Source organism: Nesoenas mayeri, assembly GCF_963082525.1.
Source record: "Nesoenas mayeri genome assembly, chromosome: 5".
Classification (NCBI taxonomy): Eukaryota; Metazoa; Chordata; class Aves; order Columbiformes; family Columbidae; genus Nesoenas; species Nesoenas mayeri.
The window spans coordinates 54,094,554-54,216,449 of NC_137548.1; the positions used below are offsets into that span (position 1 = coordinate 54,094,554).

The following is a 121,896-nucleotide window of genomic DNA, read 5'->3' on the forward strand; positions in this document are numbered from 1 at the left end:
CTTGCTGAGGCTGCACTAGAACCCACTATGTCACCGATGAAGACATTAAACAATACTGGTCCCAATATGGACCCCTGAGGGACACCACTCATCAGTGATCTCCATCCAGACACTGAGACGTTGACCACTACTCTCGGGATGCGACCATCCAGCCAGTTCCTTATCCACCGAATAGTCCATTCATTCCTACCTCTCCAATTTAGAGAGAAGGATGTTGTGGGAGACCATGTCAAAGGCTTTACAGAAGTCCAGACAGATTACATCCGTAGCTTTTCCTTTGTCCACTGATGTAGATACTCCAACATAAAAGGCCTCTAGGTTGGTCAGGTGTGGAGGGGTTTTGATAGATAAAGATCTGTTGCTGAATTAGTCAGGCTCAAAGGTATCTCAAGGCCGCTTCGAGAACAGAGTCTGCTGTGAGAAAGAGGGGCATTCCACAGTCACCAGGCTCCTGGCGTGGCATGAATCATCGGACGTATCATCAGTGAGACTCCAGCGCATGGACAGCCCACGATACTCATTTAACGAATCCATGCTTGGAGCGTGGACGCGTGATTAGAATATAGTTGCATATATAAGGAGGCTTATTTCTGTAATAAATGGCTTAGCGTGATTCACATTGAATCGACTTGTTTTGCTTAGTCCTTAACTCGCTCTACAGTCAGGCACAATTTGTCCTTGGTGAAGCCATGTTTGCTGTCTCTAATCACCTCCCTGTCTTTCATTTCGACATGTCTTCTAGGAGGATCTGTTCCATGATCTTACCTGGGCACAGAGGTGAGGCTGACTGGTCTGTAGTTCCCAGAGTCTTCCTTTCTACACTTTTTTAAATGGTTAAAAAGTCCCCTTCTTCCAGTTGCAATGGACTTTGCCTGACTGCCACAACTTTTCAAATATGATGGAGTGTGGCTTAGCAACTACATCAGCCAATTCCCTCAGAACTTCACAATGCATCTCATTGGGTTCCACAGACTTATGTATGGTCAGGTTTCTCAGGCTGTCTCAAACCTGATCTTCACCATGATGAGAACGACTTCATTTGCCCAGCCCCTTCCTTGAGGTTCAGGGACTTGAGAGATGTGGGAAGAGACATCACCACTGAAAACCGGGACAAAAAATTGTTGAGTACCTTAGCCATGTCAGTTGTCACTGCTTCTCCTGTCTTATTTACTGGGTGGGAGTAATACATTTTCTTTAATGTTCCTTTTTACTTTGTGATGGTGGTACATTTTATTTAATCTGCCTTTTCCCTGCAATGTACCTGTAGAAACCCTTCTTATTATTCTTTGCATCCCTTGCCAAATTCATCTCCAGTTGAGCCTTAGCTTCCCTGATTCCATCCCTATGCACCCAGGCAACATTCTTGTATTCTTCCCAGGATACATGTCCCTGGTTCCACTGCCATTGTTTTCTTAGACTTTAGTTTGACCAGGAGGTCCTTACTTGGCCATGCTTCTTTCCTGATTTCTTACATTTGGGAATTGAGAGCTCTTGTGCTCTAAGAAAAATCTCCTTAAAGAGCATCCAGCTCTGTTCAGCTCCTGTATCCCTGAGGGCTGTTTCCCAGGGGTTCCATCCACTAATTCCTTAAACAAAGGAAAATTTGCTTTCCTGCAGTTCAGAGTCACAACTCTACTCTTAATTTGTCCCATATCCCTCAAGACTGTGAGTTCCACCAGGCCATGATAATGTCACCAATCTTGTCATTTCTAATTAGTTTATCTGTGTTGGTAAGCAACAGATCTAGTAACGCCTCACCTCTGTTTGGGCTTTCTATCACCTGGATTAGGAAATTATCCTCAACAGACTCCAAGAGGCTCCTGGATTGCTTACAGCTTACTGTGCCACTTTTCCAGGAGACCTCAGAGTGATTGGAGTGTCCCAGCAGGATCAAAGCATGTGAGAACAATGGCTCCTGTAGTCGAAGTAAGAATGCTTAGTCTACAGGCTCCTCTTGCTTGGGTGGCCTGCAGTGAACACCAGCCACGAGGTTTCTTTTGTTGGCTTGGCCTCTACATTTTACTCATAAGCTCTCAACCTGTTCATCACTATTTTTCAAAGACAGCTCTGTGTAGTCAATTTTTTTACATGGAGGGCAACCTCTCTGCCCCTCTGTCCTTGCCTGTCCATTCTGGACAGTTTCTAGCCAGCAACTGCAGAGCTCCAGTTGTGTGGTTGGTCCTACTGCCTTGCAGTGACAGGGATTAGATTGTAGGTTTCTAGCTGCATGGTGGCTTCCAGCTCTTGTTACCCAACAGTTTTATATCTCTGTCCTGTCTTTTAAAGCTATTGCATGTAATGTGAAGCAAGTTAAAAGAAATTGAGAAGGATTCAATAGAAGCTCTTAAATAAACTAAAAAATCCAGAACAGCCTACACGAAATAAAATTCTGATGCAGTTACAATTTCTGTTCCTCACTCAGGTGCGCCATTTGCCAAGTTAGAAACACACCAGAAAGAGCTCTGATTTATCTAGTGATAAATTCAGTAGTAATTTAGTGATATACTTCTTTACAGCCAGGAGGTGGTAATAGCTGGAGTGTTACAACATGCACAAAAAGAGGTGAAGGCTTGTCCTGGGAATCATCATCAGATGATTTATAGGGAAAGAACATGATGCAATTAAATGGGGAGATTACAAAACAGAATACAGGTAGGGCAAATGATCTGATGTTTCTTTTCATTAAAGTAATTTAGCTGAGCATTTGGCAGAAAAACTGTGTTCATGCTGTAAGCTTTAAGGAAGAAGTGGGAAAGGACCCCAGCCCAACCCAAAGCTAAGTGCTGGTGGATGAAACCAACCTTTAGTGGCATTTTAGGTTTTGATGGGCTTATATCCATTCTGAGTGCATGGTGGCACAAGAGATGAGGGCAAGGCAGAAGCTGAGAGAGGAGCAAGGAACTGGCCTGAAAAAGGTGCATGGTGGTCATTAGAGCCGTAGCAACCTGATGGTGTTTGTCTCAGGTTTTCAAAAGTGATCAGTGGCTTTCGATGGATGGTCTAGGTACCTTAAATACTTATTTTTCAGGGAGCATTTTCGGTTTTCTTTTCTGTTCTATATTTTCTAGTTGCTAACCACAAATTGCAGCATCCAAAGTCACTGATCACATCAAAGTCCTATCTGTGGGCAATAGGCATTTTCTGAATTACCCTAAAATCAGTCTGAGTCACTAATGAGTTCAGGTAAAGTTTTATCACTATGTTTATTTAAAGCAAATCACTGCTACATTTCCCAGATGAAAACGCTGCCAGCACTGTCAGCAAGCAATACATTGATTTTAAATCAGCAAGACTGCCATTGATCTTAGCAGCTATTTATTGCACATATTCCCAGCAGCCACTTTCTAATGGAATTTAAACAATTCAGTAGGGTCGCTCGAAGGTCTCAAGGAAGCAAGGGAAAATTTTGCCTGTTGCCGGAAATACCTCCCAAAGACAGTGCCTACGCTCACAATCATAAGACACTCGGAGTGGTGCACTTCTCTTGTTTTGGTGAATCCTAATGATTCATTTTCAAGACATACATAGCTCTTGTTTTATTCAGCTTGTCCTGGCATTATATGTACAGTTTCACCTCTGTGTTATTGAATCCCTGAGCCGCTGGTTGCTGGAGGCTGGCAATGTACAAAGCAAATATGTCTAGCCTCTTGGCCTCTTCTGGGGCTCTGCAGCAGTTAGCTGCTGTCAGCCTTAGGATAGACAAACCGTTAATTTGGTGCAGTACATCTACCCTTATATTAGAAATACTGATATAAGAATTAGTCTAAATATTCCTCTCTTTCTGCTTTCTTTCCTATAGAATATGACCTTTTTCATTTCAGTTTAAATCTTGCACCAGAGGGACAATTTTTGCTTGGATATACCATTTCTCATGGTTTAACAAGAAAAAACATGCAAAACATTATTCTCTGGCAAAAAATATGTTTGTTACCCATGTCACTCTGTTTTCTTGCACATGATCTCAGCTCTGAAAGTGTTGCAAAGATACATGGGCAAAAATAGGAGAAGTAGGAAGGGGATAATGACTGTAAAATATTTAAGAAAAATATTAGTTTATCATTAAACTGAAAGGGATAGTGCTTTGTTTGGGACTGGAGGAGGTGTCCAGCCTATGCCTTGAGTCGGGCGGGTGCCCTGCCTTCGGTGCTAGAAGAGCCTTTGCTGGCACCACGCCGTGGCTCGTTTCAGCTTTTAAATCGCTGCGTGCACAGTGGTACCTGTTGGGGCCATTATGTCCTTGTGCCACTTGGGCAGGTGCCCTTGTCCCAATCTGTTTGGCTGGGTCTGCTGAAAAAAACTGTGTGCACACCAAATGGCTCCACAGAGACCCTCACGGATGTCTGTGGACTCAGGTTTCCTGAGGAAAGACAGAAGTGCCAGACCTACTGAGAGAGTACCTGAGATTTGTACAAAAAGCACGATGACACTTTTCTCTACCTCTTACGTATGCATAATGCACATTACCTAAAAGCTACAAATAACATAAGCACATAAACACGAACCTGTAATTTTAGCCAAGACTTGACCTGTAAGAGTGTTCTGGTTGTATTTCTTTACATACTACAGACTGCAACATAATACAGCAGATAATGAAGGATGAGGGCAAACAAACACTTTGAATAAATGGAGGCGTCCGTCACTTGCAAACCTCTACTGCCTGGTATTGAGCCAAACCTGGTGGATGTTCTGAGCCCCTCTGGCATGCTTCTCATGTGTTATACCAAGGACTAGAAGATCAATATGATTGTGTGATGTTTCCTAGGTTCTTTTGGGAGGTCTGGATTATACGTGCGGCTGGAAGTGCCCCATATGACAGATAGCGGGAGGGAAGGAGGGTAGCAGCATGTTCTGGTAAATAAGAATAAAATGGGAGCTGGGCTTTCAGGTGGGTTTCTCTGCTAAATCGATGGATTACCATGAGCATATTTCATATTTTTCACAGCAGTCTGCATCAATGGATGAAAGCTGTCTTCAAATCTGGCTTTTCCCTTTATAGCAAAGCAAGCTTGAATACAGCTACACCCAACCAGAGCATATTCCTTTTTCAGAAATACATCATTTTACCTGCGATTAAGCGAAGTAGTAGCGCTCAGGGGTAATGCAGCCAACAGGCAGCTAGAAGTGTGGCTGGTGGGCAGGGAAGGCGTTTGAAGCAGAACCCCGCTGTGAATGCAGCGGGGGCTGGGGGCAGGCTGCTCTGGAGCGGCCACACTCCTCAATTTCTGGCTAATAGCTGGCCGAGGCTTTTTGGATCTTCATAATACTGCCACAGTTCCCTGTCACTATGGAAACTGGTTTTTGAAAAGGCACTAGTTTAAAAAAGTGAATTGAAACCAAAACTTGTGCTTTGTCTTAGTCCCTGGCTCTGGGGTTCCCCAGGGAACAGGCAAAAGCTCCTGGAGGCAGGTCTGGCCTCCTCAAGACCCAAAATCAGGTTCCTCTTCATGACAGAGCCCGGGCTGCATCAGCAGCTGATTTTTCCACATATACCGGCAGAAACCATGAGAGCTGCTAAGTCAGCAGGAAAGACCCCCAAAATAGCTGCAGAGGAACCAAAACCAGTGCCAAAGTAACACAGTGTGGTCTGTCCCTCCCGCCATCATGCAGGCAGTCAGGGGCAGCCAGAGGGGTATGCAATAAAATTGTGTATGACTCAAAAAGTGTTAAACAACTTCAGGAGATGATTCTTAAAATTGCTTTGCTCTGTACAGTCTCACCAAAGCTTAGATATGTGAGCAAACACTACTGTGTGGTTAGTGAAGGAAAAGGACAACAGTATTGGGGGCTTACCCATGTGCATGTGCTTGGCATCCCCGGCTGCTGGGCCTTTCACAGTCTGCTTCAAAACCAGCAGAGGTGAGCGTAACCAAAAGGGCTTTTCTTTCTGTGTGTGGGCTATAAAAAGGTCCTTATTGAAAATGGCTTTGCCTTGAAGCCTACACTTCAAACTTAGCTGTGTTTATAATACTTTGGGTATGTCATGCTTGACTCCGGTGAGCCAGCCATGAGAAAAAAAAATGGCATTTTAAACCTCTCATAGCAAAAATCACACAAAGGACTTACACGTGAGTGCTGCTCCCATACTAGACCTGGTGGCTCAGCCATAATTTGAATAGTATTTATGCATCACTGTCCAGCGTCGGAGAATCATACCTGTATCTTGACACTACCACTGTCACCTAGGAATCACAAAGCACTTGGAACCTGTATTTTCAGCCCTGGAGGCATCACTGGAGCCCAGAAACTCTTTGCAAAGGCTCAGTGAGACAGGACACTTCTCTCCCCACCATTCCTGCTCCTTTCCTGATTTCATCATTGTGCCCATATAACTCTGTGGGGCTGTGCTGCATTACAAAGAAAAAATCGGGGGCTGGAGAAGTCCAGGAGGGGGGCACTGAGCAGCCTGAGGGGGAGGAAGGAGGGAGGGAGGTTTTTGAGTGAACTTTGACACTAAAGAAATCCTCACTGATCTGCCTTTCTGGGCTGAGTTCAGGAAGCCCTACGTAGGGCATACCCCACTTGCAGCCCTTACAGACACCTAATTAGCAGGTGCCAGGGTCCAGGACATGATTCAGAGTAATTAATTTCCATATAAATTTGGCAGAAGGAGGTGAAGACTCCCCCAGGGAAGACCCAGAAAGCCAAATAATAAAGAGCTTGGAAGACAGAGTCACAATGTTTCCATCTCTCTCTAAAATTCAGCACCCAAACCCCACTCCATGGTAAGGTCCTGAAACAATAAATTCCTGTTTAGGACAAAGAAATGGAGGAAAAGAAATGTTACAGTCTCATGCAGTAAAACCAAGAGAAGTAAGCAGCTGGGCTTCTTTTTCAAACAAATTTAATGCTGCTCTGTTATCATGTCGCCACGCTGGATTGCTTGGACATCTCAAGCCTTTTCACCTTCCCTTCCCAGTTGCCATGTCAGCATCGTGCCACAGAGCCCACAGATCTGAAAAAAGCCTGCAAGAAGCCCAGGGAGAACAAAGAGCACCTGCTCATGTGCAGAATTATGGTGCAGACCCTGCTCCGGAGCACAGGGGCTATTCCCAGCCTAAATGTTGGAGGCTGCCCCTTGTCCAAGGCCAGTGTACCATCTCCAGCACAAGCAGGAACCTGTATGATGTGGTCAGGGACTGCTGGAAAGGACAAAGTCAGTGGTGAAAAGGACTTTCTGAGCCTCAGGTGCCCCCAAATACCCTTGGACCAAAGACATGAGCCAGCAACCTCCAGCCCATGTGAGGGAGCCTCTGCAGGCCCCTTCCGCTTACGGTTATTTTTGGTCTGTTTTGCTTTCTCTCCCTTAGGGTTTTCTCTTTTCCTGGGCATGCTGTCAGGCCCAGGCACTTTGCCAGCTGTGCAGTTCAACATTGCTGGTCATGCCGTGCCCTGGTCTGAGAACTTCTGCTCCCAGTGTTGTTGCTCCAGTCTCCTCCAGCCGGAACTGCATGGTGGCAGTTTTCAACAAGAAAATGCATCCACACAGCCATCTGTGGTGACACCTCATTGCTTGTTCTCATCAAAAGCATGTTTAAAAAAGAGAAGTGAGGCAGGCTTCTTGTCTGGCTCCTCTCAGAAATTACCAGTGTGCCGACATATCAAGAAAGGAGCAACTGGAAAGTAGCTTAGAATAGCTACTAGCATTGCCCTCTTACCTGGAATCGCACTTGTTTGTCTATGAATGTTCTAGGTGCTGCAGTGCACAAACTCAGAGGAGCTCCTTTTTCAGTGACACTGCCCCTGCACCTCACTTGTTCTAAATTGCTAAGCTGGAAGGCATAGCCTTGAACTTGGGCCAGTGTGTCTTTACCATAAATATCTGTGGTAGCAGCTTCAAAGACAATAATTTTCCCCTGCCACCCTTAGTGGTTTTTTTTTCACTATTCAGTATGCTACCAAGCCATTAGACTTCAAAATACTTTAGCATTTGTCATTGCCACATCTGCACAGGGAGGACGATTGCTGCAAACAGAGGGCATGAGTCTTCTGATGGGGAATGGAGGTGCTGGTGCTGGTACCAGTCCTTTCCACTGGGTGCACCAAGGCTTTATCACAGCTGCCAAGAGGGGAGAGTGAAGGCAAGAGAAGATTTTAGGTTAAGCAGCAGTGCGGTAGCACCAGGCTGGTACAACGAGGCTGCTAGGCTGCCTCCCAACCCTCTCCATGCTCCCAGGGCATCAGTTGCCCTTTTGCATGTCACATGCCTCAACTTCTGCAAGATTGAGATGGTTAAACTAGAATTTTTATTTAGACTATTGAAGACTTTCAGCTAAAGAAGAAAAGTTATTCTACAGAGGAAGATCTGGATGCTGCCTACAAATTCCTGTCCCTATTACTAATCAGCTGTAGGAGGCAAGTCTTTTAAAAATCCCTATTTTGGCAGTTGAAGGTTAGGCAGCATTTAGGAACTGAAGTCTAAGACAATTATTCAGAAAGCATGTTTGACTGCACCCCAAAGTCACAGTTTTCATCTTCTCTATTTCCGCTAAACACAGAGCTAAATTGGCTTTCTCCTAATCTTTTGTTCATAGGGCAAAAAGAAATGCAAACAGAAGATAAAGAAGATCAGTATACCCTTTAGAAGAAGTCCAAAGTGCTTCTCTGCACTATCAGTATTGTCATATCAGATAAATAGTTTTGAATTTTTCCTGTTTGGCACAGAGAAAGCTCTGTTTTCCACCAGAGTTCATGTAGCCTCTGAGACAGGGTCAGCAAGCGGCCAAAGCATAATGGGGAATAAATCCAGCATAAATAACTGAATTGGGATTTAGATCAAGATGCAAATGTTTGAGAACCTTAAAGAAGATATTTGAACTGATCTTAATTGCTAAAAATAAGTTTTAAAAAATTGTAAAGCTTTTTTGTTTTTTAAAACTTCTGGATAGCTAAGGTTCATTTATTTTCCTGAGGTGGAAACAAGCAGAAGACAACCATGTGGTTTAGCTATGAAGTAAACGTGCTGAGATCAGCTCATGTGTCTGTCCAGAACTGCTGACTTCAGGGTGCAGTCCTAAGTGCCTGCTTTTCATCTCATGATAACTCATATGTATTCATGCTGCTGCTGTGAAAAAATACAGCTCTTTCAGCAGTTAAGGCCAACTTTGTAGTTATGTGAGAGCATGGTATACTTTCCAGTGGGGACACTGCACTAACACTAATGTTTTGTTTGGAATAATTAATAGCAACAAGGATTTTCTTCAACTTGAGCTGGAATTTTTATGTTTTTACTACACTCAGTCACGAATGGTTGCTTTCTAGCAGGACCATATAAACTGGGCAGCAAAAGTCCCTTCGGGTCAAGCCTCTCCTGCAAGGCTGGACATTGCAGTGCATCTGATAATGCTGAAAAGTGGAATGGCAAAAGGATCAGGAAGCTCTGAGCCTTGTGAGACATGTACATATGATGTCTTGCAAAGACTCTTCTTAATCAGGGAAACACTGGAAAGGCTTATTCATTGCTGTCAGTGGCAGAGTCCATAATCGCTGCTGTGCAGACAAAGAGCAGTGAGCTTGATAGAAACAACGAAGAGTCATCCCTTCTTTTTGGATTAATATTCTGCCTTGTGTAACATTATCAGACAAAGAAATAATTAGATAATATTACATTTGTACAGGTACATGTGCCGTTGCACCTCAGCAGAAAGAGAAGCGTAGCTGGGAGTGGCGAGGGGGACAGACACTCAACTTGCACTTATGTTATGTGGCTTTAAGTCTCAGTTCTGCCACAAATCAGCTGTTTGTCTGTCACTGTCCATCTCTTGCCGGGTGCATGAGTGAGGCACAATGCAGTCTGTGCTGTGGTTCTCATTTCTAAGTACTGTTGTAATAAATGTAGTATAGACTTACTTTCCAGTGTTGTGCTACAGGAGTTTGCATTTCTGCATCAATATCATTAGTTTGATGAAGCTAGCTGAAATAATGGTAGAAACACACACATTTAAACAGGTGTTCTGCATTTCAAGTCCTGGATCCATGCCTACTAAAGCATTTACAGGAGATATGATCTGCAGCCTATTCAAATTAATGAAAGTCTGTGTATTCACCTTCATGGGCTTCAGATGAAGCCCAATTAAAGTAGTTACAGAAACGATTTGCAGGAAAGAAACAACAAAAAGAAAAGCATAGGGCTGGATGATGCAAAAGAGAAAAGTGCAACAAAGCTTAATCACTTGGAACCACTTAAAGGCCTTTTTAGTTAAATGATCAAAAGTATTGATGTAATTATGGTGCATATGATGACAGGAAAATGAGATGATTTTGTATATAAAATGATTAGCTTAGACTAGATTAGATTAGAGCACTACACATTAACTTTTGAATACCTGCATATAATTGACTTCATAGCAATAAACTGAACAAGAGAATGACTAATCTGTTGACACAAATAAGGCTGTAAGCAAAGATGTAAAGATAGGACAACCTTGCTAAGGTACAGGTTTTGACTGCCCTGGTCTAAGGCAATGGTGTCAGAAGATACAATATTTGGCAGCAGTATCAGTTAGCTATATTTTCCTTCCCAGCTTCTGGCGTTGCTCTGTTTCCCCCCGGCTCCTGCCTTCCCTGGTGCCAGCACAGACCTTGGTACAGCCTTTCCATGAATCACACGGGGAAACTGAGCCCGACGTCAAACACGCACACATGGAGGCAAGCAAACATATTTTCCTGGGTTATTTTTTAACCCAGATCACCCCCCCGATCTGGCTCAGAGCACGTGCTTTTGAGCACTGGTGTTGACAGCAGGGCAGGGACAACACAAGGTGAGGAGAGACGGGACGGCTGGGACGGGCATGGGGCACGGGCTGGTGGGGCAGCCCAGAGGCACCCGCTGGCCACCAGCAGCTCAAGTCAGCTTCTCCTTTGCTAAGGGTCCACAAAGCTTTCATGTGATCTAAAGATCACCAGAAATACCCATTCTTGGGTTTCTGTTTGTTTTAATGCAGTCAAATGAGGTTTTTACAGTAACCGTTTGCTTTAAAAAATTGTTTAACCATGTAGGAAGTGATGGAGTGTTGATTACTCATTCACTGAAATTCAAGAGTCTGAATATAAATTCGCTTTTCACTCCCATTCCTAGAATGTCATTCCAATCAGGACCATGTTTAAAATATTTAAATAAACTCCCATTCAGCTACATGTATGAGAAAATGCTTTCACTCAGTACAATAACGCAATTGTGCCTTTCCTCTGAGATGGCAAAAGAGGGTTGTTGGAGTCATTTTGAGAAACAGAAACTGAAAAGCAGAGGCTGTCAGACAGACTGGACATGAGAAAACATAAAATCAAATAGTGGACATGTGGAGAAGTCCCTCTGCACGCACAGACAGCAGAGAACAAAGCGAAGAAAGCAAACTGTGTAATATGAGAAACCACATTGCTTCACCAACTAGAGAAATATGTAGATTTGGGTTGACTCTTTTTCATACTGGCCAAGAGAACAGAGTGTGAGTGGACTGGTGCTCTTCTGACTTCCGCTGGTGTAAATAAGGAGCAACTATGCTCAAACAACTCATTTCAGCACAGGTACACTAAAGTAAAATTGATTTGAGTGAAAAAAAAGGTACAGGCCCAAAACAATAGGTGCAAGACTTGGCAGTCAGCCCTTGTAATTCCTAATAGACATAACATTTTTGTGGCACTGACCTAAAAAACCACCAAGTCCCAGCAACAATGGTTTCCAGTATGAACACTGGGATAAGTTATTGTACAGCCAAAAGATCAGCAGTGGAGGAGGTCTATGTTTAACCAAACAGAACAAAAAACCATTTTTACAGTTGTTTATGTTTATTTGTTCTATAAATGTTGAGACAGGATTCCTTTTTGGCCAGTTTGCAGATCCAATTAATTTGGTTTTCAGTTTCATTTTTGTGACTATAAGTTCAGAGGTGACTTAGGGTTGCAATACACAGTGACCACAGCTGCTAAAAATAGAACTCAATAACGTAATACATACAACAGTGTTTAACCACTGCGTTCCCTATACTTCAGCTCTTTGAAGTCACTGTACTTAAGCAGATTCATCTATTTGGAGGCACGTAAACCTGCTGTGGTTGTGAATTACCATTCCCAGAGTAACACAGGGAAGGAGAAGATGAAAACAGCACTTCGAAGAGGCATCCTGAGCGGCTGAATAGACACATGGCTGAACACTGCCCTGTCCCAAAGGGATGGGTGGGGAAATGTTTTCCCTTGGGAAAGCTAGGATTTCAGCCTTTTCCTTGTTGAATGGCATTGATTTCAACTGCAAACAGTTATTAAAATAGCAGTCTCTAAATTCAAGACAGAAAAGAAAAAAGGGTGTAACTGGAATCAGAACAATGAGATTTTTACGGATTTTTTTCTTGTGAAGCTGCAAGGCTAGAAATAAATTTTACAAAGCAAAGTAAAAACTCAACCCTTTCCAATAGTGGGCAGTGGCCTTTTTTATCCTCTAAATTTTCAGACCATCAGGTATAAACCAGCTCTGAAGAAGAGCTATTGACTCAAAGATGGTGGAAGTAACCTCACCTAAGATCTTGAACCCAAGGCTCTGTCATACAGGGTTGGGTCCACCTTGCTGGGCAAGGGGAGCTCCCAGTGAGGTCTGCAATGGGTGTCCTGAGCAGAGGGCAGTGCCTCAGTGCCCTGGGAGCTGCTCAGCAAGCAGCCGGGGATCTTTCCAGCCCAGCTGCCAGAGGCAGAGCCAATGTTTTGCCCACTCCCTGCTGGTAACCGAGCTGAAGAGGTGTCCTGGCTGGGCAGGAGAGCAGCCACTGAGCCTGGGTGTTGGGCCAAGAGGGGCAGGACAGCTGCAAAAAGTGGCAATAATGCTGGAGTAAATCAGGAAAGGGCTAGAATAGTGGAGGTGTTCAATCTTGCATGTGTCAAAGTAGACACAGGAGAGGACAAAGTGGGGCCAGTTGACAGGACCCACTGCCTCAGAAGATGCTTTCTGATATTGCAACTAGGAGCCATTTCATGACTGGCAAGCAAAGGTCTGGGTGTAATTGTCCCACACAGCGATGCCATTGATACCATTCTGCTTGGCTTGTTCTCTTTCTTAGACCAGGGAAAAGAGAGGCTTTCATATGAAAAGCATAAATAGTTTGGGTTTGTGCAAGGAAAGGAAACATAGTAAAGCGAGGATGCAGTGGAGATCTCTGCCATTAATGGTCTTCTCTTAGTTTTTTCAAGTAGTGCCTACCTGAGGTTACTTGTACAAGTAACTTCATCGGTAAAAATCAACAGCAGTGCAGAAGGTAGCCTGTTTCCTTGCTCTTTAACAGTGCCCATCTTCCTCAACACTAGAGGAAAGGCAGACAGTTCTTGGCTGATGGAGGGGAGGCCAACGGGGTGACACTGTCTGACAGCTCAACAGGACAAATATTGTGAGAAGAGCCAGGTTCTGCAACTCAAGAAGTGAGAAATACAGTATCTGTCATGATCAGCCATAGCCAGCTTTAATTTTTAGCTGCCTGTATTTACAGTCTTAATTTTGTATTTAGGGCCTTTATTTTTGTGCTTATGGCACAAACTTGGCATTCATGCAATACTCCAGGTGACCAGATGAAGTCCTCTCATCAGCCTCTCTTCACTGGCAGTTTTATCGTCTCTCTGTTCATCCCGGCTCCAGCCTTGGCTCTTGCAGTGCTCCAGTGATCCTGTAGGATCTCAGAGCAGCTTCTGACAGGTGGATGGAGATCCCTTACACATGGGGAAAATGTAGCCTTACCTAGACATGACGTATCTGACATAATATCCCATTCATCCTTGACAGCCTTTAGTTCCCATCTGTGTCTGCAGCGACTGTCGCCTAAGCCATTCCTGCCACATCACTTCCTGCATGCAGGGGTATTTGCACGAGGCGTGTTTGTAAGACCACATTGTCTGATGTGTTTGTGTTCTGGATTAGCTTAATGGAACTGCAATATAACCTGCAAGACAGTTTCCCAGCTGGTAAAACATGTTTAAACAGCAAAAACCAAATAGACTTTCTTATTGCTTCGGTCTTTTTATATCTGGTTGCTTAGCATTGTTCCTATCTCGTGTCCACTTTGCAGTACTTCAGCAAGATTGGCAAACAAACTGGACAAAAATCTGTTTAACAAAGATCAGGAAAAAAAAAAACAAATGAGATATAACAGGTCACTGATGGGATACACAGACATATCAATTTGGCAGCTAGTCAAACACCTCTGAGCCATCAGTTGTGCTCATTAAATGTCAGAGTTGTGAATTTGCCCTGGTTATTATCAGCAAAGGCTTGAACGTGACACAGCTTGGTTGCATGAGATTTTTCTCCCCCAGATTTCAGGTAAATAGATGAATGAGATGTCAATCACAATTCCATATCCCAGTTTTAGCTCCAGAACCAGGTTTCTGTGTCACAAAGCCAGGTTGTAAACTTTTCCTTTTATTCCAAATAAAGACAAATCTTTTCCCTAAGTATTTACAAGCACTTCTCAAGCAGAGGCTACCAAACCATACCTATCTGAACTGAAATGCCAGTAAAACTGGTACCAAGTTTTGATTTAATAATGTTCCTTTATACAGCAATGCAAGCACTTACATAGACACACTCGCCTCAAATCTTTTCCACTACACCACAAAAGTGGTAGGGCTTCTAAGTGGGTTTCGGTGAGGCTTTTGACATGGAAGATTCAAGAAGCAGCAAACTTTTTGTAAACACTCAAACTTGGAAAGATGCTGCCATTACTGGGTTTTGTTTCATTTAATATCGCTACAGGGCATGTATTATATGACAACCGCCAGGAGGCAGCATAAAATTAAAGACAACTAGAGAGAGATAAAGAAAACCTCATCTTTTTTGCACCTGACAGGGGCCTCAACAATGGTAGGATTTAAGCCAGGTGTTACTCAGATAATTCTACAGAAATCAGTGAGGTCTCTCATTGACAAACTGGTTAACCAATGTGGCCTAGGTTGTGAAACACACACTTGGCTAAGAGTTCTGTTTCACCAGGGACTTTGGGATTTGACCTTTAGTTTTGAACGTGTGACTGTATAAACAAGCCATCACTATTTGTCTGCACTGTGCTCGTCACAAAAACCACTCACATAGAAAGGAACTGGAGGTAAGTAGCAGGCAGAGGCCATTTTTGTAACATCCAAGCCTGGTGATTTCTCTGAGGGCAAGAGACCTCCTTACCTTACCACAAAGGTGGAGAGCTGCGCAGCTTTACAGCCAGAGCCCTAAGCCTCTGCAGATCCCTCTGTGACCTGGGATCTTCATTATCTGGACATTCAGAAAAGTGTTCAAGTGTTCCCCTGTTTAAGAGATACTATTGCCTCTGGAGTGCAATATTACTGTTGCATTAGGTAAGCATCACCATTAGCGTTCTGACTATTGCTGCGTGCTTGTATCATATTTCAAAACATGCAAACAAATCTCTGGCCTTTGCTCCCAGCAGAAATGTTGTGTGGGTTTGAATGGAGACAGAGAGGCTGCCTGGCGGGAGGGGACCGGCAGACCAGCTAAACCGTGCTCTACTGAACAAGTAAATCAGGAAGCTTCTTAAGAGTGAAAGCTCTACGTCTGACACTGCATTTCTCTAGCACTGGACCCAACAGGGATCAGTATTCTTTGTGCCACTGCTCAAACATGGCAGCACCTTCAGGAGCAAGTGGCGTTCATTAAGCAAATGCTGAGTAGCATTTGCAATGTATTCAAGACTGCTATCTCAGATATTATTTACCATTAAGGTGGATATCAATCGTGCACCTCTAGTGTCCTAATTCTCAGGAAAGAGTTAAAATTGTAAGTGCAACCTCAAAAACTGCAGCTATTTGCACCTTGCTGTTGGGTCAACCATTTGTCTGATTAAAGGGGCCCTGACCTCTTCACCTGTAGAGGAAAGTCCAAAGATATCTTCTGAAGGTCTTGGGGTTGTTTACCTAAAGGCAGAAGTACAGAAACCAACACAGGGAGGCAGCCTGGGAACTCAGAACACGGCAGAGGCCTCTGACTGCTAATAAGAGAGTACAGCTCTCAACTCATAATTTTGCAATGCCCCTCAACCATGTGAAACCCCAACCAAAGCATGTCTCCTTTGAGTGACATGAACTGAATCTTGCTGAATTTATGATTCAGTGCCATAGCTGCACTGCTTCCTGCAATCCCTCTGATGCTGAAGAAAATAACTTGCCTATTATCTTTACTGTTAAAGCCTGGATTTCCTGTACAGGGGAAGTCCTCATGTAAAAAAGCAGAGAAAATACTTTAGAGAAGGAGGAAAATGTGCTCGGATTGTGAAGCAGCTGATCTAAAGGCAGCTAGCCCCTGAGGGAACTCTGGGCCACAATAGTTGACATTTGAGGCAGGAAATGATGGTTTATTTAACTAACTGAACTGAAAACTGCCAGAGAATTTATACAAGGGAGCAGCATTTAGCTAAGACAGACATGAAGGCTAAAACTCCTACGATCGTGGGAAATCCGAAGAGGTATTTGACATCTGTAAGAGCAAGTGGTTTCTGCTTTGTGATTCATCTAAAAGATAGATCAGGTGGGCAACAGATCCCCTGGAGGGAGCTCCTGCTTGGTGGTCAATAAGGTTTCTTGCAGTGTCTGCCGCTTCTCCGCAGTTTCTCTTCCAGCCACAGACCTGCCTTGAAGTTTCTGAGATATAATCACACAATTCTGCAGCTGAGCTATTCTGCTCCTAAATATGCATGGGTTTTTTTCAAATACTTCAGTAAAAAATCTTTTGAACACATTTGCTAGTTATAAAGGACCTTTCTCTTCAAATAATGGTAGGTTTTTCAGACATTTTCTTTACTCTTCTTAGCAATATGCAGTAAATGCTGGGATTTTTCACTTTCTGTGGTAGTGAATGATACCCAGGAGTGTGACTTTGCTAGAGGATCTGGCTACAGACACCAAGCTGAGAGGGAAAAAGCCTCTCTAAGTCAGACAACTTTAGTAACAGCGATGCATAAATGCATTTAGTAACAGCAGCATAAATGCATTCGTTATTCATAATTGATACCCAGGGGAAAAAAAATCTGTGAGCAGTTTTTGGATTTCACAAACCAAATCTGACTTTGTTGGAGCCTGGCCAGTCTCAATGCAGACATTCTGTAGATGAAGTGCTTGATCTAAGATCTCCCCCATTTTTGCCCAACAGGGATGTTCTCCGTTGCCCTGGTTTCTCTGCTGCGTGTCCCTCCCGCTCCTCTCTCCAGCCCTGCAGAGGGCCAAGGAGTCAGTGTTTTGAGCTGGAATCCATTGTCCCAGCTGCACTTGAGCCCATTTAACAGGGAAAATGACAGGTAGCCGTCCTTCTGCAGCGCAGTGACCTTAATCTCCTTCTCCGGGCCCTGGGAGAGCAGAGGTCAATGAACAACAGTCTGGCTGCTCTGCTGAAAGCTGTGGCCTTAGGGAGGCTAACTTGTTGTTGTTGTTAGGTTTGCTTCCAGCCGAATGGTTCCCCATCAGCTTCATTGTGCAATTGTACAAATTCTGATGCCAGCACAAATACGGGGCGATGCAAAAACCAGCGATGCAGAGGGAGCAGAGTTTTCTCTTGGCAGCTGCACTGGCTTAGGCAATCCACAAATGCTTGTGGAACACCTGTTCCAAGAAAAGCTTGATGCAAACATGTCAAATGTAAAACCCTGTGAGATGATTAGTCAGACTCTCCTGCAAATCTGCACAGATCCTGCTCCTCCCTGTGCTGCACTTTGCTCAACTTCTGTGTGCTGCATGCTTTTAAATGCTCACACAGCACTATCTGGAGGAGAGTTCTTCAAAGGGGAATGAGTCTATAGTACCAAATCATCTCCGGCTGAGCACCACCAAATCATCACAACCTTGGACAATCAATCAACTGATTTTGTGTTATCTATGTTTCTCTAAAGGCTACATTTCAAAGCCTTGAATGTATGCATTGGAAAAGCTGACCATTCTGCTCAAGCTGTTTAGTAACATTACACAGACCTTGTTTGAAAGATTTATTTTCAAGGAATGGAGTTTAACAAACTTCCAGAGTAACCTCCTTCTCAGTTATGGTGAAAAAAAAAAAAAAAAAGTCTTCAAAATATTTAGAACCTGATTTAAGCTAACAAGTTAAGCAAATAAGTGTTGAAACTCAACCTCCTGCTTGATGCTCTATTTGTTGTTCATCCAGTGGTAATGAGCCAGATTCTTGACTGGTATAAGTGGGCATAAATCCACTTAAGCCATGCAAGAATGTTGATTTATGCCTTCTACAAATCTGACCTTTATTTTGGTATTTCACGGTAAGCTCCAATCCTCTTTGCACTGCTCATTTATTGGAATGGAATTAGATTTACCAAGGTATGCTCTGACAAAATGGATTGCTTTTCCCTTACATTTTTATGTCAGGGATAAAATGGTGGTCTATTTCAATGTAGAACTGTTAATAAGATAGTTTTCTCAAAACAAAGTCAGAAATGATCGTGTCGTTCACTACAATGGTAGACATTTTTTATTTCTCAAAGTTAAACCAAATTAGTAAAATGTGCTCCACAAATTACAACTTCCTCCTAGGAAATCTGAGATAAATCTGAGGGATGGAGGTTGAAATAAGTTTAGCTAACAAACAATTGCATAAAAGCTTAAATATATGAAGATAAATGATTTGCTGAGAGTGTATTGGAATGAATATAACCTTATGTGCGCTTAATTGAAATTATGTTCTTTACTTCTAAGTCCACAGTCCCTGCACTGAGGCTCAGCACACTGCACAAAGCCAGACTTACCAGAAGATGATAATCAAGAAATTATTTTATTAGTTTTAAATATAGCCCTCTCAATTTTTGACTCTACTAACTGCATGGTAAATACAGTTTATCTCTGCAGAGAACCACGCTGAGAAAATTGTGTGTGAGACTACACTACTGTGAAATGCTCAATATGGGGGCTACACTCAGAAGACGGAGCTCATGTAGGAGGCAGCAGCCTGTTTGCTAAATTCTGTTTCACATCATCTTAAGCTGATGCGTTCAGTCTGCACTAGCTTTTGATTAGCCTCGTGATGATGACTGAAGTGTTAGTTTGCATTGAATTGTTTACAACCTGGCCACCATGTAAAGACTTGTCCTTTAACATGTGAGTACACCCATAGGGATTTGACACGGATACATTAAGGTTGATATGGAGAAGGTACGAATGGCAATGTGCAAGTGTGAAATCACCAAGAAACAACAAGAATGGGCAAAGGAATGGTATGTGCACCTTCCGAAGGCACCCAGGCCTGGAAAACCAAGGGCTGCCTCGTGAGTGGATCTCAGACTTCTGCTGGAGGCAGTTTTTCTCCTGCTCTGACTCCTAGATGAACCTCAGATCTGTACTGGAAGTAGCTTGTCTCCAGCCATGCTTCCTCGGTGGACCTTGGACCTATGCTGTAGCTTCATCTTCAGTCTCATCTCCTGGGTGGACTTTGAACCCATATTGCAGCCTTTTTTCAAGCCATGTCTCTGGTCCTATCTCCTGCTGCTCCTGGATGGCCCCTGGACATGATTCATTAACTTTGCCTTATTTGGGACTGTTTATGGACCCTGTTACCTGTACCCAGGTCTGCGTGCCATGTTTAGAGACAGCACCCAGTCGGTGAAGGCACTGCCTGTGCTGGGTCACTCAGCTCCTGCCCTGCACCACAGAGTCCTGTTGAGGCTACATGGCTGCACACATCTCCATCCTCATACACATGAAAGAAGGAGTGATAGTCTGTGAAAGAAAATATGCATGAAACCAGTTTAAAATAAAATAAACTTCTCTTTCTATGTGGTTTTGCATTGGAGCTGAACATAAGGAAAGGAAACACTCAAGATACCTCTGATCTGGTCTGATCTGATCTGATCTGATAGAGAGGTGCAGGTTTCTTCGTGTCCTTGATTCTGGAGGTTGTTTCCTGATAACATGCAAAAGAGATTGGGTTTCTTAATCTTGGAGGATGGGGGTACTTGATAATCTGGGCATAAGTTTCTTCAGCACAAAAAGAGGATGAGATGACAAGGTGCAATAGGTACAGGAGCGGAGTTTCAAGAAACAGTTTATTTTAGGTTGCTTTCATTTGGCAGCTTGTTATATCGTTTTTATTTTTCACAGAATCACAGAATGTCAGGGATTGGAAGGAACCTCAAGAGATCATCTAGTCCAATCCCCTTGCCAGAGCAGGAACACCTAAATGAGGTTACACAGGAAGGTGTCCAGGCAGGTTTTGAATGTTTCCAGAGTAGGAGACTCCACAACCCCCCTGGGCAGCCTGTTCCAGTGTCTGTTACCCTCACTGAGAAGAAGTTTCTTTTCAAATTTAAGTGGAACCTCTTGTGTTCCAGTTTGAACCCATTACCCCTTGTCCTATGGTTGGTTGTCACCGAGAAGAGCCTGGCTCCATCCTCGTGACACTCACCCTTTATGTGTTTGTAAACATTAATAAGGTCACCCCTTAGTCTCCTCCAAACTAAAGAGACCCAGCTCCCTCAGCCTTTCCTCATAAGGGAGATGCTCCACTCCCTTCATCATCTTTGTTGCCCTGCGCTGGACTCTTTCCAGCAGTTCCCTGTCCTTCTGGAACTGAGGGGCCCAGAACTGGACACAATATTCCAGATATGGTCTCACCAGGGCGGAGTAGAGGGGCAGGAGAACCTCTCTTAATCTACTAACCACCCCCCTTCTAATACACCCCAGGATGCCATTGGCCTTCCTGGCCACAAGGGCACAGTGCTGGCTCATGGTCATCCTGCTGTCCACCAGGACCCTCAGGTCCCTTTCCCCTATGCTGCTCTCTAATAGGTCATTCCCCAGCCTATACTGGAACCTGGGGTTGTTCCTGCCCAGATGCAGGACTCTACACTTTCCCTTGTTAAACTTCATAAGGTTATTCCCCACCAAACTCTCCAGCCTGTCCAGGTCTCTGAATGGCAGCACAGCCTTCTGGCGTGTCAGCCACTCCTCCCAGCTTCGTGTCATCAGCAAACTTGCTGATAGTACATTCAATTCCCTCGTCTAAATTGTTAATGAATATATTGAATAATATTGGCCCCAGTACAGACCCCTGAGGCACTCCACTAGATACTGGCCTCCAACTAGACTCCGCACCATCGACTACCACTCTCTGGCTTCTTTCCTTCAGCCAGTTCACAGTCCACCTCACTACCCAGTCATCCAGACCACACTCCCTCAGTTTAGCTGTGAGGATGCTGTGGGAGACTGTGTCAAATGCTTTACTGAAGTCAAGGTAGACCACATCCACTGCTCTACCATCGTCTATCCACCTCGTTATGTCCTCATAAAAGTCAATGAGGTTGGTCAAGCACAACTTCCCCTTGGTGAAGCCATGTTGACTGCCCCTAATTACCCTCTTATCCTTGATATGTCTTGAGATGGCACGAAGGATAAGCTGTTCCATCACTTTCCCAGGAATAGAGGTGAGGCTGACCAGTCTATAGTTACCCGGGTCCTTCTTCTTGCCCTTCTTGAAGACTGGAGTAACATTTGCTTTCCTCCAGTCCTCAGGCACCTCTCCTGTTTCCCAAGACTTGGCAAAGATGATGGAGAGCGGTCCAGCAATGACCTCAGCCAGCTTCCTCAGCACCCGCGGGTGCATCCCATCAGGACCCACGGGTTTATGGATGTCCAGATTGCCTAATTGCTCCCTAACCCGGTCCTCATCCACTAAGGCAGACTCCTCCTTTGTCCTGACTTCCTCTGGTGCCTCAGGGGTACAGGGCTCCTCAGGACAGCCTCCAGCAGAGTGTAGTACACTAGAGATCTGTAAAAACAGCTGGGAGCCTGACTTCCAGAAATGCCATAGCCCTAAAAAAATGAAGTAGATCTTCAAATCAGGCTCTCATTGTTGTTTGGTAAACTAATTCAAATATTTCTCTGAGTGACTGAAAAGAAGATGCTTTGGCTCCAGAGTGATATGGGAAAATGTACAATCCATTTGATCTGCTTCAGACGCCAAAACCATCTGCAACTGCACGTGGCAAACTCACATTTCTCAGCTTTCTCAGGCACATATGATTACGAAGAGCTTTAAATACTTTCAGTAAAATAGATAAACCTTTGGTATGCTCTTTTTGTCGTTTACTTATCTCTCAGCAGCATTCTGTGTGAAGATCTCCTCCTCGAAGGCTCGGGGTGGGGTTGGCTGTGTGTCTGTGAGTCTTTCAGCGCAGAAGACTGCGTTCAGAAGTGCCTGGGGAGCAGCCAGCACGAACAGCAGCGGCTGGCACCGGCAGCGGGTCACAGATGCTTGTCTGAACATGCTATTGTGCACTATCTCCCCACAGTTTGGGCTCCAGCTGCTGCTGTACTAAAGCCACGATCGCCACCTGCTGTCGCAAAGCCAGCCTGAGCCGGGGAGCCACATTTTAGTGAGACCCCCGTGGAGGCCTCACGCCCCGGCCACCAGCCGCTCCTGCGACCCAGGGCCCGCGTTCCTCACCCTCAACTGGGCACTTCTAGTGGTGCTCTCAGTTCTTACAGCTTATTTATTTCCTCACTCCTAGGTAGAAAGAATAAGCTCCTGCCACCGCCATAGGTGACGCGGCGCTACCCTCTCCTGGGGCTGGGGGCGGCCGGAGAGCGACGGCTGGTGGGAAGAACGGCCCAGCCGGCACTGCCGCTGTACGTGTGCCCGTGTGTGCCGCTGTGTGTCTGTGTGTGCCGCTGTATGCGTGTCCGTGTGTGCCGCTGTGTGTCTGTGTGTGCCGCTGTACGTGTGCCCGTGTGTGCCGCTGTGTGTCTGTATGTGCCGCTGTACGTGTGCCCGTGTGTGCCGCTGTGTGTCTGTGTGTGCCGCTGTGTGTCCGTGTGTGCCGCTGAACGCGTGTCCGTGTGTGCAGCCATGTGTGCCGCCGTGTGCCCGTGTGTGCCGCTGTATGTCCGTGTACACCGCTGTATGTATGTCCGTGTGCACCGCTGTGTGTCCGTGTGTGCCGCCGTATGTATGTCCATGTGCACCGCTGTATGTAGTCCGTGTGCGCGCTCACAGCTGCCCAGCAGCGCCAACTGCTGCGTTCTAGGCACCTGAAACACCGTGTTCTCAGCTTCTCTTCCGTGCACACGCTCGGTGTCCCGGTTGGGAGCCGGGCCGAAGCTCAGGCGGGGCTGGTGCAGGGCAGAGTGTGGGCAGAGCTCCCAGCACCGAGCGGTGCGGCTGCTGGAAGCTGCTGGCTGAGCTGGGGTCTCTCCGGCCGGGTTTTCTCACCAGGGCTGCTCTCCCCAGAGGCTCCTGTTTTCCCAGCAATCTAAATCAGCCTAATCCCGTCGTGGAGGAAAGCCCTCATCGCTTTGTCGTCTGTCTTACATATGGTGTTTGATTTCCTGTTCACTCTCTATTATCTGGGCACTATGGCATGTATTCACTGTTTAAATACAGTTTTTCCCATGTTTACTGTGATGCTGATTTTTTTAATTGATTTCTTTTTAGCAGCTTTGGAAAGGAGGTTATTCTTACAAAACAATCCTTTATTTACATCTTATTTTCATAATTCCTATGGATATATTGCTGGCTTAAATAGTTTGACATACCGTCTATATACTTATACCATGTATTATAGCGGGTTTTTCTGTTTTTTCTATTTCCTGTATACTTACTCTTTTGGATTTCTGACATGTTTAAGCAACAGGCACTTTCAAGATACTTTAGCTAACTAAACTATTGAATAACAGCCTAATAAACAGCCTAATTAAATATAAGTATTCTATTTTTTTCTTAATCTTCTTTCTTCTCTGGTTAAGACAACACTTCGAAAACACAGCTATTCCACCAGCTGGTGCTACTCAGTATCATAAAGTCCTAACTTTCTGGCAGACCTATTTTTTGATGGTGTTGTGTTGTTTTTTCATGAAGTTGTTAGTATTTTCATCATTCATTTTGTCCTGATTTTATAGGTGGTCCACAGGGCCCAGTTCTTCACCCTTGTAATGCAGTTCATCCATTGACTTTAGTGCACACCGAATGCTCGCAGGCAGTCACAGAGTGCTACACCACTGACTGCTTGGTGGGGCACAGCTCTATTTGTTTCCGCTGATCTCTGGACCAGAAAGCTTCATAGCCTTTGTTTAAAGCACCAACCGGAAAACTGGCCAAGCCAGTTAGTTGAAATCACTTTTAAAGACTAGGAAAGTTTATTCCTTGGTATCTTAGGTTTGTTTCTGTCCCAAATGTACAGCAATGTACAATCTTGTGATTGCTCTGGTTTTGAAATATATGCATTTTAGATAAACCATAATTTTAGATCAAGTAGAGAAGAATTCGCCTTCTCTGAATTTAATTTGTCTAGCTTGTATTCGTGTGTTAGGAAACCATACCTCTTCCATGACCAGCTGAGCCATTCAATGATCAGCTGCTTAAGTTAAACCTCTGCCTCTGTTGACACATTTAGGTACCTAGAAAATAAATTAGTATCAGTGAGATTACTTCACCTAGAATAAAACATGCCAAACAAGCTCATTTCCAGCTCTGATTAGGTAACACCTCTTGTATACAGCAGAAAAGCCACGGATGCCAGATATCTTGGTTTTAGAAATATTTCTAACGCTGTCTCACACAACCATCTGTCTCACAAGCAAGTCACAGCAAAACATAAATGAATCAGTACACAACTGGGTGTAAACTGGACCCAGAGAATATTTAGCAAAAGTAGATTGTCAACTTTGCTGGATGTATCAAGAAGAATTCTGCAGAAGTATCTCTGTAGCACCAGTTTGATATTTTTATTAAATAATTTGGATGGCAGAACAGAAAACTTTCTTACCAAACCCACTGACCGGGAGGGACAAGAAGCACTGAAGGACAGAGCTAGGCTCTCAATGAACTTGGCAAATTACAATTTGGGAAAATAAAAGGATTGGAAGGACATGCTTCACCCTCGGCAGAATTACCAACATCACAAATGCAGGTTGTGGAATCACCGGTCTGATAGCATCACTGTATAAACAAACTCTGTGGTTAGCGTGGATCACAAACCAAACAGAGTCAGCCACACCACTACAAAAAAGGCAAGTAGCACCAGGGGATATATAAAAAGGAATATTGTTTGCCAGGCAAATGAAACTGTTCTCATGCTTGGGGCTAGTAAACCTTCAGCTGGAGTATTGTTTTCTGCTTTGGCTAGAACAGAGAATTAGAAGTTTTATGCGGAACCATTGGTGAAATTTTAGTGGTTTGTCCTAGAGCGGGGATGTCAAATGCATTTTTACCGGGGGCCACAGCAGCCTCGTGGTTGCCGTCAAAGGGCCAAACGCGATTTCAGGACTGTATAAATGTAACTACTCCTGAATGTAGTTTTAGGACTGTATAACTGCAGAAGTAGTTACATTTATACAGTCCTGAAATCGCGTTCGGCCCTTTGAAGGCACCTGTCCTAGAGGAAGGGCAGAGCCAGTAGAGGGGTCCTAAATAGGAGTGCATTTCTAAAGGTGAGGGCAATAAAGTCATCTGCTAAAAAGACTCAGTGGGCAACAGAGATGTGGGCTAGATGTTAGAAACAGCTTTCTCATGGTGCAGATAAAAATATCAGCAAGAGAGATTGCTATGGGGTACAGCAGCCTTGGGGTTTAAGTTCTCAGGCACAGGTTGGACAGGTATCTCTGAGAAATATCTAAATATAATTGACCCCGTTTTTTGTGCAGAAGGAAGGAGACAACTCCCATCCTTGTTTTTCTGATATTCCTATTTGGAGCCAAATGTCGTAGACACCTAAGTTAGATGTCCAAATTATACATTGTCAATACGAACTAATTACCATCCCGAGACTCTTCCTTCCAATTTCTGTTTAATATATCATTACAGAAAAAAACTCTTAGTAGTAAATAATTCAACTCAGAAGCAGCTATAAAGTAGGCTGGCACCGTGCTATGCAAACTTAATTTGTTCACACCTGTGTTTTCCAAGTCCTAGTCTTCTTTTGAACACGTGCTGCCAGCTCTGCTAATGTCTGAACAGCTTATGATCTAGAGACCTGTCAGGCACTGGGAGGCTTCAGTTCATCTAGTAAAGGCCGTATTGAAACACCCATTGAACTTATGCAGTAGGGATGTGGGATGAAAAGGGGAATGGAAAACTCACACAAATATTACTCATTCAGAAAATGCTAAAACTCAGGCTCTGAACAGCCTTTGATATTTGACCTCTGCAGATGGCCTGTAATTAAGACTCTAATCCTTCAAACACTCAAACACACTTAACGTAAAAGTTAATAGGATTAGTCACATGCCTGAAGTGTGCATGGCTGGGGCGGAACTGTTGCTGAGTACAGCTGATTAAAAACTTGCAATGAAGACATTTTATGATGGAATATTGTCTTATATTTCCTAAGTATTTTCTAAACAGTTCTAATCCCAAGTAATTTCCTAAAGTGAGGATATTTAGCCAAGTTCTTGCTAAAAGAGGTGTACAAAAGAAGAATAAATCAATCTGAACTCTTTCAGAAGCAGATGTTACAGGTTCTTGGGAGATCTGAGAGGAGTTATTTTGGTTTTCTGAATGATGTAGGTTTGAATTCACTGAGTTTTACAATTCTTCCAAAGCAAATTTGAGATTAAAAATGCACAGAATCAGACAGACCAGAGAGTTGCAAAAAGAGGAAGAAACATTTTCTCTCTTGATTTTTATTTAGCAGAAATATCCATTTGGTTTAAAAGCACACAATTTTTTTCTTCTCTTGTTACTGACAGACTAGCTGTACTTGGGAATCCTGGCGAGCCTAGTCTGCATTAGTTCAGCACATTGTAAACATACAAAAAGATTATGAAGAGTGAACACAATTTGGGAAGTGATTCAAGATCCAGGGAGCACAGAGCTGTAGGCATACACATCACAGAGTTCCCATGTGTTGCTCCACATCTGCCAGAAAAAGAGACTGGGTTGCAACAAGACATGGTGCTGATGCGTAACATATGCTAGATTTGGGTTTAAGTGCCGTGGGTGCAGCCTGGGAATCCTGACACAGCTCAGCGCCGCTTGCTACTGCCCTATAAAACACCTGCAACAGACATTTACACAGTGCTGTTAGTTCTCCCACTGGCCCCAACACGGACATAAATCCCCGCTGCTGAAAGATGTGATATCACAGCATCATCATACTGTTGTGGATGGATTTTTGACATGGTTTTGATTTAGCAGCAATTTAATATTTGTTGAGGGGGATCACAAGCTCTTTTTTAATGATTTCCAATAACACTTAATTGACAGGTGATTAATAAAGTGATTGAAAGCAATTCAAAGGCATTTGTTATGATTAAAACAGCAGCTCAATTACAGATTCCAAAATGGCAAGAGTCAGACTATACTTCCAAAAGGGATAAACCAGATCACATACACATAGACCTCCACACATATATAAAAACACATGCATACAAATTTATAATTCACACGTGTGCACATGCAATAATCTGTGGAGTTTTGAACATATGTGGACATGTGCCTACGTCTAAAATGCCCCTCTTGAGGTTAGTGAATTCCTCACTTTTAGTGTGTCAACATTCTCAACAGGTGGTTATTGAGTCTCGAGAAATCTATGTTTGCCCCATCAGTGGACAATCGTCAAGCTGTACAAAATTAGGCTTTTGGATCTTCCTGAAATCATCAGTAGACAATCACTGAATCTTCACAAAATCGGCACTGTCGGGCATCCCTGTCAGAGGGAGGTGCTGGTCACAGCCTGATGCGATCCAGGAGAGCTCAATAGGGCTCACTTAGGATCACTATTTATAGGGTTGTGAGATTAAAATCCTAAATGTGGCCAGATTAGATAAACACTATTTATCTAATCCGGCCACACTTAGGATGAGGTAATATTCTGGTGTTTTCCACCATGTCTCTACGCCCAGAACTTTTCATATGGTGCAGCTCCATACTGTCATGCTCAGGCTATGATCCAGATGGCAGGTGTGCCGGGCTGTCAGGAGTGACTGATCATTGCTCCCTTTCCCAGGCAGAAAAGGGTCTTTTCCCACATGGCAGGAGCTCCGAGAGCACCTTGGTTCACTGCACCTGCACAATGGCAACTGTTGTCCCCAAACTGCCTGACTTACCCTGGCATCCAGGCTGCCCAGGGGGGCTGCAACCACCACACCTATACAGGAAAAGATAATGACTGTGTTTAAAGGTTTCCAAAAAGTGGCAGGTGACGAATAACTACAATGCCACCAGCTGGCCTGGTGGAAATTCCTCTTTTAGATGCAGAGAGAGATTTTCTCTATTCATCTTCAGGAGTGTAGTCAGCAGAACAAAGACTGCATTTAAACAAGTATTCCTGCCAACTCTAACATGGAACAAAGTAAGCAAACATAAAAGCCAGTGAGCAACAATCATCGCTCTGCCAATACTGTTGTTGTTACACAGGACTCTGAGTCATACTAAAAGGCCTCTTGAGGAAGAGCGCACTGGAGATACAAGAAATTCAAGACGGAGCAGGGAAATTAAAGAAGCACCACAGAGGCGATGGGGCGGCAGATAAGACTACCAGAAAATGGCATCATATCCTTCTTGACAATACCACAGGGGAGTAACAAAATGACAGAAAACCTCATGAACCACTCACTGCTTTTGACGAGGGACTGACTAGAAAGTCTTAAAATTAATAAAATGCTTAAACTGAAAATTTAAATTGATAATATAACGAGGGTGGAAACCAGAAAAGGTGATCTAGGTCTGAGTCAGAAGTAAAAAGTCAGTGCAGTGTCTTATGGAGATAAAAGAGGAAGAGCGAGAATGATGAAGTTCTTGGAGGACAAGCGGTTAAATCAGACTGTAGCCCAAGAGAAAGCAGGGAAAGCCAGACAAGCATTTACTCTGCACAGAGCGATACCACAAAGAGATACCGGAGCAAGCATTACAGAAACAACCTCAGAACTACAACAGCCCTGCAAGTTAACTGGTGCTGTACCTCACTCCAATAAACTGTCCTGTTAGTACCCTCAGTTAGGGCCGCACTGGGCATCTTTATATAGGCTGCAATGTGGCATACACACAGAAAGGAATTTCAGCTACTGAAAAAATAAAGTGAGTGCAGCAAAGAGGAAAAGGGAGACTGAAAAAGGAAGGAACCTGGAGGAAATGAAAGTGAAGAGCGCTTGAGGGATATCAATATTAAAGAATTCATGTTAAAGGATAAAATGAAGGAAAATAAGCGTATTTCCAGTGCCCAGGTTTCTACGAGCAGTGTGGAGCACAGGATTTTTTGTCAGATGGATCTTCGGTAAGAGTAACAGGAAAAGACCTGATAACTGATGCAGGGGAAGAGTCTTCAGTCTACTGATGTCCTTGCTCAGTGTTCTGGCTTGGAAAAGTATTTGAGCACACACACACACACACACACATAGATCGTCTTGTTCTGCCACTCTGAAGGCCGGCACAGCTCCTGCGAGCCCCATGTGTCAGGGAGTTTCAGGCGGCCAGGGGTGCACTGCTGCTGGAACTGTGACTCCCTGGAAGCCAAGCACCATTTTCCAAGCCTGGTAAGACAGATCGTTGCAAATCTGAATCCCGGCTCCCCGCTGTTCCATGATTTCCGTCTGCCCGGCGCTGACCCGCGGGACGGAGGGGGACGGGGCAGCGGACGGGGCGCTCCGGAGCAACCGCCCCGAAACAGCCTGTCCTGTCCCCTCCCGCCCCCGCACACCTCACCGCCCCCGCACACCTCACCGCCCCCCGAACAGCAAGAGCTGATATTAAAAAAAAAAAGGAAGGCACTCCAAGTTGATTTATTGACGCGTCCCTGCCGGGGCCACGGAGTTCCGCTGGGTCAGACCAAGGCGCGCAGCGGTGCGGCCGGGGGAGCCCAAGGGCCAAACCAGGCATCAGCACCGCAGCGGCGCCAGCTGCGGGAGGGGCGGGGCAGCCCCGGAGGCCCTTATGAGGCCGCCCCGGCCGCAGCCCCGGGCCCCAGCCTCCCCGGGGCTCCGAGCGGCGCCGCTGCCCCGGCCGGGCCGCCCCCACTCCTTCCCCGGCAGACGCGCTTCCTGCGGCGAGGCGCACGTCACAGCGGAGGTGACGCGCGGGCGGTGTGACGCCGGCGCGAGGCGAGGTGATATAAAGGGTAGGCGGCGGCGGCCGGAAGCGAGCGGAGCCGAGCGGCGGGGCGGGCGGGGACGGGCGGCCGGGGTCGGCTCTGCCGGGAGCGGGGAGGAGCGGGGCGGCTGTCTCACCGCCGTCCCCGAGCCAGCCATGGATTTCCACAATATTCTCATGATGGCCTCGGAGCAGCAGGGGCTGAACTCAGTGCCGGTGAGCTCGGGGGTGGCTGGGGCTGGGGGCGGGTGCGGGGAGCGCGAGGCCGGGGCACGGCGGCGGTTACAGCCGTTGGCACGGTGGCGGTTACAGCCGTTGGGGCGGCGCCCCCTGCCTGCCCGCACTCTGGGGAACCGCGGGGGCCGGTTCCTGGCGGCTCGAGGCCGGGCCGGGTCGTGCGGGGATCCCGCGTTCCCCTGGTGGGGAATCGAGGGTCTCGTTTGGGCCTCGGCCCCCACCCGGGAACCCGCCCGAGGACGCCGGTTTGCGGGCCTGGCCGGCACTGCCGGAACCGGCCGGACCGGGGCCGGGCCTGTCGCCTCGCCGACTGGAGGTGCTCGCGTTTGGGGGGCGGAGGGGCGTCTGTGTGCAGGGGGGCCGAGAGGGGCTGCTCCTGTCAACAGGTCTCGGCGTGGAGCTGGGACGGGGCTTGTGCCTCCGGGTCGCTGGAAATGCCGAGATCCCAAGAGCAAAAACGCGGGTGCAGGAGAAGGCAGCGGCTGTGGTTAAAAGTCGGAAAAGTCCCTTTGTTTGCTCTGAAAACAGAAGCTGCCACGTCTCAAATGCGGGTCAGAGACAAAGAATGACAAGTTTCGGATGAATGTGCTGTGTTGTCCAAACCTTTGTATCCATCGCTAAGGAATATATATGTTACTTGACTATATGGGGATTGTTGGTGAGATACATTTGGTTCATTATGAATATTATTCTGAAGTCTGTAATTCAGCAGTTTGTATTTTAACTCGAGCTGTTATCAGTTTTATGTTGTTTCAGTGTGAAGTAACCCACTTAGTTGGTTGAATGAAGTCCGGCAGTAGGAAGGGCCTGTGTGGCCTTTTGATACATTAGAATACTGTGTTTCATTCCTTTGGCAGGACCCGGATTATAAAATGAGTGCTTATTTGGATTAAAAATATCTTGTCTTTGGTAGCCATCAGCTAGGTGAACACTTTTCTTGTCTGTTCTTTAACTGAGTGCCAGAGTTCTAGGTTTAGCTTGCTTAAACCAGTGTGAATGAGAGGGGTAGCTGTTTTTAGCATAAACTACAGGAAAAACACAAAAAGCGTACTCTTTAGTTCTGACACTGCTAAAATGGAGACGTTTGAGGATTGAGAGTATCTCAGTCTCTCTATATAGCTATTAAAACTTTGGTAATGTTCACTGATTTTGTGACCAGATAATAATATGGACCAACCATATGGCAGATATGTCTAATTCATCAGATTCTATTGTGTTTAAAAAACAAACAAACAAACAAAAGAAAACAAAACCAAAACAATTATAAAATATAGTCTTCAATATGTAGCCTATTTAGTTTGTCTATGACTCTACAGAGAAGTATGGTTTGGAAATATGAAAATATCCAATATATAAATACTTTAAGATACTTAAATTCGTGTAAATTTTCATTGGGTTTTTGTAGTTCTTCTTTTTACCTTTTTAGTTTTCTAATGCAGCTTTAATGTTATATACCACTATTTTGTGTCACAAATAGTTATAAACCATGATGATTAATTGATGAAATATCTGCTGTGTTCTCTGTTGCAGGGGAGATGGTGGAGGGAGGCAATCCAACTTGTGCAGTGCATGAGGGTTTTGTTACTCTTTTTAGAAAAGACAGGATTAGGATTTGCTTACCTGATTAACTCATGGAATGAGCATACAATTCAATCCACAGTTGAAGCAGTTTGGTTTCCTGTCATTCCAACATGTTAGTGGTGCAGTTTTTAACTGTAGAGTTAGCCTTAGTCTCTGAGCAAAAGTGGAGCTGCACTTGGTACTGCTTGAGGTTTTCTGCAGCTGTTAGGCTTCAAAAGAGGGCTTGTGGGGGTTTTCTGACCAATGGATCTCCACTAGATTAAAGCTAGTACATGAAGTATGTGTTCACATACAAGAATATAGCTAAACATTTTTATTAAAAATAACATATAGGCTAATTACTAACTTTACTGGTACATAAAGTTAACAAGTTTCCAGAAAAGTTAGATCCTGCATTAATCAGCATATCCCCTGAGTTTCCCTTTGAGAAGTTTAAAATAAGCTTTACAGTACACTAAACTAAGTATTCCACACCTATTGTAGTGAAAAAGAGTAAAGTGCATAATATATGTATCTCAAAAGCAGAAACTATAGAAAAACTCTAATTAAGAAATAATATGGTCTTGTACCTTAAAAGAGGGACCTGTGTAAAGTAGGTATTGCATCATTTCCCTGTGAAAACAAGCATGCTTGTTCATCTCCCTGTGGAAATCCAGATTCAAAAGGAACACTGCAAAAATCAGCCTTTCAGTGCCCTATTAGTTGCATCAGGTTTTGTTTCAAAATGAACCAGTACGTATATGAGCTAGTGTATAAGCTATTAATGGTGTGTTGCTAATAATCTTTATATCACTTGCTGAAAAGAGCCCCAGTTTTTCTCACATAATGTTCCACTGGGGCTTCACTATTGTGTGTATATATCTTATTACATGCATTCATGTTAACATTCATTAGATTTCCAGTGTGATCTCTCTTTGATTAGACATGATGCCAGTTATGAGATTTAATGTTTTCATTAAGATTTAAATACTTTTTATGTCACTCTTTTTGGTGAAACTTGTATACTCTGTTATGCCACAAGTTTTATGTGATGTGGTGAAACACTTTAAGATGTTTGTATGGAAGATATTCTTAAAAGTATAAAACTCAATTGCAGTTTTTTTTTTTTTTAAAGCCACAATTAAAAATAAAACAAAAAAAACCCAAACAAAACACTGAGAGTAGTTGGAACCAAGTCATTCTTTTATTTCACTTTGTTTCTATTGTCATTTATAAATTATTAGAAACGATCTCATGTAACTTCCTACTCCTTTTAACTGAGGAGGAATCTTGCTGCACAGGGTCTGATACAGAGTAGCATTTAACCACAAATTTGACCCAGAACTGAAACAGCTTGTCATCCATGTCAGCACCTGCTGAAGTCTCATTTGAAGCCGGACTGATACATGGGGAGTATGAATCATTACAAAATAGCCGCTGGTAAAGTTGACATCTACAGGTAGTTACCAGTAATTGAGAAGTGAAACAGTAGCAAAATCCCAGAGTTTGTTCAGAGGACCCTGTGTGTGACATGAAATTGCAGTCTGCAAACTGTTTAGTGTTTGCCCATAGGCAAGAGAAGCCATGCAAGAGAAACATGGAGAATGGCTGTGAAGGTGCAGATAGCCAGCAAAGAATCGGACTCCTGCTTGATCAGTGTGTGTATTATGAGGTTAAAACTTGTCTCAAAACAGGGCCTAGAAATGCTTTATATTATATCAGTGTCCACACCAGGAGGAACTGCATGATACCTGATGTAACAAGTTCTCAAGGGGTGAGGGGGGCTTGTACTCTCATCTTGACTGAACTTGATAGTTAAGTTCCAGATGCTTGCAAACACTGACTACAGTGTATAAAACTTTGAGCTTTTCCTATTCCTGGCCTCTTTTGGCGTAAGTAAATGAGAATAGGGACCACAATACCACTACATAAAGGAAAGCACAAAGTATGCTTTTTTTTTTTACACTGTATGAAGCAACATTTAACAGAAAAAAAAATCTTAATTTTTCCAGCTAACTCTCCAGCTTGTGACAGCAGTTGCAAAATCTTAAGAAAATTATTTTTGCATTTTTTAGAAGTAAAATGTGTGACCCTGTTAAATTGGTTGGGGAAGATGAAACAGTATGAACTGATAGTTAAAATGCTCTTATCACTAAAGCCTTTCTCTTGGTAGGGGTTGTTAGAACCTGAAGAGAATCAAATTTAAGAATGCTTGGTAACTACCGTTTACCTTCTCCTGACTTGATATTGATAACAGCAGTTGAGAAAGACTTTCTTAGAATACATGCACATCATGCTATCTGCAGAGTGAGCAGCTGGTAACCCCAGTGTGGTGTCTGTGCAGGGGACAGTGATAGGACTGTAACAGAGGTCTTCACAGTACGAACATGGAATGATAGCAGAGGCCACGGTCAATTTACACAGATGACCACTTAACAATTTAGCTGCCTTTTGAGAGACTAGTATTAGAGTACTGTGAGAGGGGTGGCACAAACATGGATGTATGTGTGGCATAACTGGGTGAATGCAGTGTTAGTGATAGTATCAGAAAGTTATACCCTGAAAAATATTTGGTGAGAAAGAGGGATTTCTCACTGGAGAAGGCTACATGTCTTGATGAATGATAAGAACAGGAAAAGTGTTGTAACTTGTACAGGGGTCACAACTTCCTAGTGAAAAACAAGCAAACAAACAAATAAACCCTCAACCTGTGAGAACCCCTGCAAGTTGCCTGTACCAAATAGTATGAGTGGAATTGCACACTGCATGTGCAAGCCTGTAGCAAAAATTATTAATTGCATGAGTGCTCTACTTGAGAATCAGGTTTGGCAGAATTGATCACTCACATCTTGTATTGCTACCTGTGTAAATATTGATCATCATTAAAGGCAATACTACTTCTGTTGCTTGTATCTGGGTCTAGTATTTGGTCTAAACCTTTTGGGGCTTCATTTGGGTGTCACAAAGCTTACAACTACTTTATAAAATCTGTTTTACAGTCCAAGATTTGGCACTTTAATGGTGACACCAAGACAGCTGCAACTGTATCAGGATCATGTGCCATGTTTTAAAGTCAGTGATTTAAGAGCAAAATCATAGTTGCAGATTACACAGTTGAAACTTGTGACCTGGAGCTTGCATGCTTACTGAAGCTGATTACTAGCCACTGGCACTCTGCATTTAAGGGATGGATGTCTTCTTTATATAAGTATAGACTATACCTGATATATATTTTGCATGTCAGTATGTATGTGTGTGAATGTATAGGCATATACAGCCTGATGGGTTTTTTATTTGCCATATTAATACCCATCTTTCTTAATTCATCTTTTTGTATTGAGGTATACTTTTCAGAGAAAAATCTGCTGCTTTGTCAGTCATGTGACTTTGTATGCTAGATAGCTCTCTGAAACAGTTTATTCAGGCTATAACTGGAAAACATAAGATTTTGCACTGTAGCAAACTTTCTACCATATTCTTAAAGTACCATTGCTCAGATTCAGGGAGAACCGCTTATTGGCAAGGTTTGCAGAAATGAAGGTAAAAAATAGGACACCTCAGGAGAAATACTACTCACCAGTAGGAAAAGACTTGTTATTTCTTAAGGGTGCACAGTTGAAGCAATGTACTTCCACAGCTCGCTCTTCTTCCTCTGGGTGAAGCAGTGCCCACTGTGTATCTCAGCAGTATTCACTTAAAACTGTCACTAGGTTCTGCCCAGAGAGGTAATGGTGTTTACAAGTTGAGCAGCTCAGTGTTCTGAGAACAGCTTGACCTGCTGTCTCCTGAAGGCTTAACATTTCTGCTTCTCTGATTTAACCAACTTGGCAATAGCTGTAAAAAGAAAAAAGAATAGTGCAGCTGCTGCTTGGGTGATTTAAGTGGTGACATGACCCAGCTTTTGCCTGGTTTACCCGGAATCTGATGCATGTTCATTTGCAGTGTGAGTAAAACACTTTATCAATGCTTGTGGAACATGTGCATGGTTCAGTGCTTTTAAATAGACTAAACTTAAGCTAGTTATTTTATCCTGATTCTAAATGAAGGTGAACAAAACTTTTATCAACAATAGAAGTGATTTACAGTATAGAAAATGAGTGTTCATTTATGAATAATTTAGCTGTGTTTTCAGTTGTTAGTCAATATCAAGAAATCCTACTGTTAGGAAGAGTTTTATATGTTGAATTCTGCACAATTTGCCACATTACTAAGAGTGAGAAAATGGCATGTTTGTCAAGCTGCGTTACCAACCTGCTGCCTGATAGGACTGTTGGTTGTAGAACAGCAAAACAAAGCCTGAAAACTGCTTCTCCATCACTTTAATTCTTTATAAGGCTTCCTAGCAGGATAGCTCAATCTACATTTGTCCCTACTCTTTAGTAGTTTTGATAGGTGCTCCTTAGACTAAAAACTCTCTCACAGAATCATTTAGGTTGGAAAAGACCTTAAGGTTGATTCCAACCATATCCTGTTTTGAAAATGCTCTGTTTTGTCTGTTTTAAAAAACTGTGTACAAGTTGAATGATTAAACCAAGTTTTGCCAAATAAGGTTACCGATTGCAAAACATGACATATTTAACTTTGGGAGTAAGAGAATTTATGTAGACATTATACTAACCTCAAATGGTTCCTAAGGTACTAATGTGCTTCAACCTTTTTCTCAAAGTATTTTCACTGACAATGTGTGGATTGCTTTGCTTCTCCATCTGTTCTGATTTAGATGGAGCATGCTGGATCACTTTGGGCCACTGAAGTTCATGGCCTATACTTGAGCAGAAATTGAGAGTCAGTACTGCATCATGGTTCAGGTTTCTGGAAATCCTTTTGGTGTAAACAATACAAAAGCTGGAGAGGGAAGGACTCAGCTTCCCACAGCAGACGGGCCCAGCTCCAGCTATCATCTTATCCTTTAAACAGTCCAATCTATGATGATCAATTCTAATGATTTCCATTGTAATTACCAAAAATTGTTCAGAGTTGGAGCTTCTCTAATTAATAAGGATTTACAAAATAAGTTCTCAGGTTGTAGTAAACTCTCTTGGGCATAGGTGAATCTTGGTAAATAAGCTTGACTGTAGTAGGTCTTCAATGTGATGAGGCAATATGTCAGGTTTTACTACTGCAATGTATGTGGATGGTGTATCCTTATAATTTTGCTTTAGTAATTTCAGAAAATACTAAAGACAACTACAAATAGCTGGTTTTGTAGCTGCCCTTCCTGGAGCCCATTTAGGCTGCATTTTAGAAATTAGTCTCTGAACGTTGCTTCTTAGTGCATGTATATACAAGATAATTTATAGGTTTGCAAGTTAGTAATTTAAGTAATCCAAGGGTCTGTGCATGTGCTGCTGTTTCATTGAATTAGAAATTAGAGGTTTCCATTGGATTATATTGAAATCTATAGGGAGTTATGCTACTAGCTTTCCTGGTTATTTCTTCTAAAACATTGGGATGTAGGTATCTCTACCAGATTTTTGTTGTTAAGTTTCATAAGTCTATATGAGGATAGGAAGATATTTATGGGAGTACTGATTTGTGTGACTTTTTAAATTATTGATACTATTTTTATGTGAAACCGTACTTCACAGCTCTTTCATTTGAACTTTCAGTGGGGAAGATCTTGGTTTAGGTTATAATCTATTGGCTTACTACTGAAATGAAAAAAAAACAAAAGAAAATAAAAACTCAACCCTCAAATAGAGTTGGTTGTGGGTTTTTTGGGTGTTTGTTTTAATTTTGTTTGGGTTTTTTTCCTAAATGTATTCTCCTTTCTATCTGCTTCTGGGTTTAACTGACTTCTATTGTATTTATCTTTGCAAGTGTCTCTGTCCTTCTTATTGCTTTATCTTCTCTAGTCTGTTTGTGTGAGGAGGATCAAAAAAGTCTTTGTTTCTTTCTGGTTTAGCATTCAAAAGCCCAATCTGATAACTGGTATGTCTGTGAAAGGTTATGTCTGAACAGGTATAGCATACTAGTGCAAGTGTTTGTTATAGATCCAAGTATGAAAAGCACTTGGACTCTTAACATATTGATTAAAATAATATTTCTTGAAGATAACAGGTGAAGGAAAAAAGGTAATAGCACAGATAACTTTATCTGTTCAGCTGCTGGAACCTGAGTTGTACAGCACTGGACAGACATGCATGTGAGCTGTGCAAATCCTGCCTGTGATGAGGATCTCTGGCATTGTGGTCTATTACGTTTAGAGCTCTCTAATAGAGCTTTAAGAGCTTTAAGATGTTATTTGAAGTAAACAGATCTATTTGTCATTTCTACTGACAAACAAAAGGAAAACATGAAAAATATGAAAACATGCTGCTTCACTTCAACATAGAGCAAGACAGAATCATAGAATAGTTTGGGTTGGGAGGGGCCTTCAAAGGTCATCTAGTCCAACTGCCCTGCAATGGGCAGAGACATCTTCAACTGATCAGGTTGCTCTGAGCCGTGTCCAGCCTGGCCTTGAATGTCTCCAGGGATGGGACATCTACCACCTCTCTGGGCAACCTCTTCCAGTGGTTCACCACCCTCGTTGTAAAACCTTTCTTCTTTATATCTAGTCTGAATCTTCTGTCTTTTTAGTTTAAATCCATTGCCACTTGTCCTATAGCAACAGACCCTACTAAAAAGTCTGTCTTTGTCTTGTAAGCCCCCTTTGAGTACTGAAATGCCATAAAGTGTCCCTGGAGCCTTCTCTTCTCCAGGCAAATTACAGCACATGCAAGTGGTGTAATTGCCAGGTGCCAAGTGGGGTCTGGATATTCTGTCCCAATTACTCTGAGTTCATCCAGTTGTCTCAAGCAGTAAGTACAGTGGAGTGCAGGCCTGCACCTGTTGAAGTCAACTGCTATGTGGATCGTTAACTCGTTGATGTACAGTACTCTTCTGCTTGAGATCACTGCAGCAGGAACTAAAATCAGTATCACTGGTTTTACATCAACCTACTAATTATGCTGGTGAAGTCAGTTCCAACTTTTGGAGTAATTCCATTTCTTTAGTTGATTTATGTTCACTGAATAAGATAACCTGCAACTGAAGTGAGTGTCCACAAAAAAGGTGAAAGCCCTGATGGATCTGTAGACCTGCAGTCTGGAATTACATGGGCTCTGTCAGCTTGAGCTGTAGTCTGCTTTTGTTTCCTGCTTAGTCAAAGACTATGGCTGAACTAAAATATTTTTATTTCATTGCTGATGCAGCTGTTAAATTCCTTTTCAGTCTAGTGGATTTTACTCATTTCTCTAGGTTTCCCTATCCGTCTTCTGGTTTTGTTTGTTCCTTTTGAAAGCTGAGTGCGTTCTTGTGGATGACTGGAATGTACCTCACTCAAAACAGTGAAGCAGCAATATATTTTATTGAGATAAAATAATTTGACAGAGTTCAATGAGTTTGAAATTTAACAAAGTTTTAAGTGTTTTGATGAGGTTCAATAAGCTTGATGGCAGGGGCCACCTTGTTTAATAACTGCATGGAAGAAACATAAAAGGGAAAATTGAATTAGAATTGAGCTAGAATGATTCACACAGAGGCTAGAGATGCAAAGAGCAAGGAGGACCCTCCTATTGAGTCACAAGATTCAGAGTGGGGGACCCCCTTTGCTTTCTAAACTCTTTTTGGAGCCTAGGTGTGGCTGGATCCAAACTTAGTCTTGGACTCATTCAATGGTTTGTATCTAATGGAATTATCCATATGATGTATGTAATAATATTGAGTAGCTGCATGGAGTAGTAATTTTTCATTACATTAATTCAGCATGCTATCAGTCTCTTACTGAGGATCTGTTACAGGTAAGGGGTCTCTCCACCTTCGGTAAGGAAGGATCTTTTAGTCTCAGGTCATGAATCTCTAACCTTGAGAGGTGTCCCTGCTCAAGGGAGGGTCTCCTGGCATGCAGTCCAGCTGCAGTTCAGGGAGAGCTCAAACTGGGCCCATCCTGTTGGTAATAAGTATAGGGTGAAGTAGTTGGCTGCTAGTCAATAGTATAGACAAGATAGATGTTTTCCTTTTAGCTCTGGTGTCTTATTCTGTACTTTGATTATCTTACACTTTTGGGTTTCAAACCCACCTTTCAAAGTATCTTTCAAGGCACTTTCTGTCTCTTGTATGTACAGTAGGGGCTTTCTAGCTCACAAGTTCACTGCAAGGACGTGAGGCCTGTTGCTTCTTAGTCAGCCTGAACCAAAGTATGGCTAGGAGTCAACTGTATCTGTCACAACTCTTGGTGTCAGTGGGAATTCATTTTAAGTTTATTCTCAACTGTCTCTATGCTTAAAGTCAATTACATAGCTATTACATAACTCCTCACTTTCAAAAACTTAAAGATTTTTTTTCATTTCTTAACTTTTCTGACATAATTTTTCTTCTTTGCAGAAAAGGTACAGTTTGGCTGTTGGTCCTCCCAAGAAGGTTCCAAAAGTCAAGGGTGTAGAGTCTGCAGCTGTGCAAGCATTTCTCAGACGGCAAGAAGAAGAAAAAAGAAAAAAAGGTAACAGTTCTTAATATTTCCTGGAGGAGGCTTTCATTGACTCTTTTGGACTTTGTCATCTTATTCAAAGCTCTTGCAAATACACATATGCATGCGTTTCAGGAATTTTTGCACATAAGTTATGCTGAGGCAAAACCAGGACCAAGTAAGGACTAGGGATGTTTACATGCTTTCCCAAGGAGTTAAACATTTATCAGCTACACTAGTGTTTACTGTTGAAGATTTAGAAGTAATTAAGATGAAGAGATATTGCATGAAAACGTCTGGACTTTTGGTAGCTTAACTTTGAAAAGCTTCATCTGTGTGGAAAAAATTGTAAGAGTTGCTATTGTTGTGTCTTAATCTAGTGTATCAATTGAGTCTGAATTTTAAATTTTCATGGCAGAGGTTTTGTTTGAGTCACAGTTTTTCCACTGTATGAATATTTTCCTCTAAATGGCCTATAGAATAAATTAATACTGTTTTGCTTCTGATGTCAGTGTTTTGTTAAAGATAAACAAGTCTGATGGACTACATGGTCCAGGATATTTCTCTTCTCCTGCACCAGTCATGAGCCTGTTCCTTATCCCTCCTGCCAGGTCCAGCCTGAAGCAAGACTGAACATGAATTCCACATGAGCATGCATGCACTCACCCTCTGGACAGTCACAGCTCTTGACAATAGAATAACACAGGCAGGGGATGGTACCTTTACAGACACCCTGCAGCAGAAGTAGCCCAACCTGTTTTCTAGGAATTCATGCATTTCCTGAGTCTTTCTGGTATTTGGCTCCCATTCCCATGGTGTCTCCAGTTTCTGGTAGTCAGGCTTCTCATTCACTTCACCAGCTCATTCAGCCTGAACTTTGTCAGTAGATCACACACACACACTCAAGGTGGAAAGTATACTTATACAGAAAATAGCTAAAACTAGTTCAGTAAGAATATAGAACAGACTGTGGAGATAAGGCACAGGGTCCTACCAGACTAATGTAGTGACCAGCAACTTGCTTATCTGTGGCTGGTGCTTCTGTCTCTTCCCTACACTCCTCTGTGTGCACACTCAGCCTGTTTTCCAATTCTTATCCCCCAATTCTTATCTTTGATTTCCCTCCCTTTCCTCATCTTCTGTTAAATATTTGATAGTAAATTCTGTACAGTCATAAAACTTTCTTTCAGTCTCAGAACTCTTTCCTTTACCCAGAGATCCCATAAATCCTGTACCTCCTCACACAGTAATTCTCCTTAGTTTGCTTAGCTTTCTGGACAGCTGCTTTGGTTGAATCACCTTAGTGGGTTTTGCAATAGCAGCATCTTAATTGTTCACCTTTGTTGGAGTAGCTGATTCAGATGGGTTAGCTTGCCCCGTTGGCAGATCTCTGATCACTTGCTGCTCTAATTTGAATAGCTCTTAGACAGATCCTTAAACTACTGTCCTAAATGGTTTATCAGTTTGGAAGAAACTGAAATAAAAAGTAGAGCTTTTGCATAACTGTCTCCTGGTTTTCTTTTGCAGCACTGGAAGAAAGAAGAAAGAAAGAGGAACTCTTGGCTAAACGTATTGAATTGAAACATGACAGGAAGGCAAGAGCTATGGCCTCACGAACAAAAGATAATTTTTATGGCTATAATGGCATTCCTGTTGAAGAGAAGCCTAAAAAGAGGAGGACTTGTGAGAATGTTGCTCAGGCTCCAGAGACTGAATATGCAACAGAAGATGAAACTGAGCAACTTGAATACAGTCAGACTGAATCTGAGCATGAGCAAGAAGAATATGAAGAGAAACCATCCAAAGTTGCAGTGAAACCAAAGGCGCCTCCCAAAAGTGCACCACCACCTCTGAACTTTGCAGAGCTCTTAAAGCTTGCTGAAAAAAAACAGTATGAACCAGTGGAAATAAAAGTAGTGAAAAAGGTAGAAGAGAGACCCAGGACAGCGGAAGAATTGAGAGAGAGGGAGTATTTGGTACGCAAAAACAAAAGAGGAGACATGCATAAGAAAAGTGAGAAGGAGATTAAGAATACAGGGATATCCAGTTCTTCAAAAAAAGTGAATTCTCAGAAAGAATCTGTAAATGCAAAACTTAACAAAAGCTCAGCAGATAAATATTCCACACCAAAAGGCAGTTTGTCTTCTGTGAGTGGTACTGATAAGAAATCCAAAGAACCAGCATTGACTGAAAAACACTCGCGGTCATTATCTTCCTCCAGATTTGATCAAATGGAAAAAACCTCAAAAACTAGCTCCTTAAAAACCTCTACTGGTAGCAGTCATAATAAATTGCCTCTCAATGGTATTGGAAAGTCTGGCTCAAGCTCTCATGTGCCACCCTCAAAACCAGTGGCCAATGGGGCTCAGAGGTTGCCATCTGCTAAAGAGTCCAGCCTGAAGAAATCTGCCCATACAAAATCAGGAAATGCTGCAGCCCTTCAGCATGGCATCAGCTCCAATGCAAAACGATCAGGAAGCAGTTTAGGAAAAGGAGGACCAGGGCATCCAGGTGGCGGTTCAAGTGCAGGGCCTGGGCAATCAAGCAGTAATACTGGAGTGGGACCTGAAAGGCCAGGAAGCAGTTTAAGGCCAGGACCTGAGCGACTGGGCAGCGGTTCAGCTGCAGGACCTGGAAGACCAGGCAGCAGCTCAAGTTCACGACCTGGGCGACTGGGCATGGGACCTGGAAGGCCAGTTGGTGGCTCAAGCACAGGACCTGGGCGACCAGGCAGCAGTTCAAGCACGGGACTTGGGCGACCAGGCAGCAGCTTGGGCACAGGACCAGGAAGGCCAAGCATCAGCACAAACACAGGACCTGGACGACCAGGCAGCAGCACGGGTACAGGACCAGGAAGGCCAGGAGTCAGTCCAAGCAGTGGACCTGGACGACCAGGCGGCAGCTTAGGAACAGGACCAGGAAGGCCAGGACTCAGTGCAAGCACAGGAGCCAAGCGACCAGGCAGCAGTTTGGGAACAGGACCAGGAAGGCCAGGTGTTGGCCCAGGAAGGCCAGGACTCAGTGCAAGCACAGGACCTGGACGACCAGGCAGTGGCTTGGGTATAGCTGTAAAACCCAAGTGTACTGTTGTATCGGAAACCATTTCTTCTAAAAACCTAGTCACAAGACCTAGCAATGGACAGATAAATGGAATGCGGTCTCTCCAAGGGCATAGACCTGTGCTTCATCCACAAGGTATGAAGTTCTAGAGAAAGCATTTTTTTCACTTAGTTATTTGGCTTATATTTTTTATATATGTCTGAGTTGCAGTCACTGAGGGTCTTTGACCATTATAGATGCAATTAGGAGGTCTTGAACAAAATACCATCTTTGCCTTTTAAAGAGTACATTTAACAGCAGAATGATTTTTTTTTCTGCTTTACAACTCTCTATTTTCATATATGCTCATATTCCTTGAAATACAGGCCTGGAGGGTGAAGTATTACATAAAAGAAAACTAAGCAGCCTGTGATGGATGTTGGTATATGAATGCTGTTAGAAGGAAAATGATTGAAGGATTCACTTCCTGCATTGTTTAATTATGCTTAGTTTTTAAAGTTTCATAGTGTCTTAAATAAGAGGTGCTTAAAGTGGTATATGACAATTAAAACCACATAGCAAATCTGTGACTGCTATTTTAGTGTTTTGGCAAATTCACCTTATCGGTAAGCAAGCAGTTTCTGATGAGAAACAAACAGCGTGGACTCTAGCAAATAAGTACCTCGAAAACCGTGAACATCAACTTCTCTCTGGTAGTTTCCTCAAGATGTGGATGGTGATAATGTGTAATATTCTAAAGCACAAGTTAGAGGATGTATTTCCTTTTACTGAGTTTCTAGTTAACTTGAGGCAAAAGTTTTCCACTTTGAAGCCCAGAGCTGTAAAATGGCTGTGCCCAAGATTTAGCAAGGAGAAGTACTGTTAAATTAGTCTTATATTAGTTATTTTTTTTTCCACCCACCTGTCTTTTAGGTCTTGGAAGACCACCTATTAGTTACAAGAGACAAATAGAAGATGATGATGATGAATATGACTCCGAAATGGATGACTTCATTGAAGATGAAGGAGAATCCCAAGAAGAAATATCAAAACACATTCGGGAAATATTTGGCTATGACCGGAAAAGGTAAGAAAAATGTCAACTTAAAAATATTGCAGAGCAAGCAACAAAAATTATAGTTCAACAAATAAGAATGGTTTAGAAATAGAGGAATTGCTGATAGCCAAAAAAGGTTTAGCATTGCGGAAATTTAGCAGGCATTAGAGCTGCTTCTGTGTGGAAGAGACCTTGAATTTTCACACTACCTGCTGTGCTCTTCTGGTGAGCTATAAAATTTGATGCAAAGGACATAGCTAGAAAACACAGCTTCTTAAAGGTATCACTTGTATAATTCACAGCAACTATTTAATATTATTGGATGTTAAAATGCTTTTCAAAGCAGTCTGCAGTATTTCAGAATTCATCAAGCGAAGCTGCCTGATTACGAACTGCTAAATACAATACTCTTAGTTGTTTTGTAATAGGATCTAACTTGATATGCCTCGAAAATGCTGGACAATGAAAGAACTTATTTAAATATTTCCCTCTGACAATAATGTATATAAGAAAGCAAGCATTTTAATGGCTTGTAACTTAGATTCTTTCAAAACGTTAAAATCTGAGTATGACAAGGAATAATTTCTAAGAAGGTACATGAATTCATAACTGTACATGATAATGGTTTTTTAGTGTACTAAAATATAATATTTCATTTCCAGATACAAAGATGAAAGTGATTATGCCTTACGTTATATGGAGAGCAGCTGGAGAGAGCAACAGAAAGAAGAAGCTAGGAGGTATGAAACTCAGAAAGTGGGAAGTTTATTGCCCAAGCCATGGGGCTAAGTTAGAGTGGGTATTTGCTGCTTTTTATAGCAGAGGTAAATAAGCATTACCATTTTTTGTAACAAAGCTTAGGTAATGATGAAACTAAGCCAGGAAGTGGTGGGTACCATAAGTAAGTCTTGTATGTTCATTCTTATGCATCACAAACTTTGCTGGGGGTGGGGGGAACCAACTTCAATTTGACCCAAACATTACATTATTCTGCTAGTTAGAGGACTGGAAGGAGATTTTTATTATTCTTTATCTATATACGTGTTTGTATATATTTCTATGTATGTATATAAAGTACTCTGACAAACTTTTATAATTGATTTCAAATATGAAGAATATATTTTCATGTTGGTTTCAACCTCTAGACCTGCACAATTCTTATGCTGCTGTTACAAAACCAGGTGTTCACAAACTGATTTTCTTAGTTTTTAATGGCTGGTGGAACAAGCTTTGTGAAAGTTAAGAGGTTTTTATAGATTATGCAAAATATTGGAGTATACAGAGTTACTAGATGTGGTTTTTTTGTTCTGCTGAAATTTTTATATTGTTATTCAGAAGGTGCCTTGAGCACTGGAAACTTGCACCTTTTTGAAGTTGTAGTCAGCGTCCTTGTTCTTCCTTTGTCCTGGGGAATAGCTGCAGTTCATGCAAAGCTATAGTCTGTTAAATGGAGTTAGAAGAAACTACTGGAATTTTACAATTAAATTGTCATTGACTGAATTCTCTGAAGACTTACAGTGAGGTTTTGAAGAGTTGGATACCAGACTAACTTTTAACTACACATGGTAGCATAAAGGAAGGGGAGATAAGAAACTTGAGTAAAACTGAGTTTAACTGTTTTCAATGCTCAGCTACTTTTCACTGAGTTTTCAGTTAAAAGCATTGTGACCCTTGACATGAGGAACTTTTTCTAACCAGGCAAGTCTACTAAAATTATAGCATTAAGTTCTAAGTTGAAGTGAAAAATGATGCTTCCAGCCAGAGTTTTACCACATAGATCCTTGATGTGTTTGTTTCTATTCTTAATTTGAATGACTGCAGTTTCCTGCATTCAAGATGACTTTGCTATGCTTGTTTAAGCATAAAGTCCATATTTAGAACCTATACTGGAGCAGTTTGGCCTGGAGCAGTTGAATCCTCATTGTCAAATGGCTGAACCTTTTGCATCAAGGTGTGTTCTGCGCTCCCTTGTGCGAGCCATGGATGTACCAATCCACTTGGCAGGGCTGCAAATGAGGCAGTAGCTGATCACAAAATGGTCACTTTGCTATGCCCATTTCTAATATCAAACCAGCAAGACTACCCAGCCCTGACTTATTGAAGAGAAGATCAGTGATTGCAGATACTGTTTTAAGTATCACTTTCAATATCCTGATTTCTACAAAGCTGCATAAATCATGTAGGGGCATGGCTGGAACATGCTGTGTGAGTAGAGTCTCTTCCAAGAGCCTGTTCACCAGAGCCAGGGCAGGTGGATAGACTGAGGGTGGAGCAGTGTTGTGCTTGTGGCTGCCTGAATGGTGCCTCAAGCCTGGAAGTTGGAATAATAACTTCTACTTCTCTACTGTTTGGCACATACATTCTCTCCCTTGCCATTGTAAAAGCTTTAGGGTGGTTCTCAGAGAAGTTGATGAGTCAGTCCTTTTATGATTTGTATGTAAGATTTACATTGGCAAGAATTGATGGATGTGTCTTGGTAGCTGCTTTTCAGAAAAAAAATGAACTTCATATTAAAATTGGGGGCTTTTTCAGTCTTGATTTTTTTTTTACCAAACTTTTAATTATTTTTACTTAAACATTTTATTCTAATAGAATGACAAAAACCTGATTTATTTTCTTAAAGCTGTATTCTTGCTATAATTAAATCAGTTCAATTGTGAATTTTCTTTGAAGTTCTTGCTCAAATCAGCTCTAACTTTAGGGTTGCTTTTCTTGAGGGAGGGATAGAAATAAAATTTCATGTTTGAATAGCAGTGTTTAAAGGATTTCATCTTATTTGACAGCTTGAGACTCGGTGTTCAGGAGGACTTAGAAGAAATGAGACGGGAAGAAGAAGAATTAAAACGCAAGAGACAGTCTAAGAAGCTGAGGACACGTTAACTGACTTACAGTGTTGACTTTGTTCATGTTTCTGCTACCTTCTGTCTCCATACATCTCTTATTCTACTTCAGTTCCATTTGCTTGTTAGAAGGCAAAAGAATATTTAAAGGGATTAAAGTACTGAAAAGCAAGGCTTTAGTTTGACCTAAATAAGATATTTATTTTTAATACTCACCAGGGTTGGTTTTTTATGAAGAAATTAATGCACTAATGCATATTATTAAGTGGAATAAAATTAATAGAAGTTTCCATTGATTGAACCAGTTCAAGATGCCAGCAGAAATATTGACTAGCTATGCACTGACTTGGAACTGTGTGGGCCCATATACCAGTAAAACAATTTTGCATCCACTTGAAAGAAAGAGCATTCTTGTTCCCTGATGTTTCTTGAGACTTAGAGAAATTACTTTATATCCTACTCTGCCTCCCAAGTTGAGCCTCAAAGTATTGAAATGTCATCTTCTCTACAGAAGCAGCTTGGGTACAAATTCAGGCACTGCTACAGATGTTCAAAGCAGTATGGTGCTGCATATTTTATGATTTGAGGACATAAAAATAATTGGAACCTCTTTATTTCTAAACATAAGTGCGTATCATGTGCTAATTGTACAGTTATGGGCATGGCCAAAAGATTGTTTGGCTTTTGCTGTGTCTGGAATTCCAATGCCAGTCTAATTCAGTACAATGAATACACACCCTGAAAATAGGAATTTCTAGTGTTTGTGTGTAACTTGTGCTTTTGGGCTCAAGTGTATGCTTGGGGATTCTTCTCCTGCCCTGTAAATCCTCACATTTGTTTAACAGCTGCTGCTGCTTCTACAAATTGTGTATGATGCACATGTTTTTTCTTGCATTAAACATCTGATGGGTTAAATGATTTAAAATGTGAAGAAGTCATTTATCTAATTAGGTTTACTATTTAGAAATCACATCAGAATTAAGTTTTGTTTGAATGTATTTGCAGCTTTTCAATATTAACTTCATGTTAACTAGTTAATACCTGTGACTAATTTCATCAAACCAAAAATGTCAAATGTTATGTCTAGCGGGACAGCTAGTTCAGTTACTTACCTTAATGCCCATATTTGCACATTATTTCTAACTATGCACTTAAAGACTGTTTCTTTCAGTAACTGAATTTGTTTACAACCAGTACAGGGCTCATGTAAGTCTACAGGAGTTGTAGTGAGTCTGAAGCTCAAATCTGGTGTTGCATCCATTTTGATTTCCCTAGGTTGCCCTTCAAAGCTCAGCAGTCTCCCTCCTCAGCTCTGCCTCAAGCTCCAGCACTCCATTGATAGTACCTGTGGCTTCAGCTGCTGAGACTGTTATATTTCAGTGCTACAAGTACTTGGAAAAGTACTAAAAGGGCTTTGGGTGTTTAGATGCAGAAAAATGTAAAGGAATAAAAAGGAAAAATTACCTTGCAGAAAAATAACCAAGGAGCCTTTCCTATATTGGGGGCCTATTCTTAACTGTGCTGCTTCTAGAAAGCAATTCAGATAGCAACAATCTTGGAAGCTGCTCAACTTTAAACATCTGACTCTTAATGTAAGAAAAAACAGATTTGCCTTTTTAAGGTGTTTTCTGTCAATGGTGTAGCATTTCACTGCCTCAGTAAAACACTGACATGGGTAAGCTATCAGGATATAAACTAATTCAGTATTAGCTGACAGGGAGCCCAGATGAAGATGCCATTGTTGCTCCTCTGTATTTTTAACCTTCTATATTAACTAACAAAAACTGTTTCTCAGTGTGTGCACTTGGGACTGTGCAAGATAGTGTAACCTCACTGCTTGTCTAGAAATGTGTTGTATTTACTCTGCCTCATTGGGACCATCTACAAATTTCTGTTGTAGTTCCTAGAATTGTCTGTTCAAGACAATGAACAGTGGGACCATGGTCAAGTTACTGGTTTGGGTGGGGGTTTTTTGTTGTTTTTTTCTTTTTACTTTTGAATTCTTTTTAGCTGGAAAAAGGCTCTAGGTCTGTCAACCCTGACAGCTATATCAGCTGTGAGCAACTTCCCACCTGGTGGTAAAAAATGTCTTTTGTGAAGCAAGATAAATACATTCATTCAAAATTGGTTCAATTGCTAATTAAATCTGCATTTCAGATAAATCTAGGTTAGATAAAACCTAATTATTTAACCATGAAAGATCAGGTAAAATTCTTAATCTGTAAAGCACATCGTCATTTGTATTTCAGATGGTGACTGGAATGTACTCTGCTAGCCTCCCTAAGACACTGTGAAACTGTTTCTTCACACAGTGATCAGGACTTAAATTTTGTCTTTCATATGAAAAGTTATTCAAGAACACACTTGTAAATTTACAGTCAAGAAGTACTTTCTCATATTTGGCATGGGATGCTAATGGCTTTCAAATTTTGTACAAATGTTTGAGTTTTAATGTGTTTGCTGTGTATTTGTAAATCAGCTAGGAAGGAACTGATTTTTAAATTCCTGACCCTGTATCCAAAAACTGCTTGCCAGATGAATAGGATTAATCTAATTGAGAGGACTTCAGTACTTGTTCAAAGTGCATCTGAATTCGAGGTTAAGAAAGACTGGAAGAGTGCTTATATTGGTTTGTGAGGACCTGCTGTTAAGCTAATGATTTAACTGTATTTAATGAAATTCTGGTTTGGTTTTTAGATTTTTTTAATTCACTGTTTGACAATGTGCCTTTTTTACTAAATTGTGTCAAAAAATAATGAATGTAGAAGTATAAAAAGGTTGGTTGGTTTCTGCTATCTCAGATTCTATATCCTTAAACTTGATAGTGTGAAATTACATACTTTTCCTAAAACCTTTCCAGGTCTGGCTTTGATTGCACAATTACAGTAGCTACTTCTTTACTGCTAATGCGAAATCAGATGAAGGGCACTTTCTATTGATGACTACTTTTTGAAAACATCTTGTATTTACGCTTGAGCTGTATTTCACTTTACAGCAATGTCTTCTGGAGGCCAGGGTTTTGCATATCACAGGAAGCCTTAGTGTGCAACTCTGTGCTGTGCTTTAAAATAAAAATCTTTCAAGAAGTATATGAGATCTCTATGGAAATCTGGATTTATTTTTGTGTAAAGCCCAAAATATTGTCCAGGAAAACTAATTTTCTATTTTTTTTGCATTTTGTAACATAATCTAGTAGCTGCATATTTCTAGATAAAGCATATTTCTGGAGACCAAAACATGTCCAAAAGAAAATAAATATATGGAGAGCCTGGTGTTTAAATTGTGATGAATGTACTTCTATTTATTTTGGTGAGTGGGTGTGATGCAATATTAAAGTTTTAGTGTGTAAATAAGAGTGCTTCTAGTTTTAGCTGATTTTTTTTCTTTGGGGATATCATTTGTGCACAGCGTCTTTTTACACAATGTGACAAATCAGGTTACAAACTCATACATAGCTTAATTGTCTTCTGGTGCTGTCAAGAAAGTGTATACTTTTGCACACACCAAATGCATATAAGTTTTGCAGAATATGTATACAAAAAATTACAGGCATTAAACATTTTACTACTACTTCTCATTGGTTTACTTTATGGGAGATTTTTTTCAGAACTCTTTTCTGCTGGTTTCCTCTGAGCTGTCACAACAGTGTTGGCTGAATGTTCTGCAACAATTGTTCTCTTGTTGTCAAGCAGCCAGCAAGAATTATGAACCAATTAATGGAGTCACTTAAGCATTCAAAAGAGATCTGAAAATCCTTGGTGTCTCCTGTAGTTTAGGCTTATGGCATAATATAAATTTGGAGGTATGTGTATTTTAGAATGATAATGTACACAGGTGTGCCATTGCTTTTAATCACTTCCATTTGGAGAGTGGTGTCATCCTGTAGTTTCATAAGCAGCATCTTTCTCAGATTCTCTTATTCCTGTGTAAAGAATCTGAATCTCCTCAGTTGCTGCCTCCTATGGAACAGTTTACTGCTTTGACAGGTGGAGGTAAATACCAGTGACTGTTCCGATCAGCTAGTGCTGTGACCCACTTCCAAACAGATAAATGAGTATACATCAAAATGAGCCCACCTTTGAAACAGCAACAAATTATATTGCAAATTAGCATTTAATCAGTGTCCTACAAGTATTTTGTTTTGAAGGCATGAAATGCTACCTTGTTTGGAATTAATTTCTATGGAATTCCCTTGAGATTCTTAATCTGTCTTAGTAACTGTAGTGAGTCACTATCAGTCATTATTTCAAAGTAAGTATATTATGTTCAGGTGAAGGGTGATTCTACATTGAGATATTAGCTTAATACGGGCTGTAAAGCTGTACTTCTCTGGAAGCAATACATTTTTACTCAGGTTTGGGAAAAAGACATGTTTGAGGGTGGGTTTTAGTTGTAATTTATTTAAAATAACAGTTCCACAAGACACAACTTTAGTTTAGTCATCCCATAGATAACCTTTTCTTACCACTTGAAATGTGTATGGAAACATACATATAGTTTTCTATGAGCCTTGGGATCAAAAATCCTTCAACATATGCTTGACACACTTTATGGGATGAAATTAAAGATAGAAGAGGTTCCTGAAGTAATTAATTATGTCACCAGGTCCTAACTTTGCTATCCACAACTGATGAATGGTGATGTTTTCCCAAACCACCTGATGCTTAATTTTCTTTGGGGATTTTCTCTGTTCAGTTGTTCATGGGAGTTTTGGTTTTTTACCTATATCCTTTTCCCTGCAGTGGCAATTTTTTTTTGGATGCAACTTCTGCTCATTTTCTCATCATTCCTCCATTGATGAAAGGCAAGTATCTGATGCCATCTCCTGTCACACTGTGTGTGAAAGCTGTTAGCAATTGACAATTTAAAGAGAATCAAGAGCTTGTGGTGTTTTGGTTTTCTGTCATCTTTCTAAAGGAACAGGCTTGATTCTGACTTGAAAAGCACTTTGAGTGTAGTGTTTCAGGTTTTGTAGTGCACTCAGAATAACTATGAGAGTGTGTTTATGCACACACTGAGTTTAAAAAGATGTTTTTGAGTGCTTTACATGTATTTCTCGATGTTATTTAACCTCTTTTGTGGACTACTTCATGAAAGGTAACTAGCTGCCTTGAATGATACAACTAAGGATTTGTGATGTTTGTTATGAGTCTGTCATCAACTCCCTATCACAATAATTCTCCCTCTGCCAGTTTCTTTGTGTTCTGGTGTTGCACGGATACTTTGTGGTCCCTTGACTTAGCATGTCATGAGATCTAACCAGACAAAGAAGTGGTTTGTATGTTAGAGTGCTACACCTGTCAATTGACCTGCTGCTCTGCAATTGATGAAGGACTCTGCTTATCGTTATTTTTGCACAGGAGAGACACTAACATGAATCCATCCATTTTTTTCTGGTTCCTGATTTCTATAGAATGCGCAGGGTCTGCTTTTGAGACCTCTACAGCAGTGTCAACTGTGACTGTAAATGTCTAGACAGTCAGCCCGGTCACATAAGGTGAATTTTCAGAGTTTACACAGAGCGATGTGCTGTCGTTAACAACCCTCTTCCCCCAGCCAAAATGAGTGAGCCAGCAAACCCTTTATTACCGTGGCTTCTGTTTGCCAGCTGCGTGTACAGAGGGAATGTGGCAATGGCAGTGTACAGGGTGTGATGTGGCCCGAGGCTATGGGGAGCCCTATTTATGGGCAGTGTGAGAGATGCTGAAACTTGCAGGAAAATTTAACTGGTTTGTGGAAGACTATTTGCTGCTGTATGCAGTTGGCAATGAGTTCTGTTGTACCTCAAAACTGCTGGCTTAAATCCAGTTTTAATTGGATGGTGCTTTTAAACTGATAGTTGTGATGTATAAAACAGTCACAGTGTAGTTCACGCACACACAGGTGACTTGCTGTTTTTTCAGAGCAAAGGTGAACACTGACATAAATAATGCTCTTACTTGTGGTATTTCTAGAGCTTAAGCCAGTTTGGGTTTTGTGAGGAAATCTACTCCTGCCTCTTGTGTTGCAGTTGATATTCATTTATTCCCCAAACTTCAGTATAAGGGATGATCACTCGAGCATATTTCAGAAGTGCAGATTTTGCCCATAACATTTAATATTTATAAGTTCAACTTGTAACTTCCATTCCATTACTCTTAATGCGAACAACTCATAGCACTGTATGATTTTCTCCACTGGGGAGAATTCTTTGAAACACTTTCTGAAATGTAGTTTCACATCATTGAGAACCCTTTCCCTTGGCTTTTCTCTCAGCTGGCATACCTAGAGATACAAGATGTCCACAGAAGGATGAGACTAGTATTTAGAGTATGAAGGTTTAAGACAGTAAAAATGTTGTTTTCCTCATGTGAAGCTGAATAAAATTCAAAAGCCACAGGCTGTAGAACTCACTCTGTATTCTGCAGGGCTGTGATTTTTATTTTGCCTTCTCCCTTAGCACCTGAGCAACTGCAGCCTATTTTCTGTATAATTAACCATCTTAACTTTTCTACCAAGTCTCAAAGAAAACATCTGAGTAAGAGGACCCATACTTCTGGCAAAATGCCATCTTTTTGAATACAGAGGATGAGGGTTTATGGAGCAAGGAGTTGTAATGAAATAAGAGTATTGCTCAATAAATGCCCATTTGGGGAATTTTCTGTAGCTTGTTTGGTAAGTATATATGCAAAATGCTATGGCCTCATTTGAAAGAGCACAGCATTACCAGTCACACTGGCTTTACTGCATTATTTGTGTTGGAAGCTGATATGCATTTGAAAACTTTCCTAGAGCAAAGATGGTGTTTTATAACATATTACTTGATGCAGAAAGCTAAGTTTCATATTTTTACCTCTAGAAATCATGTAAATTTAGAATTGACACCAAATCAAAGAGTTGTTAGTCAAAACTCTGGCCAACACACAATCAAATAGAATAAAAGAACAACCTTTTTTGTAGCAGATTAAAATTTAGTATGTCCAGTAAAAGACATCTCATTACTGCCTTGCAGCCACCCACGGATGGTGTAAGGCAAGGTGTGGTTATCTTCAAGACTGCATTTAACAGAAACCCCTGTTGTTCATGGAGCTATTGGTATCTCTCCATCTGGCTGTGTTGAACTTCAGCTCCACCCTGAGTGCTTCTGGCCTGCCTCATGCTGCTTTGCCTGATTGAAGTGGGTGTGTAACCACACACAGATGAAGCAAATAACTGGCAGAAAATATCTTCAGAAATTATAATTGTACTGCTGGCCTTCTTTGCCTAATGGTTGGTAAGTGCTGGGCAAGGGAAGTTGAGAGTCAGCTTCAGAAACTGTAATATAGAGGGGAACATTAGTAACGAAAGGTAGAGTTCAAGTGAAGGGGGGTGGAGAGGAACTACTAGAGGACCAGTACAGGGTGGTACGTGGGGTATAAAGGCTGTGTTCTGCATGGGCAGAATGTTAGCCCGCTAGTAAGATATTTAATTACCATCACATTAGTTGGCATTAGGATCTGTTAATTTAATACAGAGCTATTCATTGCAAATGACATTTAGAATAGATTGAGGGCACAGACACAGCTCTGAATTTAAAGGAGAGTTTGAACAGTGAGCATTAAGAAATTTGGATCTGGAGTCTGGGTGCTGGCTTAGTCAAGGGCTTCCAAACACTTAACCTATTAATAACCACAAATACCTATCAGATGTTCCTCGTTGTGTTTTACTGTGAAAGAGGGAGAAATTAAAGATGTAAGTGCTTGACATTAAAAATTTAAAAGGAATGCTGTACTCTCAAACACGAGTCTGTGCTAGAACCTCAGTGAAACAGTTATTTTCAAATTGTCTCTTTAAAGGATTTAGATAAATGTTCAGGTAGGGGATCAATATTGGGCCCAGCACTGTTCAATATCTCCATAAGTGATCTGGGATCAAGTGTACCCTTAGGAAGTTTGATACCAAACCAAGTGGGGAAGTGAACACTTCAGAAGGGAGAACCACCCTGCAGGATGACCTGGACAGGCTGGAAGAGCGGCCTAAGAAGAACTGTATGAAGTTTCAACAAGTACAAGTGTAAGGTCTTGCACCTGAGAAAACAATCCAGAAGTGCAGCACAGGCTGGGATCTATCTGTCTGGGGGGCAGCTCTGTGGAAAGGGACCTGGGGATGCTGGTGGACAAGAAGTGCAGTATGAGCAAAGAGCGTGCTGCTGTGGCAAAGAGGACCAATAGGATGCTGGGCTGCATCAATGAGTGCATTGCCAACAGAGACAAAGTCATCGTCATGTTCTACGCAGTGCTTGTCAGGCCACACCTGGAATACTGTGTTCAGTTTTGGTCCCTGCTAGACAAAAAATAACTAGATGGGCTGGAGGAGGTCCAGAGATGGGCCATGAAGGTGATCAGAGGACTGGGAAGCTGCCATAGGGGGAAAGAATGAGACACCCAGGCTTGTTCAGCCTTGAGAGAAGAAGGCTTAGGGGAGATCTCATCACTATGTTCAAGTATCCAAAGGGTGGCTACAAAGAAGATAGAGACTCCCTGTTTACAATGAGTCATATGGAAAAGATGAGGGGTAATGGGCACAAGTTACTCCTGGGGAGATTCTGACTAGACACAAGAGAAATTTTTCACAATGAGATCAGCCCCTGGAATAATCTCACCACAGAAAGGGTGGATTCCCCAACATGGGACAATTTTAAGATTTAGCTGGACAGGGTGCTGGTCCATCTTCTCTAGGCCCTGCTGTTGCCAAGAAAGCTTGGACCAGATGCTCCTTGAGGTCCCTTCCAACCTGGTGTTCTGTGACCAGGGTCTTATGGTCATTCCATATGGCTTGTCACAGGGTTCTCTAAGTTTCCACCCCCCCAAAAAAGCACATAGCCACAGACTCTGTAGTAGCCTGGGGTGAAGGCAGATGCCATTGTATGTGTCCCAGAACAGAGCCTTCAGGCTGCCAGTAAAGCTTTAATTTCCTGTTCCTCCTACCACAAACTCCAGGTTGCCCAAAATACTTTCCCCTGTGTTTAGGTCTCTACCACAGCACCCAACACCCCAGGGACCGCAGTATGCAAGGTTATAACTGGTGACAGTCTCCAAGACAAACTTGCTTTGTCCTGTCTTCATGGCAGAGCCTTCTCTGGGCCAGTGAGGTTAGGGACACAGCACCTGGAAGGCTGCTGGCCTTGCCTGTGCAGTGCAAAGTAGGGCTGGGGGCTTGGAGGTGTGGAGCTGGGTGGCTGCTGCTCTCTCATGCATCCTGCCCTGCAAACGCTCTCCTGGAGGTCAGCAGCTTCTGCATAAATATGGGCCTCAAGGAAGGGTAGGACCAAGCACAGTGAGACCATCAGGAGTCCTCACTGCATCTCCTGTTGACAGAGCCAGTCTGTGGTGAGTTTGGTATCCCACCCTAGATCTCACCCCTTCAAGAGGTCCCATTACTCTTTTCCCCTTGCCCTGGGCTTCACAAAGCCCCAGCTGTCACTTGCTAGGGGCTGAGTGCCACTCAGGCTGTTAACACCCCTCCCACTGCTGCTGCAGTTGTGGACCACTGACCTCCTAAAGCCCAAGCCATGGTTTCTGCTTCTGGGTGAGCTTTAACATCCTTGGATACAAGACACTGTTGTGAATCCACACAGCTGGGATTCTCAAGTGCAAGAAAGACCAATATGTGATGGTCCTAGCATCATATAGCAGGAAAAGGTCAGTCTCCCTTTAGGCTGAGTTGTCTGTTAATGTCTTCTTCCTGAAACTTAGGTGCATTGAATGACAGCAGCTGGAAACTAGATCATGTCTTAATAAGCAATATTTAAAAAGATCAGATGCTGATTCATTGAAAAAGCTCAAAGAACCAGAAAACAGATCCTCAGTGTGTGTCACCATTTAGAGCGGGACAACAACAAACTGTGGCAGATGCTCTCTATTAACCCCTGCCTTCCCCACCTAAAAAAACGGGGAAAAAAGAAAGACTTACCGAGTTGGAAAATCAAAACAGCTTTACTAACAGTAAGATAAATAAAGCAAAATACACAAAACCAATGTTTGAATCTTCGGCTGATGAGGAATTGCGCTCTGTGGGGCTGGGTCCCGCCAGCGGCTGGACAAGTCCTGGACTGGATCCCACAGCAGACAGGAACTGGAGAAGTGCGCATATCAGATCAGAGGCAGGACGACAACGGGCTGGGTCCTCTTCAGATGCCGGCCATGAAGGAAGAAAGTGAGGCCACCTGACCTCCCCCCAGCTTTAAGCTGTGTATCACGTGTATGGCAAGGAATAACTAGTTGGTCCATTTCCGTCACCTGTTCTGTCTGCCCCTCCCTGCAGGCAGGACCCTTTTACCATCCCTCACTGGTGGAACATCACAGATCTGCCATTAACCTTGGCTGCTACAGAAAGAAGTATAAAAGTGGAGCTTTTATCCATACCATTGCTACTGCTAGCTCTGCAAACCTGTAAACATCAAGCACTATCAGTTCTGGAAGCAGACACTGTCTGAAAAACATGCAGCCAACTTCAGACAAGTGCAGTGACTTGGAAGAAACTTAATTGAAAGGAAAAACTACTGAAAGATAACTGATCCTGTTTTAGCCAAAACCAGGATATTCCACCTATTTTCCCATATCCTTTATGTCATGCTCAAATCACTATTGCCTTTTCCCATCTTGATATATATACACATATGTATCACTAGTTAATTATTCATCTTTCTACACAAAAAGTTAATTGAGTTCATTTAGTTTGTGGCTGTGTGTCTCCATCTGTCAGAGCAGTCTCTCTGGGCAGGAGAGAAAGTATGAGATTTGGTGCAGTTCCTGCCCACAGGTTGCAGGTTAAAGACATCGGTCTTGAGGACGTTACTGGATGCCACTTGATGAAGTTAGCTCATGTTCACCACTGCATTAACCTGAAAGACACTTATCAAACACTGTTAGCATAGCGCAGCAATTAACATAATACAGTTCAAAACTGAATATTGTCACCAAGAATTTGATCTTCTTGAACTTCAGCACCCTTCAGTATAACCTACCAAGTACAAGCAGGTCCTTGAGCAAAAACAGTTCCACAAATGGGCTTGCCTTTGCCCAAAGCAGGAATAACTCAGTTTTCCCCAACATATTCCTGTCAGGCACCACAGGGACTTTATTCCCTTCAACCATATGTAGAGGGGCTGAGTAGGGCTAGCTCAATCAATAGGTTCCCCTGGTGTTAATTAATCAGGTGGCTTATGCCTAATGTTGATCCCAATTTTTTAAGGTTCCATCTCCCATATATTCCCCCCAGTCACACAGGAAAAAACACAGATCACCTCATCTCATAGTGTGCACCATTTCTCTTGAGACAATCCGAGACAATCCTGCAGAAGAGCATCTTCTATTGGCTGCAACACAAGCCTGTGTAGGTACAGAGTAGGATGTATGCTTTACCTTGGACAACTTGTCAAACAGTTTTTCAAATAAACTATCTGATGTCTCAGTCAGTTTTTCCACAGCCAAGACATAGGCCTGTAGGGAGGAAAGAGAATGTCTTAATACTGCCGCATTTTGTTAGCCACTCCACCCACAGTAGGTGCCTTTTCACTTGCTCCCAAGTCCAATGTTTCCAACAAGTCGGCATATGCTGGCGCACTCCATACAAACTTCCGCAGCGTAGGTCAGGTGCATTGCACTTCATCAGGATCTACAATTGTCTGTGGGTCACTGTGAATTATCTCCTGCACAGCCAATTCTCTCAGGTACATAATACCTTTTCCACGGTGGTCCATTTTCTTGGGCTGCAGATGATATCATCCTTAAAGGGATACCTGCTCTTTACCACCAACAAGATTCGCCTCCAGAGGCTTTGAGTGTCTCTGTTTTTCCCAAGTGCCTTATCAATCGCACCTAATCCAGCCAGGGATCCCAACTGCTTGGCCTCTCTGCCATCTAAGTCCAAGCTATTGGCCCCACCATCACAGCATCGAAGTAACCAGGTGATAAGTGGCTCACTTTAATGACAGCTAAAGTCTTTATTCAAGTCTCTCAACTCCTTCAGGGTAAAGGGGCAGATCTCTGATTCTTCTGCCCCTGATGATGGGCCCATATCAGATGAACCCTTTTTTCCCCACTCGCTGCTCGACTACTGATGTCAGAACTGGTGTATCTTCATCATCACTTTCTTTCACTATGCAAACTGATTTTCTTCTGTACTTCCTTCTGGTTTCAAGGGCAACTGACATTGCTGGAGTCTGAGTACCCACAGTGCATACCACAGAGGCCTGAGTAGCCACAGTGGCTGTTGTTGGGGTTGTTATAGCTGTAGTGCCTGTTGTTGGGGTTGTAGTGGCTACGGTGTCTATCCTCACTGACCAAGTAGCTGCAGTGGCTGTAGCAGGAGCACCAGTGGCTGTAGTGCCCGTTGTCGGGGTTGCAGTAGCTGTGACAGGAACTGGAGTCGCATCAGTACATGTTAGGAAAGTTGTGCTGCCTTCGCAGCCCCGACACCTGCGCCAATGTTTAATCTCACACCACACATAAAAAACCATCAGGGCAACCGCTAATAGAAGCATGATAATTTGATAGGCCCAAGAATATTCGAAATTCCCCAAATCTGGCCCAGTCGGGTCAGCATGAGGACTACTGCCCCAATTAAAGGTGTAATCACCAGTAGAGTCCGCGAGGTGGCGCCCGAGGCTCACAGCTGGGGTGTTGGCCGCGGTTTCGCGTCCCGCGGGCGCCACTGCCGCCTGACAAGCAGGGACGGGAGCGGTAACGGCCCATTGTGCCACGGCGCGGGTCAGCGCCACACACCACAGCACAGCCATGCCCTTCACCCAGCGCCCAGAACTCATCAACCACACACAAACACTGGCGAACAGCACATGCAGCAGGTACAGGAGTATTAAGGCACTCAGCTCTGAACAAATCTCTAAAAAGACATAATATAATACTGAGCATAAAAACAAGAAAATTGGCATGATGAAAGCTGTCTGTTTTAATTACCAAGCCTCTAGAGCCTGTTAAAGACAACGTCCAATATTATCTCGGCTGAACTTGGTGGTGGGTCTCCTCCCACAAGGAACAGGATTCGAACTCGGATACCTTAGAGCCCAGAGTCCAGCGGTCTCGTGGTTGCGGCACACAGGACACTGTCCTAACAATGTCCCAGAGACCCTCTGTTACCCGCTGTCCACATCCACATCAGATGCCACTAAATCTGTCACCGTTGAGAGCTGGACAACAATAAACTGCGGCAGATGTTCCCTATTAAACCCTGTTATTCCCACGAAAACAAAAACAAAAACAAACAAACAAAAAATGGAAAAAGGAGGGAGACTTACAGAGCTGGAAAAATAACACAGCTTCACATATAACACGAGAAATAATGCAAAGTATACGAAACCAATCTTGAATCTCCCGCTGATGAGGAACTGGGGCTGCAGGGCAGAGCCCGGCAAGTCCTGGACTGGATCCCACAGCAGACGGGATCTGGATTCAGGAGTGCGCAGACCAGAGACAGGACAACAGGCTGGGTCCTCTTCAGATGCCGGCCATGAAGGAAGAGAGCAAAACTCCTCTGACCCCCAAGTTTTAAACTGTGTATCACGTGTATGGCACGGAATAACTCGTTGGTCCATTTGTGTCACCTGTTCTGTCTGTCCCTCCCTGCAGGCACGACCCTTTTATCATCCCTCACTGGTGGAACATCACAGATCTGCCATTGACCTTGGCTGCTACAGAAAGAAGTATAAACATGGAGCTTTTCTGCATACCATTGCTACTGCTAGCTCTGCAAACCTGTAAACATCAAGCACTATCAGTTCTGGAAGCAGACACTGTCTGAAAAACATGAGGCCAACTTCAGACAAGTGCAGTGACTTGGAAGAAACTTAACTGAAAGGAAAAATTACTGAAAGATCACTAGTCCTGTTTTAGCCAAAAGCAGGAGAGCAAGTTATTGTAAGTCTGCTGAACTACAGCAACTTATTCTGGCAGAGGGCCTGTGGTGCTGCTTTAAAAAAAAGCCTATCTCAGGTTCTGCCTTGTTAGTGGAGCATGCAAAACCAGCTTAAAATTTAAAAATTCTGGTTTAAGAGTTTTGCTAGTGGTATCATGACCTTCTTTTGCATAAAACAGCTCATACCTTTGCAGAGATGCAGATTTATTTTGAACTTGCCTCACAGTACTACTCCTTCTGTGTTACTCACAAAACAAACTATCCAAAAGTTAGTGACGATTGCATAATTGTTTGCAGAAATTCATCACTGAAGAGGTGCTGTACTTGCTGGGCAGATGATGTGTAGCATGTGCTGGAATCTGCAGTGCCAGTTCTTGATGAACTGATATTGAGTGGTCTGGTTCTGTGGCTTTCCTTTGAGGCTATGGTCCTCTTCAAACTGAGCACTGAAATTGTAAGGTCACTCATTACATCACCGTTTCAGCACAGAAACAGAATGGCATCAGTAAGCAATACATATGATGGAACAGCTTGATAAGGGTTGTTGTAAACCTAATTATAATTTGCTATGGCTGTACCAACAAAAACCTGTGCTCTTGGTTACTATCTGCCTCAGTCTTCACATCAGCAAGGGAAGAAAAAATTGTAAAAGCTTTCTTAAGGAGATCTTACTCCTTGTAGAAACGTGCTGCTATCGTGTTTGGTCTGTTCTGATCTGATCTGGCAGTTTCCTGGTAGGTTATGAGGACAGCACTGGTAGTTGTCTCCATTTTCCTAGCCGAACCCACTCTGCTTTCCACCAAATTGGCCCTCAGACTTGCACAGCCCACTTTCCAAAAGGCAGTTTTCTGATATCTCTACTGTGTGGTAGGAAGGCTTAAGAAATAAGAGATAGATAAATGTAGGGAGAAAAATTCATTCCAGGTTTTTATTTACGTGCTCCTAGCTTCATAAAGTTGCAAATCAGTTGTGATATTCCCAACACAGAGGGAAGAAACCTCCAGATCACTATAATACATATGTATGGTCTTATATCTGAGATTATTTCTGCTATTGCACACAGATTCCATTCAAAATTCATGTTATCTTAGCGAGAGAAAAAGTAGAAAGGAGGGCAGCAGAGGAGAACTATCCGGCACTGCCGTGCGTTAGAAGTGACGTGTTGGAGTAGCGTTTGTTCACCTCCCACATGGGCTCTAATGTTTTTCTGCAGATTCCGTGTTCCCAGCACAGGTCACGGCAGCCGAACTCCAGACGTGCACCTGCCGAGGGGCCCCTGCAGCACCCCTGTTCTGCACCTGCCAGTGCCACGCGTGGCATACCCTTGCCTGTCGTCTTGAAGAACACATCTAAGGAGCTCCCGGGTAGCTGCGAGAGTTTGTTTGTTGTTTGTTTGGAATTTTTTTCCCACAGATTTCAGCCTTTTTTAGAGGCTGCGGCCCGGCTGGCGGGATGGTGCACACCATGAGGTGTGGAAACGGCACCCAGCCGACAGCTCCTCGCATTCACCTGTCACAGTAATGTACTGAAACGTTTATTTGAGCGCCTGCTCGCGCCGTTAGAAGGAAAAAAGTAAAACGACACATCTTAATTTACGGTTCCCCTGAGGGACGGCGGCGCGCCCCGCGCAGGGGCTGCTGGGAGGTGGCGCCGCGCGGCCCCTCCCGCCGCCATGGCGCTCGCGGAGGAGGCGCTCAGGAAGCAGCTGGGCAAGGTGCGCGCGGGCCGCGGCCGTTCAACCGCCGGCGCGGGAGGGGAGGAGGGGAGGGGGCTGAGGGCTGCCGGGGCGGAGGAGGGAGAAGAAGAAACGTTGTGGAAAATGCCGAGTTTTTAGGAGGGGTGGAGGGGACGGGGCGTGCGGCGAGGTGGACGCTCCCGCGGGCGGGAAGGAGCGGGGTGGGGAAGGGCGGCGCTGAGGGGCCCAGCCGCCCTCCCGGTGCCCGCAGGCAGCGCGGAGCCGTCTCTGCTGTCCTGGTCATCGCTTGTGACAAACTCGGGTCCCACTCGGGACGCAGGGTTTACGTTGCCTTATAGCAGCTGGATATAAAGTTGCAGCACGTAGAATTTTATTCCTGTGGTCCAGGACACAGTAACGTGGGTGATGTACTGCGTGCAGTTAAAACCTTGCCCTGCCTGAAGAGTTACTCGTTTCCTTGGGGATTTTTTTGTGATAGTCCTGCGCTATAGAAACAGTCATTTACTTTTATAGCATTCTTCTGAGTGAGGTAAAGGCATTTTAATGTCCATATGAGAAACTGAGGCATGTATATTTAAATTTTGGGCTTGCCAAATAATTTTAGGTGCAAAATGAGAAGGTATGTATCTGACTCACCTCATAAGCCTTCTGATCTTTAGAAAATAACAAAATATGTAATAGGAATGCTTCATTTCGTATTACAAATAAGAAGGAGGTCAGCTGAGGAAAGATGGCTTTGACTTCCTCAACCAGATGTATCAATGCTTCTGAAATGTGTTAAATTTGTGTTGACATTCTTAATTTGAGCACCTTTGATTATTTTTTTTTTGTTCTTACTGCTTGTCTTTGCAGTATCCTGTAAGATTGCATGTGAAGAAGCTGACTAAAAGGTGTTTCTTTTCGGTAGATTTGTGTTTTCTTGTACAAAGTGGAGCATAGTCACACCATCCATGTAGCTGTAGTATTGCTGCTGTTTCTGGTGGGTGCCTTACTGAAGAGACTGTAGATTTTAGGTACTACTTCATGGCAGGGAGCAGCTCTTTAAGCCATTGTCAGGCTATAGTTGCATTTGCTTAAGTGAGACTTCCAGGACAACTCCAGACTTACTAAAATAAGAAACAGATGCTCTAATCTAGGAAATGGAAAATATTCTTCATAGTGATAAAATGCGTGAGAATGCAAATTTCTTAGAAGTTCAGGTATTGGACTGACTGGGGAAAGTCTAAATGAAGTAGCAGTGATTCATTCTTGCTGATAATTATTTTCAAATCACATTTCAAGCATCAGTACTTCTGTTAATCTGTGGGCAAGTTTTCTGCAGGCAAGGAAGAGGGATGCCTTATTTTGCTTGAATTTTCTCAGCTCCCAAGGACAGCTTAAACATGAAAAAAAAATCCCAAAGGCTAATTACTTGTACATGTAATATGTTTGTGGAAACTGACCTCTTACGAAACTCTTCTAAAATGTGTACAGGTGGATCTGAGTTTTTAGTAGTAACTGTGTCAGTAATAAGGTGACTTCTTATTTCTGAGAGGTTTATATTTTTATATTGGTTTTGATTATGGTGTGCAGATGAGACTAAATTTAATTAAGCCTCTGCTCACACAGCTGTAAAGGAGAGGTAATAGTATATAAGGAGTGATGCTCAGAATTGTAGTTCCAATGTAACAACAGCAGACCTGCAATACCCTTCAAGCTTTTTTTTTTTTTTAAATCAATTTTTTTTTATAATATATTTCACACCAAAACTGTTTATAATACTGCAGGTAATTATTACCTTCCCCTTCTTATGTTTCTACTTTCTCTTGGTTCCTTTTCCCTGTCTCTGGTAATGAAAGAAGGAGCTTTTGAAATTGAAACATTTTTCCTTTTTTTTTTTTTCCTTTCCCCTTCCCAGTATAAGTTCAGAGATCTGACCATAGAAGAACTAAAGAATGTTAACAAGACCTACCCAAACTTCACATTCTCCATGAACACATACAGTAAGAAGTGATACAGTTACTTTGAACTAATTGTGATATTTACTTGCCATAGATTCAGACTGTGTATAGTAGAATCTAAATAGTGTATCTTTCAGCTGTGTTCCTATCTTGATTTTGACTTGCGGTAAAATTTCTGGTGCCATGTGACTAATTTTGAAAGCTCTTCCAAGAGTGCATATGTATAAAGAAACTAAGCAACTCATTCACTAAATTTCGTTTCATTTTAACTGGTCAGTAATAATAGAAGATTGATGTTCCTTAAAATTCTTGACATGTAGCGGCATTTTTCCTGTATCCCATGCCTGTATTGAAAACATTTTGATGGCTTTATCATATCAAGTGTAACTTCTGGATCCCTCAGCCTGACTGAAAGTTTCTACAAGACCGGAATTAGACCCAGGACTGGGGATTTTCAGGCTAATGCTTTTGAAAGGATTTTTTTTTAAATAACATTTTTAATTTCAGCCTTCAAGGATGGATCCCAGAAGGAACTCCTGAATTTTAGTGGTACCGTTCCAGTGAAATATGGTAAGATAAGTCAAATATAATTTCCTTACCAGGTATTAATCTAATTGCAAAATGTGTTGGGTACTTCCTCTTAACAATATACTGTGAGGCTTGTTTAAAGGTGGCTATAAAGGATTTTATATTAATTGGCAGAAGCTACTTCTGCTGCATAAAAAAGTGTCTTCATGCAGTCATAGATACTGGAATAAAGTCGTATTAGATAAATCAATTAACTATTTAAAAAATCATTTGCTTTGAGACTGTGTAGGCAAGCTCTTTGGTTCTAATGGAGGTTTGAATGAATTCTCCAGGGTCTATGCTTGTATAGACAGTGTCTAAATATAAATAGTAGGTAATTTTTTATTTTTAACTTAAAGCCTTTGAAGTCTGAGGTAAAGCTTTTATTAGATGCCTCTCTGCATCAGTTGTTGAGTCCTAAAATACATATGATATGTGTGGCTGTAAGAGATTCTTTGCCTGGAAAAGGGGACACCTTGACTGATAGAATATCCTGGGAAATAAAAAAAAGCAATAAAGCTTTATATTAAGACACACACAATGGGTAGCACTTCAAGCTGATCCAGGCAAGTCTGCTTTTATTAGCAAGCCTAAGTAACATAATTACTTTCAGGTGTGAATCTGGAAAGTGGTCTGTCAGGCTTTTTTCCTTTGTTATTAAGAAGCGTGAATCGTATGTACACACACCTGGGTTTCAGTGCCTCTTCTCCATGCAGAAGTTAGCAATGGCTTTTGTTTTGTGTCGAACAGGTAATTCCTATAACATACCTATTCGTCTGTGGATTCTGGATTCTCATCCCTTTGCTCCGCCCATTTGTTTCTTGAAGCCAACAGCGAACATGGGCATTTCAGTGGGAAAGCATGTCGATGCTCATGGCAGGATTTATTTGCCCTACCTGCAGAACTGGAGCCATGTAAGAGGTGGAGTGACTGATGGGAGGAACATACTTGAAAAGAAAGCATGTTTGTATAAGAGTGAAAGGGTTTGGGGCTTTTTATTTTCTGCATTTCTTGTTAATCTTAAATATGTAATGATTTTGTAAAGAGAAGCAGAATGTTATGTCTACTGGAAGTACAGCTTTCAGACTGAAGTGATTGTAAGGGAAGTTATGAGTGATGGTAAGGAAAATTATTTTAAGCTGAAGAAAAAAGGGACTGACTTCATTATAAAGCAGTATAAGCCTCACATGGGCACTTTGATACTTTTCCTTTGTTGCTCTGAATAATGAATGATAATACTAGACCAATTGAGTATCCCTTAAGAAAGTTTAATGGAAATTCCTACCTTTTGGATATGTCTTAGCAGAACTCTGAAAAAGTAGCATAGAGATTCGAAAGCCAGTGCTTTTGCTAAATGATTTTCTGCACTGTATTAAATAACTTACTTAAATATGTCTGCCAGGCGAGTAAAAGTGATTTATTGAATGCTAGTTTTTGGAAACGGATGGTATGTATTTTTCATTATTGATACAGAAATTCCCAGGCTTTCTTTACCTTAGGTGTTTCTGTAAGTGTTAAGGGTATCAATATTCATAATTCAATTACATTTTGTATAGCTATGGTTCTTTATGAAATACTGCAGTTTACAGCTGATACCACTATATGAAATAGCTATTCAACTCTTTTGTCTTCTGTATTGCTATATTTCAGCCTAAATCAACTGTCATTGGATTAATCAAGGAAATGATTGCAAAATTTGAGGAAGAGCTCCCTCTGTATTCGTTATCATCTTCTGATGCAGCCAGGCAATCAGAACTTCTCTCCTACATTGCAAAGATTACTGAAGGTGTGTATGTTTTCATATATTTGTTTGTGATGTTCGTACACAATATCTTCTTTATTTGTTTTTATTACTTGATATCACACAGATGCCTACACAATTTTAATATCTGAATTTTTTGTGTTTGCATATGTACAGTATCTGGTATTTACTCTATGTAGTCACAAGTGCATCTTTTTGAACTGAGAGCTCAGGTTCTCTTTATTTGAATAAACAGCTCATTTTAGATGTTTGCATTTAAATGTACTGAAAAATGCTGTAGACTTTGTAATACCCACTTATTGGAAATTACTGCAGCAAAACTCTATGTGAGATCTTTTGGAAAGGAAATGTGGCTTTATTTTAAACAAGTTGATTTTACTCAGTCACAGTTGTTTGTTCTCTCAGGTCTCATTCACTCACACTCTCACATCCACAGTCACAAGCCCTGAGACCTGTCTGAGCACAGTCTCTTGTCTGTAACACTGAGGATAAGGAGCACTGGCTGTTGAGCCCATATTGTGTCTCTTGGGTTCTTCTTGGTCTTGTCTTTTACACCCTTCAGGAGTGGATGCTATTTGGCATTTTTGTCTCATTACTTTATCTCAGCCATTCTAAGTTTTGGGCAAAATTCCTGAATTTCACAATTCTCATGTTTTCCTTATCTGGGTATTTCATGGCTTCAGTCCTGTTGTTCTTCATCCTGACACATTTTCGTCAGATCAGTCTTTACTTCTTACTTCTTTCAGTGAAATCACAGATCATGATCTGTGGCAACCGGTACACACCTTTCCCTTTAACCCTTTTCTGCCATTTCTTCTGATAATTGTGTACACATACATGATTGTGAACACACATGTATATGCACACTCAATACACATTTCTAGTAAATCAATCTTAATGTTTCTGTTAGGACTCTCTCTGCATTATAGTCAGAATGAGATCTGTTTTATTACCAGTAGCACTGGCTAAACAGCCTCACATCATTGTATTTTAATCAAATTCTGATTTGCATGTCTTTTCAAAACACAAATATTATGACCATGCTATATATTCACATCTGTAACAGTAGCAAAGGGAGTATTGTTTGTATGGTCTTAGTGTCTAGCTTCTTGATACTGTTATGCCCAGAAGGTAAATTGTATCTTGGGCTGCATCAAAAGCAGTGTGGCCAGCAGGTCGAGGAAGGTGATTCTGCCCCTCTGTTCTGCTCTGCTCAGACCCCACCTGGAGTCCTGTGTCCAGCTCTGGAGCCCTCAGTACAGGAAAGACATTGACCTGTTTGAGAGGGTCCAGAGGAGAGATGTGAAAATGATCAGAGGGCTGGAACAGCTCTGCTATGAGGACAGGCTGAGAGAGTTGGGGTTGTTCAGCCTGGAGAAGAGAAGGCTCAGGGAGACCTTATTGCGGCCTTTCAGTACTTAAAAGGGGCCTATAAGAAAGAGTGGGACAGACTTTTTAGCGGGCTTGTTGTGACAGGACAAGGGGTAATGATTTTAAACTAAAGGAGGGTGTATTTAGGGTAGACATGAGGAAGAATTTTTTTTATATTAGGATGGTAAAACGCTGGAAGAGGTTGCCCAGAGAGATGGTAGATGCCCCATCCCTGGAGACATTCAGGGCCAGGCTGGACGGGGCTCAGAGCAACCTGATTTAGTTGGAGATGTCCCTGCTCATTGCAGGGGGGTTGGGCTAGATGACTTTTGAAGGTCCCTTCCTACCCAAACTATTCCATGATTCTATGCTCATATTTTCTACCTAGTGAAAAAACATTTCTCTTCAGAGAGGAGTATTTGTGTTCTACACCTTGCAAGTTGTGATGAGTTTTCTGTGGTCAGGCTTGACAGCTATTTTGAAGAAGCTGATATAATTTGGTTTAACTTGCACAACTGTGATCCTTTATGAAGCAACAATACTTGATACAGTATTGATACAGTGTGGACCAGCACTTAATTCTGTGATTTGATTTTCCTTAACTTGTAGGAGAGACTGGCATGAAATCAAAGAGTAAAATTGGTGGAGACAAAAACCAAGGATGTTTTAACAAAATTACTGTTGTTGGAGCTGGAGATCTTGGCATTGCATGTGTACTAGCAATTGCAGCAAAGGTATGTAATTATTATAGACAGCAACAGACCTGATTAATAGAGAGACTTCCAACGTAGTTCTTAGTGTCTGGCACAGAAATAACTCAGCAGTTGTAATGCCTCTGTCACTGCTTATGTCATTAGCCCCTTCAGTTAACTTATGGACACACACAGGTGTTAGTTTCTGCCTTGTTTTCTCAGTCAGCTTTTTAAATACAAAGGGTTGAATATTGAATTCACTTATTTTGAAAACCCTTAGTTAAAGGATTCTTGCCTGAGCAGTGGCTTCTTACAGTTGGGATCTCCTAGTCCCCTGGAAGACGACAGTCTATAGATGGTCTGTGCTTCATTACGGCTGTGTTCTCAGAGGCAACAGTAACATCAACATTTATAACTTCCCAGAGATGATTTTGTGAGGTTTTTTTGTTTGTTTTGTAATGAGTCATTTTCCAATTAAATTCACTAAATTCTTTTTCTTGTGATTTGGTAGTAATTTTGGTCAGTAATTTAGTTTGTTTTATACTCAGTACAACAAACAATGGAACTGGAGGAATATTGGTTTTTATTCTTTATTCCCCCAAGAGCAAGTTTTGGTTTGTTTTATCATTGATCTGCGTTCTTTTCACTCGTACAGGGTGCTGCAGACAAGGTGGTTCTTTTGGACCTTTCTGAGGGTTCAGCAAAAGGAGGGACCATGGACTTGGAGATCTTTACTCTGCCAAATGTGGAGATCAGCAAAGGTATTGGATGTTGTTGCTGGAATAGGAGTGAGTAGTGTATTGTGTGTGCTTGTGCTTGTTTTAATGAGAGCAGGACAGCTGGGGAAGTACAGAGGCTCTGGTATGTGTGCCATCTTTTAAAAAATGTTATCTTCTCATAGCTTCTTGCTTTTCTTCATTTTCTCAGGGCAAAATTGGGAAAGGAAGGCTCAGCAAAGCTTGTGTTGCTTTTATTTCAGGCTTTTTTCATTCTGTTTATAGATGTAGAGGTATGTGAGCCTGTGCTTCCAGAGTAAGAGTCTAATGCTGAAATTGGACTCACACAGAAGTAGAGAGGAGCCAAGCTAGTACTTCAGTGTCATAGAGGGAGAGAAGTAAGGGGAGAAAAAATATTTTTATGTTAGGGAATTAAAGATAGTTGTGAGAGCAGTGTTAAAAAGGCTCATAAATAAAAGTGAGTTTTGAAGTACTACGTTCCAAGATTGATGTTCATTAAAATGCACATGGCCAATAGTTCTTAATCATTGTCACTGCATATCCAAACAACTAGTTCTTAACAATCTTGTCCTCAATTAGCTGTGAGTGTACAACTCAACGGAATCGATGCCATGTCTCCATAAGTAGTGGTAATGGCTACAGTCTCTGGTCTTAGCTGCAGAGATTGAGGTGATAGAGCTTAAAACCCCTCCACAGGGGAAAATGGAACTGAATTAAGCAGTTTCCTCATTCTTCCTCGCTTGTCTGTGGTGGTTTTCTGTTCCTTGTGCCCTGTGCAAGATAAAATAGGAGGCTTTCTTGTGCTTCTGATGTAATTTATCTTATTTTGGGGAAAGGGGCTTGTTCTGGTTCCACCAGGCATCTTATGTCCTTATTCTGCACCTGACATTGCCTGCTCTACATCCTTAGATCTTGTCTTGCAGGTTTTACTGCTAGCACACTTTTTCCTGATCCCTGGTTGTGCAACTGTACCACAAATCTCTGTTGGTGTCTTTGTGGTTACCTATTACATGTTTACATTTAGCTGTGGTACAAAAAGCCTGTATGTTGTTGCTGGCTGTGCTATTAGTAGTGTTTCGATATTACAAAATGTTTATACACGGTCACCTGTTATTTTAGCATGTTTATATCTAAGTTTTGGGCAAGCTGATATTGTGTCCTCCTTAGTATGCTTCTAATTTGCCAGTGCACTAGGCTCCTGCTTTAGCTTCAGCTGGTTCCAGAAGTGGTGTGACAGTCAAATTACCTTGTTTCTGTGTCCAGGCTGGTCACAGATGTGATATGATATGGTACTCAAATATTCAGAGTTACCCGCTCAAGGCTGTTCTGACTTTGGAATTTCTGCAGCAAATGTAGTTGTGTGTTTTCTTGGGCTAATAAATACTTGTCTTTTACTTCAGTTAATAAATAGCCTTTTGGAACACTTTTCATGGTTGTCTACATGTCCTTAATTAAGCTATTAGAACAAAAATTATAGAAGCCTCAGATAATGGGGAAAAAGTCTTTCCCCTTCTTTAAAAATCAGAATAAAAATGAAGGAGCCTTTTCATGGATGTATTCTTTTTTCTCTGTTGCCAAGAAAACTTGGAAAAGCTTATCTGTCAGCACCATCTAGATGTTTTGTGGTCTCTGCTCTGTAACCTCAGACAAATTGCAGTCTGCCTTCTGTGTTTGCCAAGTATGAAATGGGAAAAGTAGTTTTGTGGGAGAGCTGTGTTCTACAGGTGCTGTGAAAGTGCCCCAGATTCCATACTGGGGGACATGAAGGGAGACAGGAGGGGAAGAATCCCTAACTGAAGTGAATGCTGCAGTTCAGCCTTTAGGACAGCTCTTTGTTTTGCATCCAAAACTTGATAGAATTATATAAAATTTAAAAATGCCTTTTCTTTATATTTCAGATTTTTCTGCTTCAGCTGATTCAAAAGTTGTGGTACTTACAGTTAATTCTCTGGGTAATGCTCAGACTTATCTTGATGTTGTACAAAGCAATGTGGATTTGTTCAGAGGAGTTATCCCAGCAATATCACACTACAGTCAAAACACTGTTCTCCTTGTTGCTTCTCATCCAGGTGTGTTGGTACTTCACATAATATTCTGTCCCTCAGCTGGCTTTCTCTTTGGCCTGTTTTAGAAATATTACTGCCAAATACACCCACTTAGTCAAAAATTCTTGCTACTCTGAAAGTTGTTTTCCTTTTCAGCTTTGAGCAGGACACTGTCTTTGGGTTTTTTTCTTTACTGTTACCAAGATAAAAGAAAATAGTATACTTTGTTTTGTACAAAAGGTATGTATTCCTGTATGTTTCTGTATGTAGTTTTGACCTGACTGTGTCTACAAGATTAGCATCCATTGGCTGTTGTCTTGTCAGTTGTGAGTTTTATGGATGTGTTTCCCCTGTGCACTAAGGATAGGTGTGTGTGTGTTATATCCATACTATCAGACTCACAGACTACCAATGTATGTAATACAGAGTTGATAGTAAATATTCCAGCTGTGTTTTCATGGAAAGTTTGAATCTGTTTGGTCAGTGATACTTTGAACTAAGCTAAAGCTAAAACTCTACTGAAAAGGGAAAGAAAGAGGTGTGCACCTCCCTGTCCTGTAAAAACACTGAAGACAGGCCACTCAAGTGCTTCTTAACTTTTGTATCATGTAGAGCCGTGGAGTTGGAGAAGAGAGTGCTTGCCAAATGAAAAGAAGTTAAACACTGGCTGAATTAAATTTAGAAGCATGTGAGGGTTTTGGTAGCAGGAAGCATAGTGACTCATTCTGAAGTTTCACTTGACTTCTCTTAAAATTTTACTTGGGCTTTGAATTTTCTTCACATCCTCCCCACCTGACTTGCTGTTTTAGATTGAAATAAACTACTGGTGTGTTCTTACATGCTTATACCTTTTCTAAAGTAAACAATTTTGTCCTGAGTTTTTCATAATCGTGATTCATAGTTTGCACTTGTGTTGAAATTTGAGTGGTCCTTCATTGTCAACATATTTTTCTTTCACATATAGTTGAAGTAATGACATATGTGTCATGGAAGCTGAGCGCATTTCCCAAAAGCAGAGTTATTGGAGTAGGTGCCAACCTAGATACTGAGAGATTTCAGTTTATACTGACAAACCTTTTGAAAGAAGAAGTGCTGGCAAAAGATGCTTGGATTATTGGTGAACAAGGGGAAGACAAAGGTGAAGTGATACTTCTATAATTTTATTAGACTATGAGTATATAATATCCTGGCAGTGCTTAAGTAATTGAGTAATGAAAGTATAATTGAGAGAAGTAATAAAGGTGGTCATAAGCAGGGTGATAGATTATCATAATAGTGGTTCTAAATAATACACTTTTAGTATGTGCCTGAGACTGTAGACCCGAAGTCATAGCAAAGTATTTGACATTTGTCACAGTAATAAAAAAAAATATAGAAACTACAACTTCACATGCTTTTTCTTTGATATAACAATATAGGTTAGAAGTACAAAAAGATGAAGGAAATGTGGTATAAAATATGGTGGGATACTGCTAATGTAAGAATTATTGCATATTACTTCATTCTTAAGCGTCTCTGGCCAGGTACTACTATAGAATTTATGTTAGCAGTCCAGGGAACTTTAGTTCATCAGCTACATTTGGGTTGTTGTGGGGTAGTTGTTGTAACTTATCTGGTACCTGTTTTAATCGCTGGTTGGGCATGTATTTAAATGTTGCTTGTTTCTATTTAGTACCATCGTGGACCAGTGGCAATTCAGTTGCAAATCAAACAGAAGCAATGGCTGCTCCTAACTCAAGAGACAAAGTGGCTAACAGGTAACATAATTATAATTTTTTTTTTTTCTTCATGTTTAGGCACTTGATGTTTGCGGAGTTTTTTCTTCAACTCTGTATGAAAAGGAGGAAGTTTGCTTTAAAATCTTCATACGTAGAGTTTATAGGTCTGGGCCTCGGTGTCATTCAGTTTCGTATATGGGTATATGCCTGCTATTTTTCTGAAGTTCTCAATAATGTTTTGCCTGTGATGACCTAAAGGCAATACAAGCTTTGTGGAATATACACTGGAATATTAGAGCTGCCAGTTCAATTGTTTGCTTTAAAAAAATAGTAGACAAGCCTTCTGGAAGGCTTTTCTCAGAGCTTGTGTGGAAGCACTTTACTTCAAAGCACAGTACATGTTTGGATCAATATACCCAATTTAATTAGCCACATATCAGTCACACCTCTTGACAGAAGAGAGAATTGTTGCTAGTGTGAGTAAAATATACATAAAGAAATTATTTAAAGCAATTCTTAATTTCCTTCTGTTGTTTTCCAAAATAGAATCATGTTTTTATTGTATACTTATTGTACCTGATACGGTACCTTTAACCTGTCTCTTGGGCTTTACATATAAACCAAAATAGGAAAAATTAAAATCTAAAAATCATGTTTCTCTCCTCTTCCTGGTTTATATAGAGCTATGGAAGTTCTAAAGGGAAAAGGTCAGAGATCTTGGTCTGTTGGGCTCTCAGTTGCTGATTTGACGGACAGTATACTGAAAGATAAAAGAAAGGTTCATTCTGTATCCACTCTGGCAAAGGTAAATGTGTTACTAATATATTTTGGTGGGCACTGTAATTATATTATTTATACTAGATATGACCATTAATTTTAACAGCACAGACATCTCACTTAAAGTAGCTGTTTCAAAGTAACACTGCTTCTGTTACTTTCTTCCAAAACCAGCTTTCAATTCTACTCCAAAAATGAGCAAAAATCAACTCTTGTGTTAATCTGAAACCAGTATTAAAAGTGGATTATTTTCCCAAAAATACAAGAGTCCAGAGGGAAAATACATTGAATGTGGCTGACCGGCTCCCCTGGAATAGCTGGATTTGGCCAATGAAGATGAATGGGTGCATTGCAGTTTCAAGTGCTCAGCATTGAATGTAAATTTTTTCCAGAGGCCAAAAGAGTTCAATATATTTTATGAAAGTATAAAATACATGTTCTGCCAGTATTTTATTTGAGGAGCTTTGAAACAGCTGCTTTTTTACTCCTTCATACTTTACATTGAGAAGATTATGAAGCTGTATTTAACTTAAAATTGTAGACTGAACCTTATTTAAAGCTTATCCTAAAAGGCTGCATAAAAGCATAAAAGTCATCTCATGTAAGGAAAAAAACAAAACCAACAAATATGTAGAAACATTTACTGGTCACTTGTATTTACAAGCTTCAGAAGGGTGATTTGCATGTCCTAGTGCAGTGAAGCTGAGCAGACTGCTTATTGTATCAAGTACAGACACCTAATTTAATCATTATGCTTTCAAGTAAAGTTTTTTTTTAATCATTTATTAACTAAATTCAGATCTCTGAAACTGCAGGGTACCTGCAGAATGTGAAATTTCCCATACAGATCTTAAAATCTACAGTGTAAACCTGAGTTATAGGTATATAAGTTTAATAAAAGTCTCTCACAGGATGAATATGGGATCAATACTTGAAAAAGTATTCCCTGTCTAGCTCTCTTTGGCTGCATTTTAAATTTCTTTCGTGCAGTCCTAAAAGAATTAATGATACTGTACTGTCAAATGTCTCCTCTTGTTCTACCTAAGAAACTGTTTAAATGGTGGCTTTGTAGTACAAGTTTTGGCTGCATTACAGAGTCTGATATATCGATATTGGGAAACTTCCAAGTGTGGAATGGTTCAAGATTTTTTTTAACATTTTAAAGTTTCTATGTGGTAACCCATTTGCACAGGATCTAAAATAACTGGAATTTGAACTATACAAAACATGCCATATAATGGAATATCCTTGCTTAATTACAAGGTTATTTTGTATAGTTCCATGCTTCAGAGCAGAAATAAGTAACTGTGTGACCATGCTATTTGTGTGTTGTTTCAGGGATGTTGTAATATAAACAGTGAAGTATTCTTAAGTCTACCGTGTATTCTTGGAAGCAGTGGAGTGATCGAAATGGTCAAACTAGAAGAAGATCCACTAGTGCGAGAGAAACTGCAGAGTAGTGCAGGATCAATCCATGACCTTCAGCAGCAACTGAAACTGTAAGCGAGCACAAGGGAAACCACAGCCTGCTCACCGTGTCGGAGATTGGTTAGGTGGAAAGGGTTGCTTGATATATATGGATTTCTGTGTAGAACAAGAAGCTTATTTGCTTTATTCTCAAAAAGTGCTTTCTCAGTTTTGGTTTACATCCTTTAATACTGCACTACACAGTAATTTCTTATTTGAAAAGTGCACTTTTGGTAGCCAAAATGAGTAGGGTAATGTGCAAGAACATTTTACCTAAATTCAGGTGACTTGTGCCTGTGGGTTTTTGGTTGCTAATTATAGCCTGATTCTTGGGTTATTCTTAGCACTTTGTACCTCATTAGGACAGAGTCTAGGAGACCAGCTTACTCAGCTCTGTGGAAACTCCAGTGTGCAGAGCCAACAAGAACTCCTGGTTTTCAAGTGCCGCATCAGGGGCTTGTCTAGAATACGGTCACGCTCCAGCTCTTCAGGGCACCAAGGGAGGCAGTTCGATCTTTCATACCTATCACAGATGCCCTTATGTCAATGGACTCCTGCTTATTACTAAGGGGAAAAAAAAAAGCTCAAAGTGTGACATTCGCAGTATCCTTCAAACCTGAAGTATTGGATATGAATTGCTGCTTCATGTTTACTGGTGTCTGGTCATGACTTCTTCAGTCTTATTTTGTAAAGACAGGGTGCTGAAGCATCTGCATTTCTCAGTACATACATGCAACATTCCTACCCTGTGCAGCATCAGAACAGGTGTCCTTCCTGAAAGGGAAGAGCACGAGGTGGGCTTCAAATAGAGAATAAAATCTGACAGTTAAGTAATGCAGAAATACCTGTGAGTTCAGGCCTTGATGCAAAGCTGGCTGATGTCAGTAAGCTTTACGTCAGCCTGAGGAGAACGCAGCTACGTGGAAGGCAACAGAACCTGTCACCCTCCTCAGGGGAGGCCAGGGATGTGGTGAAAAAGCAGGATGTGAATTTTTTGATAAATCAAAACCCAGATGTTTTTAAGGCAAAGGTGTTTTGGGGGCTTCCACGCTCTTGATGCACAGCAATGGTATAACACTCCATTCATCCCAATTATACCTCAGCATCACGATGCAGACGGAGGAGACCTGAGCTCCACTCCTGCTGTGTGCAACATAAGAATGGCATTCCATGTTTACGTTTTGAGGTGTGACTGGTTAAATATCGATGACGCTTTCTGAGGAAATTAGGATATGCGTCAGAGTGGAAGATCTGTTCCTTTGTGCCTTCTGGTTATATCTCACAAAGAGCCAGACTTAAAAGGAATTCTGAGTTTATATTGATCTCAGAATTAAGATAGAAACAGAAGGAAAGCAAGCCTTTAGTAATTTGTTGCTTTTTTTCATGGACTACTCGAATTTCCTTCTTTGTGTGGTTGTCAGTGATAGGACAAAATTAGTGATGGCTGCAGGTGACTTTTTTTACTGTATTAAAAAAATACACCCAACACTATGGCTGGATTTCGGGGTGCCTTTTTCTTACTTTGGAAAAAAACCAGCATAAATTAATGGTTTTCTGTTGTTTTGCAAGGTGATGTATTTGATCTGTTGAGCATTCTCATGGGAATAGTCCAGCTGTTTTGTTTATTTAGGGGTTTTTATTAATAGCTTTAAAAAGCTGCAAAGTCTTCTGGGGCTGCCTTTTAGATTGATGCTTGTTTTAAAATAACTCAGCTACTTAGAAAAAATGTCACTCTTGTTTGCGTTGTATTCCTTGAAAAATAACCAAAGGACACCAGCTTGATCAGTGTGGTGGGAAATCGCACTTTACATTCTCATGGGAAATTAATTCCCGAAACTATGTATTAACAATAAACTGCACTACAAGGCATTTTCAGACACTTTGTGGTTTTGATACACACAGTCTCGCTGGGGCGCAGCGTCTGTGCGGGGTGTCTGGAGGCAGGGAAGCGGCTGCCAGGCGCTGTCGGTGGAGCTCCCGGCGGGGGCTGAGCCCCGGACTCCCGGGCGCTGTCGGTGGAGCTCCCGGCGGGGGCTGAGCCCCGGACTCCCGGGCGCTGTCGGTGGAGCTCCCGGCGGGGGCTGAGCCCCGGACTCCCGGGCGCTGTCGGTGGAGCTCCCGACGGGGGCTCAGCCCCGGCCTCCCAGCACTAGGCCCCGCCGAACGGCGCAGGGCAGCTCGCTGGGCCCGGCTGGCCGCTCCGGCCCCGCCGCCACGGGAGGGAAGTGTCGTCACGGTCGGACGGAAGCGGGAGCTGCTGCCGGAAGCGGGCGCGCGGGGCCGCTTCCTGTGTTTACCCAGGGGCGGGAGGGGGCCGGGCCGGTGCGCGGCGGCAGCGGCAGCGGCGGTTGGTGGAGGAGGGGCCGCCATGGCGGTCACCGAGAGCCAGCTCAAGAAAATGCTCGCCAAGGTAATGGCGTGGCCGGGGCCACCGAAAGCCCCTTCCCCTACCTGCCGGCCGCCCTCGGCCGAGGCGGTGCAGCCTCAGCGAGGGTCTGGTGGCGGGGAGCGGGGTCCTGCCCGCGGCCTGGCAGGCCAGGGGCGGAACGGGGCCTGTGTGTCCTGCAGCCTGGGTGCTGCCTCGGGGCGCGTCGGTTCCCCCTTCCCATCTCCCTCCTGACGGGCGGGCACGGGCAGCCGCCAGCCCGCGGCTTTGTCCCGGGCCGTAGCCCGCGGGGCTCCGGGGTGGTCGTGTTGGCCGCTGGGCGAAGCTGTGACAGAATGGCTGTGTGCGGCCAGACACTGTAAATTGAGTTGGTTTGTGAAGGAAAGAATGGCGCACCAAACCTGAAATATTTCCTTATTCGTAGTCCTGCTAAACTTTCGGTTTGGGTTCAGATATTGCTGGTAAAAACTGAATAGAAACCGGATTCCCGGCTGAGGCTGTCAAGCGTGGAAGTGGATCAGGGCTGTAGTGTGGGCTGGTGGGCTGTACGGTGTCTTTTGCAGTCACTGGTTAACTGAAGGTGGAAGGCAAGGTCCACTTCATTGACCACGTTAACGGTGGGTCTTTTGTCATCCTTGTTTAAGGAAATGAGAAAATCTCTTGGAAGGTAAACCATTAATCACCGGAGTTATCTGTAGTTTGCCACTCTTCAGGGGAAAACTGGGCTTTGTCCAGCAGCTTGGAATGAAACTCCTAGGGCTGAATACTTTGGGGGAGTTAATGGTTCTGTTTGGGTTAATTAACAACATTTAATCATCATATTTGCGCAGTTTTAAAACGAAATAAAATAGGGGATGATCTGATCAGAACTGAAGAAATATTATTAAAGGGTCTTTCACCTGCATGGAATCATTAACAAATTTCTTTATTAGCTTGAAAATGAGGGCTGAATGCTAACTCTGTATTGGCAAATGAGATCGTGTATATGTTTGTATACTCCTGTTTTCTTTAAATGAATTATTGCCATGCCACAGAAGAAACACAGTTTACGGTAGTCCTGTGTCCTCCTTCCCCTCTGCTTGCCTATTTTGTACCCAAAAAGCCATCTGACTTTCTGTAGGTAAGTTCAAAGTGGGAATGTACTTAACAGCTGATGAAAAGTGAAGTTGCTGTTTCACAGCTCCATATTTATTTTTCAAAAATAGTTAAACTTTCTGTTCTGTAGAGGGAAGCTTAGTGATATTTCCCATATTGGATAGTTCAGTGTGTGAGATGACAAAAGATTTAAGCCATAGTTTGGGTGAACATAAGCACTTAATTTAACTTCAGGTATTTACCTGCTGCCTGATCTTGAAAAGCCTGATCTCTTTGTGATCTGTTTCCTGATATGTAAAATGAGGAGGATAAATTTGCCATCACACAATGGAGGAGGAAAAAAAAGTTTGGAAATTAAAAATTCAAATTAGTTAGTTTTAGTTACCTTTGTAAAAAACACTAGGATCTTATGTTTTCCAGTAAGGTTTTGACACTTCTTGGAAATGCTCAACTACTTACTCTATGAACACAGGAAAAGATTGTCTTGTAATATTCTGATATGACTCAGAATGGAAAAGATAAATAAGCACAGAAGTGTATACTTTGTGATTTAAATAAATAATTTAGAAAAAACATCATTCTCATAAGGAAAAAAAAATAATATGTAATTTTAATATAGAGAACTTTGGTCTTCAGTAGCTATCTGGATCTAAGTACTGAAATTAATAGCTGATGTAGCACTTAATTTTGCTTGTGGCAGTAGCTGGAATCTTACAAGCTTACCTCCACTGAGCAAGTGTTCATCACTCAGTGTAAAAACTATTTGCAGCAGTACTCTTTTTCTTAGTTTTAAGAGACATGAAAGTATTATTTTAATTTTCAGGTGTTGGACCTGAAAATAAACTGATACCAAATCTAGGTTTTACCAGCCCTGTCAGCCACTGTGTATCAGACTCCCAGAAGGTCTGCTGAGCAGTTGGGCTTCGGTTTATCTATTCCTCGACTAAACTGACTTGAGACTCTTGTGCCAAAAGCAAAGTTAAATCCCAACTCTGAATCCTTATGCTTGTTAGGAGCTTCTGTTAGTGGAAGCCAATTCTTTTTGTTAATAGTGATGATGCCGTTCTTCTTGAGTCTATATCCTGTACCATAAGGTAGCCTCCTATAAAAAGACCCCCTCATACTTTTTAAAGTAGCTGGGAACATGCTGTCATTCATGCTGTGGTAACACATTCAGCAATGTGGGTATGTACTGCCAGTCCCTGGCTGGCCTACCCAAATTCCACAGACCTCTGTCTCTGTGTTGTACCAATGCTCGTTACCTGTTTGTTGCTTCCGCTAGGTGTTGGGGAAGAAGGGAGGAATGTACTCAAATGGTAGCAAAGTTGTCTCTCCTCTGTCCCTCCTACATGCTCCAAATCCTGCACCCACTTCCCAGAGGAGGCTGAGATGCTTTACTGCAGCCCTCCCATCCAGACAGCGTCCAGGGGTGCCCTGACCCTCCAGCTGACCGGCCTCTCTGCTGGTACCTCCCAGTACAAGCAGACATCCCTACTGGAGGGGCTGCTTTGCTTTCCCACAGACCTGTGTTTTGACACCTGACTGTGTGGCCGGTTTGCCCTTGGTCATTTCAGGAAGATAAGTCACAACATCCCTCAAAGTGCAGGTGCTTTTTGTTGACCAAGATGGCATTATGGGAAGTGGCATGGTGTGTTCATCATTACTCATTAAATAAGAGTTATCATGCGCAGGAATACCATCCTTGTAAATCTCTGTAGATAGGAAGAAGAAGAATTAGTTTCTAAGCTTCACAACTCATGAGTGTTGGTTGGAGCAAAGGTGATCTTTACCCGTGGCACCATGCTTTGCCCTCAGATAATGTCTGAGTTAATTTGTTCAGATGTTTCTAACATCTGTGTGCTTTGGGTATCAGCCATTTCATTGTGTTGGGCCTTTTTTTCCTCCTACCATGGTTGAATGAAAGGATGCTGTCTCTTTATGTTACCTAAGACATCTGAAGAGTGTAATTTTTTTTTTTAGATTTTGTTACAATGAAAATATTGTCAAGAGACATTATTAGCTTTCTTTTTAATAGTAGTTATCAGGAGGAATGGCTATGAGGTTAGAGAAATGTGCCACACGTGATCTGGCTCCGTTGCCCAGGAACCATCTCCTTTGTTGTCTGTGGAATACAGTTCTGAGACTGTTCAATTCAATAGTAGTGTATCTGTGTTTTACAGATTTGTGTTCCAAGTTACTCCCTGCTCCTCCTGATAATACTGGTTTTACCTCCTTCCTTTTATTACTAATAATGTCATGCCTTGAAATGTCTGCTTTCTAGTTGGTAAAATACATTAAAATGCTGATCAGTGATTGATAAATACTGTGATGCTTTGAAAAGTGCCATGAAAGATACCTATGAGGCTCAGATCCTAGGTAGCTGTGTGTCAGGAATGTTCAAAATGTCATTGTATTTGTTTGGAGATGCGTTTTTAAGATCCACGTATATCTCTTAGGTACTGTTGGTTATAGTGGAGTGTGAATGAAAAGGCAATAGTTTTCCCTAAATCACTTGATGTATGGACCCTTATTTAAGATTAAAAGCATCTTAACACCTTGTTAAAGTTTGGTAACTTATATAGGCAGCATTCAGTCAAGTAATATGGAGAACTGAGTTCTTATTCCAAAATAAGAGTGGAGAAGAATGGCCGTATATCAATGTAAACTCTAATAAATGCAGTCCATTGGGTAAAATAAAACCAAATTAACTGACACTAAAAATTTAGTCTCTAAAATCATTCTTTCTTTTTTATTTTCCAGTATAAGTATAGAGACCTAACTGTACAGGAGACGACCAGTGTTATTACTCAGTACAAGGACCTCAAACCTGTCATGGATTCGTATGGTTAGTCTGTGCATGAGAATTTTTTTTTATTGAATTGTTGATGGTTTTTATATATTTGATAGTTTTTGTCAGGAAAAAGGATACTAAAACTAGGAAATGTAATTTGAATTTCTCTTGTTGATCTTTGACATCAATACTTCCTTAGAAACATAGGCAGTTATTTTCTGAAATAACCTTTCTATATTACTGAGTCTATCTAACATGCCAAGAAGTGTTGCATTTTTCACAGCTTAACTTTTATTTAATCACTCAGTGATGTCATATCAGTTGGTGTCCTGAGATTCCTGATATCTTACAAATTTAGCTTTGCTGTCACATGAAGATATTTTTAGAGTTCTATTTAGAAAGGGCTGTAAATCAATGAACAAATACTTCATTAAAAGTAATTTTGACAGACCTTAAGAGTATGAAGAAGACATGGTCACGTGTAGAGCACATTGGTATGAGGGGTTTTGTAATGTAAATTAATTATGACAATCACTGTTTGTTAGCTATTTTGAAGGCTGTGGAGTGCGTTAAATGAAGATGTTATTGAGTGTCAGCTCCAGAGGCTGAGGGCATTGCTTCATAAGACACAGTGAGCCAGCATAGCTGCTGAAGTCATCCTCCTTCTGATCACCTTTCTTTAACTATCACCTGTGAGATTCCTTTGTGAGCTAATTCATATTACTAATACATCATCAGAGGCTCTATAGTCTTCTGCTTTCTGAATTCTACATCTGGACTGAGAAGTATTAAGAAGGGACATAGACAAGTACAAGCTAAAGTAATTTTAGCTTGAATAGCTGCAAGGCAGCAGCTGTAACAGAAATAAATATTCATGCAGTGACTAGAGAACCAGAAACAATAGTGAAAGGACTGTGGTTGGAATAGCAAGTTTGCATAACGATAGTGATCAGAATTCCAGATAGCTCTGAGCTGTAGCAAGAAGCCCATTTGTGTTACTGTCTTGGAAAGGCTGAGCACAAAACCACTTGCAGATAATTGATACTATTTGAAACAGTGAAATAAGCAAGAAGAAAATGGTTACATTGCTGTTGAGATAATTTTCAAGTTTTATCAATAATGAAATATATACAGCCATTGAAGTCCCAATATGTTCTACTTGCCTTTGCAGAACATTTACACCCAAAAGAATTGTACACAATAAGCTACATTTGAAGTATGACCAGAAACTTTCAGGTGAAATCAAGAAAAAAAAAAAAAAAAGCTTTATTACCAGAAGTTGATTTATTCAGCTACATATAATCTGTTGGATTGAAACGATGGGAAAACTAAATACAGCAAGTCAGTAAATTGAGGTCAGGGTTCCTGTGCAGTTTGTAAACTAAGATGTGGCAGTGAGTCAAGTGCTATGCATTTCCTCCTCTTCAGTATTTTTTTTTTTTTTTGTTGAATTACCTTTTATTGATTAGGTAATAAATACAAATGGCCCAGTGATTTTCAGTGTCCTTGCTGACCTTTTTGTTTGGAGAAAGCATAAGGTATTCTTTGTAATCCTAAAGCAACAGTTGTTTTTTAAATTAAGTTTGAGTTCAGATTATCTTTGTAGCACTTCCTACAATTTGCAGTTTGTTTGGCTCCAGCATGTTTTACTTGGTCTCTGAATGAGGGAACAGTTTTATTTGCAGAGAAAGTAGTGTGACAAAATATGATATTCCTAAGAAGTTTGTCTACTGTAGTCGTAAGAAGTTACCTGACTCTAGTCATTTGCTAGTCCATAAATGTGCAAGAGCAGAACCTTTCAAGCGGAGTTTATATATGTATAATATCTGAAAACTTATGCTAATAAATAGATGGGGTATAACCTGAACAGAGATGAACGTAGCAAATATGTTTGTTTTTAAAATACTGTTTGTTCCCTTTCAGTTTTTAACGATGGCACAGCTAGGGAGTTGATGAGCCTCAGTGGAACCATTCCTGTGCCTTACAGAGGTATACGTTTATTATTATTAGTATTATTATTATCATCACCACCAGTCTTTTCCCAAATTACATGAAAAATTAAGATTTGTCCTAGTTCAGTTTCACTACTTGCATGATCACTATTTTCTTGAAATCCTTTACTTGTCCAAAGTGAAATGTTTCAAAGAAATTGTTCCATATTTCTGCTGTGGAATAAAATTTTAATGTTGAATATGACTACTTCAGTCTTGTACATCTCTGTAACATCTCTTTTCCTTCAGTACTGCACATTTTTCAAGCTTCTCAAATGGATGAGGGTTGCAAACTGTTTATTGCTGCAGATAACGATAATTCAGATTAGTGTCTAGTACAACATTGTAGAACAAATGAGATAATGTATTAGTGGTAAATGGTAATTGTAAGTCAAATTGTTCTGAAAAATATTGAGTTCATAGCCATGTTGTGAGCTCTTCGTTGAATGTTATTAGTAGATTTCAGTTGCTGACTCTGCAGTTGAGTTTACAGGGTTTAGGAGTTTTTTTATATATCTGGATAGAAGAGGACAGATAGTTGGAGTAACTTTTAAAATCTTTCAACATATCTTTTCTAGGTAACACATACAATATCCCAATTTGTTTGTGGCTGCTGGACACCTACCCTTTCAACCCCCCGATTTGTTTTGTTAAACCCACTAGCTCTATGACAATAAAAACCGGGAAGCATGTTGATGCAAACGGAAAGATATACCTTCCTTATCTGCATGAGTGGAAATATGTAAGTATTGCTCTGTTATAAATTCCTTCAGAAAGTTCTATCATTTTTTAAAAAAAAAACATAATCCTCTTTATTTGAGATCTTAAACCATTTTAAAATGGAAACAACTGCTTCTTATTTGTGATGTCTTCGAGTTTACGATGTTGCATTCTGTTGCCTAGTCAAATGCATCTTTAATGTACAGTTTGTGTGGTTAAACAGTGCAGCATAGGTGTCCTTCCCTGGCAGGACACTGATGTGGAGATCTGTGAGACACGAATATTTATGGAAAGGAAATTAAAAATTTTGTTAAACACCTCTGGGCTGAAATTATTCTCTGTGATTAAAGTGGACTTGCATGAGCACTTGGACTTCTTTATGTAGGCATTACTGGAGCTTCGAGTACATGGATATATTTGCTTTACCAATAAATAAAAGCACTTAGCAGTGCAGGCCTCATAGAAGTTTTGACCAAAGTACGGACTTGTAAAGATGACAAACTGTGCTGACAAGGTCAGAAGAACGGTACATTAATTAGTTATAGGTGGTAGTTCAGCACTTGCATGCTAACAGTGGAAGATGAGTGCCCAGATCAGGATGCAGGTTTTCCACAGGCAAGAGGTTCATCTAAGATACAGGTGATATAGAATTCATTCAATTTGAGAAGCTGGTAAAAATAAGTAAGTGGATTATAGAGCTAAGAAAATTTGGAAATGGGATATTTAATCTGGTGCTGCGTTCATGATGCTTGTCTTTATTTTGGTGAAATGAAATCATGCCTATATTAAATGTAGTTATAAACTGAGAAGCCTAGTTTAGCTATACTTGAAGGAGGTTTGTGTCATTCCTTAGCGGGTTAGAATACTTTTTCTTTTAAGCCATTCTGAACCTGAGCGAAAGCTGAATGCTGTATGAAATTGAAATGTGTGAAAACTTAGTGATCTGTACTTTTATGTTGGAGAGTGGATTTAGGCTTTTAAAAAATTGTTACAATCCATCATTGCACAGTCATCTTCAGTCATTTATTGCCATGCAGTTGATATGGAGCCATGTATCACCCAGTTTATTCTGGTTGTAAACATTACTGTAGCTGTATTTTGCTGTACCAGTTTGAATACCAGCTGGCTGGTTTTCAAATCTGTAAAGAAATCGATAAAGGGAGTTAAATATGTATATATTTATGTAAATACATTAGGACTGATGGTACCATCAGTACCATTTTGCTACTATAGTCAGTTAACTGTCTGATAACAATACCAACAACTTGCCATTTGCTTTCCCTCACAGCCCCAGTCAGACTTGCTAGAATTGATCCAGGTCATGATTGTTGTGTTTGGTGAGGAACCTCCAGTCTTTTCTCGGCCTACAGCTTCATCAAGTTACCCACCATACCAGGCAACAGGCCCACCAACTAGTAAGTGGTTGTGGCTACTAATGTCTATAAATAATCATAGTAATATTCCAAAGCACATTGTTGCTCTGCATAGTTTGTCAACAAATGATGTGTTCTACTCTAGAATGATTTTCTACATGGTTGGCTAATGAATTCACCGGTGCTGTACTTGACCTTTTGAGCTATGTTGGAAGAAATGTGTGTGTTTCTTTGAATTTTGGAAGGAAGGGAAGAATCAAGTTTGTATTTAGAAAAAAAAAAAGGAGGGGGTGAACCCACCCCTCCCAAACCAACAACAACAAAAATAAATAAACAAACCGCCCCCCAAGCCCCTCAAAACAACAAGTAACCTATCACCATTGTCAACATTCAGAAATAACCTTAAAATAATATTCAGATAACTGTCTTTGTATCTTGTATTTTTTTTTTATTCTGATAATTCAAGTCCATCTGTTAAGTTTCCTGCAACCATTGATTTCATAAGCAAAAGCATAGTGCTTGTGCTTTCTATGCCTACACTCCTGTTTTGTTTTGGTTTTTAATTTTTCAATAATTGCTGGATGAATATTAAAAAAAACAAAGCAGCCTTGTGATCTTTCATTCTTCTTTGTTGATTTAGTATGCTGACATACTATTCATTCTCATTTTCTTGCAAAAATTCTCAAGACTTTTTGAAGTCTTATTTAAACTTCTGGAGGTATCTTATTTTAAAGACTGGGGACAGGTGGCGGGGGGAAAAAAGGGAAAGCGGGAAACAGAAAATCCTAGAGATTCTTCCAAAAGGAGACTCTGCATTGGGTGGAAAAACCAAAACAAAACAGTAGAGGAGACCTACTCAAGGCAAAGACTGAGGCAGGAGGGGATGGAGAGCATATCAGCTGCAGGTTGCTTAATGATATTGTAACAGTACTACGTTAATTTAATGATAGAGTAAGTGTATTTGAGGTTATATATTTTTGCTGGATTTTTAAGACTGTGTCTATTTTCTATTGCAATGCACATAGCAAAAAAAGCTAAAGTACTATTCATTATGATTTCCAACTGAAACCATTTTTAACAAAATCTAAGCTTCCTAATATGTGAGATGAGGGGTAACAAACATAAATGAGACCATTAGAGATAGTTGGCTAAAGGTGAGTGTTTGGGACTTGTCCAGCGCCTGCCCACCTATGAGAGCACCAGGTGATTCTACTGTTCTGATTTTCAAGAACAGCGGGTGTCAGTGCAAGCGTAGTTTTAGTAGAGACTGTGACCTGTATTGTGCTTTAATAAAGGATGAGCAATTGAAATGCGCTTGATTACTCAATGCTAGCATAGCTGAACTAATTTTAGTGGAAACGTTTCAGGATTCTCACATTGTTAATAACTACTTAGTTTTAATAGTGTAGCCAGGTTTTCCTTATTTTACAGACATCTTGGTTTGGGTTTTTTAAGTTCTAGACACAGTGTTTAAGAAGAAATTAAGCCCTTTTAAAAAAATTGAGTCATTTGAAAGCATTCAGGGATGAAAATAGCTCTTCTCTTTACAAAAAGAAAAGCTATTTGATGTAATATTCCTCAAATTACAAGAAATGTGGAATAAATATATCCAAACCATAATTTTTATAGTAGAATTGTGAGATTTCCAAGAAGAAACTTAAAATTAGGATTGTTAAAGCCGTAGGCGTTTATATGTGCTGGTAAAAATTCCCGAAGTATAACTTCTAAATGGCAGGAATTACTGGATAAGAACATGATTGGGTTGTTAAACAGCTAATCAACTGTTGTGAAATCTGGCTACTCTGAAGGTACTTAAGTTATACACTCGTTATTTAGTGAGTAGAGAACAATGGGTTCATTGGAAGGGGTATTTTCTTTTTTCAGCTATTATATAAAAACAGAGACAGTTCTCCAGGTGTGTAATTATTAATAACACAACTGGTTTTTTTATTTCCCTAGCTGCAGATACTTTTTTTAATGCATTCACATTTTACTTACTGCAACTACTTGTTGCAGATTTTTAAATCTATATCCATTTTTATCCATGCAGCAGTCAGTTTAATGATTAAGAAAAAAATAAATATGCAATGAAAGGTGTTCTGTCCCATTGTTCTAAGGAGTGTGTAATTGACTTCAATTACAGTTCTTGTACTCTCCCTCCGAACAAAATACTCTTGAAAATATTTTAACTGAAGTTGATAGGTAGAGGTAGAATCTTCAGAAGTGCAAAATTTGCCTGCGTTATTGTGAAAATGTGTTTGGATACAGAAAGGCAACTCTAACTGGTCGGTGCATGGAGGAAAGTTCTGCTGCAGTTTAGTCCTTCAGGTGTTTTAAGGGGAAACAGCTGCCTCGGTCGGTTGGCACAGAGGTCGCTCCCAGCAAACATCTGCATGTGTCCCACTTGCCAAGCTGCACAGGAGCGGCTTGGGAAACATCTGGGGGTGCTGTGAGAGATGGTGGTGGAGGGTGCAGGGTACGTGGTGTTGAGGGGTTTGGCCATAGAATGACTTATCTTATTATTATTGTTTCATTGTGTTACACTGTTGTTGTTGTTCAACAAGATTTTGAAAAGCATCTAACTACAGCATAAGTACAGCTCACTATTGTGATATTAATGTGTATTGAACTTCTGAAAAGTAAAAATACACAAAATCATTATTTTATTTAGCTTCCTATGTGCCGGGCATTCCAGGTGGAATATCTCCCTACCCAGCAGGCAGCACCTCTAACCCGAGGTAAGAACCCCTTTAAACCATCATCATTTATGTAATAGACAGTTTCACTGAACAGTGTCTAGTCTTAGGTTTATTTTCCTAAGGTATATTTGTTGTATAATTTTTGTGTTAGCATTTTTTAAGTGAGGACTGAATGCTTGTCAATAGCCAACAGAAAGTTTGAGAAAGCTTTAGCTTTCTTAGTGTTGCTTCCTTCAAATACAACATACTTGAGTGATAGATGTATCTTGAAAATTTTTACCTAACTCACAGATGTTATCTTGCTTCACTCATGTATCAAATTAGTTTTTATAAGATTTATACCCTACAACTTCAGGTTTTTTGTTAGTGTTAGTGTTGTTTGGGGTAATTAGCAACTCAAAACGTTGAACAAAACAATTGCTGGATTAATACAAACCTTGACTCCAACATAAGTGTGGATTTGAATCAGAGAACATATAAGAGAATTTGAAGGGCACAAAATTATTTTAAAAGCTTTTTATTAATCTAAAGACTGTTTTTTAAAGTGTATTATATAATAGCTTGGAATAAAGCTTTTCCAGAAGACTTGCAGTTCTGTCTTAGCAAGTAGTAAGATGCTGATTGCTGCCTCCTAGTGTGTACCTACATTTTTTTCACATCATAATTGATTATTTTTATTATTAATATCCTTTTGTTGTGATTTCATGTTAGGAGCATGTGAGGATTTGCTGTAGTAGGTAACATATTTATTTTTAAAAAGAAAAAAGTGTAAACCCTGTAAGCATTAGAAAGGTGGAGGGGTATGTTTTAAGAAGTGAAAAATGTTCTTATGTTCACTTAAGTTCTTATGGCAAGTGTTTTCCTCCTAAATATGTTTAAATAAAGTGCGCCTAATGTTTGTACAAAAATGAATGATAGAATAACTATTTTAAAAAGAATATCATTTATGAATGAACAGAAAGATTTTAAGAATTAAGAATTTGCCGTTATCTAAGAGGCACAGAATATGCTTATTTCATATTTTACATGTTCTTCTTGGGCCATTTTGTTTACTTACAGCCATGGTTAGTACTCTGTTATATGCAGGTATTTGTCAGTCTAGTACTGACTAATTTGAGTCCTTGTTTTAGCTGATACTAAATGTATTTTAGAAAGCTATTGTAGACCATCACGTTACGTGTCATCTTGCTGTTTTTTCTGTGAACAAGTGAATACTTTTGCTTTCATTTATTATTCAGAGCAGGGCTGAGAATTTCTGGAGGAGTTTCATCTTGCAGCCATATTTTGCACAACATTTTTAGGCTTACATAAAGTGGTTCAGCCATCATATTGTTAACTATTCTCATTAAAAATTATTAAATTGTAATTGCTGTTTGTGCGTTTGTAGGTAGAATAATTGCTTTTGGATACTTTTGTGGTTTTGTATGGCAAGTTAGATATTGCACGGCAAGAGGAAGAGATTGAAGAGCATTTGGAATGATCCAAATGCTTGACCAGGTAATAACAAGATAGGGTCAGATAAAATGGTATCTTCTTAGATCATATCAGAAATACAAATTGCGAAAGATGTTAATGTGAACAGGAAAAGAGAAAAGGTATAACTTGGCCTGCAATTTAAACGTTTCATTATGTAAACAAATGTTTAACATGGTGACATAAAGTTAATCTATATGAATGATATTTTACTAATATTTACATAACATGAGTATACCTTTCTTTGTCTAAGCAGTTTCCCAAACTATCCTTACCCGGGTGGTGTTCCATTTCCAGCAACCACTAGTGTTCAGTTCTACCCTTCTCAGCCTCCTGTCACTACTGTTGGTGAGTAGCTTTGAAAGGATTTCTCTGAAAAGTGAAGCTTCCATTACTCTATAGCTGATATGTAAGGAAAGAAAACTGAAAAAGGAAAAATGTATTGTTCTTAATTTGACCTTCCAAAGTATTGATCTTCAGTTTTAAAAGTAAGAATAAAATACATTTTATGTCCTTCACTTTATATTTTGTTTAGTCAGGAACTTGATGAATTCCTGTGTTTGTGCAATGCATTGTGTGCACTCAGTGAATATGTAACTATCGCAAGTTATTTTTTTTCCTCACCCTTTAACTGTATTTGACTTTTGATTGTCTGCATTGCTCTGTTTGTGGTTTATAAAAATGCTTTTCTCCTTATTTAATCATCTGCTGGATTCACTTTACTTACTCTTTATTTATACTTTCTTTACTCCAAAAGTCATAGCTATCTAAACAGAGGTTTCCAATGCATTTGGAATGAGGTTCCTTTTTACTGAGTTTCTTCTCCAGCCTCTTCACTGTTGCTTCTTAGTGGTCCCTACCTGATACTCCTTTCTTCCCTTCAGCAGCAAGATCTAGGGTATTAATGTGTATTTTTCAGTGTCTGCTGCTCCATGGCCCTGTGCTGGCAAAATACACGAGCTCGGTTTTTGCTCGGTACCTCCCTTTTAGGATGTATGTAACAGGTTGGGAACCAGTGATGAAGGTCACCTAGTGCTGTAGGAAGCTGGTGCAGTAACTTTCCAATGGGATGATAGTCCTTTTGAAGCAGTTAGATGATAAGGATGTAGATGCTTTTGTGACCTCATTAAGAGTATCAGTTATTTGTAGTCTCTTGCACAATACTTTAAAAGTGCTTTCAGAGGTTTTTCATGTAATGTGTAGTCTCACAGTTATTTATACGTACTCTTCTGTTCAGAGCTGAGCATATTTGGAAATTTTCATTCACACAAGTGGAGACAGAGCAAGTTTACAGCTTGGCAGAGGAAGGTAGATGTTTCTACTTTACTCTTAGAATATTTGATAAGTTCTTTTGTTGTTACAGTACTCAAAAACAACAATAAATTGTATTCTCCTTGGACCTGATCCCATCCTTTGCATACACATTCTTTCAGTCTTTTGAATTAGAAGAGTCTTTTCTGAAAGTTGTTGGCTGTTTCAGTGGTCATCTCCACTCTGAGGTGACGTGTGTTTACGTCTACCACATGTACTGCAAGAAGGCCACTGTCTTGAGTCCTTGAGAACTGATGGTCTCCACTGGTTCTCATGCGGGGAGCTGATAAGAACATTTCTAGGGAACATCAGCTTTCTGCAGCATCTTTCTCAAACAGATCCATTTTGCTTTTATATAGTAGAGAGGTTGTTTAAAATATAGATGTGTCCTATTTCATTTCTTTCCTTGATTTTCATCCCCAGTGAAGGTGAACAGAGGTGAAATATCTGCCAAATATCATGGAATGCTCTTCAAGTCCTGAGTTAGATTAACAGAATCACAGAATTGACTGGGTTGGAAAAGACCTCAGAGATCATCAAGTCCAACCCTTGGTCCAACTCCAGTCCATTTACTAGATCATGGCACTGAGTGCCATGTCCAGTCTCAGTTTAAAAACCTCCAGGGACAGTGAGTCCACCACCTCCCTGGGCAGGTCATTCCAATGCCTGACCACCCTCTCTGGAAAGAATTTCTTTCTAATATCCAGCCTAAATTTCCCCTGGCAGAGTTTAAGCCCATGCCCTCTTGTCCTGTTGCTAAGTGCCTGGGAGAAGAGACCAATCCCCACCTGGCTATAACTTCCCTTCAGGTAGTTCTAGAGAGTGATGAGGTCACCTCTAAGCCTCCTCTTCTCCAGACTAAACAACCCCAGCTCCCTCAGCCTCTCCCCATAGGTCTTGTGCTCAAGTCCCTTCACCAGTCTTGTTGCTCTTCTCTGGACCCGCTCCAGCACTTCAATGTCTTTCCTGAACTGAGGGGCCCAGAACTGAACACAATACTCCAGGTGTGGCCTCACCAATGCAGAGTACAGGGGAAGGATCACTGCCCTTGTCCTGCTGACCACGCTATTTTTGATACAGGACGGGATTCCATTGGCCTTCTTGGCCACCTGGGCACACTGTTGGCTCACATTGAGCTTCCTGTCAGTTAGTACCCCCAGGTCCCTTTCTGTCTGACTGCTCTCCAGCCACTCTGGATTGTCTGATACCATGTTGTAATACCAAATTTTGTACTGACAATTTAGCATTAGATGGATTCATTTGATGCAGCTAGGTAAAAGTCTTACACCTGTTACACACGGTTTATGTCTTGTGCCAAATGAAGTGAAAACACGTCTCTTTAATCATCTGCTGTATTTACAGTACTGTTTGTTTTTGTACAGTATTGTTTCTTTCTTTCAACTGCAAATGTTTATTTCCAGTACAGATTGTTTGGCGCTGGTTTATTGTGATAGTTTATTTGGGAGCATATCAGGTGCTACAAATTTAGAGTTTTGTGTGGATGGTGGTGGGGTGTTTCCTGTATTGAGCTTAGTTTGGATCAAATGAAAATACTCAGAGTAGCTGATTTTTCAAATAGTCCTTCAGGCTTTTTCTGTTCAATCATCTGCCATTAATTACTTTTCCGATGCAGTTACTAGTTTGATGATTCTGTAAGGTCACTTCTGAAACCAGACTCTGCCTGCTAAAGGTTAAGGGTTTCAGTGCTCTGTGGATTTAATGGCTGTGTGCCGTAAAATCTTCCCCAAGCTGGGCTAATTATGGAAGTGACAGAAAATGCTAAGGGTTCATGCTCTTTAAGAAGATACATAAAATCTAATTGACCTGTATTGAAATGATTTTTTATGTGTTCAGAGACCTCTTACCTATCTTTTGGCACTTCTATTTGAACTTTCATTGTGTTAGGTGCGTTGTGATTTTTTTTTCTCTATCCTTCGTCACTGTTGAAGTGAACCTTGTGTAAAATCTTCCAGAGTGCTAATACTATTCTTGAAGTGAAATTGGACTGTTTTGATTTGGAACTTGCATATTTACAATTTACAATTGTCTGCCTCACACAGGAAGTCCTAAACAGTGACTAAACTCTGTCCCAGATAGTTTGACTGACTTGGTTTAAGTTTTACTTCTCATTGTAGAAAGTACTGTTCTTTTCTCCTCTTCGTAAGCAGCAGCAATGATGAATTCCCGCGTTTGTGTGTATGGTGCCATTTGACATCTTCTGTTGCTAATTCTAATAGGTAGTTAACCAAATACTGAAAATTATCTTGTTGACTGGCAACAGGGTGCATTGCTTAAGCCAGAACTGTAAATCAGATCAAGTATTGGGACATTTATATTTTCTTTGCACCAGTTGATTAATAATTTAATATCTTATTTTCCCCAATAGTAATTGGTTTATTTTTAAAAAATTACCACATTCTGGTGCAATTTGTATGTACGTAAAGTGCTCACCTTAGTAATAATCAAAGTCTGATGTTTTCTTAATTTTAGAAGAATTTGGTGGGTTAGTAAGCATGATGTGCACCTTCCTGTAGTTCATCTCATGTCATTTGCATAGCTTTATTTTTCCAGATATCTGGCTTGGTGTAGGTTTTGTGGATAGGAATAGGACAGGAAAAGGCAGATGAGTTTATGCAGTCTTGTTCTGTTAGAAGCAAAAGTCAAAAAAATCCTCTGGATTTCTTAAGGATTCTGAAGTGTGCAGTCTTGTCACCAACAGTTTGCATTTGTTAGTATAACAATACCAACAGGCACTCCAAATAGATGTTGTTGTTGAAAAAAAAATATTATGAGACCCTAACAGAAAATTGCTCATTTTTAAAAATTTCTTTCTTTTCTAAAGGCAGAGTTTAGAGTTTTAAACTGTGTTCTGGATTGTTGCTGATTATCAGGAAGATATGCGGTCTACCCCAAGAACACAGTAATGCTGAAATTTCAGTCCACCTGTTTTCTGAATAACTGTAGTAAAATTATTGTGGTCTTATTTCTGGCTAATAGTAGTTTAGTTATTGAGTAGTATCAATAACGTATTCAAAAATACATTTATTACTGTTTGTCTTAGTGTAATTTACTCTGAAAATACCAATCTCTGAACTACTGTGTTTAAATGGGAAAATTAATGTAATGGTTTGAGTTGCTTGTTTGCTTTTTCTGAGTCCTGTGGTTGTTAAGGAAGGTGAAGACGTTGATTGGCTTTCAGCTGGATTGAGACACTTTTCTGAACCTTTGGGAAGGAAAAACAAAAGTACGCTAATGGGTTTTTCTTTAGCTCTGTGGGATTCACAGGAGCCTGGATGGATATTTTTTCACTTTGTAATTTTTTGAGACCTGGGATCCTGGCAAATCTGATGTACGTAACCTTGTAACAACTTCAGGGTTTTGATAATTGTGTCTATGGTAAAAATTCTTTTTGGAAATTTTCTTCCCACTTACAGAACTTCAAATCTCTACTTTTCATCCATAGAAGTTAGAATGTTTTGGCACAAAACCTGATATAATTCTTGCTTTATTAGTAGTTGTTACAATCCAGTTGCAATTTCACTTGATCTAGAAGGTCTGGAGCGCAAGCACGGGGAAATTGTGACACTCCAGTTTTTCTCACAGAAAAATGGTTGAAGTGATCTGTGATAAATACAGATACAATTCTGCAACCTGTAGCCTCTTGACATTCTCCACAGCAATCCAAGTGTCCTGGGCTGCAGGTGCACACCACTTCTGTTACAGACATGGAGGATTTACCTTTCTATTTAAAAGCTGTTAGAGACAGACTCTTTAAATTAGGTGATCTCATTGAAAGGATGATTTGTGAAAGCAATAAAAATATTCATGCTTAAATATGAAAACCTGTAGTGCTTCAGAGGGAGAGGGACTAATGAAATATATTAGATAATTTATTCTATTATATTTTCTAGTATTGCTGCATCAAGATATTATTTAATAAACTGAACTGATACAAGTTGTATCTAGCAATCAAAATAATAAAAAGAGGTAGTAACCTCAGTTGTTTTAACTCAGTTACATAGCAGCCTCGGTTGCTGTTTAATTGTAATGTAAATAATTTATAGAGACTACTGATATCATACTAGAACAGTATTGGTTAGTAGTTTGTTTCGCAACTACTAAATCACTACCCTGAGTTTGTGGGCATGATGGGCCAAATGAAGCCGGCAAATTAGTGTACTTGCAATAAGATTGTATGTTGTCATCTTTGTCTTATGCTTACCTAAAATAGCTATGTTTGCTTTTTTAGAATCAAATTGTATAAATAATTCCACAGAATCTCTGTATGCTTCACTAATACTCTTTATTCAACTAACATTAAAGAAGTATTTTATCCAGAGAGAATTTTTACAGTTTCTTCCTGGGTGCCATTAACTAATTTTATAAACCACACTCCTCCCCCGGCTCCAGTTACAGTTCCATCCCGCAGAAGTTTAAAAAAAGAAATGGTAGGCCCAGTGTAACACTGAGCATGTACCTAAGTCTGCCATCTGATTTTAATCTGCTAGTGCATATCTAGAAACTGTACACTAATACAATTGATTAGCATTTCTCTCTCTGCCTTATAATCTTTTAATAAATGTTCCTTGTTAAAGTAAGATTAGCTCAATATGAATGTTCTGTATTAATGTTGATTGTGTCATTGCCCTCCCATACCTGCCCTAGGATAGCTGAATGATCATCATTGTGAAATCAATTGGAAAGTCTAGATCATATTTTAGCTTTTTAATCACTTGATACGCTCCAATAATTTGTCACTTAACCAGACCCTGTGTTTAGATCTTCGTAAATAAAAAAGGGAACAGTTAAGCCATTTTTCGTTGAAATTATTTTTGTTAGCTTAGTGTTTGTTTATTTTTATTAATCTAAAACAAATACTGCCTCCCCAAAAACAAAAACAAAAAACCCCACAACAATAGAAGAAAAATAGAAGTAGTTGGCAAGCCTCAAGATAGACAGTACCTAAAGGCAAATTCACTGTCTCAAGCCAGCTGTTGCATTAAATGCAGTTCAATACATGTATCCATTCATTCCTATAGAGTTTACCAGAAATTTATTATTGTTTTAAAGACTCAGACAAACAAGATTTGTAGACTTTGGGGGAAATGGCCAGCCCATATTTTAGTTAAAGGAAAATTGTGGATATGGGAATAGTAAAGTGAGTTAATGGATTTGTACTCCAATTTACTTGTGTACATCTTAATGTGTTTTATCTCACTGTGGTCTCTTCACTGCTTCTGAAAATTATTATAGAAAACAGTTTATTTTACTGTCTTATATTGCTAAAGTCCACACAGCAATTTAGCCACTTTGTTTTCAAACTGGCCTTATCCTGAAGCCAGTGCAGAGCAGACTTAATGTTGTGCTTGTGAATTGTCTTGTGCAGGACCCAGTAGAGATGGAACTATCAGTGAGGATACCATTCGAGCTTCCCTTATTTCGGCAGTCAGTGATAAACTGAGATGGCGGATGAAGGAAGAAATGGATCGTGCACAAGCTGAACTCAATGCCTTGAAACGGACAGAGGAGGACCTGAAGAAGGGACACCAGAAACTGGAAGAGATGGTAACTCGCCTGGATCAAGAAGTGGTAAGCTGAGATGAAACACTGCTCTGTATCCGAGTATTTGTAGCAGTGAACAGAAGCATGCGGTTAATTCATTATTATTTTTAAATATATATTCTCTTTCCAAATTAAGGCACATGTGTTCAGGCTGAAGCAAGTCAGAAATAGCAATGACCATAAGATGCCCTGTCCTGTATATATCTTATGAATGTCGTTATTCAGTGGTAGAGGAACAGTGTTATTTTTTCTTATCCCCCTTGTGAAAGATGTCAGTGGTGTGAGATTATTTCATAATTGTGTCTCAGTTTCTGGCTAATGATGTGTAACAGCAGCACTGGAGAACATTTCGGTGTCTTAGTGCAGGGACACTGATTTTAGTCACAGCCTCCTTGTATAGCCTGCAGACTTTTTCTTTCCCAGACAAGAGTCTCTCCTACTCAGTGTGCTCAGAAATTCCTACAATTTTCCATTAAGGCCTGGCATCTTTTGCTTAGTCCATCTGCTCCTTGCATAACTGCTTGGGAGTAATATTTTGGGATTGATGAGCAGTTTCTGAAATGAGCTCAGTGCTCAGATATGGTTTTAAATAAATATTAGGAATTATTAATAAAGACTAGAGAACAGGGAAGATACTATTATGGCACCCTGTAAGTCTATGATGTGCTCACTTTAAATGTAGTATGCAATTCTAGTCTTTCCTGTCTTGGAAAAACAAGGACTTCAGTAGAACTGCAGATGTTTGATGCAAAGGCAAGAAGGATTATCATGCATATTGGACTGTTTCCATAAAAGACATGATGAAGTGAGCTAGGACTTCAGTCTGGGAAAAAGACAGTGGGGACAGAGTGGAATGTGATAATGGTCTATATGGAATTGAGTGATACGAGGAAAAACACGGTGATGTGCGGTATCTTCCAGTGTGTTAGCTGCGGGACATAAAAATATCACGAGACAAATTCAAAAGTAGCAAAAGGAGGTACTTCTCTTACCGATGCAGTTGAATTATAGAGAACATTAATGGGTAAAGTCAGCATATTTTGTTTCCTAGCAATACAGTTAAGTGTTTGATCCATGCTCAGCAAACTTGTATAGCAACTTACTCCAAAAGACACATTTTCCAAAGATAGTAATTGTTTTAGCTTTGCCTTTATTATCTTTAGCTAGTTTAAATGGTTATTTTTCCTTATGTGACACCTTCAAAATACTTGCAGACTGTTAGCATGCCTTCTCTACAGTTAAAATTGGTAATGGATTGACATTGTCTAAAACAGCCTTTTCTTTTTCAAAATGAAAGAAACTAAAATCTATAGATTGGTAGCTCTTTCCTTTGTAAAAATCATAGTAGAGATGAGTAGAGAAGGACCAACTGGCATGTCTAAAAATCTTTCATCTTGACAGTTGTATCACAAGAAGACATTTGGTTCTTGGGACCTAAGAAATAAATAAACATCTGAATTGTTTTTAGGCTGAAGTTGACAAGAACATTGAACTTCTCAAAAAGAAGGATGAAGAGCTCAGTTCTGCCCTAGAGAAAATGGAAAATCAGTCAGAAAATAATGACATAGATGAAGTTATTATTCCTACAGCACCACTTTACAAGCAGATCCTGAACTTATATGCAGAGGAAAATGCAATTGAAGACACCATCTTCTACCTTGGGGAAGCATTAAGACGTGGAGTGATAGATCTAGATGTCTTTTTGAAGGTAGGTTTCTTGAGATGTTTTTAAGAAGTGCATTTTAAATGTGTTTAAATACTTCAAACTATTTTGTTCAGCTTATTAATGTGATTTCTTTGTTGAAGAGGATCCTGGAAGTTTTAAAAGACAAATTTCAGAATTAAGATAAAAGACCGATTTTATTAGCATTATAGATACGAAGTCATTTATTGTTAGACAGGTGCAACAGTGTCAACATAAGCTTTCCATTGGATTTGCAGTCTGTGGATGCCTAGAAAAAAAAAATGAGCTAGTTTTGCATCTCTAGCAGAGACCTTTGTAGACGATTTGTTCTCTTTCTTTGCTGTCCTTAATGCTAGAAGTTTTCATAATGTTTGATTTAATAACCTTCCTTTATTTTGAACCTTATGTGCATGGTGATGGCACACCAAATAAAAACAGATCTGTTGTTATTTTGAAAATATGGAATAAAACTACACAAAATATGTATGTCAGAGTAAGTACTGTTGCCATCAAATCTGGAAAGGTTAGTGTGCAGATGTGTTAATAGTCTGTACCTGGGCCACTGGGTAACAGGAGTTACCAGTCCTTCCTTTTTCTAACAGTTGAGGTTCCCCCCAAATTACCACTTAAGCGTTGCTTTTAACATCCAGCGTACAATGCACTATGTAGAGATACATTATTTCCTTCTTATGTAGCTGGCTAGTTCTGTTTATCTACTGCTAAAAGAACTGTTCTCTGCCCCATGGGAACTGCATTAACTTCATCTTGGAATACATATTACTACCTTTCTCTTTGATAAGAGTATGTGCAGTTAATAATTAAAATCACAAAAAAAATATTAGAGTGATTACATTTGGTAGCCATCTGCAAGTCATTTTAAGCCAAGATGTTATTAGTAGACTAATGCATTTAGTGTTTTCAGAAACCTGACATCTTGTTTGGATCATGATCTATCTTGCTTCGAAGATGTGTATTGCAATATAATCAGTTTATATTGAAATTTTCCCAATAGCCAGCTGTTCTTATTTTTTCTTTCTGCAGCATGTACGTCTTCTGTCTCGCAAGCAGTTCCAGCTCAGAGCATTAATGCAGAAAGCAAGGAAGACTGCTGGACTCAGTGATCTCTACTAAGTTCTCAGACTTGAACTGGGAAGTTAGTTTTCCTTATGAAGCAGCCATTCTCTTGGTGTTTCTCTTAATCAGTAGGTGCCCAGAATAAGTTATTACATCATTCAAGTGTAAGATATTTTGAATCAATAATATATTTTCTTTTTGGTAAAGACTAGCTTTTATTAATGCACTTTCTATCTCCTGTAACCTTTGTGCTGGTGGACTTACGCTGAATAAAACTTGTTGCATATTTTCTTCCTCTACAGAACTGTGTACAGTGCGCTTTCTTTACAAACAAACCTGGCTTATGCAGTGTCAGCTGAATCACAGAATGTCAGGGATTGGAAGGGACCTCGAAAGATCATCCAGTCCGATCCCCCTGCTGGAGCGGGAACACCTAGATGAGGTTACACAGGAAGATGTCCAGGCAGGTTTTGAATGTCTCCAGAGTAGGAGACTCCACAACCTCACTGGGCAGCCTGTTCCAGTGCTCTGTTACCCTCACTGAGAACTGTTACCCTCACTGAGAAGAAGTTTATTTTCAAATTTAAGTGGAACCTCTTGTCCTCTTGTGTTCCAGTTTGAACCCATTACCCCTTGTCCTATGGGTGGTTGTCACCGAGAAGAGCCTGGCTCCATCCTTGTGACACTCACCCTTTATATATTTGTAAACATTAATAAGGTCACCCCTCAGTCTCCTCCAAGCTAAAGAGCCCCAGCACCCTCAGCCTTTCCTCACAAGGGAGATGCTCCACTCCCTTAATCATCTTCATGGCTCTGCGCTGGACTCTCTCCAGCAGTTCCCTGTCCTTCTGGAACTGAGGGGCCCAGAACTGGACACAATATTCCAAATGTGGTCTCACCAGGGCAGAGTAGAGGGGGAAGAGAACCTCTCTCGACCTACTAACCAACCCCCTTGTAATACACCCCAGGATGCCATTGGCCTTCCTGGCCACAAGGGCACAGTGCTGGCTCATGGTCATCCTGTTGTCCACCAGGACCCCCAGGTCCCTTTCCCCTACGCTGCTCTCTAATAGGTCATTCCCCAACTTATACTGGAACCTGGGGTTGTTCCTACCCAGATGCAAACTCTACACTGTACTTAACTGTACATTCACTTTACTTCTGAGATTTGGAAGACATTTCAGTTTCCTGAACTGGAAAAACTAACATTTCAATGAAACTAACATTTCAATTAAACCAACCTTTGTTATGACCAATGAAAGCTGCAAACTCAGAAATTCAAGCCCCTGCTGTTAGAAATCCAAATTATTTTGTATTCTACCATCAGGTCATGGTCACAGCGGATTATTCCTTATGTCCCCGTAAGAAGCCTTGATGTATGTTGCATTTTTCCATTGGAAAATGCTAAGGGAAAAGCTGCATTTTTTGTGCTCCCTGGCTGGCAGAAAACACTACATGCCAGAGCGGCACAGGAGTTGGGGTGGAGCTCATACTGACCAGCGTGGTGGTTAAACACTGCGCTGTCTGCAAAAGAGGCTTCGTGGTACAGCGCATCTCCCAGCAGGGAGTGCCGTAGGGATGCAGGGTGCTGCGCATGTTGCCTCTCAGCAGCATCATGCTGTCCTGCTCCAGCTTCTGTAGGCTGCCTCAGCAGAGCCAGCTTCAAAAACAGTTTCTTGGTCTCAATGCAGTCAGCAGTGTGGTGCAAAACTTGAGTGTTTCGCTTAGGGCTTTTAATGTTATCATTGGATGTGGAGAGATTCAAGTTCATATTTAAAAGCTGGGTGGGACTTCATGTAGTAAAAAGTAGAAGTCTTGTAGATCTTCTGAAAGCTTTTGAAAGGGCTTCATACCATCTTCCTGTCATCTGCAGAAAGCACTATTGCTGTGTGCACTTTCCAGGTGCTGTTTTGATCACGTGGACACGAGAGAAAGTGGCACAGTGGCTACAACTTTCCCTTTGTTGCTGAAGTTGCTTCATGAGCACTTCTGTTTATTCTAAAATACTTTGTCCTGCGACGTGTCACCTGTACTCCATATTAAAAAATCCACACTAGTCTTAATCAGTTGATCTCTTTCCATTCTCAAGCTACATGCTGTGTCCTAACCTTAGAAAAAGCTGAGAATAAAGCCTTTTCTCGTATTGTAATGAGGTATATTGTTTTAAAATATTAATGACAGAGAAGATAGTTAATTCTAACTTACTAGGAGGTTTGAGGAGTAACTCTAGTCATTGTTTCTATTCATGGCTACTGTTCCAGAGGTCATGCTTTTCTGTGACTTTTTCTGAATGTCACTACTTGATGTGGAGAGATTTCTTCCGACATGTTTTTGTGTGTACAGGTAAGGAAGACACTTCCTTTGTTGCATTGTTTCTCTACTCCTCTTACATTATTTCGATAGAGCCTCTTTGACTGCATAAAGAGGGGAATCAAGTTCCACTTCTGAGTACTGACATACTTCCATTAATATTTTTTCATTCCTACCTTGAGACTGTTAGTTCACTATTATAAATATCTGGAGCCTACAACAGAGCAGCTGCACATTACACAGGGCTGGAGCTGTTATTACACAGCTGAGGTGTCAGCATGACTGAAGAAATAGAATTGTTTGATTTAGATGAGTGCAAGTGCAGCTGCATTTTGGAGACAAAGCCCTATGAAGAAAAAGCAAGGAGACAGAAGTAACAGTTTGTGGTTTATTTGGTGTTGGAGCTGGTACTACAGTTGGACAGTCACCGTCTTGTTGCATACAGAAACCTCAACATTTTTTAAACATGCTCAGGATATAAAGTTACAACTAGGCTGATATAGTACACAAAAATAAGGTTCTCTAAAAAAAAAATTGTACACAAATTCCAAAGCAATGTTAGGAAAATACATTTGGACCTACCAACAGTGAAATATATAAGCTATTCAGCTGGCAGAGAAGGTTGGTCAATTTGTTTGACAATCCTTTAACTGCAAGAAGATAGTCTTTGGTTTCACATTGTGTGATAATTAGTTACTTATTGTTCTGAACCAACTTTAAACAAGATGAGGAAAAGGCAAAGGGTTTTCTAGGCAGTGCTGCTTTGAATGCTGGATTTCTGTCACACCACTTCACTGTACAAGACTGACTAGCTTTTCTAGCTCTGGCTAAGAACATGGGTGTCTGAACAGGGAAAACCCTGGACTAGTTTCCTAGTGCTATCTTCAGGAAACTCATTTGTTCAGATTTGAGCTTTTTGTGTGTTCTGGTTGAGATACATACATTGAAAGATTTGACCTACCTGGAAAGTGCAACGTAAGACAAACCACTAAACCCATTAAAATGTAAAGAGTGAACTGCTTGGGCAGATTTAAAACTGTAGTTCCTTCTGGATTCCCCAGAGTGTATCTGCACTCTTCCTTAATTTGTCCTCTTCTTCGGGTTTTAGGATCATCTTCACTACATCAGTGATGCCACTGCTGCCCAGTACACAAGGAACACTTAGGAAGACATCTTCTTTTATTCCATGCATGCCCTGAAAAGCAGGTAAGGATGGTTAGGCTAGAATTCATTCTATAGAATGTCCTATCAAGAAAACTCAGAATTTAGTTGAAATGAAAGAAAGTTATGACTGTTCTTCAGAATTCCCAAGGTTTTTAGGTCTCAGTAAGACTAAAGTTAAAAAGCAAAAAAAAAGTTAAAAGCAAAAACAGGCCGCTCACCTTAACAACTGTAGAGATTGGGTGCACTCTTCTCAAATTCTTCATAATCGTTTCAGCTAAGTCTGCCACAGAAAGGCCAATAGCCCATGATGTGTACCCCTTCAGTTTGATGACCTCATAGGCACTGCAGAGACAAAGGTATTTGTTAAAAAACAAGTACCAGCAACTGAAATATTTAAAGTTTGGAAGAAGGACTTTTCGAGGTGCCTTAATCAATTTGGGGACATCAGAAACTTGACTGATTTGCTGACAGAACTGAAATGAACTCAGCAGTAAAGAACTCTACTTGCATTTTACGCTACTCCCTGCAGTCACAGTGGAAACTTGGAAGTTAAAAGCACTTCCCCAAGTTAAAAGTTCATTAAGCATGAAAAATTAACTGTGCCAAATCTACATTACTCCTTAAAATATTATTTCAAGTTCTATTGCATCTGCATCTTGATATTTCTTTTGGGCTACTATGGTATTTATGAAACCAGATATGGATACTGCAGTTCAGAGGTACTATAGCTCTTCATCATCTGTTCTTGTGTTGCAAAAAATAAAAATAAAATAAATCTGCATTTACCTGTCCACCACCTGCTTATGGACCTCCTTCCAGTGCTCCTTGTCTGCATCAGTTCCCATGTCTGGATGAAGAGCCTTCAGGGAGACGCCAGCAACATTGACTCCGCTCCAGACAGGTACTGAGAGTTGCACAGAGATTAATTATCTCACAAGAAAACTTAGTTCTGTCTTCCTCAAATTAACAGTTAACATAAAATCAAGTTTGATTAATCTGCAACACACATGTTGCTATGATTTAGGTATGACTTTAAATATCATATGACCTATGAGGAAGATATAAAATTGTGGGCTGAGAAACTAGGAGCATATAAACATCTTAAAACATCATGTCACAACAACTGAATATATCTTTATTAAAGCAAAACACCCCTGCAACATGAACTAAAGTGACAGTAACTCTATTTTGCAAAGTTTTCTCAAGAATAGGAATTTATTCCAAATGAATCCTCCCGAGTGTCAGGAAGCAGACAAGACTGCTCTGGTGCTGCTAGAGAAAGTACAGGTTATGTAAGGAAAAAGCTGCTCTTTCCCCTGTCCTCTACACTTGTCTCTGCACTTCAATTTCTATATATAGTTCTTGAAGTAATCAAGAGATGCCACTAAAGACAACTGAGTGACTACCAATAAGTTTAGTGCAGACTTTGGTAGTCCCTTGCAGAGAACTTTACCCTCTTGCTTCTTCAGTTTGGTTTTTTTTTGGAGAGTTATGGGAACAACTTAGCCTTGAAATTTTTAGCTTCCTCAGGTTACAGTAATGACCTTTTCCAAGCAGAGTAACTCAGGTCAAATATAGATCATCTAGGGTTACTCTGTGCAGCAGAAGACCTAAAGCAGGGCTTGCACTCTTAAGGTACTGCAGTGGAAAGGTTTTTGAGCAATGCTTTGCTGTAGCTTTCGGAGATGTTTCTTGCAAACAAACTATAAGAAAAAGGTTCTGTGTAACAGCCAGCCAGGTTTCACCCTTACCACTGGAATCTCCGTGCTCTCCAACAATCCACCCGTGGCAGCTCAGAGGATGGATGCCCAGCCTTTCTCCCATGAGGTGGCGGAAACGGGCAGAGTCCAGATTGCAGCCGCTGCCGATAACACGGTGCTTAGGAAAGCCACTGATCTTCCAGGCCACATAGGTCAAAATGTCCACTGTAAGTAGAACAAGGAGGACAACAGGTGCCACTCATGAGCAGTTTGAAAACTAGGATAGTATCTTCTGGTCACCTGCATGGATTTTATCAGCACACTAGTTATGGGGAATAGAGCATAACATAATCCCCAAAGCCAGGGCTCATATAATTACTGCTTTAAAGGCAGAATTGAGAGGCTCTTCATCCTATGCATGCAATTATCAGTGCTCCTTATGTGTCCTCTGCTAAAGATCACTTAAAAGGCAACTGAAGGCCCAAGTTGGAGGCAAGTTGGTTTATTTCTCAGAGTACCAGCTTGCTGAATGTGGAAAGGAGAGATGACCCTTCTTGCTATGTGGTTATGTGTCATAAGTATTTGCTTGGTCATATCAGTATACTAATGCCACCTTCCTGAAAAAAATCACTATTCTCTCAGCCAAATCCTCTCGTTAAAGCAACACAAGACAAACCTGGGTTTGAGACGATAAGCAGCTTGCAGTCAGGACTGTATTTAACAACATTGGGAATGATGAACTTGAAGATATTCACGTTGCGCTGGACCAAGTTAAGGCGGCTCTCTCCTTCCTGCTGACGGGCACCAGCAGTGACAATGACCAGCTTGGAGTGTGCAGTCACACTGTAATCTGCAGACAAAAGGCTGTGTCAGACATGACATCTTTCTACAACGTGGTTTAGAACAGTTCTTGGTTCCTTTTAGTATTAGTATCTAAAATTCTTGAGTTTGAAGGTGCTGAAGTTCTGGTAATTGTTACCCTAGGCTTTGCTTCTGTATAAAGTTAAATTTTCTTTTAAGATTTTGGTTCATTGCCACAAGTGGCAACCTTAAGGGCACATCAAAATCTTAATGTAGAATGGGGCAGTGGTTGGTATTACACCCTTCGCAGGCACAGATGGGTGTGGGGTAGCTGTGCATCCAGTTCAAGTGCTGTGTAGGAAAGGAAGAATGCTCTGCCTGTGTAACCTGTGGACACTGGAGGTGTGGGACGACTGGCATTGCCCTAGTCAGGTTGCTACTAAACTTACAGCTGTCAGATATTTGTGGCCAAGAAGTAAGCAGTAACACATTCAGGGGCCAGCTGCCTGTGAAATGAAATTCTCAAAGGTGCCTGAGTACTTAAGAAATTGATCTTTCTATACTGACTGATGAACTTTGGACCAGAGGATTCCTAGCTGGAACACCTTAACAAGGTACATGAAACTTAATGTCAGCTGAGCAGAAACAAACTTTCCTCCTGACAATTAGGATGGCAGGCTAAGTGCTAGACATGGATGGCCAGTCTGAGATCTGAAGTGGCTGTCTCCATTTCAAAATAACAAGCACATTAGAGCCAACTACTTGCCTTTGCCAGAGACAATCTTCGGTGTTCTAAGGAAGAGGCTGCCATGCTGGAGATCAAGCATCTCTCCTCTGAGCTTGTCCTCCACAACATCAACAAGGGCAAGTTCATCAGCTAAGTCCTGCACAGACCAAGATTAAACAGTAAGTTTACTGCCTCAGAGCAAAGTACTCGATTTGTAAACCATGAAGTTACAATTATTTTAAAAGCAGGGATCTATTTAAGCAATCTTGCCCATCTTCATCACTTTACTTATTCCCAAGCAGAGCATTTAAATTACTCTCCCAGGATATCTGCTTTATTGAATTAGTTTTGTACTTTCCATATGCACATTCTGTGTGGAACAGTTGTACAATTTAGCATGAAAATGGTGAGTAATTTAATAGCTGTTCATAAACAGCCTATTTTACAGTTAAGCAAGCCTGATGTTAAACACAGCATTTTCAATATCATAATGCAATGCAGAGGACAAGTCATTCAGAGTGTCTGGGCCCACTTTTTCCAGTCCACACTGCAAATAAATATTCCATCACGCTCTCTGCTTCAGACAGAATGATGCCTCACTTCTTAGAAGGGATTCTGGAAGTTGTTCAAAGGTAAATGCAGCTCTTTTAAGTCAAAATTATACATACAGCATGTTCTGTCTGATACTGGAATAAACTTGGTTTACAAGAACTTACAGTTATTTGCTCTCTGCCAATAGCTTGAAGATTGCTGCTTTGTTTCAGGCCCAAAGAAAAGAATGACCAACCAAAAGTTCATCCTGTGTGCTGGCCCAATTAGTCTAATAAGGGAGATTACTTTTCGCCTGTCTCTGAGGCCTCAGGTAGTCACAACTGTGCTGCTTCATCCCAAGCTGAAACTTACCTTCATCAGGATGCTGATAGCACAGGCCATTCCAACCGCACCCACACCAACAACGCTGATCTTATTGTGGGCATGACTGTGCTCCTCTTTGTGGACATTGTGGATGAGCTGATCCTTGAGAGACATGGTGCACTGCTGCAAGGAGAGCAACACGTTACTTCTCTAGGCATTAGAGCTCTTACCAACACCGGAATACTTGTATCAAGCAAGATGGACTTTATTCCAGGATGATAAGAAAACAGATATAAATCGCACACATAAAGCATCTGGCAGTACTGCCTGTATGCAGCAAAACAATAGAAAACTGAATTATTGATGACAAGCTCACTGTAGCTTTCCCTCAAACACAGCCTGAGCACCATTGATTATATAGCTGGGTGGCACTCCAGCAGCATTAGTAGAATGTTCTAAATGATCATCCATGTTACACTTAGGCAAGGGAAGCCATTTTAGTACTTCTGAGCACAGCATGGTCTGGCAATCCCTATTCTACCACCTTGAAAAACTGGTATTCTATGCCCTGAAGCCTTCCCAGAGCTGAGGTTGTACAACACTTAGGCAAGCCCTTCTTAAGCACAGTTTGATCCTCAAAGCCAAATTTATGGATTTGCTTTAAAGTGAAACTGCATAGTTTTGAATTAAGATGTATAGAGTCTGGTGTTATCATCTCTCCTACCTTCACTTTTTTTAGCTACCGGCTGCATGGTTCCAATCTGACAGTCACAGCTACAACGAAATGCCATGATAATAATGGAATCCTGCGCTTTCACCCCAGGGTCTCCGCAGAAGCCAACACCACGCTTTACCGCTCGCCTGAGGCAGGGGCAGCCTTGCAGATGGATGCAAGTACAGACCTAACCTGATTCTAAGGTTAGTGCTGAACAGGCAGCAACTTGTTCAGAGCAGGAAAGGCCGGAGAGCGCTGGCAGAGCAGGTAGGGACTGCGAGGCTGGCAGGGGTGGGGGAAGGACAGGAAATCAGTGCCCATATATAGGAGAAGTTAACCAAGGTACTTCAGTCTTCATTTGCACCCGTCTCCTGCAGCGTGGCCCAGCATCGTGCACACGCCACGTGCCAAGTTCTCGCTTTGCGCTGTAAGAACATCAACGTGCAGGGCACCCGCTCAAACGTTTCTCAGTTACAATTTATACTCCAAATTTTTTTATTTTAGAGTGCTACTCCCTTGAAAGAAGCAGACTATGGGAGAGCCAGCAGCCAAGGTGGTATATTTATGCTCTATTTTAAACGCAGGATCACTCCCAGCGCCCTTCCCAACCGGCAGCTGCCTAGAGCCACACGCACTTCCACCGCCGATTAGGGGAAGCGACTTAATTCCCGCAGGCTGAAGCGGGGGAGGGGGGTGGCGGGGGGACGCAATCTCAAGGGGGGACGGAAATCACGCCGGTTGCGCAAGGCCGCGGAGCAGGGCGGGGTGCCCCACCGCACCCAACGCGGCACCGGGCTGAAATCCAGGGCTGTGCCCGCTTCCTCCTTGGTCGGACCTGGGGTCCGCTGGGCGCCGCCTGCTCGACCGAGTTCCCCCAGTGGGCTGGCGGCCAGCGGCGCCCGCATCCCCCTCCCTCCCTCTCCCCGCAGCAAGCACCCCATAGCCCGCGAAGACGATCGCACCTACCGAACGTCCTCACCCAGGCGCGGCGGCGGCGGTAGCGGTGGGGCGGGGAAGCAGCCACCGCCTTAAGTAGGGGCCGGGCGGGTGACGTGCGGCGGGCGGGCTGCCGCGGTGGAGACGTGCCCGCCGACACGTCGGGGCGGAGGGGAGGGGGAAGTTGTGTTGGGCCGGCATGGGAAAGTGGGGGGGAGAGGGGAGGCGGAGGGTAGCGTTTGGCCCGTTGTTGGAACGTCGAGGGCGTAAAGGTCGCTCTGGAGCCTTCGGCCCGGCCGGCCGGCACCGCGAGGGGAGCTGAGGCGGGCGAGCGCGATCTCAGTCCCGGCCGAGGGCTGTTAGACGGGCCCGCCCCCGGCCCGACATGGGGGGGCTGCCGAGCCGGCCTCGCTGCGGCTCAGCGTCCCGCCCCTGGCGAACCGGCGTCCTGGGACGGGGAGTCCCGTCGTCGAGGGAGATTTCCCTCTCCCCGTTATGAACCGGGATGGGTGAAGGTGACGTAAAACGTTAGCTCCGGAGGGCAGGGAGGATGCCCAGTGCGTGCCAGCCAGCACACAGGAGCAGCAAGCGGTGCCGGCTCCCCGAGCTACGGGCAGTTCGAGGTGCCCGGGCCCTCCTTTGCCGGCCGCACCGCCGCCCGGCCAGCAGCCAGCCCTGTGCTCCTCAGCACCCACACAACCCGACGGGGTTTATGGCCGTAGTTCTTGTCCGATGGCTAGAAACCCGCTTCTAATTTCCACCTCAATCTGTATGTTTGCTTTTTTGTTACAGACATCCTACTCTGGCGTTTACCTCTCCTTTCCGTGTATTTACTTATCCAATTCCCATTCATTTGTGTGTGGTTTTGTTTTGTTTTGTTTTAAAGTTACATAAGCTCAATCTTTTCAGTGTTGCATGATGCAAGCTGTGCCCTGGGCCTTGGGACGTCCTTTCTGCGGGTCTCTTTCAGTCTAAGCGCTTTCCTCATGAGAGTGGCTGCCATATGGAGCATTTTAGACAAGTCTCAGTGGCGTTTCAGACAGAACACTAATGCTTTCCTGCCGTTACTGGAAATACCATGACTGGACTCAGGCTTTTTTTTTTTCACAGTCACGCCACCCTGTCATATCCCTATCCCTCTGTGCTTGGTTAGTAAAACCAAGTCCTCCACTTCTTGCTAAGATACTAACAAAGAGGGAAGAAAAAAATAAAGATATAAAGATATATATATATCTATATATTTCCTGGATGCTTAAAGTTTCAATTTTTTCCTATGCTACAGGGTTGCCCCGTAAAACTGGCTTTCAGTAAATCCATGATACCTTTTACCCTTTTGTTCAGCTGGCTGTGTTCATTTATTACCTTGTATCCAGTTCTCCCTTCTGCTCCTCCACTGCATCCTCTCTGTGATCCTTTTTTCTCCCTTTTTTTTTTTTATTTTTTTTTTTTAATTTCTTGTAGGTGTGGTACCTTTTTGATGTTTGTTTTAGTTTCTCTTTGGGATTCTAACTCTATCTGATTTTTGGCAATATCTATTTGCAGCTTCTAGGATGTACTTGACTTTCTTTTTGAGACAATTATCTTGCTGCGGTGGAAAGCCTTCCTGACTAATTAACTCATTTGTCTTCCTCTACCCATACTGGCCTTCCCATCTCCGTTTTATCTGGGATGTTTTTTCTCTCTTCTAAAGGCCCTTTATGTAGTTTACCTCTTAGTCACTACAGTTAGTCACTTTACAGATGAGGAGACTGTACGTTGTCATGGAGGTCCTGATCTCTCCATGACCTCATCCCACTCCAGTGCACACAAGCTTAGAACGTGGCCCATGGTCATGCTGGACCAGGGCAGGTGGGGTGAAGATCACACGTAAGGCTTGTGCTTGCCTACTAAACTCTGCTTTACAACTGCAGGAATTTTCTGCTGCTGTTCCAGGCACACTAACACCCTCTCACAGACCATCCCAGTGACAATTTGCTTCTGCTGTGGCAATCTGATGGGAATAGTAGCCCAAAGCCTCATCATTTCTTTGATTGTCCATTGGCAAAACAAAAGAAACAAAAAACATGAGTGACAAAATATCTAAAAATGCTCAAAACATGAAGAATATAGAGAATTGCCTGAAACAAGCCAGAAAAATACCAAGTTTTTGTTCTTATTATAAAAATCAGCACTTCTGCCAAAGGAGGTTAAATATAGTGATCTATCAGTTACAAAGCTAGATGTGCTTTGTTCTTTGCTGCTGCTTGAGGAGTGAGTGATGCTTGTGAGATGTGTCATGTCCGAGGAGACTGATAGTTGAGGAGCGAAAGTGCTGGTAGGTGCTGAGTAGGCCTAATGCCGCATGAATGCAGAACAAAGGAGACCGTACGGTGTAGTTCTGTCGCTCTGCATTATGCTGGGTTCGCTGAGCATCTTGTTCTAGCAGAAGTCTCAAGGACGGATTAGGAAGTTCAGTGCTGCATCCCAGGAATCTCTATTTACAGTGGCTTTGTATGAATGGGACTAAATATCTCATCCAGAGTTTGCGTTCAAGACATCTGGCAGGACAGAAAACGAACATTTGACAGGAATGTCAATAAGAAATGACAGGAATCAATAAGAAATGTTTTCTCCATAGGGAGGATTTTTACTTCTGAAGAGTTTAAATGTAAGATAAGAGGCTTCTAACACAAGACTGGCTGAATAGGCAGCTTTAGATGGGCATTTAAAAATATGTAACCAGTATAGAGCAAGTGGTATTTCACTACTGTCACGGTGAGACCAAGGCTCTTAAGAGAAAGAATGTTGGTATTTGAAGGTTGTTCATACCCTGTGGCTCAGACAAAATAAAATTTGACGTGATTTTTGGGGTATCAGTTCCAATAAAGTCTTCACTTGCTTGTGCTTATGTTGCTCATTTCTGAGAACAGAACCAAGGTGAAATCTCTGTTATTTATAACACAGGGCATCAGGTTGTCCTTAGCTGTTGGTGCCTGTTCAGATACCAGAGGTCCTACCTTTAGCAGAGTAGGCCAAAGCAAGCTAGCCAGGATGTTTCAAAACCACCCTGGTCCCAACATGTCCTCAGTGATGACAAGCAGATCAGAAACTTGTTTTGTTAAAAAATACTGTCAGTTTTTAATATGCCAGTGTTAATTCACCTGGGTGGCAAAACTGAGAAGGTGGCTGTGACTGCCACATATTTTCTTTTATGTGTCCTTTGTGATCCTTATGTGTCCTCAGTGGCAGCAGTAGATGCTGAGGAGGAAAGCAGTCATCTGGCATGACTGACATTGATTTTCTGCCTCAGAGAGCTTCAATCAGACGAGGCTCACAACAACACAAACAGAACGGGGTGAGCAAATTAAGGGCATTTTTCTTGCACTTGGAAGATGGAGGCCAGATTAGCTTTGATTTCTTGTAAGTGATTGACTTGGATTGCAGGGATGGGGCCAACTTTCCTCCCTTGTATATGCAGGGAGTTTTGTTCTTCCTGTTCTTTTTCTGCTGCTGCTTCTCTCCATTGCAGCGGTGGGAGGTGGTATTGATGGGACTGTTTTAAATGTGACAGGGTCTCTCCAGGGAAGCTTGGCCCTTCCTCGAAATACTTGCTCTCTTTTCCTTATTAGCTTTCACAGATTAAACATGAAAAATAAAACAATAGAAGTTGCTGAATGGAAACATTGATATTTTTATTCTAGGAGTTAGAAGCAGGGCCTTTCCACTGGCCTCAGGTGTCATTTATTCAGGCCTTGGCTGGTAACATGAGGAAACAATGCCACATTCTTATTAAAAAATGTGTTTGTCTTTAAACTATGAGATGCTGATTAAACCTTTATCCTAAAGTCCAGAGAGAGTTAAACAAGGTGAGTTTAATGTATGCGTCTTGCCATTTTCAATAAAATGCAAAGTGTTAGTAAATTTCTCTCCATTTTGCTAATATGCAAGGGGTTTTACATGGTGATATTTAATTTCTACACTTGCCATTTGCTCAGGTCCTGGCTCATGACAGAATAAGTCAGATCTGATGGCGCTGCTGGGGTGAATAATGACACCAAACCCTGACCTGCACGTATTTGCTGTGCGAGCTACAGCTCAGCTGGGAGGTCAGCAGTGACCCAAAGCCACCGTAGATGCTGACTGGCCCTGGAAAGGTCAGTGGAGTCTCTCCATCTGAGATGTGAGGTGTCATTTGCCCCAAAAAATCATAAGTGTTGCTCCCAGCATGATGAGTCCTGCTTTTGCTCTGACATCATCCAGGGCTTTGCTTTTATATGATGTCAGTGTGTGTGTGAGGGAAAGGTCTGGCACTGGACATAGCTACGTTGTGTTCCAGTCCTGTCATTCGCTTTGATATACTCCGAGGCTCCAGAGTACTCCCTCCAGCTGTAATGGCTTCTTTTCTCCTTTGTAAAATGGGAAGTGTCTTTATCTACCAACCTGATGTTGATACTGTAGGGATTAGTTCATTATGAAACACTTCAGCTTTGTAAAGCAAAATGGAAATGATGGAGGTTCTTTACCTAAACCAGAGAGGCTTGGACTGCAAAATGGAGTAGTTTGGCACCGAAAGTTTGGTACATTCGGCTAAATTGTCAACATCAGAAAATCTCCCAGAGGGAGAATTCTTGTGATTTCAAAATACTTATCAGAGTAAGATATAGGAAGTTGGTTCATATTCCATAAAAATCCATACTTTTTGTTCTTCAAATTTGAACAGTATAGCTACATCGAACCATTTGACCTGATCTCCTAAGAAAACTGAAAGTTAAAAGAGGAATTTCACCTCAGCTTGCACTAACAAGTATCTCTGCACTTAACTGATTAGCCACGGTCCACGGACCTCTGGTCCCTCTCCTTGGCTGCTTCCATGCGTGCCTGTTACAGTAAGGATGCTGGTATTACGATGATCCAGTGGTTTTGCTGCTTCAGCCCCGCTTTTCCTTTGCACTGTCATGGAGGGGGAGGGGTAGCTGATGCAACCCTCATTTCCGGGTATTTATACATCTTTGTTTCTACAACCTATTTTTAAATGTGCACCAGGGTAATGTATATGGAGACCTGTGTAAATAATTGTCAATTTCTGAAGATCCCGGACTTCCACAATGCCCTTTTGTCACATCTATGTTTTTGATTGCAAACTGTTTTCTAGCTGACATGTTTCACTACAAAGAACTTTCAAGTTACACCAGTCTTTCTTTTCCCCTTAAAAGGCTGCTTATGTTTGCAAGTACAAGAGCAATGGATTATGTATTCAGTATAAAGCTAGATAATACTGTATTTATTGCAATGATTTTCTCAACACAAAGCTAAAGAAAACTGTGTTTCTTGCAAGATTTTCCTAAATCATCACTCCAGGTAGCTGGACTAAGCAGAGTGCCTGATTTTCTCTTGCTTCTCTAAGGAACTTAATTTACTCATGGAAGCATGAGTCACTGTGCAGCCAAGCCAAACCCATTCCCTTGTTGTAACTCTGACTACTCACTCGTTTACTTAGAAACTGCAGGAATGGGATGCCCAGCTGAACCACATGGTTCAGAGAGAGCCTTTCCACCGCACACCATAGGCAGGGGCCACCAGTCAGTCCCGGCCTAACAAAGCTGCAAAGAGATCTCAGCCAGTTCAGCACCTGCCTCCTGTTTGGTGTCAAGAGGAGCATGATCATCTACATCCCTGCTGCTGCCTTCTGAACTGGCAGCAACAGAACTATTACTGTTACCTAACTTGTACTCGAGTGCCTGGCAGGTTGCAGTAAGTGGACACTTTCTATAAATTACAGTAAGGAGCTGGAGGGGTATGAGAGGAGGGCTGTGGGCTGCTGCTGCTTGCCAGTTCCAGAGGGCAGGCAGGTTCAGCAGCAAAAGGTCAGAGACATGTCCCTGTACTCTGTCTGCAACAGAGACCCCCTTGCCCTTATTTTAATATTCATGTTCATTCTGCAGCTGTCAGTTTTGATTTCCCCAGGATCGCTTCTCTGCACATCACATGCCAACAGAGCTGGTTAGCTCAGTAAAGAGCTACAGAGTCCTGCAAAGACAGATTTTTACTGATTGGGGTGGTTTGGCATGCAGTACCTTTAATGACACAATACTGCCTCCCCTACAGAGGGAGACACTTTAGTGTTTCAGACCTTCCATATCCAGTTGACCTCCAGTGTATTTAGCAGGTTATGTATTCTCTCCCATATAAAAATGACTGTGGCCAAACTTTAATTCCTATGAATCAAAATTCCAGGTTACCTTGCTGGAAACTTGGTATCCCATGGTTGAGAAGTAACTGGGCCCTATAATCACTGTAGAAAGCTGAGAGTGCCTCTCACCATTACAGTCACACAGAGGAGCCTCTTGCCCCGCCTCCTCTACAGAAACAGTGCACAAGAAAGATATTAATTCATCCTTTCCTCTCTTTAATCTTTTTAGGAGATGGGAGCTTCACAGTTGGGACTCTGCAAAAGGAAGCTCTCACTTTAGCAGCATAAAGTTACAGGGTCAAGTCCCAGACATCGAAAATAGTTTGGTCTGCGTTTTCATGGAGGACACCCTTCAGCATGCAGGGTACTTCTCTGCAAACCTTCCACCAAAGACATCAGCGCTATAAGGCACAACTTTTACAGCTCCTGACATTTTCTGGATCTTCTAATGTATGGGTTAGTTTCTGTAGCTCTGTGGGTCCCACTTCTGTGCAACGAGTGGAGTGCGAAAGCCAGAGGTCAAGAGGTAATAACATTCTGATCTTGCAGTCTCCTTTTAGAGCCTGGATGCCAAAACAGCCTCATGATCCATCCCACATATTGGTGTTCTCAGATAATGCCCAGTGAATATGGAAAATGCGTGTGCCTACAGATGGCTGTGTAATAAATGATTACCTGTTGCTTGGAGAGGAAGATGAAGCTTAATTTGCAGTTCAACAAACATATTATAGCAATAGAACGTCAGTGGGCAACCACCTGCTTTCAGTTTAGTCCCCACACTTGGCCACACCTGAGGCTCTTTAAAAGAGCTGCAGCTGGGCTGGCTTGGCCCTAAGACACTGGTCCTGAGGGGTGACTTCAGCCTGTGTTACACAGTTGACCTCTTCTGCTGTTCTCGGATGGGAAAACTCAACTGTTTCTGCACAAGGTACTCTCTTAGGCCTCTGTTTCTGTGGTGGTGGTTGTTGGCAGCTCTGAGGGTGAATGCAGAGCACTTGAGGGACAAACGACTGAAATGCAGCTACTGTTCTGAGACATTACCAGGCAGAGTTTTATATACCATTTCTATTGTCAGTAGAACCTACTGCTGGAGTGGATGTGGAGCTATCCCCCAGGAGAAAGCTTTTGCTTTATCTCTTCGAAAATTCTGCTCCCTGAGCATTTTTAAATTTTGTTTGGTTTAGTTTTATTTTATAACCAGAAAGTAGCCAAGGGAAAGAAAGACCTACACCGTTTCCTTAATTGCCAAGTTCTCCTAGCTTGTACACATCTAGTTGTGCTGTATCTGTATATAATCTGGCCACTGTGGAAACCCAGCAGCCTGCACTCTCCCTGGCTTGCGGGTTGGTGCTGGAGGTCTCATGCTACTCACAGCAAAGCTGGATGTGAGCCCTGAGGCCACATGTAGGTCCAAAGTGTGATTTGGCAGGAAGATTGGTGTGATTTCTTATTCTTTTCAATAATTTTTTGTGGTCTTAATTTTCTTCCTTTCATTTTAAGTGCCCATGTTTCTTAATTGAAACATGATACGTTGCACCATGACTCAGTACCAAAGATCTGAACTGCGGCAGTGATTCCAGAGGAAAATAAAAACGGATAGAGGGAGGTGCAGCCTGCATTGCTAGCATGGAATACTCTTTTGACTCAGCTTCATTACACAGCCATAGTGAAATCATTAACATACTTCAAGCAGGTACCAAACTGAACATCCCTGTTGGGAGCACAGCTTCATGGCACAGGCATCGTATGGACACACAGCGGTTTTTCTCAGCAGAGAGCTCATCAGCTAACAGGGCAGAACAAAACAGGGAAGTGAAAGTGGAAGCAGAGTAAGGCAGAATTATTGCCAAATATGGTGCTTGTCTTAGTATGCTGTGTTCTTCAACAACATTACATAAATATTGACCTTATCCCTATCAATTAATTCAGTTTTCTTATTTACACTCAAACTTTAAATGGAAAAATGAAAGGTTGCTGCTTGTCTACAAACTACTAACAAAAAATTTTCACAATGCTGTGCAAAGTGTGGAGTTTCTGCCTTGTGGACCCTCTGTTCCTGTATTCAAGTGGAATTGCACAAATGTTTAGCAAACATTTGCAGGGCATGGCCTTGCTATTTTGCAAACTATGGTGAGTCTTGTTTAAGGAGGTGGATGTTACCAAAGGGAACAAGCACCTGACTTTTAGCTCCTATGGGAGGAATCCTTATATTTGCAGAATCTGTTGATTGTCTAGCTTGGGCCTTATACTAAGAGGAACAGTATGCCTGTGTCTTGGGTGGTAAATGCAAGGTGTGCCTTTTTTCCACTATCTCCAGCCTTGTGTTGTTTTTCTCATAACTTTATCCAGATTCAGTTGCATCCCTAGACCCTATGCAGTTCTGACTTTGAGGCAATATCTCAGGGCAGGTACCCTTTTAAAAGAGGCTGTTATGAAGAAAGTGTGAGGTCCTAGGAGATAGTGTAATGGATTCTGTGTGTGTGTGCATGCACATGTGTGCACAAGAGCTGGATTTCTGGAGGCTGGGTTGCCTGAACACTGCATGCCTCATATATTCTCCATACCCTTTTTGCTAGTTGTACCTCATTTCTGCTTTATCCATTTTATAGTCTATGTAGGAGTCACTGTACATTTGTGGAAGATGTTTGATATTTAATGATGTTATGTCAGAAGGGAGAAGGTACTGTCATGCTTTGTCTTTTGTTCACTGCATGAGGATGAACAATCCTGGGAGTGGCAACAGCAATGTGCAGTCCTCTTGGTCTGTGTTAACTTCTTGCCACATGAGAAGCCTTTGGACTGGCTGCTGGGGCAGTGGGGCTTGCCCATCGCTTTGCTCTCTGCCTTCGGAGTCAAGTGTTTGCAGACAAGACAGTGCTAGTTTGGAGGAAGAATGTCAGGTTAGAGTTTGTGAGACACAGGACAGAGCAGAGCCCAGGTCTGTGACTGCCAGCATGTGATGTGGTGTATTTATCTGTTCAGACAGAAGGAGCTGGGTCTGGTGCTTTCTGCATGGAGTATTGTCCTGTGTGTGTGTTTGGCTGCTAACCCAAAGTTCCTTCATTTTTAATCTCATCAGCTGTTTGTGTTCCCAGAGTGGCACAATGAGGAAAATAAATTTGTTTCACTTTGAAACTTCTGGAGCTAAGTAGTAGTTCTATCTCCAGATTTGGTCTTGAGAAGTGAAGGTGGTTAAAGGCTGAGGGTACTCAAATTTTGGTAAGTTCTGGATTCAGGATATGTCATTATTATTTTTCCTGTTTGTATATGTTTAGCCATAATGTTGAACATGTGTTCCTTGGGTAATAATCTCAGCCTTGCACTTTTGAAATATGCTTCCTTGCAACAACATCTGGAGATTTGGAGTCAGTAGAGTGTTAGGTTATGGAGAGAATTAAAATAAAAATAAGAAATGAATCTCCGTACCATTTGGTATCTCTTTAGGCGATAGTTACTGAGGCCTGCTAGTTCAGTGCATGATCTCTGTGAGGGTTCTTAGGCGTATAAGAGCAGCCAAAAATAGCTCCTTGGAAGGTCAGGGAAGGTGTCTTTTCTTCATGTGTATAGCTGTGCCTTCTGACCTGAAACATCTATAGGTCTGTCTATGGTAACCAAGCAAAAATGGGTGGAAAGAAAATAGAATAACAAAATGGACTCGGAGAGCAGCCAGAACCTGTGTAACATGTTCCTTGTTCATAGGAGCCTGGACAAACTGCTGTCAGCCTCCGAGATTTTTGGATAAATGAAATGAAGGAAGCCTGCAGTAACTTCTAAACCCTGCTTCAAAGATAACCCAGCCAAAAAAGGCTGGATTCAAACTGTCAATAGATGAACAACAGTAAGAGGGACCCTTATGTTTTAAAATGGAGCAGTAGGCTCCCATCCAAGTGATTTTAAGCTTCTGACTGACCCAGGAATCTGAAATGAATTTTGGCTTGTCAGACCGAATGTTCTCTTTATTTTGATATCTGCATGCTGAGATGGAGTTTACGAGAAGCTTTTATAGCATATCTAAGTGACCACAAAACACTTGAATTATTGAATAGGCAAGAGCTAACGTGAGAGGGAAAGGTTCTGTGTTTCTCCACATATTAATCTTGCCCCCGCCCCTTCCTGCCCAAATCCCCTTGGTTAATCAGGTTATGTTTGCCCTATTTATCTCAGGGAGCAAGTAGGATGCAGCGTTGCTAGAAATGGAGGAAGGGAAGGATGAGAAGGGCACGGTGAAAGCAAGAGTGGGTTGCAGATGCTCCAGAAATGAAAGCTTGAATTTGGCAGGGTTCCCAAGATCACAGCAGGATGTCTTGGGGCTGTGGGGTGTCTCTGTGACCTGTCACACTTGCTGACATGCACGATCTCGCACCCCGGGCCATGTGCCAAAGGACAGTGAAGGGAGCTTGCCTGTCTATGCTCAAGCTGGAGGGATTGGTGGCCCCTGCAGCCAGCAGCTTCCTCCCCAAACATCCTCTCCACAGCTTTTTTTCAGCTCCCCCCAGGAGGGAGTCACTGATGTCCCTGTGGGAGCACACGCTGCCCATTATTTGCCTGAAGTGCAGTGGTTAATTCTGGGGGGGGAATGCGCCTGCGCACACACATACACCCACACACAGAGAGCTGTGTGCGCTGCAGGATTTTGTGCAGTTGTACAGCCTTTAATTCTTGCTGCACTCATCCTCTTGGACACCTGGCTGCGAGCCACAGAAAAATAGCACAGATGAACCCACCAAAGTAAAATGCAGCTTTGGGAAGCAGGGAGCCAGCACACACACAGACAGCACCACTGATCTGTGTGCTGGTGAATATGGGCTTCCTTTGAGCCTGGTGATCCTGCAATTTAGCTCTGCATGTGCCGAGATTTGGGGGGTTCTTTATGTAGGTGCATGCCTTGGAAATTATCTTCTCTCCAATTACAATGGGCAATACCAGACTGCGAGACTGAGGTCCAAAGGTCTTTGTGGCTGGTGTCTAAACTCAAAGCTTGCAGCTAAAACCATTCCTGACATGCAAGAAATTGCTTGTTCTGAAGTCTGGCTCTGGGCAGGCTTACGAAATAGGGTCCGTATTGATGGGAGAATTCAGTGCAGTGACTTGGGTGATTTTTGGAAAATAATTCAGAAGGATATAGAGCTGCAGGTCTGCATCTGTATTGTATGTTTTGGGGTTAAATTTATCTGAAAGCTCAAAACTAAACATTTCTAGACCAAATCATGAAGCTTCAGAGAATTTATACACAGCCCTGCTTCTCTAACTCTGAGATCCTGGCTCAGGATCAATTGAATGTCAGCCTACGCTTACATTTCAGTTTTGCCAGGAAGTGCCAAGCCACACAGGCATTGCCTAATTCCATCTTGTGTGCCAGCTTCTTTGCTCGGATCAAGACACATTGTTCCTTTGAGACACATGTATCAGGAGAGATTTTTAGCGCCCCTTTTTGTTACCAGCATGGCTCAGAAACCTTTTTGTAGCTCAAGGCCAGGTGAATGCTAAGACATTGTTCCAAAAGCATAAGCATCATCAAACACAGACCCGAGCCAGTAAATCCTGGAGCTGTGACGTGATTTTACATGTTCCCGAGCACAGAGCAGAGCTAACTGTCTGGCCGCAGATCCCTGCTCCCACAAGAATGAAGACGGGCAGGAAATGAACCACCAGAAGCCGTTCCCTGGCAGGAGAGCGCTGTGGCGCAAGCAAGGTGTAGGGCTGTGGGCTGCTGCCGAGCCAGGCCTTGCAGGTCCTGGATGCCGTGTTCCCCCTGCAGTGTGCTGCTGGCAAGCACGTGTTGCAGTGCATGTCCAGAGCTTGCCAGTGCCCCAGCACGGTGTGCTGCCAAGGCCTGGTTACTTGTTGCTGTAAGACACCAGCCAGTGGCGTGCATTATGGTGGCTTTGCCGTGCATGGGCCTCCTGTACAATCCCTCTTTGCAGCAGTGAAGAGCAGGAAGGCAGAGCCTGTGATGAGCCGTGTGACGGGCGGCTTTGGCTCCGCTCTGCACGGGGTGTAGGAGTTTCCATGTGGCAGGAGGGCTGTCAGAGCAGACTGTTGGCAGCGCGGTTGTGGTGGGGCTGGTCGTTTAGTGGGCTGCTGGTCCTGTGCGGGCGGGGGCACCCTGTCTGTGGAGGGGGCGAGCGGGGTGTGACGTGACAGCCCACAGGCCCACCTGAACACAGAGGGGTCTGTCTCACTTGGAGGGTGAGCAACAGCATGATCCAAAGAGCAGATCTCTAACTGTTTGCAAGTTAAGAGGAAGCTTTTTTTTTCTATGCCTGATACTGCCAGGTAAAAAATTGCACAAATATATATATAAATATATCCTCCCCAGCCTCCCCCAACTAGGCTTAGGCTCTTAGAGTTATGCGACAGGCTTAAAAATTCTAAATTTACCATCTGGTGTACTTCTAATTGTATTTCTGTCTTCCAAAACCTTAATTCCTGCTTTCAAGCATTTTTCTGATAAGCCAGGAACTATTTTGTTTGTTTGTTAATGAAGTCCCAGGACTCTAGAAAGTGGAGCTCTAGGAAAAGCCGCAGCA

At 41.7% G+C, this 121,896-nt stretch overlaps 4 protein-coding genes across 12 annotated transcripts; 3 read left to right on the plus strand and 1 right to left on the minus strand.

Moving 5' to 3' along the window:
- The first annotated feature begins 29,281 nt into the window (after nt 1-29,281).
- On the plus strand, nt 29,282-50,713 carry SPTY2D1 (SPT2 chromatin protein domain containing 1). Its single transcript, XM_080344823.1, has 6 exons — nt 29,282-30,202; nt 40,151-40,265; nt 41,760-43,427; nt 44,205-44,358; nt 44,991-45,068; nt 47,112-50,713. Exons 1-6 carry the CDS (start codon nt 29,831-29,833, stop codon nt 47,206-47,208), a joined length of 2,484 nt encoding a protein of 827 aa, XP_080200949.1. The 5' UTR covers nt 29,282-29,830; the 3' UTR covers nt 47,209-50,713.
- Nucleotides 50,714-62,713: 12,000 nt separating this feature from the next.
- UEVLD (UEV and lactate/malate dehyrogenase domains) lies at nt 62,714-84,063 on the plus strand (the record flags this gene model as incomplete). 8 transcript variants are annotated; one of them, XM_080344770.1, is made up of 13 exons in its annotated part: nt 62,714-62,772; nt 64,652-64,736; nt 65,202-65,264; nt 66,012-66,175; nt 66,912-67,047; nt 69,004-69,128; nt 69,742-69,847; nt 71,722-71,892; nt 72,833-73,006; nt 73,541-73,625; nt 74,268-74,391; nt 75,702-75,862; nt 76,193-76,469. In XM_080344770.1, exons 1-13 carry the CDS (start codon nt 62,731-62,733, stop codon nt 76,293-76,295), a joined length of 1,539 nt encoding a protein of 512 aa, XP_080200896.1. In that variant the 5' UTR covers nt 62,714-62,730. The 8 variants fall into 8 exon arrangements, 7 of the variants coding, with proteins under 7 accessions (XP_080200896.1, XP_080200901.1, XP_080200897.1 ...); XM_080344772.1 differs by lacking the exon at nt 62,714-62,772 and adding an exon at nt 63,250-63,373; XM_080344773.1 differs by lacking the exon at nt 62,714-62,772 and adding an exon at nt 63,387-63,733.
- On the plus strand, nt 78,111-100,287 carry TSG101 (tumor susceptibility 101). 2 transcript variants are annotated; one of them, XM_080344779.1, is made up of 10 exons: nt 78,111-78,240; nt 82,072-82,156; nt 84,026-84,091; nt 84,672-84,835; nt 86,102-86,228; nt 88,858-88,924; nt 90,612-90,706; nt 97,056-97,258; nt 98,700-98,939; nt 99,957-100,287. In XM_080344779.1, the coding sequence occupies exons 1-10, from the start codon at nt 78,199-78,201 to the stop codon at nt 100,044-100,046; spliced, it is 1,179 nt and encodes a 392-aa protein (XP_080200905.1). In that variant the 5' UTR covers nt 78,111-78,198; the 3' UTR covers nt 100,047-100,287. The 2 variants fall into 2 exon arrangements, with proteins under 2 accessions (XP_080200905.1, XP_080200906.1); XM_080344780.1 differs by having other exon boundaries at nt 90,615-90,706.
- A 2,420-nt stretch (nt 100,288-102,707) lies between these two features.
- Nucleotides 102,708-109,260, minus strand: LDHA (lactate dehydrogenase A). The gene is made up of 8 exons (XM_080345852.1): nt 109,228-109,260; nt 107,595-107,729; nt 106,731-106,848; nt 105,840-106,013; nt 105,215-105,388; nt 104,250-104,367; nt 103,682-103,805; nt 102,708-103,494 (listed from the first exon to the last, which is right to left on the minus strand). Exons 2-8 carry the CDS (start codon nt 107,718-107,720, stop codon nt 103,330-103,332), a joined length of 999 nt encoding a protein of 332 aa, XP_080201978.1. The 5' UTR covers nt 107,721-107,729; nt 109,228-109,260; the 3' UTR covers nt 102,708-103,329.
- Between the last annotated feature and the right edge of the window lie 12,636 nt (nt 109,261-121,896).

Bases quoted from the DNA above. Each gene is read 5' to 3' on its own strand.
- SPTY2D1 (XM_080344823.1), top strand. From the start codon at position 29,831: ATGAGGCCGCCCCGGCCGCAGCCCCGGGCCCCAGCCTCCCCGGGGCTC. The intron at 40,266-41,759 runs GTAACAGTTCTT...TTTCTTTTGCAG, and splicing joins AGAAGAAAAAAGAAAAAAAG to CACTGGAAGAAAGAAGAAAG. The intron at 43,428-44,204 runs GTATGAAGTTCT...CCTGTCTTTTAG, and splicing joins ACCTGTGCTTCATCCACAAG to GTCTTGGAAGACCACCTATT.
- TSG101 (XM_080344779.1), top strand. From the start codon at position 78,199: ATGGCGGTCACCGAGAGCCAGCTCAAGAAAATGCTCGCCAAG. The intron at 86,229-88,857 runs GTAAGTGGTTGT...TATTTTATTTAG, and splicing joins GGCAACAGGCCCACCAACTA to CTTCCTATGTGCCGGGCATT. The intron at 97,259-98,699 runs GTAAGCTGAGAT...AATTGTTTTTAG, and splicing joins CTCGCCTGGATCAAGAAGTG to GCTGAAGTTGACAAGAACAT.
- LDHA (XM_080345852.1), bottom strand. From the start codon at position 107,720: ATGTCTCTCAAGGATCAGCTCATCCACAATGTCCACAAAGAGGAGCAC. The intron at 106,849-107,594 runs GTAAGTTTCAGC...TGGTCTGTGCAG, and splicing joins CTATCAGCATCCTGATGAAG to GACTTAGCTGATGAACTTGC. The intron at 103,495-103,681 runs GTGAGCGGCCTG...CCTGCTTTTCAG, and splicing joins CAATCTCTACAGTTGTTAAG to GGCATGCATGGAATAAAAGA.